The sequence below is a fragment of the Abramis brama genome, assembly GCF_963993115.1.
Source record: "Abramis brama genome assembly, chromosome: 4".
Lineage (NCBI taxonomy): Eukaryota > Metazoa > Chordata > Actinopteri > Cypriniformes > Leuciscidae > Abramis > Abramis brama.
The window spans coordinates 55,974,979-56,119,157 of NC_139966.1; the positions used below are offsets into that span (position 1 = coordinate 55,974,979).

General features: G+C 38.1%; 5 protein-coding genes and 2 long non-coding RNA genes across 16 annotated transcripts; 5 read left to right on the forward strand and 2 right to left on the reverse strand.

Annotated features, from left to right (window-relative positions):
- Positions 1 to 964: 964 nt before the first annotated feature.
- cog5 (component of oligomeric golgi complex 5) lies at positions 965 to 75,398 on the reverse strand. Its single transcript, XM_084112012.1, has 22 exons — positions 75,311 to 75,398; positions 74,994 to 75,133; positions 74,717 to 74,774; positions 73,723 to 73,777; positions 73,480 to 73,549; positions 67,427 to 67,547; positions 48,687 to 48,817; positions 34,866 to 35,025; positions 34,660 to 34,772; positions 34,100 to 34,177; positions 30,353 to 30,434; positions 24,922 to 25,123; positions 21,878 to 22,039; positions 20,659 to 20,758; positions 17,276 to 17,386; positions 16,116 to 16,178; positions 12,012 to 12,115; positions 9,504 to 9,741; positions 8,049 to 8,125; positions 2,871 to 2,997; positions 2,431 to 2,510; positions 965 to 1,428 (listed from the first exon to the last, which is right to left on the reverse strand). The coding sequence occupies exons 1-22, from the start codon at positions 75,354 to 75,356 to the stop codon at positions 1,317 to 1,319; spliced, it is 2,430 nt and encodes an 809-aa protein (XP_083968138.1). The 5' UTR covers positions 75,357 to 75,398; the 3' UTR covers positions 965 to 1,316.
- Positions 8,394 to 9,400, forward strand: LOC311081478. Its single transcript, XR_014605891.1, has 3 exons — positions 8,394 to 8,520; positions 9,111 to 9,151; positions 9,270 to 9,400. It is a non-coding gene; the product is annotated as an uncharacterized lncRNA (long non-coding RNA).
- On the forward strand, positions 57,049 to 73,190 carry gpr22a (G protein-coupled receptor 22a). Of its 2 annotated transcripts, XM_084112014.1 has the most exons (4): positions 57,054 to 57,353; positions 58,231 to 59,170; positions 59,474 to 60,806; positions 72,433 to 73,190. In XM_084112014.1, exon 3 carries the CDS (start codon positions 59,478 to 59,480, stop codon positions 60,768 to 60,770), a length of 1,293 nt encoding a protein of 430 aa, XP_083968140.1. In that variant the 5' UTR covers positions 57,054 to 57,353; positions 58,231 to 59,170; positions 59,474 to 59,477; the 3' UTR covers positions 60,771 to 60,806; positions 72,433 to 73,190. The 2 variants fall into 2 exon arrangements, with proteins under 2 accessions (XP_083968139.1, XP_083968140.1); XM_084112013.1 differs by lacking the exon at positions 72,433 to 73,190 and having other exon boundaries at positions 57,049 to 57,353; positions 59,474 to 61,076.
- Positions 75,399 to 75,623: 225 nt separating the features above from the next.
- Positions 75,624 to 81,050, forward strand: dus4l (dihydrouridine synthase 4-like). The gene is made up of 6 exons (XM_084113025.1): positions 75,624 to 75,944; positions 76,035 to 76,156; positions 77,761 to 77,878; positions 78,553 to 78,675; positions 80,439 to 80,665; positions 80,745 to 81,050. The coding sequence occupies exons 1-6, from the start codon at positions 75,835 to 75,837 to the stop codon at positions 80,993 to 80,995; spliced, it is 951 nt and encodes a 316-aa protein (XP_083969151.1). The 5' UTR covers positions 75,624 to 75,834; the 3' UTR covers positions 80,996 to 81,050.
- A 5,140-nt stretch (positions 81,051 to 86,190) lies between these two features.
- LOC311082291 lies at positions 86,191 to 96,569 on the forward strand. The gene is made up of 5 exons (XR_014606091.1): positions 86,191 to 86,385; positions 87,178 to 87,267; positions 91,144 to 91,189; positions 96,236 to 96,321; positions 96,497 to 96,569. It is a non-coding gene; the product is annotated as an uncharacterized lncRNA (long non-coding RNA).
- Positions 96,570 to 102,644: 6,075 nt separating this feature from the next.
- bcap29 (B cell receptor associated protein 29) lies at positions 102,645 to 108,785 on the forward strand. 7 transcript variants are annotated; one of them, XM_084113030.1, is made up of 9 exons: positions 102,709 to 102,845; positions 103,364 to 103,465; positions 103,553 to 103,653; positions 103,742 to 103,889; positions 103,971 to 104,106; positions 105,887 to 105,998; positions 106,087 to 106,187; positions 107,014 to 107,049; positions 108,377 to 108,785. In XM_084113030.1, exons 2-8 carry the CDS (start codon positions 103,374 to 103,376, stop codon positions 107,047 to 107,049), a joined length of 726 nt encoding a protein of 241 aa, XP_083969156.1. In that variant the 5' UTR covers positions 102,709 to 102,845; positions 103,364 to 103,373; the 3' UTR covers positions 108,377 to 108,785. The 7 variants fall into 7 exon arrangements, with proteins under 7 accessions (XP_083969152.1, XP_083969153.1, XP_083969156.1 ...); XM_084113031.1 differs by having other exon boundaries at positions 102,721 to 102,841; XM_084113032.1 differs by lacking the exon at positions 102,709 to 102,845 and adding an exon at positions 103,097 to 103,238.
- On the reverse strand, positions 108,348 to 139,283 carry slco1c1 (solute carrier organic anion transporter family, member 1C1). 3 transcript variants are annotated; one of them, XM_084113022.1, is made up of 15 exons: positions 138,155 to 139,283; positions 133,897 to 134,036; positions 123,954 to 124,095; positions 121,597 to 121,729; positions 120,031 to 120,152; positions 119,609 to 119,755; positions 118,543 to 118,641; positions 116,281 to 116,526; positions 115,618 to 115,782; positions 114,979 to 115,174; positions 114,005 to 114,170; positions 113,262 to 113,431; positions 111,925 to 111,989; positions 111,666 to 111,783; positions 108,348 to 110,174 (listed from the first exon to the last, which is right to left on the reverse strand). In XM_084113022.1, the coding sequence occupies exons 2-15, from the start codon at positions 134,020 to 134,022 to the stop codon at positions 109,934 to 109,936; spliced, it is 2,136 nt and encodes a 711-aa protein (XP_083969148.1). In that variant the 5' UTR covers positions 134,023 to 134,036; positions 138,155 to 139,283; the 3' UTR covers positions 108,348 to 109,933. The 3 variants fall into 3 exon arrangements, with proteins under 3 accessions (XP_083969148.1, XP_083969149.1, XP_083969150.1); XM_084113023.1 differs by having other exon boundaries at positions 139,144 to 139,281; XM_084113024.1 differs by lacking the exons at positions 123,954 to 124,095; positions 138,155 to 139,283 and having other exon boundaries at positions 133,897 to 134,016.
- Positions 139,284 to 144,179: the final 4,896 nt, after the last annotated feature.

Sequence of the window (144,179 nt, forward strand, 5' to 3'; positions counted from 1 at the left end):
AAACATGAAAATTCTGTCAGTAATTACTCTCCCTCATGTTGTTTCAACACAAGACTTTCGTTCATCTTCAGAACACAAATTAAGATATTTTTCATTAAATCTGAGAGCTGTCACTCCTCCATAGGCTTCTCTGTAATTGAAACTTGCCAACCCATAAAGTTATTAAAGACAGTGTTTAAAATAGTCCAAGTGACTACAGTGGCTCAACCTTAAGTTTATCAAGCGACGAGAATACTTTTTGTGGGCAAAACCCCCCCAAAAATAACGACTTTATTCAACTATTCATTTCTTCAGTGTGTTTTTCTGAGCGAGTTCACGTAGTATAACAGCGCAGCGCTTCTGGGTTGTACGTCAGAACGGAGGCTCACTATTGTCCCGCATCACACACATGACCATTGTCGGCCAATAGTGAGCCTGCGTTCTGACGTACAACCCAGAAGCACTGCGCTGTTACACTACGTGAACTCACTCAGAGGAACACAGAAGAAAATTAATAGTTGAATAAAGTCAAAATCTTTTATCGTAAATAAAGTTTTATAAAGACATTATTTTAGTTTTTTTTTGCACACAAAAAGTATTTTCGTCGCTTGATAAACTTAAGGTTGAGCCACTGTAGTCACTTGGACTATTTTAAACACTGTCTTTACAAACTTTCTGGGCCGGCAATTTTTAATTACAGAAAAGCCTATGGAGGAGTGAGACAGCTCTCAGATTTAATCAAAAATATCTTAATTTGTGTTCTGAAGATGAACGAAAGTCTTACAGGGTTGAAACAACATGAGGGTGAGTAATTACTGACAGAATTTTCATTTTTGGGTGAACTAACCCTTTAACATGTGCCCCTGACTTCCACTGTTATTTAAAATCTATGATTGTGATACATTCATGTCCTTCTTTAAAGTAGCATTGCCATTTTAATTTTTCCATTTGTTGAAGTTATAAATCAAACAGATTCAAACCTGAATGAGGCGCCTGTAAAGACATTCTTTATTCAACATTTACATAATGTGTTTAGTAATTCATTTCTTTCCCTCTGTTGCACCCAGCAGAACAAATATTATTTATGAATATATGTAGATTTGCTAAAAAGGTAGGGATTCTTATTAAAGCCAGTAGTAGTATCCAAACAACCCATTTCACACACAATTTTTACACAGTGTGTGTGTAAGCAAAACAAACAAATGTACACATCCGATTTGAACAAAACAAACAAAATGATGATGATAATAATAAAGATTTCTTTTGGTGAACACGAGTGTATTGTTATGATTAATTGTCTACATTTTTCTGACGAAACAGGGCTCTGTTTGCAGGTCCTATGATGCGCTTGTGGCCTTCTGCAGCAGCTGGAGCATGATGGGATACACTGGGGCAAACTCCTTCCCTTGCCTGGCTCGGACAGACTGCACATACGCCTCCAACGCCCCCCTGCAACAAAGGAAAGCCACACTTTTTAATTTCTTGCTTTCGCTGTTTACACAAAAGCTGCTGTATTTCCTCCAGAGCACCAGTAGAGGACGCTGATGATGCACTGAGAAATGATTTCCTCTGGCCGGTTGCATAAACTGCTTAGACTTGTCTTAAAAGTTAGTCATCAGATTTTTTCTTCAAAACTGGTCTGGCATATTAGTCTAATTTGAATCAGAGAAGTAACACTAATTACAATTACAAAACAAATATTAATATTTATGGATATTTGTAGATTTGTTTAAAAGGGTTGGGATTATATGAAATGCATCAACAAGACAGTCTTAACTTGGCTAACTGCTAGTTAATCAAACTATTAAGTCTTAACATAGTGGCTCTGTTTATGCAACTGGGCCCTTGTCTGAATTTCTGAATTTTATAGTTGCCACACCTGGTTTTTCTATGAGTTTTCTATGATTAGGGATTATTAAAAATCACTTTGCACTCACAAAATGCAATTTCTAGCCAATGAAATATTTTAGAGCTGAGCATAACTATAAACATGTATATTAACTTAAGAAATGTCCTTGATTTTTTATAAGTCTGGAAATATTAGGGAATTTTAAAACTGATTACAAGGTATGAAAAAAAAAAAGTCATGGAAATTTAAAAATATCTTTTTTTAAATCTTGGGCATTTTCATAGTGAATATAAATATTTTTAGTAGGATATATGAATTGCATTAACTTTTTAGAAAGAAATGGCTCTTTCTAATTGCAATCTCTTTAAAATAATAGATAAAATCATTACATTTTGATGATTAAAATTCCCTGCTATTTCCTGTGATTGTGAGAACCCTGACATTTCCAGTTGGTTTTTAAATGACATTACTGAATATGAATATTTCATAAAGGGTCAAAGATGAGAAAACTAAACACCAAGCTAAATCAAACGAGTGTTAGTATTCTTCCAGAGAATGTCACCGTGAAGGTTTATTGTGAAAGCGGTGGAATTGGATCTTACCTAATAAGGGTGAGACGATCCTTCTCTGATGGATGGTCATCCAACCACTGAGAGTAGCGAGAGATCGACCACTCCGCTCTCTGTTTAGAAGGGAAAGCTGTATTAGTGAAACATAAGAGCTCTACAAATCCACCCATGCCAAAGCTATTTTAGAGAACCCTCATTTTATAAAACGGCCCAAAATATCTTCATCCTTTCCAGTCCGAGCACTCAAATATGAAATGTGTCATTTAGCAGAAGCTTTTATCTAAAGCTGCTTACAGTAGGTCAATCACAGGGGCAGTTGCGATGGGGCAACTTGAGGTGAATTGCCCCGCTCAAGGGCATCGTAAACAGGATTTGACTTCAAAAACTTGCTAACACCCCGAACTTAAAACCTTAATCCTTGAGGATCTATAACCAAGAGGTTTCCATCCCTCTGCATCAGTGTGTGTGCGTACCTGATGTGGTGATTTGAGTTCAGCCGGGGCACGATTGAACAGAAAATGTAATATGGTGCTGTATGGAATCAAATCTCCCAGCGCTTGACTGCTGGTGATGTGCTCAGTCGTTTGGAACAACAGTGGCCTGAAACAGAGAGACAAATATATTCATATTCACTGCAAATCTCAAACCGGGTGTAATTTAGAGCCTGAAATGAATGCTGGAGATTTGGAAGGTTATGAAAAAATGGCTAATAAAATTCACCAAATGTTTGTGACATGCTAAAGTGGAGCACAAATGATGTCCTCCAGTGGGTTCGTAGCGGATATCTTACTCACCGCTGACAAGATGAGAATGATATTTCAGAATCAGAAAAAAACATCCCAGGTTCAATGAAGTCTGGGATTCATTTTTGTGCTTGACAATATAATGAGATCGTAAAGTGAAACGTATTATTTTATGAGTCTTATTTTAAATGACTTTGATTGCAATGCTTTTTTTCAAATTGAAAACAATGCAAGACTACATGCTTTTTTTTTAAATTCGTTTTATCGTTCACCAGCTGGAAAGTGTTCATCCGATCAATTAGGTAATAAAAACACACTTCTTCTCAACAGCTGGTGCAATGCTTGAATACAATATAATGAGATTGTAAAGCAATCTCATTATATTATGAGTTTTATTTTTATTTATGAGTTTTCATTTTAATTTGACCACTTCTGGAACAGGTGTAATGGTAAGTTTCTAGAACCATCTTTGCAATGACGAATACAATTCCATTCATCAATCATTCAATCCTTATAATGTGATTTTAACATTATAAATGAATTTCTATGCTATAATATACATACTATCCTCCAATCAGAGTAGGGAATTTAAAGATATGGGGGCAAAATATTACACACATTATTTAGCAATATGACAAGCAAGAATGCTGTTTTTCCAAATATCAGCACGATTGCAAATGTGATTGATTTCATACAACAGTTCAATAAATAAAAGTTAACCAATGAATGACAATTTAGACACAACATTGTCAATATTGATTTTTTTGCTCTATTTCGCCAATGAAAATAGTTCAATGCGCATGATTCAATGCGCTCTTCATAAAAACAGTTACTTGCTTCGTTTCTGAATGAATCAGCCATTTTGAATGAATCGTTTGAATGAATGATTCAGTGACTAGGGCTGTCATGATAACCGCAATATTGTAATACCACAATACTGAGAAACCAACAGCAGAGGAATGCAAGAAAACACATTTTCTTTTCTTTTTTTCATAAGGCTATGCACTTCTTGTTTTACACTTCATGCATATGTAATGAATGCAGCCTCATGTCTCACACTCAAAGTTTAAAAGGATTTCGTTTAATTAATGAATGAATCAGTGTTTTTGAATGTATTAGTTCAATGAATGGTTTAATGACTCACTCAAAGACTGATAGCCTGTCTAGAATACTTTATGTATATCCCAGCCACTGCACTGGCCATTATTATTAATCGAAGGAGACGTATGTGTGTTATCCAATCATTAATGGCAAGGAAAGACCCGTATATATGAGGGGTTTCTGCCTCATCTCTGCTTCGAGCTCTTGATTGTGGCATTTCTTTGAGGTTTAGAATCCAGTATTCCTGTAATTCTTCTGTCTTTTATGAGTTTAATAAAATTAATACTCTGTCTCGTATTCTGTCCAAACACACCGCGTCGTCTACGTCAGGTGACCTGTAAATGCGCAAAAACTGTTTCCTTTGCAGTTTTGCGAACTATTTCTTTTTCGAATTGCCTTTTGCGATAAATGGGAGTTTTTGCGAAATTGACGTGTTTCCATTGGGCGTATTTTCAATTCGCAATTTCAATTTGCGCAATTTGAAGGGTAATGGAAACGCGGCTACTGATTACTGATTATGTTCTCGTTTGTTTCCATAGTTACTTATTAGTTTCACATACCTAGTTTACTTTCCTTTGTTCTACCCCTGTTTATATAGCCCTGTGTTTCAGTTGTTCTTGGTCAGATTTCGTTAAGTTCTCGTTTATACATCGTGTGGTTTGTGTTATTATCCTGTGCGTTCATTCAGAGAGTTTGGAACATTGTAAGTAATTAATATAGCAAAAAAAAGAAAAAAAAGAAAAGGTAATAATATCACGATATTAAGCCACTCAAAATCACTACAAGGGAAATTCCTTTAAAAGTAGGCCTGTAGTTACTATTTCATATTTCTATATTCAAAATGTTATATTTAAAATATTAATCTCATAACATAATTTATGCAATTGTAATTGCAGTGTAAATGCATTAATACCACCTCTGAGCAGCATTAAACTCACTGTAAATATATCTAAATGTCACTTCACATGTCGCTTCTGTGCCACTTCTGCAGTGCTAAGATGGATTTTATTAACACTGATTTCATTTGATTGGTAACAATAGCCAGTTATTCATTCTCATTAATAAAGTAAAAGTTTTCATTTACATCCATGTCTTCATGAAAATTTGGTCCATTTTGTATATTTGAATTATAAATGAACTACAATAGCAATAGTTATTGTGATGTTTACATAGCAACAAATATTTTTAATGTGCTGCCCAAATCAACAGAGGAAAGGTCAGAGTCACAAGATACCTTCATGAATCAGGTCTAAATTTAAACACATCTAGAGGCCAACTATGTCCTCATACTGTATTAGTCAGGGGTGTATTTTTAATCAAAAACCTTGAACCATTTCTAGGAATCCTCAGTCCAGGTCGAAATTTTCATCACTTCCCATCTCCGGTCCCTCAACAGTGTGATCAAACAAGACCAATATCTCCATATTAATAATTATCTCTCTACTTTAGGGCACTCTTTAATAACGTATTTCCCCAGTGGACGTCAGACATCTTTTTGCATCCTTATGCACACACACACACACATTGAGTAAAAAAATTAAGTTGCCAGTGGTTAATCAGGCCTTGCTCATGAGGGATCCAGGCAAGGCAGCCGCTCTCAGAGCTGGCATAGATAGCTGAGGTTTAATTTGATTAGCTGTCCTGGAGAGACCTCACTAATGTTTATTAGACTGCCTGGAGGAAGTACAGAGATTGAAACCTGCCTGAATCAAACCTGTCAGTAAACATGAAAGTTAAAGTGTTCGTAACATGTAGTGTTGCTTTCGTCAACGAAAATTATGACGAAATATTGTCGTCAACGAACCGTTATCACCTGACGAAAACGAGACTAGATGTAAATGCTGGTCATGTGACGATGACTAAAATACATATATAATGCAATATCGTTGACGAATAAAAACGAGACCAAATGTGGTTTACAAAATAAAAACTATGCTAAAATGTCTCTTCATTTTCGTTGACCAAAACGAGACGAGACGAAATGTTATAACGTCACGACGAATGAGAGAGTTGTGCGTGAACCCATAGCTTTGTCGCTTTAAATTCTGGTTTGCGATCTGGTCACCCGATTATCAGCAAATTTAACAATATTAATCCATTAGTTATTCCATTCAAATGTCTCATTGATATATTTGACACATTCATAATCATTACTTTTGCCAGTTCTTTGTGACAGCTGTTATGTGCGTTATTGGCATCGTCCTCCGGTTACATGAACGCGTCACCGCATCAGCACCAGAACATGGAGATTTTATTTTAGAGAATAATCGCACAAACTATTCGATGTTCTATAATTAAATAAACTAATCGAATATCCAAAAATTGTGACTCATCCCTGCATGGAATCTCGTTTCTTTTCCCAAATCTTCACTCACGTCTCACCCATTTTCTAAAGGGATTATAAACGTTTCTTCATTGGTTCGCTTTGAAATAGGCCTATTATATTCGTATTCTTTACTGTGGTAAAGTAGAAAAACGCTGTAGGACAGATAGCCTACATTTGTACTTGCATGTCAAATTCTTTTTAACAGTTTGTGCTTGTTATATTAGACATAGGGCGCGTCAAGTTTAGTTGTAAAGCGCGTTTCACACGCGCGGGTGATTTTTAGTTTCACTTTCTCTGGCAGCGCAATCTCAAACATAGCCTAAATATCTCGCCCTTGTGGAGGATAAAATTCGCTCTTCAGACCAATTTACATCAAGTAGAAAACACGAAGATATCATAAAGAGATCGATGGTCTCTTTCCTGCTCGTGTCCCACATCCCTCTCAGAGCGCAGAGTGGTAGGCTATATCACGCGTCTTTGTGTGGAAATATAAAACGAGTTTTTATTTTTTTATTTTTTTAAATAACCCCCCAACCACCGCCGGTAGTTGGTCCATTACCGCGGTGGTAAAAAAAACTGCCACCATCACAGCCCTAAATATACTAAATATAATAAGATAACCTTGTTTGAAATTCTATATTGACTGGGTTAAATAGAATTGCATTACTAAAAAGAGACTAAAATACAATTTTCATAGACTAAAATGTCATCAGTTTTCGTCGACTAAAACTAGACTAAAATGTCATCAGTTTTCGTCGACTAAAACATGACTAGACTAAAAAGAGTATGAACGTGACTAAAACTAATAAAAACTAAAACAACAGCTTGACACAAAGACTAGACTAAAACTAAAATTAAAACAGGCCGCCAAAAACAACACTAGTAACATGAGACATCAGTTCATAACTGACAACTTCCTCTATGTACAAAAGAGCATTTTCAGCGAGAAACAAAACATTAACGCATCACTGTCGCATTTACACACAATGCAGCTTTGCAAAGAGTCTGAAACGGAAAGACGGATTAAATGGCTGAGCAAGTTATTATATCCTGATGAAAGATTACAAAAGAACACTTTTTTATTTTATTTGGAATAATGTGCACTAATAAATCAAGACCAAGAACATGGAGCTGTTTTAAGCCAAGCAACAAAGGAGCAATGTAAGGTGAGCATTCGAGTATATCCAGACACTGACTTCTCCTCAGCTAATCAGACGAGCATCTACATTAATAACCTTCCTTTCTCTCTCTCTCTCACTGTTAATTAACAGCAATTTTCAGAGGGAAGACTCCAGGCGACCTCGTCGTCTCAGCGGGGGGAGGAGGAGAACGAAGGATAACACTAATTGAGAGCGTTTGTGTGAGAAATACACACAAAAGAATCACTCGGTGAGTGTGTGACATCAAGAGCTGAGTGCAGTCAGTCGAGAACAGGAAGATGAAGTCACCTGACACCATCCAGACTGTAAATAAAGACTCACCTGAAAGATCGCAGGAGACGGTACGCCTTCCCCAAGTCTGACACCCGTCTGCAGAGAGGAGCCACGGCCAGCTCCATCTGTAACACATGCACATGGGATGTTTACTCACAGATGCAGAGGAAGTCGATGCTTTCTATATAGACACATAAGAATTTAACAGTCAAACTTAAACATGGTGCCGACTGATCAGAGCCAATAGCCTCTCTATCCTATCCTATCATGATGAAGCCAAAAATAAATCTTACAAAAAAACAACAACCTGATGTGAGTAAATGTGCCGTTTGTTTAATTTGAGAGCTACAGTGAATTTTCAGTGAAGCTTAAATTTTGCTCTGTTTCTCACAGAACGCTAATGTATAACATCAGAAGAATTCAGGACATCATTATTTTGGAGCTTGACAGCCCCATGTCCCATATACTTTGTGTTTTAGAGATGAAAGAAAGTTGGATACAGATCTGAAACAACATGAGGGTGAGTAAATGATGACAGAATTTTCATTTTTAAATGAATTATTTGGTCTAAAGGCGCCATATATTTGATTTGAGAGCTAAAATGAATTTTCAGTGAATGCTTAAATTTGGTTTGTTTCGCGTCATCGCTTTTATGGTGCTCTGGAGCTTGACAGCAACAGTTCCCATATACTTTCTTTCATGGAGGAAAGGAAGTTGGGAATGAATTTGAAACAACACAAGGCTTAAACATGGTGCCAACTGGTCGACATATAGCGCCGTTGTGCTTCGGGAGACCCAAATTCGAGTCCCGGCTCGCGGACCTTTGCCGATCCTGTCCCCCCCCCTCTCTCCCACCTCGATTCCTGTCCACTCTATTCTATCCTATCATAATAAAGTTAAAAATAAATCTTAAAAAAAATTACAAATACAAAAAATAAAAACAACCTGATGTGAGTAAGTGAGTTTGTTTAATTTGAGAGCTACAGTGAATTTTCAGTGAATAAATTCTGAAATTTTGCTCTGTTTCTCACATGAAAGCTAATGTATAACATCCAAAGGATTCAAGACATTATTTTGGAGCTTGACAGTCCCATATACTTTGTGTTTTAGAGATGAAAGAAAGTTGGATACAGATCCGAAACAACATGACGGTGAGTAAATGACAGAATTTTCATTTTTAAACGAATTATTTGGTCTAAAGGCGCCATATATTTGATTTGAGCTACAATGAATTTTCAGTGAATGCTTAAATTTTGCATCGTTTCTCAGAAAGCAAACGCGAGCTCCAGAAGGATCGCTTTTATGGTGTTCTGGAGCTTGACAGCAACAGTTCCCATATACTTTCTTTCATGGAGGAAAGGAAGTTGGATATGAATTTGAAACAACATGAGGGTGAGCAGATAATGAATTTTCACTTTTGAATGAGTTATTTTGAAACCCAGCACCAAAGGAGGAAGACCCCTAGATTGAGAACGAGAGACGAATGACCCTCATTTTCCTCACCTGAGCAAAGTCTGCTGCCAGCCTCATCTTCCCGCCCTCTCCGAGCGGACGCAAGATGCTGGCATGGCGGATGAAAAGGGTGATGGCGCGCTGGGCGATGTTCTCCGTACTGTCGTACAGGAAGTCCAGACACTGCAGCGGGCGGAAGTAGTCATTCATCACACGGGCGATGAAGCCCTGCAGCTCACGCATGTACAGCGAGCACGGCACGTCTGGGCGGCCAACCACGGGTAGAGGACTGGGTGCAAACATACACAAACAAAAGAGTAGTGTACTATAATCCTGTAACGTGAGCATAGACCACAGCTACAAGCAACACCATTGATTTCCTCTGTCACATAATCAATATCACAAATCTGTCGCTACTGGAACTGCTGAGATACACAATGTGAGAAAAGGAAGGTCGTGTTAATGCCTTTTAGCAATAGTAACAATCAGTTTTCCCTGATGTTTTTCCTTACACACATGAAGAAGCCATTTTTTGTGAATCTCACTTTATAGTTCAAAAATTTTTACCTTAAAATCAAATTTTAAAAAATGTATGTCAGGATGCAATTATTTTCATGCTTTGATTAAGCACAAATCATTTTCCTTACCTAAATGTGTTTGTATTTCTTTTAAGGTTTTTTTTTTTAATGTAATTCATCCGTTTTTATTTTTGATGATTCTCACTACTGTAATAGAGCATTTATTTAATATTTGAATACAAATACTATAATAGAATGATTGTTTTAATTAAAATCAGCATGCATTATAGGCAGTACAACAAATACAGCCACAATATATAAATACTTAATTTTTGTAAAAAATATATTTGGAAATAGTGGAACTAAAACGGCCCTGCATTTTTACACAATATACATTTTTTTTATTTCTTACTTTTGATTTTACAGTAAAATATGACTTGGACATTGATTTTGTGAGATTCACCCATTTAGCTCATCTACAAAAAAGATTGCCACTGACATGGTGAAACTGATGGTGTTTTTTGGACAAAGCCATCTCTATAACATGTTTATTTCTCTGCCGTCTTTCCTCAGGAGTGCCCGACAGCAGGGACAGAAATAAAACAAGTCCACCAAGCCTGACTCCAGTGGCCCTGAGGGGACGAGAGATGTGGACAAAAGGAAGCCGTGCTGAATTACAGGGGTGATGGTTTAAATGTTATCAAACGCTGGCACATCACTCTCTGTTGTACTGGCTGGACCACCCAGACCAACGAATGAGAGAAAGAGAGCAACAGACGACGAGAGATGAATGCAAAAAAAGAGTCTTCAGGGAACGTGTCCTTTAAAACGGTCAAAAACACAAATGTACATCCCCAGATCATGAGGATTTTCATGTGTGCAATCTGGTTGCACTCGAACTCTCATACCATCCTTCAGCTTGACACAAATAACTGAATTGAGATTTGTAAAGCCTAAAGACTGAACATGAGGAAATAGTGAAATTAAAAGTCAAATTGGAGCAAAACAAATTTAGAAAACTAGTATTAAATTGCATCACCCTGTCATTGTAGCATTGATATACCTAATTTTAAAAATGCTGGCAGCGCTCCCATACATTTTTTAAATGGTAAAGAAATATGACAGCACACCCATCACACTTTCTTGCTTTAAGAAACAATTTATGTTGAAATATGGTGAGTTGAGAGAGACCTGATCACAGAACTGCCCTCAACAAGATTAAATATGGCACACAATCCCAAATGCCATGTTAGTGTTTGAGAAAAAGCCCATAAGGGGAGAACAAAATCTTTTTGCAACCATAAATCCCAAGTTTGACATCTCATTTGTTAGGTGGTAGGTTTCTCACTTTTCAGCTGCCCGTTAGACTACTCTGACTTCTTTACTACTTTTCTAGACAACTTGTTGATCAGTTTGTGAGGAAACTGCAGGGAGTTTGTGAGTTGATGAAACGCTAATAATTATATTAAGTGTAAAGTTAAAATAAATAAATAGGGCTGCACGATAATGGCAATATAGCTTGGAGCAATTAATAAAAGCAATGTTCTGAGTGCTTCATAGTGAAGCATGCAACATTTCATTTTAACTATCAAATATTTATTTTACAGTACAGTTGTAATTTACAACAGTAATATATTTCTTGTCTTTATTTTTATAGAGTTAAAACATACTACTACTTATAATAATCTTATCAACATCAGAGAACTGAACATGCAAATGTGACTACATTTTCGAAATGCTAACTTAAAATCTCAGGGGCTGACAAAAAAGTTTGGGAACCCTGTGATAAATGAACTGGGAGCAATATCATTATCATCCTTCTCGACTCATTGTTTGATATAACTGTCAAAAGTCAAAACAACATTAAATTAAAATGAAAACTAACTATATTAAATTCCAAGATGATAACTGGACAGTGTAGCATACTACTGTTTATCTTTGAGTAATTTCACATGTATGTTTTTGGAATGCATGCAATATATCCAGTATTACACTGTGCTGAATGCACAATGCAATAACAGTGTGTTTGTTGCTTGCTTACCCAGAGAAATCCTCTTGGTGCATAGTAATGAGTATTGCTTCGACGGAGTCAGTAACAGAATTCAGCAGGGGGTGAACGGCACTACTCATCAAAGCCTGAACCGACTGCAAAAGACACAAAAAAGAATGAATTTAACAACAAGAGAGAGAATTATTGTTATTGAACGTGTGAAAGAGTTTCTTCTTTTGAAGGTCATTGGTTTGTGTAGTATTTCCTTCTAACACCTGCTCTCCCTCCTTCTGACCATCGCGTGTCTCATGGCAGCTCATCCTAGACTCTTATCTGACTCTCAATCTCTGAGCGACATCAATGCAAACCCAATAGGTCTCTCTGACCAAATAGGACCGGCCATTGGAAAAATTCCCTGCAAGCAGGAGATAAAGAGCAAATCTCCTGTGCACATCTCTTCCTCCTAAACCCCTTCACAACAAATTTGGTGGTCACATACTCAGCAGATTTAGCTTTCCCATCATTCTCTGCCCAGTTGGAGGTTGGGAGGTATTGGTGCCTTGTTTCATTCTGTTGTGTTTGTTGTGTTCTGGTTCAGAATAGATGTAAAGAGTGTGATGTGATGAGGAACTGAGAGGAGTAGAAATGTGAAGGATGATGTCCTGTCTTAAATGGCACCCTCATGCCTTTCAGTTCTACACTTTGGTCATGCAAGTCAGTCCAAGTTCATTTGGGACAAGTTTATATCAAATGTGACTACAGAATATTTCAGATCGAGCTGAATGTTCTGATCCAATTTAACATCTGACCTGTAATGCTGCCTGAATCATAATCATACACTGTTTGTTCGTTGGCCAGAGGAGAACTGAGCGACTGAGTCTGGATTCTCCCAAGTTTTTTTCTCCATTCTGTCACCTGATGGAGTTTTGGTTCCTTGCCACTGTTGCCTTGGCTTTTGGCTTGCTTAGTTGGGACATTTAATATTCAACAATATTATTGATCTGGCTGCATTGACACCATTATATGAGAAATTAACTGAGCTGGACGATGACATCACTGTTTTCTCCAGAGCTGCTGTATAGATAAATGAACTAAATTGATAACTTTTAAATGAACCATCACTGAACTTACTTAAGCTGGAGTAAGTCGCTATTTTCTTCTAGATCTGCTGTACAGCAGAAAAAAAACTTTGTTGCATTATTTTCCTGTTATCACTTTAAAGCTGCTTTGAAACAATCTGTATTGTAAAAAGCGCTGTATACACTGAACAAAATTATAAACGCAACACTTGTTTTTGCCCCCATTTTTCATGAGCTGAACTCAAAGATCTAAGACTTTTTCTATGTACACAAATCTAAATCTGTGTTAGTGAGCACTTCTTCTTTGCCGAGATAATCCATCCACCTCACAGGTGTGGCATATCAAGATGCTGATTAGACGGCATGATTATTGCACAGGTGTGCCTTAGGCTGGCCACAATAAAAGGCCACTCTAAAATGTGCAGTTATATCACACAGCACAATGCCACAGATGTTGCAAGTTTTGAGGGAGCGTGCAATTGGCATGCTGACTGCAGGAATGTCCACCAGAGCTGTTGCTCGTGAATTGAATGTTCATTTCTCTACCATAAACCATCTCCAAAGGCATTTCAGAGAACTTGGCAGTACATCCAACCGGCCTCACAACCGCAGACCACGTGTAACCACACCAGCCCAGGACCTCCACATCCAGCATCTTCACCTCCAAGATCGTCTGAGACCAGCCACCCGGACAGCTGCTGCAACAATCGGTTTACATAACCAAAGAATTTCTGCAAAAACTGTCAGAAACCGTCTCAGGGAAGCTCATCAACATGCTCGTCTTGGCTGGTCTCGACCTGACTGCAGTTCGTCGTCGTCACCGACTTGAGTGGGCAAATGCTCACATTCGATGGCGTCTGCCACTTTGGAGAGGTGTCCTCTTCACGGATGAATCCTAGTTTTCACGGTACAGAGCAGATGGCAGACAAGCGTGTATGGCGCCATGTGGGTAAGCGGTTTGCCGATGTCGACGTTGTGGATCGAGTGGCCCATGGTGACGGTGGGGTTATGGTATGGGCAGGCGTATGTTATGGACAACGAACACAGGTGCATTTTATTGATGGTATTTTGAATGCACAGAGATACCGTGACGAGATCCTGAGGCCCATTGTTGTGCCATTGATCCACGACCATCACCTCATGTTGCATGTTGCAAGGATCTGTACACAATTCCTGGAAGCTGAAAACATCCCAGTTCTTGCATGGCCAGCATACTCACCGGACATGTCACCCATTGAGCATGTTTGGGATGCTCTGGATCAGCATATACGACAGCGTGTTCCATGTCCTGCCAATATCCAGCAACTTCGCACAGCCATTGAAGAGGAGTGGACCAACATTCCACAGGCCACAATCAACAACCTGATCAACTCTATGTGAAGGAGATGTGTTGCACTGCGTGAGGCAAATGGTGGTCACACCAGTTACTGACCCCCCCCCCCCCCCCCCCCCCAAATACAGTAAAACTGCGCCTTTTATTGTGGCCAGCCTAAGGCACACCTGTGCAATAATCATGCTGTCTAATCAGCATCTTGATATGCCACACCTGTGAGGTGGATGGATTATCTTGGCAAAGGAGAAGTGCTCACTAACACAGATTTAGACAGATTTGTGAACACTATTTGAGAGAAATAGGCCTTTTGTGTACATAGAAAAAGTCTTAGATCTTTGAGTTCAGCTCATGAAAAATGGGGGCAAAAACAAAAGTGTTGCGTTTATAATTTTGTTCAGTATAAATAAAGGTGATTTGATTTGACAAGTCTTTGGCACATAGTACTGTACTCTTTCCAATAGGGTAAGTGGAAGATCTTCTGATAACCATGATCTCATGGACTTCATGGGTCATGTGCAAATAAAGGCCACAAGACCGTACGTCCACATCAGGTGAGCCATTTGGGACAGGGTTTTTTAGATGACATACCCTACATGGGAGGAGAGTGGGTGTCCAACTCTGAGGACAGTGGGTGGTAAAGTGTGGTAGTGTGTTTTCACCTTGTACTGTTGTGTTTACACTTAAAGATCAGGGGTTACAGAGTGAATGCGATCCCGTACAGCTGGCAGGTTTTGTTAAAAGAGATAAGGGGGAAGAGAATGACCAGATTACTCATCTGAAAGCCAATTTACCTCAGGGGAGAGACAGATGAATTCAGAGCAGCTCAATGTTTACCCAATTACTTTCTAAAACCACCTTCAGCCTCTGTGTGCGGCTGTAGCATTTCTATCAAAAGTCTGACCCTTTGTTCACTGTCCCATGTGCTCGCCTCTTAATCTCTTTCTATCACAGATGCACAAACAAATACTCAAATCTTAACGGTGTATCGCACCACTGTCTGCATAAATAGTGCAGTGCACTTGTTGCTGAAAAGCAATGTAAAATTAATGTTATGAATATAGAGGGCATTACCTGTGCAAGGTTGGTGTTTGGTTGGGTTCTTGTTTTTATGGTTTTTGCTTATGTCATGTGATTCCTATGTTCCCCATGTGATCATGCCTTGTGCTTTTGTTTTTCTATTGTGTCAAGTTCCCATTAGTCCATTGTGTCATTGCGTTCATAGCCCCTAATGTTACCATGTTTCTGGGTCTAGCTTTGTCATGTTACGCTGTAACCCGCTGTTGTGAGTTTCATGTCCATGCCACGCCATACCAAGCCTAGTCAAGTTCATGTTAAATTTATTTTCAAGTCATCGTTTTGTTTTTGTACACTTTTAGATATTGGAATAGACTGCACTTGGATTCCAAACTTCAGTTGATCCGTTACAACCTGTTGTGAGCTGATGTCTAAATAAAACACATGTATAAAAACATATTGATGTGACCAAATGCAGTTAGGCGTCGTTTACACCCTATTATTAACATGCATCTCCAGTGACTGGTCTTGATTGTATTTCGTCTTTTATTTGGTGACTATATATCATTTACTGTCAGCTTATGCATGTTCATATAGCAAAAAAGCACATATCCTTGAATTTGAATGTAACCACAAATGTGATGTAGGCTATATTAACTATGAATATGCTTCATGATCATTGTGATGTTAATACTAGGTGTAAAAGGGATCTTGCAGTTTTTGCTTTACCTGTAAAGATGCTGTGAGCGATTGCTCTGCTGCTGGAGGAAATGTGCCCAGTCCAGATATAACCTGAAAACAACTCAAAGTCAGAAATCATCCAACGTTCAGAGCCCTTAAACCATAATTCCTAAAAAAAAAAAAATCCCACTGAAACAAGCGACCTCACTTTTCACAAGTAAAACTTTGATCACCTCCAGTTTAAATATTTAATCATAGAGTAATCTCTTTTTATTACCTTATTAATCACAGGCAAGAAAAAGCTTCTGCTGTCATGTTTTTTTAATGAGACAGACCGGGAACTACATCATCTGGTGCTTAAAAAGCCACTTGTGAAATATCACCACTCATATAGTACAGATATGACTGGTGATGAGTCTGCAGTTTCCCCAAGACTCTCTCCTGAGGAAAGACTGAGTAAAGGCACTGCAGCCATAAGTTCTCTATAGACAGGTGTCCTGCACATAGAGGAGTTTTATAATACTGCAGTACTCTATAATAACTTCAAACAGTCTAATATTTGAATACCCACTAAAGTTTTCTAGTAGTGATTTCATGCATTTTGCTGATTGAGTTCTTATGAGCATCTGTCATAAAACACAGCTTTGGGAAGCACATAATGGCAAAACATCTATTAAATCACCACATGCCATTAGAACTTAAAGCACAAAAAGAGATTTTGTGGAGAATGTCCAGAGAGCTATTTTTACAATACAATGAAATCGAATAAGTACCACATAAGTATTTCTTAGGTCTTATGGACTATATTTAAAGTGTTATGAAAGCTATATCAGCTTTGTGTGAGGACATTTTTGATTTTCCTAATTACCACACCTGTCAAATGTTATTGGAGCCGTGTATATTCAAATATGTTGGAATTTAGCACACAAGTCTGAATACTTTTGTAGCACTTCTACTGATTTTTTTTTAATAGTATGGTACTTTTACTGATTTTTGCAGCTTGAGCATCCTACCCAATTTCATTTGATTGCATGTCAAATAGTACAGAAGACAGTCTTTTAAATCATCTACAGATTGTTTAATGTAAGAAAGAAAGTCATATGGGTTTGGAACAACACAAGGGTGAATAAATGAAAAAGATCCTGCATTGCAGAGTGAACTAAACCTATAATAACTATAGTGTCTTGAATAAGAGACGGGATTCTTACTTTAGCCACAGCTTGCTGCAGGCGGAAAAGAGAGTTCACCACGTTAATGTTTCTCCTCTGGCCTTCGGTCAGGGGTCCGATCACCTGACTGGCGTCCCCCTGCGTACACAGCTGAGAGAAAGACAGAAGGAAGTGAGAAGAAAGGGAGAAAATAGAGAGATTAAACAATATTAAGTGTCACAAACAAAGACTCGAGTAAATAATCAGAGTCAACTTCAAAAGCGAGGTGACTGCAGGCTACCACTAATTTCCCCAGATATCCCAGTGTTCGTCTGAGGTCAGAAGCGCTTTGCTCAGTGGTGGCACAACGGTCAGCATGCTGAGACACGGGCGTCACCATGGAGCTCAGACAGCAGAAGCAGGTGGCATTGTGGGTAGGAGGGCGAGCAACAGGGAGGGGAAAAAGAAGGATTTGCCATGCTTAGTGCCACACCACAGGAACTAACAAGCAGAGGTCTGTCTTAGTCACGAGTGGACCACCGCACACAAACACATATTCGTGCTGCACTGCTACCTCCTGACATAAACAAACAGCCGCTACAGACAAAACAACTCAAAGTCGAAATCGTAAAAAAAGCAGTAGAGCCTCCTCTCATCAAAGGTTGGGGGCTGGGGAAATAAAATTGGGGAGAAAAAAAGAAATATCACACATCGTCTGCGAGGAAAAGCCACATAGGATGGTGGCAGCGGGGGTACCATGGCAACGGTCTAAAAATGGAAAGGCAACAGTTAATTAACGTTTCCCGTGGCAGGTGAGGAGATGCAGTAACACTTGTCATGATTCTAGATGGGTTGCTCCTTCACACCTGATGTTAAATAAAGCATAGCCCCTGGTGCATATCTGCAGTCCCATAAGTGAACCATTCTGAGATTAACTGCCATGCAACCCTATGTCTGCCCGAAGACCAAAAACATCATACCTCTGTAATCCTCAGAGAAGAGCACTGTTGTCAAATATTTCCCCTTTAGCTAAACCAGAAACAGGAAACTTCTTTCAAACTGTAGCTTGCCAAGATACGAGCCATTTTAAGCTAAGCTAAAGTAGCTAAACTACAGCCAAGTTCCATTTTTGAAACAATAGTAGACTACACCTAAGTACATCTGACCTAAAAATATATATTTTTTAGTTAAGTTACAAACACTCTTCGATAGTTTAAGTAAAACTACAGTATTTCTCAGCATAGCTACTGAAGAAAGCTGGAATTAATTGCATCATCTGATTGGACAATGACAATGTGCATCATCAGGACACTGGCTTCAGCTTCTGTGAAAATCACTCTCAAAGCCATCCATACGGCAGATTGGGCAGCAATTTTAGCCACGTTTTCAGAAATCATTCTCCCTGCAAGTGCACTCTGCGTAAATCTGTGTATCAGAGATGGTTTAAGTCCCGTTCCATTATCACAGCAGGAAGGATATGAGAGGTCAATAGAGATACAGTCCTTCCCTTTGTCTTCATTAATATCCATCCATTAACTGATGGAGTCTGTTTGCTGCCTGTGTTAAGCTGGGTTTGATAAAAAAGAAACCATCTGTGTCTTGGAGATCTTCTTGTTCCCAAGATTGTGAGGCCAGCTTAAGAGATTTATTCAATATGCTACTATGATATCATTTCCTGAAGACAGTCCAAGGAGAGGTCAAGGTTTGGCTCTGAACTGACCCTGAGTTGAGTTCACAGGGTTCTGATGGCTCATCCCACACATCTGTACTGAAGGAAATAACAGAACCAAACTCTCGTTATTCATCTGCTTGCTGACATAAGACAGATTGAGTCAGTGGGCCAGTGATTCGAGGACAGACACCGGACTAATCCAATCACACCCTCCCTGGCCAGGCACAATCAATCACACCTCCAGCTCACAGTGAATGGAGATAGACCTACATGAGCAAGTCAAGTCTTTTCTCTAAAGCTGAGAGGCAGTTTAAACAGCTGAGAGGAAAATGAAAGAAATCAAACATACAAAGAGAAGTCTGACAACATGAATCAGTAATCAAAACACACCGAACTTTCATAATGGTCGGAGTGAAATACAATATTCAGCAGGAAATAATGTAGGGTCAGGCATGATTATACAAACAAGTTATTTAAAAGACCAGAAAGTTACAGGTGAATATCCATGACGTTTTTTCAAGTGTTCATGATTACTGGATGTGGATAAAAAATTTAATTACCCGATAGAAACATTATAGGCAATGAAAAAATTTCAAATCTGCTCATGAAAAGCTACCATTCTGCCTGACCCGTCCCCCTAAATCAAACATGCCTGAACCGCCTGAACTACCTAACCAAGGTTCAGGATCACTGAAAATTACTGGCAGGTTGACTACCCCTGTTTTAAATTATGAAGAATTTAGAGCCAAGTACAACAATAAAATTATGATTGCTACAGTTATTTCCATGACTTTTCTCCAGGCTTGGAAATTACCATTTTATAATTGTATCAGTGTTGATGTCAAGGTTTTACATTACCATGAAATGATTTTTTTTTTTTTTCTCAAGAAAGTAAATAGGACAAATTAAGATTTCATGTTGCCTTTAATTTTTTTTTTTTTGTCTTATCTCTGAAGTCAGCTGCAGGATCATTGCAGAGCAGGACAAATTGACTGATTAAGGATTTAAAGGATTAATTCTCAGAAAACTAGATCAGTTTTCCAGCTAACTCGTAGCTAAATCTACTGATTTATTGATTAAGGATCTCATTAAACTGTTTGTTACGCCTGTTCATGTAACTCAGTGTGGATGATCATTGGGAAACTGGTCACACACACCATCCAATTACTGGTATTTATTTGTTAGTTGAGCAATTACTGACCTAGCATTGCATTGGACTTTCGCTGACAAACGATTTGTTTTGTTGAAATTCACATACGCCTGTTATCTTCATGTAACTCAATGTGGATGATCATTGGGAAACTGGTCACTATTTACATTGAGATGGAGACTCAAGCCACTCTGACCACTTCAATGCCCACAAAATAACAACAGAGGAGTACATTTAGTAAACTAATAGCATGAACATTGTGTTGCAGACAGTCTTTCCATCCAATTACTGGTATTTATTTGTTAGTTGAGCAACTACTGACCTAGCATTGCATTCTGACATAATCTCACTCTGTATTCTCACCTTGGCCTGATTTATAGACCAAAGCAACTAGCACCCCTAACTAGGCAGGTTGGGATCCTCCCCGCCTCTTGTCCAGGTCACGGCTCTCAGCAGGTGCACTGATTCTCTGACGCTTGTTGAGATGAGTCCCAACCTTCCCCAGCTTTCATAATGAGCTCATTCGCCAACCGTGTACGTCACCTCCCTGGCAGGGTTGAGGGGCATAAGAGCTGACAGCCTCCCGCTCAACCTAGCTCATTATCCCTGTGTGTCTCTTACCAGCTGCTCTGACTTGACGCAGAAGAGCTGCACCGTCTTGGCTGCGTTCTTGGCCACTGCGATCGTCAGGCCGGAATCCACTGATGCAACATTCAGCTCACTAACGTGCAAAAACAACACACAGGATCAACTATCAACCAATTACAGTCAATACAAACAGTGTCAGTAGTCTAATCTAATCACCATAAATTCTCCAGCCCATTATTTGTCCATCTGTACATAGATTAGACTGTTAATTATATCAATGCTTTTTAGTATAAAATGGATTAAATTAAGGCTTTTTAGTATTAGGACTGCTTTCCTTATCAAGAATACATGCAATGCTTCCTTAAAAGGGGTAATTCACCACTGGCAAGATGGATTTTTAATAAAATTTGGCTGTTTATGCAGGGGAAATTCAATTAAAAATAAATAAATAATCAGTGCTACATGACTAGAGAAAACAGAAAAAGGGCTATGGCGTTCCCTTTTGCCAAGAACCGTCAACACCCATAATGCACTTTTGATTTTGGCACTCTTCTCTGTCGATCTGACTGTCTGTGGGTGGAAATACAAAAATGTGGCAGCTTGATCTGTAGATTTATAAAAAATTTAAATGTTGGACTTTCGCTGACAAACGAAACGATTTGTTTCGTTGAAATTCACATATGTGACCTTGGACCACAAAACTAGTCACATGGGTAAATTTTTTAAAATTTAGATTTATACATCATCTGAACGCTGAATGAATACGCTTTCCATTGATGTATGGTTTGTTAGGATATGACAATATTTGGCCGAGATACAACTATTTGAACATCTGGAATCTGAGGGTGCAAAAAAATAGAAACATTGAGAAAATCTCCTTTAAAGTTGTGTAACTTATTTATGTTCGCGATATTGCTGCATTCACTCACAAAAATAATTGTTTTATATATTTACGGTAGGAAATTTACAAAATATCTTCATGGAACATGATCTTTACTTAATATCCTAATGATTTTTGGCATAAAAGAAAAATCGATAATTTTGGCCCATACAATGTATTGATGGCTATTGCCACAAATTTACCCGTGCGACATGTGACTGGTTTTGTGGTCCAGGATCACATATACTACTGACATTGTTACAATACAAAGCTGGTTGAAAATCAGCTAACTTACCCTTTAACATTTGGCCAAAATGAGATATCTTAGAAGGCAGTATAGTGAAAGAGTTATAATGTATTTTGGAGGTGTACCTGGCTATTGTTTTTATGATGCTCTCCAGTTCATCATTAGAGGGTGGGTTTCGGCCCCCTTGAGGGAAAACAAGGTTGATGGGGTCAAAGAGTCGGGACAGAGACTTGGACAGGTAGGCTGCTTCATATGGCTGAAGAGAATCCTTCAGATCCTTCTCTGGACTGGAAAAAAACCCCATCAAAACAGTTATTAATGTGCTTCACAAAGAGTATATGTAAAACAAGTAAATGCCAACGTGTGTAAAGACAAAGTGTTTTCTGTCTCAAACTATTATCACTTTGTGTACTCTGAGTACATGGTGTTATTTTGATAAACACGTGACGTGTATGTATAAAATTTCACTGACCTAAATCTGTAAATTTAATCAGAGGCCTGCCCGTAGAGATAATTACAAATTAGACTAAATCAAAAGTACCGAATGGCACTTAATGAAACCGTAGCCTACTTACCCTCCTCATCTCAATAGGGATCAAAGCCTCAAGCATTTGATTTGGCCATTGTAATAAATTACTTCTCCTGGCTGGCAGCTTCTTAATTTCAAATAATCATTCTTTTGTTTGACCAATTGTTGATAAAAAGCATAACTGAGATATGACTGTTTCCCCAATGGCTACCATTTTCATTAAAAGTTTCAGACCTTTCATTATATTATTATAAGGTCTGAAAATTAGGCATATTTTAGAATATTATTTGATTATAAATTTTTCATTATCATAATGCAAAAAATCGAATTCTCATCACTATAAAATAAAAAAAGTAATGATTTATTTTTTTAAATTGCATTTACTGTATACATCTTGATAGTATTAGTTTTCTGGCATTTATTCTGATTTAAATAAAAAACATTTCAGTTAGTATTTTTACTGCAATACAGTAAAACATACTGGGCCCTATCTTGCACCCAGCGCAATTGACTTTGTACACCGACGCATGTATCATTCCTATTTTGCACCCGACGCACAGCGGACTTTTCCCTCCACAGAAGCACGTCGCTAAACTAGGGAATGAACTTGCGCTCCCCAGGGTGGTTCAGCGCAAAAAAGGAGGCGTGTTCCGGCGCAAACGTTCCTTCATGCTATTTTGCAGGTTTAGAAAACAATTGTGCCACTAACCAGGAAAAAATAGTTTAAAGTCAGTGGCGCGTTGCGCATGTTATTCATATGCTATTTTAAGGGCGCATGCTTGGCCATAATCAATGTAGCGTGTGCACAACACACATACACTTTGATTCTCTCATCTACACAGAAGCAGCAGTTTTCATTTTTGCAAATCATACATTATTACGATAGATAGATAGATAGATAGATAGACAATTTATTATAAAAGCATACATCTAGCTTACACATTTACCCAAATTATCATACGCCTGTTTAACCGAAGTTAATTTGGGTGGGTTTCTCCATTTCAATGTAGCTTCTCTCTTTTACTGCCGTGACGAGAGCGTTGCTCTCCTCGGCTGTGAACCGCTCCTGGCGCGCGCCTGGCAAATCCGCCGTTATAATAGGAATCCGCTTTAGAACTAGCGCACCTGCTCTTAAAGGGAATGTGAGATGACTCTCTGATTGGTTTATTTCACGTTACGCCCAAACCACACCTATGAATAATGAAGCTACTTCAGACCAACCCATTTTAGATTTGCGCCGGGCGCAAGAGTCATTTATCCCGCCGGGAAAATAGCAACAGCGCCAAGACCCGCCCACAAAGTTACTTGCGCTTTACGCTTGACACTTGCGTTTCAGATCGTTAAAATAGGGCCCACTATATGAAAGTAATAAGAATCACCATTAAAATAATAATTACAAAAAAACTTGACAAAAATAATGTGAAATAGAGGGTAATAAGGTCATTCATTATCATAAGTTATGCACGCTTCCTTTTTTTCATCAAAATGCTTAAAACCCAAAAATGTAAGCGTTTGTAGAAACCTTGACACTACTGTCAAACAGGCTGAGAGAATCAGCATCATTAAGGTCAGAAACTAAAAACCAAATGAACCTGACTGTTAAAAACAGAACAAAAAGAGCTCATCAAATGAACACATGATAGATTTCTCCATAACAATAGCATCAATTTAGTTTCTCTCTAAACTAAACCCGGCGAATGCTGTTCAATGTTGAACTTCCAGCAGTAAACAGAACTCTACCACAAAGAAGGTCTTTTATGTGAGCCAAATATAGATCTACTGAACTTCTGCAAAATAAAATACAAAGAAAACCGTTTACCCCCCACATAACCCTGACATTTGCTAGTTTTTGACAAGATGCTGTAATAATCTTGGCTTTAATTGCTGGTTGTCAGCCATGTCATGCATCTTGACAAGATTTTTTGAGCTGTATTATGCGATAGGATCAACTGTGCGTAAAACGTGGGCCGTTTAGGGGACAATCGTGATTATGGGATCTGGGTGTTTGATCAGAGCAGTGGCAGAAACGTTGATGCATTCTAGGAGATTATTTGACAATGCGCCTGAAAGTAGAAGAGCTTCTTTGCTTTCTAATGCATCTCTCTATCCAGGTGAAAGGCAGAAACGCTGTGTGATTAATGACAGCAGTTTTGAGAGCACTTTGCGGGTAGGCAGAATCTTTGTTGCGCCACCAGGAATGATTAGGAAGATGATAGCTTGTGTAGATAATGAACTTCTCGTTTTTATGATGAGAAATCGTGGCATTTCTGTTTGACTGCTTGCATTTAACATCCCAAAATGTTAAATCAGTCAGCATGTTTCATTTCAGCGATTGATGGCTGCAATTTTGTACTAAAAACAAAGCATTACTGTGGATTCCCCTTGAAAAAAATGTTTCATGGAAATAATGGTTTCTACAAAAATACCATATTCATAACAGTTACTGTTGTTACTACAATAAAACTCTAGTAACTTCGTATTAGCCACCATTGTCATAAAAAAACATAGTAGCAGCTACTGTATTTTGGCAGAAACTATTAACATTGCTGTATGGGACTAAACTTGATCAAATCGTTAAGTAATTACAGAAGAATAAAAAAGTGAGAGTAAGTGTACATGTATCATAATGGTAGTACTCACTCATAGTCTGGTTTGGTCCGGGTGAACATATCGTCAGTATCATGCTCTGATGCTGGCAGTTCCACATCCAGACCCGCACCACTGCTCGCTAGCGCCCCCTGTATGCTTGCGCTGTACTGCTGCAGACGCTTCCACAGCTCATTATAAAGCCTCAAGAGTTTGGGATACTCTCCTTCCAGAGCCTGCTTCAGGAAGGTGGATGCTGGGAACAAATGAAAAATAAATAGAGAAGGGGACGCGTTTAAATAGCGAAGATGGACACATGGATAAATTCATGTGTTGACTGTTGTGTCTTTGTCCCAATATTGGCTAGATTTTAGAACAGTGCTGTCCCCGACTTTTTTGAGTTGACTGGTAGTTGTTATTTTAAAGGGGTCATATAATGGTACATGCACTTTTACAAGTTGATTGTACTGAAATGTGTGTTGGCAGTGCCTGTACACAACCATCATAAAATGATAAAAATCCATCCAGTGTTTTTTTTTTTAAATCTTCTTATATGTTTTCCCCTGTCTCTAATCAAGCCGTTCGACCGTGTGACGTCACAAAATCGATGCCCCTCCCACGATTGTTGATTGACAGCAGCGTTTCAAATCAGACCCGCCCTCGCTCGTGAGCGAGCTGTCAGTCATCATCCGCGTGGACCGGCGCGGTCATTGTTGATACGCTGGAGCACTGTCTATGAGCAGAATGGCGTCTAAGCGATTGTGGTGTTCTGTTCTTGGGTGAAATAAGGAACATAGCAGTCATTTTGACGAACCACTGAAGACGCAGTGGCTGAGTTTTGTTTTCGAAGGGAATATTCCCCACGATCAACAGCAATGCTTTCATGTTTGTGCAAATCATTTCACACACCAGACTGCTTTGTAAATGAGGGTCAGTAAAGCTGGTTTTGCTAAGAAACTGCTCCTGAAAAAAGGATCGGTACCAACTATTCGTGTTCCTGCTGCACCTCCAGAAGAAGAAGTGAGTGTAACGTTTATTAACCTTTATATTAATCTTTGCAAATCGCTTCCACGCTTCACGATGAATGCGGCTGTTAACACTCAGGGTACATTACGGCATGTTTTCTATGTACGACGTTCTCAGTATAATTCATAATCCCACGTTTATAATGAACAACGCGTTATTATTGTGTTATGGTTATAACAAACTGTGTACGCACAGAACAGAGGGGCGGGGTGAGCAAAGCTCATTATCATTTAAAGACACATGCACTGAAACGGCGTGCTGAAAACAGCTGTTTTTGACCAGGTAAAATTAGTGTTTTCTTACAATACTAATGAGAATTTTTAATTAAAGTATATTACAAACTTTTAATTTAGACCCAAAAGAATCATATTAGCTTGTACAAAAATGGCATTATATGACCCCTTTAAGCCAGAATTCGACTAAATCGCACGCTTATGATATTAATTTAATTACTTAAATGTGACCCTGGACCACAAAACCAGTCATGATGTATAGCTGAATGATCTGAAAGCTGAATAAATAAGCTTTACATTGATGTATGGTTTGTTAGGATAGGACAATATTTGGCCGAGATACAACTATTTGAAAATCTGGAATCTGAGGGTGCAAAAAAATCGAAATATTGAGAAAAACGCCTTTAAAGTTGTCAATTTCTGTTGGCGATTTTGCTGCATTCACTCACAAAAATAAATTTTTGATATATTTATGGTAGGAAATTTACAAAATATCTTCATGGATCATGATCTTGACTTAATATCCTAATGATTTTTGGCATAAAAGAAAAATTGATAATTTTGCCCCATACAATGTTTTGTTGGCTATTGCCACAAATATACCCAAGCGACTTATGACTGGTTTTGTGATCCAGGGTCACAAATATATACTGAAGGGTGGCATCGGAAAATGGTTTGAGTTTCAGGGTTGAGAAACACTGTTCTATAATACAGAGAAATACCAAACCATAATATTCAGCCTTTAAAATATAGATCAAGCCCTCAAGCACACGCATAAAGCTTGCCGCAGCGCACTGGCAAAAGTAATACGAATGTGTCAGGTAAAAAAACAGAACGGAGACTATCTGAACATTTTTTTTTTTTTTTTTATAAACTAGTGATTTGTCGGTGCAAAGATGCAGTTGACGATACAGACTCATCATCTCTGCAGTATAGTGTATGCGCCTATAGAGAGAAATGAATGTTTCATACAGATTACATTATCAGAGAATATTTGTTTTCGATTTAAATTGGTTCATTTAAAAGTAGACATTACCCAGGACTCCTGTTTCTTTCCTTAATTTTTACAAATTGCAAAAATTGCACAAACAAAAGCACAAATTGTTGTTATAAAATAAAAGTAGACCCTTAACAGTTTTGAATGTTATCTTACACTTATCTGTATGACCAAAAATTATATCTGTATTTTAAGTTCTTTCCACTGTTATCAGAAATAAATTTAAGTGATCGCGCCGGCGTCTCTGGCTTAGTCCTCACGAACACTTGGATATGTGACAGTAATAGTGCACATTTATCCAGGTTATTGTTAGAGCAAGTAAAGTGGTAAACGTTACACTACTACTCACAAGTTTCAAATGATAAGCCATAGTTAGGTCGATGAATGATAGCTGAATGTTTGGATTTCCTGGCCAACATACTGTAATTACCAGATAGACCAGCTGAGTTTCCAATCTGTCCGTCACAAACTGCGTGACTTTTTTTTGCGACTAACCGACTAATTAAAATTAAGGGGCAGCCCTATTAAGAAGACTGCATTACTACAGCAATAGCATTAATTGAATTGTGAATGCAACTTTTGTTTAAAAGGACACAAACCATAGTCAGGGTTGACTTTAAATAGTCATTTTTGTGAATACCATATGACCATCTAGAATGATTTAAAACTACAAATCCTCTCTTAGCGATTCAGTGAGCTGAAACACCACAATTCCCTAATCTCCAACCACTCTAACAAAAATAACGCCAAATAAAGAGAATGCATGGAGAGTCAAACAGATGGAATTGTATAAAAATAGTTATTCATTAATATGGTAATAACCCAACTTTACAGGTGATTAAAGGCTCATTATGAATATTATGCAGATTGTTTCCTATGCAGATTGATTTGATGAATGCATAATGGAGCAGAGGCGCAAGAATTTTAAATGGTTTCCATCTTTGTTTCACCATCACCCAAACAAAGGCGAGCCACGGCAGTTCTGCTCTACTGATGGAGTGCTGACTATGAGCTGTAAACATGTTCAGCTGATGCTACGTTTCTGAGTTATTGCTGGCAGTGAAGCTTAAATTTCCTCACTTCATAAAACTGCCATAGAGCAGTGTACAAACACAACCCTTGACTGTCAAGAAAATATTTCCTCAGGGAAGATGATGAGGTGCATAAACAACAACAACAAACAAATGTCAGTGGTGAAATGGTGAAAAATGGCATGTTCATTGAACAAGTTTTAGTCAAGGTCCAAGATTTTGCCTTTCATGTTGTGATACAATAATAAGAAAAATAATAAAAACAGCAGAACTGACCCTAAACCAGCACTCTGATGGTTAGCAAAATAATTCATGATGGGTCCCCAGGGTTCAAGCAATGTGGAAGACAAAGCTCACGCTAAGCTTTGAGAGGAATACTGGCTTCATCCTTTGACATCCTCTTTGAAAGGCAAACAGTTCAGGAAAGAATTCTGGGAAGAGGCAGGGAGCTGTCAGTTGTTACAAAACGTATTTTAGGACAAAGAGAGAGCGATAAATCATTTATAAACAGATCTTCTTTGAAGGCTTGTGGAGCAGTGATGTCTCAAGACAGAGTCTATAACAGTCGACCTGAGAACTAAAACGTTTTCTGATGGCCACTTGGAGCCATAATAGTTTTTTTGAGAGCATCTTCACCTTGAACATTCTCCGTTTTTGAGAGTATTTTGGCAAAGTTCCCTTAATAGATGTATGAAAGTAAGCCACCTAGGGTTCTGAGAGTATAAAAGCAAGTTGATTGAGAGGTTTCAAATCAGGCTTGATAAAAGCTTATAAGAGGGAGTAATGCAGAAGCATTTGGATAATGAAATCGATGCAAAGGCTCCTATTTGCCTTCTATTGATCAGCGGGAGTGAAGCACAAAGCATCTTTAGGTCGTGATAACACAGGTAGGGATCAATAGGGCCACACCATCAAGGCCACGGTCTAAATTACTGTGTCTCTGCAGGGTGGACGTGCTGTCCAAGATGTTTAGCACTTTAATTAAGATAGACACTGGTTGCAATCATAAGCCATGTGCTCCATTAATGAGTCGATTCTGTGGTATCAAGAGTGGTTTTCTGTTATAATACTGCCACCAAAATAATGGAGATGTCATCAATGAAGTTAGAAATGAAATTTAAATTTATTCATTTGCCAGACTCATTCATCCAGAAAACATTTTCTCTGGAGAAACCGAGAGTTAAGTGCCTAAATCAAGAGAGCAATGGTTATAGTGCATGAAATGTCCCTTCTGGGGTTTCAAACAATAACCTTTTGGTTACCAGAGCATGACACTAACAACAGCAAGGTCATGGGTTTGGGAACGCATGAACTTACAAGTAGCTTTGGATAAAATTTGTCTGTAAAATGCATTGTTACCAGCCTAGAAATCCATCAGTTGATATACAATACAAAAGTCCAAGGAAAATCATTTGAATCCATCTCACTCCATCCCACTTGATGGAAGAAGCGACTTTGAAATGGTAGCTAGCCCAGTTACAGGCTAATTTAAAGCATACAGCACTTAAAGAATCATCATATGACATACTAACTTTGCAGTTTATTAATAATTGTAAAGTTAATAGCGTCACAACTTTTACTCCCCAACACTGCAAATAATGCTTTCATTTATTTGCGAACACTGAGATGTTGTGTAAAGAGAGTAGTCTGTTTTGGTTACACATCTATGGAGTCACATGAATCTCACGTTTGAACTTTGAAGGTCTCCATTTTCCTCCATATTCCCTTGTAACCAAACATCTGCCTTGATTCATCCTGCTCCTTAGCGATGATAACAGCCTGAGATAAGTGGAAAGATCATTTTTTATTTGCTTTATGCTGGACTCTCTTCATTGGCTGCGTCTAAGCTTGAAGAGTCATCAGAGACTACGGAAATGTAAACGCTTCTCCAAGAAGCCCTCTGGGCTCGAGATGATAGTGTAAAGGCTGCAGATGAACAATATCTGAGATAGCTTACAAGCTCAGTTAGAAGAGGAAAGGGTTAACAGTCAGTCTTCTCAAAAGCAACACCAGAAGTGTGTACGTGGGTAATAGAGTTTGAATCCGACTGCAATGTGATGAAAAGAAAGCAAGAGCGGAGGAGAAGAGAGAGACGAGGCGCAGGAGGGGAGCTTGTGTAACACACTCACACACAGAATGAGCTTTTGAGATGCATGGCAGGGCATCGTCTTAAACAAAAACCTCAGACTGAAACTCACCAGCTGTGGCTTTCTGAAGCTCCTCAGAGAGCGTCTGAGTGACTGAACTCCAGAAGGTGTGCAAGATGTCAGGCTGCCCATCCTGAGAGAAATAGAGATAGAGAAAACACATTACACACACCAGCCAGAGCTGAACTTTACCACAATGGCCTTTGACACACATCAAAAACAAACACATTAACACACTATGCAAACAAAGCTGATATGATTGTCTTTAGTGACTCCAATGTCCAGGTCACATTTAACCTTCAATTAAAACTACAATCATGGCGATTAAGCACATTTTCTTCTTACTCATTTCACATGCAAAGGGATTAGACTATAACAGATTATTTACATACACTAGTCTTAAAAGTTGTAGTATTTGGAGAAAGGGTGGAAAATTGTCAAATGAAACCAAATTACAATCATTTTGGTGTAAGAAAAGAAAAAACCCTACACTATGCTATCACTCAGACAACACTGGCATTAGCAAATCACTGACAGAATAATGACTGTCTGAACCATGTGTGTATTTGTGTGTAAATAGGGAAGTCTATAATCATTTGGGAATCATGACAACACAAATATGGTCTGACACTGATGGACATGTGCTGCATGTGCTAATCTACCTGCTTGCTCAATGTGTGTGTGTGTGTGTGTAGAGAGGCTGGTGTGCGTATCACCTGTGTGTATCAAAATGCTCTGAATGTCTGCGCTGACTCACTGTACATCAGCCTGAAGGGGTTTGCACTGACTTTACAGTGATATAAATGACTCTGTCTTATGATTCACACAATTTCTGCAGCTACAAATCTGAGAATTCTCCAAAGAAAAAGACTTCCAAGTTGGAAAATATTAAGTATATATACAGTGGGTTCACAATGACAATCTGTGATTTAATTTAAATCTAGAATTAACAGCAAGTAAAAAAAAAAAAAGGAATATTAAAAAATAAATAAAAAATGTTTGATGTAAAGTTTAAAAGAAATGTAGACACTGAGCATGTGAACTCCATTGTACAAAAGGTCACAAAAGGTCCATTAAAGTTCATAAGATGTCCTTGTATTATGAAATCATGAATCATCAGGTTTTGCACACACACACAAAAAAACTTGTAGCGTCCATGCCAAATACGTCAGTGATGACAGTGTGGCATCATCAAAAATAAGGCTAAAATAAAATAACACACTAAGATTCTTAAAATAATGTGACTTTATAAATATAAACCTAATATAATTATAAATATAAACTACAAAGTGGCATGATTTCAGTGCCATCATCAATAAAATACTACCAATCTTGGCTTTTCTTTCTTTTTCGCTCTAGAGTTTTCGCTCTACAAGCGAGTTTCATATTTGCTCCACTGCTTCAGGCAATTGCTATTTTCTTTTCTTTTGTAGAGTTGTATTTCACATTAATGACACCTGAAGTGAACAAGAGGGCCATCGGTGGAGATGAACTCATGCCAGAGAATTGTGTGCTACATAAAAGCAGCTGGGAATTCAACGGGAAGGTCTGTCTTACTTGTGTAACTGTTAAATGTAGCGGTTTGCAGGTTTTGCTTTCCGATGGGTGCGTGTGTGGGGGGTGTTTTAGCCACAAATATAGGTGTGAGATAGTGGGAGTTTGAAAACAGCTTTTGAAGCGGAGGCAGAGAAAGAAAACAAAAAAACATGGCATTCACCCACCTTTTCCAATCTCCAGGGAATCTTACAGCAGCTTTATTGTGCGGAACATAAGTTCCTGTATGCGTTTTCCTAAACCTCATATGCAGCTCATCTCTTGCATGCACCCTGTTAAACTGAAGGTTTAGAGGTGCTGTAGGGCTTTTTACAGCCTTGTGAGGCTCCAAGAGAAGTGCCCGCTCTGCAAAACCTTTCATGGGGCCTTTTAAATGCCGGGAGACTCTTTCATCCACAGCTGATGGCTCTCTGAGCACCCAAAGACACCCTTGTCAGTCATTCTGGGTGGTCTGTATTTCAAGGTGTCCCCTTCTACTGAGAGTCATTGAACTTTTATATCAACACATATTAAATAGTTTTAAATCAACACATATGATGTAGCACTATTATCTTCATCACCCTTGAGAGACGGATGCAATTTTTTCTTGCACTAATACGAGAGAAGTGGTCAAATTGGGTATTACTACCCACACTCTGGAATCAAACTTTTTTTTCGCCTTTCCTTTCTGTTTTTTCCAATAAGGAAAGAAAAATGTGAGGTCTATGGGAGAATGTGTTGCCATGGAAACCCCCCCCCCCCATCCCATTCCTGCAGACCTCAATCTTCTGACCGAAAATCTCGATTTCCAAGAGGTGATTAGAAGCCGCTCAACTCATCTCCCCCGAAACTGTTTACTGAGTGAAAACGGGAGGAATACCAACAGAGTAAGAGAGCAAAAGCGACTGTATGATTGGAGACAGACCTTTTCTCTTTCTCACAAACACACACACAAAAATGCTATGAAATTTAGCATTCTTTGGCAAAATACTGTATGCAATGGAAAGCCTTAGTATGTAGTAGTATGCCATGTTGTTGTCGCATGATCTAAAAAATTATTTAAATGAGCTAGTGGTGTGCAGTTATCATGAAATTGCATTATTGTAATCCAACTTTGTTAGTTTAGCCAGATGGTCCGTAAAGAAAGAGAAGTTTAAAATTAAGGTTGATATTGCTTTTGGTTCAGTGGTCATGTTAAAGCGATGTAGTATTCCTTGTATTGTGCTCTACTTTGTATATTTGTGCTACATTGTGAAAATAATCACAGCTATATAATCAAAACCCCATCAGTCATGATCATATTAACAAAACAGCACTCCTTTGAGTGTTTTAATGCTTTTATAAATCTATCAAAGTTCTATCTAAATTATAAAATCATTAAGGACACCAATTTTCATCAAAACATAAAAATGCATGTGTAAAATTTGCATACTGTGCACCATATACAAACAGAATATATAATAATATAAGTAGTGTGCCGTTCCAAATACAGCCCATGTAACAATTCTGCATCAGATATTCTGAAGTCTATGTCGCATATAAGCTTTGCTGGTTATGATTTAAGGAAATGCATCGCTAGAGGCCAGTCCTAATTCACTGCATTATATGCTCTCTTTGAAATCCATCTGTGAAATCTTACCACCCCTTCCTAAACTGCTCTGATCTCACAGTTTAGCCCTTCATTTAGCGGAAAATAGCACCTTAATTACCGGCTGTAATTAGCTACATTCGCAACTGAAGGAATGGAGAGCCACGGATGTCGGGGATACCAAAGGGGAAACGCGTTGCATATGCCTTTGCAAACACTGTTCTTGTCACTCAGCGTGTGCCAACACACACTAGTTCACAAAGTCACCCAGAACCAAATGGAGAATGTAGATAAAAATTGTCCCATCACTGTCTGGCTGAAAATGTGTGGTGGATATATGTTTGTGTGCATGAGTGTGTATGCGTGTGGGGTAGATAACCTTGTCACAGAGGGGCCAGCCACCTGCAGACACCAATTAGGATGTCATTTACTGCTAATGTGCCAGCAGCAAGTGAACCAGCAGGGGCTTTGTAGGCAGGTCAGCCACAGGCAAGGGCAACACACACAAAAATCCTTTGTAATAAATCACTAGATATCAAGGACAAACTCTTCACATATGGGATACGCACAATATCAATACACATAACTCCCCAAACTGCTGAAATTTAATCGCACACCTATTCCAGCAAAAACAAATAAAGCAAAATGTAGGTATGAAATTATATCATCTGTCTCACCTTGATGATCTCATCAATAAAGCACACATGAGTCACTGGGTCTCTCTTTTTGGTGAGAACCTTCTGCAGGTGCTGCACCTGTTCAGGAACATAGTAGAAACTTTAGACAATGTATTAAATGACCCCTTTCAAGCGTCATCTAATCTTAACACACTAGCTTTAAAAAAATATTAGGGGGAAAAAAACAGAAAAATAAGCACAGTGTGATATGCCTTCATACAGTATTTCTATAAACAAGATTTTAATATCATGCACTTTATAGTTAATACAAAATTAAGTTATTTTGCATATTTTTTCAACCAAAAAAATTCAAAAGAAGCCAAAGCATTAAGCATGTTGCTAAGTAATGTACGGACTTGAACAGCATATATGAGTGGAGAAGAGCAACGATCTCCCCACTCAGGCATGAGTGGCAAATAGTAAATTTCAGAGCTTAATATTTAATGCCTTTACAAGTGAACACCAGACAAAATGGATAGGGACATCTATGAACTACTGGTGTTTTGCCTAATGACAATAGCTATGTTTCATAATAGTAACATCTGTGTAAGTTTGATTACCTGACCACACGCGGCACAAATCTGATCCATTAGTTTCTCTAAATTCGTCCACAGAGCAGCTCGAAACGCAGCCGTATTCCCTGGAGTGGGCATGACGGCTCTGCCAGGGGCGCCTAAACATAGCAGACACAAAATGCACACACTAAAACAATGCAAAATCATCAAGCACTCTAAAACACAGCCACAAATGCACTAAACAAACAAACCTCTGGTGTTGGCAGGTTGAGTGAGGACTTTAATGTCCAGTGCATTAACAACGTTCTCCTGCACTGATGTCCTGTATCCATCTACGACACTTCTTATGGTCTCTCTCAGATTGCCAAGGTTATAAAACACTTGTAGAGCCGTCCCCACCTGAGATGGATTCTGCGAGATAAACAATGAAAAACATCAACCAATCAAAGGTTACTCTAACAAAGAAGAAAATTTACATAGCTACAATATGCAATATGAGTTTTACATAAAAGGTTTAATCTTGTGCAATACTATAGCCTAAACAGTTTTCAATATCATTATTCTGAAGATTCTTTCAAAGCATAATAACATTCTCCAATACCAGTTTACATGATAAAAAAATCCATTTCACATGATTAAGCGAATATTTTGTTTCACCTGAATATAATTTTTTTGGTTTATGTGTTCAGTGGTTTTGAACAAGGTGTCTTAGGTTGATTTGGGAAGTGGGTCACTGGCACAAATAAATCAAAATGCTTTAAAACATGCCTGACCTCCTAAAATCTTTACATTCACATCTCCAGATCCAAGTCAAATTTACACCTGAGACAAGTCTCCACATGAGAGATCATAGACTTTGTGCATCACTTGCCGCGAGAGCAACCGATTGACGTCATTACGCTCAACACCAGAGCACATGTTAGAAAAGTAGGTCAAATTCAAATTCTTCAAATTCAACCGTCTCAGCTAAGCTGTGACTACAGGACATTAACGTTTAAAGTACAAAACAGAAAGCTCTCCAATGCTGCATTCAAAGCAGCTTCCAGCAGACAGTCCCGATCTCTGATCCTGCCTTTAATTTAATCTCCCAGGATGAAAGCGCCAAGCATTACAACCAATTCAAGACCCTGTCCAACTTCACTCTAATCCCAGTGGATCAAAGATGATCAGGCCCAGTCGCCTTCCCAAACGGTACACAAGAAACCGCAGGTGAATGGATATAAATTCAACTGATGTGCTTAACACACAACAAAATACAAAAGGCAGACAAGAGGACGTGATAATCCAGTAAATCTACCCTTTTTTTTTCTACGTGCTTGACTAATGGTGCACAGATTGAGAGTAATAGGCCAGAGTGGTGGGATATAGCCATCAGTGGTGGCAAAGTACTTGGCGGCAATCAGTGGTTTCAAGCTCTAATCAGACAAATGATTCACATTTCTTCCTTCACTCTCTCTTCAAACCCACTTGAAGGCTAAAACTGAGGCCAGGGCTGCTCTGAGTTTCCTCCCCTTCCAGCATTGTGCTTGAAATCTTTAAGAGGCTTGACTCTAATACTCTCAACAGATGCAAAAAGATTGGGATGAAGGACAATATGTATGTTTAAAGACAAAACAGTTTTTTTTAAAGAGCTAATAATTAGATTGCAAAATCTATAGGTCTTATGCACTGCAACATTGGAAACCCAAGCGAGTATCTGCATATGGTGAGTATAAGAAGAAACCGCAATCCCTTGTGACCTCATTACAGGTGTCAGTGAGGGGCCGTTTCGATTTCTGATACACTGGTGGCTGCATTGTTTTTGTAGCTACTTAAGATCTTAGGAAGTAAGACTGAAGGGGAAAAATGTCCTCAGAAACATTTGCAATGCATTAGTGCTTATTTCAGTTTTATTTCTACAGGGTCACAAAGCACATTTTAAGACACTTCACACGACGATAGCTTGTGTGAGTATAAGAGCGTTAAGAAAAACATGTTTTAATACAGTCTGATTTAGGGCCAAATTTACTAACAGCTTGCTCCAGCACAAACCCTCTTTCGGCGTAAAAAAATGTACTATCAGGATTTACTAAAGATACACAGTGTAAAATCATCGATGGTTGATAAGGCGTAGACAGTTATTTTTGCGGCTGACCTTATATTGCATATGCATTTTTAGGAGTTTCCCCTTCAGATGCAAGATTTATGGGAGGAGAGTATTTAAATGAATCATGCAGGGTGATTTATTAAGGTTTGCGCTCGTCAATTTACTGGTATTTGCTCCATCATTTACTGCCCAAAAAAGCATAAGTAGATTGCTTTATAATTGCGCTCTCTTGCCTGTTTAGTAAACTTGGCCCTTAAACTGCAATCAATTTGTGGCATTTTTCATATATTAAAATGTTTAGTAAAAATACATGCAGTAATTACAGACATTTATTAACATCTATTGTTGTATTTTCTTAAAACTACAGAGGTATAATTGTTTATCTATACTGCTCAGCCATAGTTGAAACATTCACAAACCAAGCCAAAATTGGCTGTTGTCCAGCAGCATAAATGATGTGTTGTTGCTTATGCAACAGTTGAGTGTAGTTGTCAAGGAACAGATGTGAATCACAGACCAAGGAAAACAGAGGATTGAGAGAGATCTAATTGCTTGCGGCAGGTTCACTCGCAGCATGTAATGCGTTAGCCCTCATTTACCCTGAACTGCGGAGGGATAATGGTTTAGCAGGGACATGTACAGCCACTGTGGAGATGGATTTGATCAGCTCAGTGCAAGCCGGTGACCCAGGATGGCTAGCTGCCAACTGCCGTGAATGAGGTGTTTTCACATTACTTACATCCAGGCAAGCACTATGCTTTTGTTCCCAGAAATAACACTTAGATGGAACAGGTGGCCAACGATCACTTCTTAACCAGTAAGTTGGAGAAAAACACATTTGGTCTGATGCTTTTAATCTAGAAGAGACCAATTTTTGAGGGGAAAAATAGACAGCTAGACATGTACGGGAAGGTGAAATGTAACTAAATGTACACCCCACTTCTATGTTGATTAGATTGGCTTGCATGTGGTAGGCTATTGTTGCAAAGTGTGGGAAATCATATACAGCGTGTTCAGATGGTTCCCTGTCAGTCTCACTGCATTCCCTGTTCAGCAGATGTGAAATTAATTCTGTCCAAGGGATCGCATGAACGTTTGTAGGGTGTAGTGCTTTTTTTTATTTGTTTCTTGGGAGAATTACATTTCACAATGGAATGCATGTTTATATCAGATAACCCCTCACATATAGTGAAGGTCAGAAAAGGTCTTGCCATCTTAAAAGCAAGACGTAGCATGCTCATCTATATACAACATTGCAGATTCAAGAGATTCTTACATAATTGCAAAAAAAACAAACAGGTGGCATGTTTGGCGAACACATCACTGTATCTGAATCCTACAGATCATATGTACAAGGAGGTCTAAGATGTGCCAATGTTATTTCTGCCATCTTGAGATTCAGGCGTGTTTCTCCAGGGAAACGTAGGAGACAAAATGCATGTGAAAACATCTTAGCGCTTGCTGTATTTTCTCTTTGATGGCAGTGATAATGGGAGTAAAAACTAGCTTATGTATCAGTGTTTAACCAAGTGTAAGAAAATGGTTCGAGCAAGATAAACAAGATGGGGTGGGATGCTAAGGAGTGGATATGGTAGATCATCTTTGGGCCACTATCACACAATTATACCTGCCTACATCATGTTTCCTACCTGGGCCTGTAATAACTATGCCACACTGATGGTATCACCTCGATTACACACGCTGTGCGAGGGCTTGATTGAACTATCTCTACTATCTACTTCAGGTAGATGTCCTTTTCTAGAGAAACCACAGAAAAATACAGCCCAAAGAGGGAACTGGCAACTATATCAAGTATGCCACCTCAACAGGAACACAGTGAGAGTTTGCCCATCATGTAGGGATGCAGCGCCTCACGAGGAAAAACAACACTGTCATTTCCAGCCAATTGCTTCCTTTCATAAAAACACCTGGTCACCACACCAGCATCATTAGCTTCTGGCTGTGTTTGTTTTGTCACCATATGGAAGACTCAATCCAGATATTTGTCAAAGGAACCAATAGCTGATAAGAAGATGACATCTTTGACCACATACGGTGCCCAGGTCATTTCTACTATGCTGGATGATTAATTAGCATTTTAATATTGGATTAAATGTTATATATACACACATAAAAACAAAAATCATATTAGATGAAAACTTGGCAATATATTATAACAAGATGTAAACAAAAAAATTATTCAAGTTGATAGTTGACTAGATGTGACCCTAAAACTGACCGTATGCTCAAGCAAACCTGTTTTATACTCGTCATAGTCGCGATGTTACCCATCACAGGCATCAGAACCGTGTCTCCTCACAGCAGATCTTTCTTTGTGTGTGACGAAAGGATTCCTGCCACTGTTTTCACTCCTTTACACATTTTATAAGCTCTACACAAGTTGTCAGCTCCATCATATACCATCATATGTAGGCTACGCACATACAACGAGCGCATTTAGCCCAGAACACAGCATTGTTTTGGTTCCAAATTTCCACTGTGAAATATACGTAATAAAAGCCGACCAATCAGGTTGTGAACATATCCCTATGCCTTTAGGTTCGGTGTTAAAATGATGATGTGAACGAAAAGAGGACCAGGGCTAAATGTTTTTTGTTTTTTTGGGGTCCGGACCAAACAAACCAAGCGAACCGAACTACAAGTGTGAACACCAAGCACTTTTATCAAGCAGGATATAATGTTTTAGAGTGAAACAACAGCACAAAATATTGTAAAATTTATCATCAAATAATCTCCAATACTTACTGATGCTTGTGCTGTTGTTTTTACTAAAAGCTTTTTTAAAAGTTACAAAAAGTGCTGCGTAGCAAAAAAATTACCCAGCACATATGAGAATTGCATGCATTATATGGATAATACAGGGACTTTATTTTCCTTTTGGCCTAGTCATTCCCACTCCAGAATGAACAGCAAACATGGCCGACGCTAGCCCCATTGGAACATGCGGAGTTCATTTGCTCACACTTCGTGAAGTGTCATGGCCATGCGAGAGCACTGGTGAAGAACAGAGAGAGGGCGAAAGTGAGACTTTAAGTGTGAGGAAAAAGTGAAAAGATGATGGATCACTTAGACGTTTATGTTCCGTGTTTCCACGGCAACCCAAAAACAAACACGGCGAAGACCGATTAAAGCCTTTTAAGACGCACTTGGCAAATGTCAGCGCAACACCAGGCAATGAAGAGATGAACTCAATTTGGGAGAAAACCGATGATTATGGAAAGGAGAAAGGTGAAAGACAAGGTGTGCTCAGCATAGCTAATGAGAGAGAAGATTTTCAGCGATAAAGAAACTTTGATTTGGATTGACATTAAAAGGAAATTAACTAACCATACATTTTAAGACTTAATATCAAATGCATGTTGTATCGTGTTTTTTTTTTGTCAGTTTCAATTAATTCAACTAATATATAATTTGGCCCAAAAAAAATTAGTTTTGCTCATATGTGCCATATTTGCTCATATATTTCGATTCGGGCCACTTCCATATGTGGCCCTAAATCTGATACAGGTCAGATGTTTTGCAAAGCGACCGCAGTCTGAACAGTCATATGCACATAAATTCATGTGACTTTTAAGTCACCCTAGAGCAACATTCATCACAATTCTGTGAAAGGGGTCAGTGGAAAGACAGTGATGTGTTAGAACTATTACAGTGACAAACACACAAGCAAAACATGTGGGCTCGTATCATAAAAGGTTTAAAAATTCTGCTCTTTTTTTCACATCCTCGTCTTTGTTTTTTATATCGCCTGCGCATAAATTCGCTGGTACTAGTAATCAAAAGCCTTTCTTAATGACACTCAACTATAAATAAATTGCTTCAGCTTTGCGCTTTTAACCTTTGTGTGACTTTTTAATTGTGAAGAACGGACATCAGAGAGAAGGGATGTTAAAAAGCATGTGCATATGGTCTCCATGGTAACAGTAATTTGTCAGGTGGGTGCCTGGCAGTAACGTGTTACTGATGGGTAATGGGAGAGAAAAGTCAACGTGCGAGAACGAGGAGTGCTAATCAGCACACATGGGAGCCAGTCGCTAACAGGTCTCTGATCTGTAACAGTGTACCAGTGCTCTTTCAAAATAACATACACAACCCTGCTGAAAAACAGAGCTTAATCCAGTCGAAAGTGTTTTCTTAGCTGGCTTATCAGGTTGGCCTTCTGGTCTCCTAAGCATCAGTCGCGATGAAATGGAAGGGCGGAGACTTAGTTCTATGCATCGGTTGTTGATTGGATGTTGAGATGTGGGCGTGGCTCTCGAATGTGAGCTTACAGTGAGTTTAAGCACACAAAACATATACATCACAAGAGAGAAGACTGTCGTTTTCACCAGAAGATCCAGTTATGACATTTTTATCAAACATTATTAGGTCAAATTAAATAAAAAAAATAAAATAAACATATGCACGAATTAAATATTCTATTTTATGTTAAATTTTCAATCCATGCTGACTTTGAGGTGTTTTATTCCGCAGTGAGATTCAGCTCACATAAGTCTTGTCCAGTACATCACTTACGGTAAACATCTTGTAAATATTTTATGATCACTCTAAACAAGCCTTTTGCCTTCGTTCCCCTGACAGAACAAAGGCAGCCATATTGGCAGAACAGGCCACACCTTCTGAGTGCTTGTCAGCTACCTGAGCAATCCAGCATATCTATTTTCCATCTTCAAGATGGTCTTTAGAGAGCAGACAGAGAAAGAATGTGAGACAGTGACAGAGATGTAATGTTTGAAGTGAGTGAGAAGACAAAAGAAAAGGGAGGCACAAAGATTCAGGAAAAAAGAGTGGCAAATAAAAGACACACAAAGGCAATGTTTTCACTCCTTAGCAGCTTCAACTCCCGAGAGACATTGCTTTTGATGTAAAGGTTACTCAAAAAATGGATGAACCGTGAATATCAGGAGAGTGACTGCATAACCTTTTCAGTGACCAGCACAATTGAGCCCATTGGACCAAGTAAAACGAGTAAAGTTTGAATAGCGTGCAACAAATCCACTTTTTTTAGATACCTTGGCATTTTCCCCATTCATTTCCTCCATAGACATTAAATTCATGAAGCATAACACCATGAACCAAATCAACTAACTCTATAAACTATTTTTTTAAAAAGGTACAAGACTGGATACTTTCTACTTCCTGGGTAAATTATTTCATGAAGGACTGAACGACCTATCCAATGAATCACTGCAAATAACAAATCAAATAAAAAAAATGATAGTACTATATAAACTATTTAGTTAAAGTCCTTGAGTATTAGTTTAAGATTTTTGTTTTTCAAAATACAATTTTTTATACAATTATTTTAAGAATGTAGGGTGAACGACTCGATTGCATCATTCACAATGATTAAAGCTACAATATGTACATTTTCGCCGCTAGGGGTCGCTAACCTCTTACAATAACAAAGGCGTTGGTTTGATGACGCATAAGCGGAATTATGGAACTTGTCGTCATGCCGAAGGATCTAATAATATTTATGGATGAGTTAATACATTGATGTTTTTAACATGACTATGGTATAAAGCAGGTCGCGATTGCTAATGAGAGACAGACGCACACACACACACTCGCCACACACGAGTCCCGCGGATATAAAGGAATAAGGACATTTCATTCTACCGAACTAACTTACCCGCAAGTGCTGAATTAATACTCACACAGGTCAGTTTATTTGATGAATTAAACTTGTGAGGTAACGCAGTGCTGTTTCACTTGGTCTACACTATCACACTAAACTACATTTGAGTGTGTTGAAAGTTATAATGTTATTCTATGTGTTAGTTTGTCTGTATGAGACTATCAGTGAGCTAGATCAACATTAGAATAACATACTGATCATATCCTAACATTTCATCATGTTGAGCTATATAACACTGATTAGTTGTATGTACCTTTGCTCACCTGTCTAATAAAGTACAAGTCAAGTCGAAGTTAGTCGCAGACGCTAACTCTCGGCATCTCGAAAACGCCACGCTGATATTGATCCTCGTTTTAGTTCTCCTTTTGTCCCAAAGTCTGCTTGCCATGATTCATAATGTTTGAACGAAACAACAACAGCGTGAGCGTGCCGCAGTGTTCCACGTCTGTCGCCATGGTTACTATGGCAGTACGAGCGGAAACCAGGGACAACACGGATATTACGTCATTGACTAGGCGACAAGTGAAAATGGACGAGCCATTATTTAAATTTGGAATTTCTCTGAAATGAAAAATCTTTGGGAACTTTAGGGATATTGTAAGTACACAACTGCAGGAATTATATCACACTGTGCAAGTGATTTTTGGATATTTTATTACAAAAATCTTACATATTGTAGCTTTAATGGGAGTGAGTGGTTGTTGCAGAACTCTTTTGCACTCGTGATTTGAGTAAATTAAAGCCCATTTATTTTATTCACGCACACATGCAACTTGTAGAGACTGCCAGGTTCTCAGGAAAAAAATCCCATCTGTCACGCAATACAAAGCTTCTAGCAATATTAGACAGATCAGACCATTCAAGAACACACACGCACTGTGTCACACACAGACAGACACACTTTTAACCATGTTTTGAATGTCAGTGTGCAAAACGTAGTCAAAAAAGCACAAATTAAGCCACACATCTTCACTCAGACACTTACAAATACCAAATGCTCTTTGAGTCCTGCCATTCGCAGTAACAATGCAGTGACAAGCTAAGCCGTGTGCTAATAAAACATTTCTAAATGATTAATACCCTCTTGAGCACAGTTTGAGTCATGCATCAAGTTCAGCCCTGAAGAAACAATAAAAAAAATGCTGTTATCACATCATTAGTGACAGGGATTGGGCATTAGCAATTGCAGGAGATTGCCTATAAATGATGCATGAGTGAAAGGCATTTATTTACATAGAATGAAGTAAAATTGTTATGTGGTATAGCAGAGAAAGAAAAGAAGCATTGAATCGTTTTCAGTTAACATTCTTGTCAGTATTTGTTTGGCCCAAGGCGGATAACATATTTTTGTTTCGTCTTTTCAGCAGCAAGCGAGAGACAATTCTATTACATGCCGCAGGTACATGGGTCTATTAGGCTGCGGATGACAAAAATCGCATCCCACGATGACACTGGACAAAACTAAACAGAATGGGCAAAATGGGCAGATGCAGAGAAAGGAAAATCGATAACACTTTACAATAAGGTTTCATTTGTTAACGTTAGTTAGTTAACACATACTAACATTGAACAATACTTCTATAGCATTTACTCTTAGTTCATGTTTATCTCAACATTTACTAAATAAATGTATAAATACATGTATCTGTTAACATTTGTTAATGCAAATGAACGTGTACATTTTATTAACTAACATCAACAAATATGTACTGTAAATATGTATTTCTCATCATTAGTAACTAATTTTATCAAATGAGACCTTTTTGTAAAAAAATGAGACCTTATTGTTACCGGAAAGTCATTTCAATCTAAATGACCCCAATCTTCAATACACTCTTAAAAATAAAGGTTCAAAAATGGGGTTTTCACAGCAATGCAATAGAAGAACCAAAGAAATTTTCAGAAAAATGTTAGTAAAAGAACCATCTTTTTCTAAGAGTAAAGAACATTTTAATAATATAAAGAACTGTTTTCCACTTTAAAGAACATTTTGTGCAATGCAAAGGTTCCACTGATGTTAAAGATTCTTCATGGAACCATATATGCCAATAAAGAACCATTATTTTTAAGAATGTACAACCACAAACCAAAAGCAGAAAATCGAACATCCTGACAAACATTCAAAGGGGGAAAAAACAACAGTATATCTGGACTAATTTAAATGTTTAGTAAAATGACTATTGAAAAACAATATGACCCTATTTGATTGTGGCAATGTGGCCTGTATATCTGCACCACACATCAACAGAACAAAACCCATCTATCTATGCGAGACAACAATCACATGCACTCCTTGTCCAAGTGACCTCTTGAAATGGATAAAGGTGACGTATTGTTTAAAGGGCGCATGATCAATTCTGCTGGTCAGCTTATGTAATGCACACTTACTCTCAATAGGGCAAGAAGCACATCTGTCTGTCAAAGCAGAGATGACTCAGTTAAAACCTAGACTCATTCGTTCCCTACTGTCATTGATTCTACCATCAACATCCTTCCAATACATGCAGCGCCTAATCTATTATGTGGAGGAGCCACACTCCTGTGATTTCACTATTTATGTCTGCAGTGGGTCCGTTTTTTCCAGGTTTTATGACTCTGTTTTGGTCATGCACGGAGCTGATCACATGATTTCATAAGAACTTGCTGGTCAATAAATTTAGATTTATTGCTCAGATCCGATTTTTTTGTATAGCGTATTTCCTATTAAAGAAAGGTGATATTTGACTCTGATAAGCGTATCCATAGCAGACCTGTGGGAGTTGCCTTGGATGGCAACATGCCCAGTGCATTATGGGTGTTGAAGTTTTCCTACCTATTTGGCAACAGTTTTCTCTGGTCAGGTAGCAACGATTAAAAACTGTACTTTCTACTGTACAGGCAGCCAAGTTTTTTTGAAAGCCAATTTTGCCAGCAATAAAAGACCCTTTTAATAAAAATTCAACTTTTCATTGTTATTTCATGTTAGCTCGGGTCCATTAAATAAAATCAGACAACTTTTTATTTAAATAATTAGTAAATGTTAACAAATAGAACCTTATTGTAAAATATTTTGTGCAATGTTCTGATTGCAAAGTGTGCTTATGCTGTCTTTTTTAAAATAAATGACAATTGGCTTAATTTTTTGCAATCCAACGCAGTAACATTAAGATATTTTTAGGGTCACTGTATTGTGGGGATGGAGAGATTGTCATTTCTCCTCTTCTATAAGCGAGAAGGCTGCATTAATGTCCATTCCCCTACAAGCATGTGAAACAGGACACTGGCCCCATGAGTACTCTGCTTTTCTGGGTCAGGAAGACAGGAGCCATGGCGAGAGTAGTCAATTGTATATGTGTGTCTGTATACACACTTGTGCAACTCCACACAGTGAATTTTGAGCCCTTTGAGACACTAGTATGAATCTCCAGCTCGGACCACACACACACACACACACCTCAATGACCTCCAGCCAATGCTTGCCGAGTAAGCAAAGCCCTTCACCGCGGTAATCAGAATCCACTTCCAAAACCTCATCCCCTCATCTACACAATACAAAGGAAAAGGAAAGAAAAACATGAGAGTGTGACCTCTTGCGACCTTCTGTGTGAAAACACCCCTCTTAAGCAGCTGATATAAATGTATGAGCATAGAAATAAAAAAAGATTTGAATAAAAAGGCGGATAAAAAATTTAACAGAGCTCCTCTTCTCTCATCCCATCTGAAATTAATGTGCAGATACAGGCTACACTTTTTGTTCTGCCTCTCTGCATGTCAATGTCGAATTCTGACCTTCAAATGCACTCTCTTTTCAAGTGCCCTTCTGACAGTATGGCAGCGTATCAGACAGCTGATGCTTTCAAAACGGGAATGCACTGATATAAAGTGCCACTCTTCTGTACAATTTTAATTAAATTTAGAGGAGAAAATACACTATGTAAAATGTCACTATGCACCAAAAAGCAATTATTAAGAACAGGTGAATCCTTCCAATCCTATCATTTTTTAAAGAAAATGTTGAACATTTCCTGCAGCATTAAGACTTAATCACATTATGTTTTCTTATTTCTTCTTTTCATCAAATCGTTATGACATGAAACCTGTGATAAAAAAAAATAGAAAAACAATATTATTCATTATAGCCAACTTGATCCCAAAATCATGTCAGGCTCGATCCCATTAAATCCGAATTTTCAAATAAATATCGTTTCACTTGGAAATATGTCATATATAAATCAAATGCATTGTTTCATGTTGTCTCGTGCAACGCTAATGAAATTGTCTTGTGTGCTAAAAGGAATGTTCCCGGGATCAATACAAGTTAATCTGAAAAGTATGTGGAAGTCAATATTTTTTATTTCATTGTTGATGTTGATTTCATTAGCATTGTATGGAAGTATCATATTTCAAAAGTATCGTTATGCAATTTTTAACCATTAAACTAATGTCAACTCAGTTAAATTGATAACTTGATACTTAAAAAATATATATACATTTAACTTGTGCAGGACAAAATATCTTGCCTCATAAATTTACACTCTAAGACTAAGTGCATTATTGTAAAAAATATTGTTCTTACAAACTGAGGGATAAGATGTTAGATAGATGCTGTTGGTACAGCTTAACTTGCATTCAACCCAAAAAAATCCTTTAAAGACATAAGAAGGTCCAAGTTAATCTTTTTTGTTTAGAAGAAAAGAGCGAAATGAAGAGGACCATCTCTCCACATGAGCTGAGGAATAGCGGCTTATGTAACCCACACAATTCTAAATATACTGATGCAGGACTGGCCATGGAGGAGTGCAGTGAACTACATGATAAGATCCAGAACAACAAATACATGAACAGAGGTCAGGGGGCTCTTGCATCGCTTGGTTTTATAATGAGATGCTAATAGGCCAAGAATTCAAAAAGTTGTAGGGAGACCGCAGAAAGAGAATTTGTTAGAGACGCATGGTACTGAGAACTGTGATTGTAATAGCCATTCGCATTTAATTGAAGTGAACAAGAGCTAAATCTGTTTCCACCTAGTCTGATGACTTCTGAAGTAGCTGATTTGCGCTGAATCTAAGTTTAAATGGAAAAAAAAACATGATATTAAATGAAATAATTATGCTGAGACTGTTTAAAAAATACCTAAACAGCATGTTTCAGGATCACTGGCATCTATGATGTCCCCAAAAAAGGTCTAGCGAGGCAGTGCACTGGGTTTTGAAAGATATACACCATTACGCAATATCTAAATGTAAAGAGATCATGCAGTGGTCAATGCCATTACGTTGTCTGCAGCCAATAACCTTGAGATATATGGGGGTGACTGACCATCACACAATCAATCCCTGGAGCTAAAAAATAAAAAGAATACAACAGGCAGGCACTGGAAGGCTTATTTTAGCAAGTGGTCGCAATGGAAACCATTAAAGATGCAGGAACAAACAGAGGCTAGATGACACTCTCCTGACTGGACCTCTCACCAGATATGGGCTGTTCATAACCACAACTTCACCTAAAATCCCTGAAAGCTCATGCTTTCAAAGACACCTGATGGCCCATGAGAGATGCATAAAGCAATCAATTATTGACCTTGTAGTCTGCATTTCAACAGTCCTGTCATCTCCAACTGGAGCCCTGCATTGATCTGCTCCAAAAAGCGTGCTGAAAAATTAAACTGTCAATCAAAGGAAAGAAAAATTTTGAGACGCAATCAGCAAAACAAAGGACTGTGACAGCTGCGTTTGTATGATAATATGTAACATTTCAGGCGTTTTAAAATGGGAATTTACTGAAAAGCGGACATATTCTGCATCTTTCAACCCCTGAGATGGCTCCATGTGGCAGCTGAATTTCTGAAATGTGACTGGACAGTTCAGTGCGATGGCTGTGTGTCCGTAGACAGGGGAAAAAAAGGCCAGTGCGGCCCATCTGCTGTGTGTGAGCACATCGTGTGTGACAGAGAAACATGCTGAGGGAGAGATATAGAGAGATAGAAAGAAAACTGGCACTGGTTTCATCCTGTTGAAATGTTAGGCTAGGCATCACATCAATTTTAAGTGCAAATACATGAATGTAAATGTAGACTCCACATAAACTCAATTCCATTCATTATTGCATATGAAATGTGCTGGACCACAGTTCATAAAACAACACAAGTGGATTTTAAGCATTGCTTGTATTTTTGCTGGTTTTTGGTGTTGGAGAATCTTGAAATTGCTGCCTGCCAAGTGACAAACTACTCATAAATTGAAGTAGTTTCCCCTTAAACTACATTGCATTTTCAGTGTCATTAACTCCAGTTAAGTATTGGCACATTTTGTACTTTGTTTCTCAAAGACATTGTGGTATTTTTACCTGAATTTCCATGCCCTGTTCCAGTAATCGTTTGGCTTGGTTCTCCACCTCCAGACGAGCTCGACTGATGAACAGCAGGTCATTTTCTATGACATCAATACCTGACAGATCAACGCCTTGGGACAGGTAATCTGAAAGGAATGGGAAAAAAATATTGTCACTATTATTTTCTAGTTTTTTCAAAGCATTTTTTAGTTGTTAAAATAAGAGGAATCAACTAAAACTAAAATAATTCCATTTTATTGTACAGGCAAGTGTTTTATCGGACCATTTTTTTTTTCATAAACATGGACAGCCATATGTTAATGTGACTGATAACAGGACACGTTCACATGGAGGATGAGCGTGTTTGCACTCCCCTAGGAACCCGTTAGCATGCAAACCGTCTTATTCACAATTGTCTGCACTAAGCAGGGTGTCTGGAAGCTACCCGAACCATCATCGCAGCAGACTGTGGAAATTATGCTTGATTTAGGTTTTTTTTAGCGTGAAATATATCAAAACTGTTGGAAGAGATGAGAAAGGCTTCAGAAAGCACTCAAACTGTGTTAATGTTGGCAGTTTCCTACTTAGGGCTGATTAAACTCATCGAAAAAAGCAAAGCATTTATTTAAACGCCAGCATGCTCTGGAATGAGTACATCAACTAGGGCTAGCAACTAGGATAATGTGGGATACAGGTGGAGGAGGCTTAATGAACCAGATACACCTAAAAAATATTCCACACGGGAGACCAGCTGTTATTCACAACCGTTCAAGTGAAAAAGTATGTTTACGAGGTGTTTAATGCAATTAAAAATAACTTAAAACAAAATGATTATATCTAAATCCATAAAATTATCCCATGATTGGAACCCTTAAATGTTCTATATATGAAGCGCCTGACGGAACCCTTCAAGGTTCTATAAAGAACCTTTTCTTCTAAGAGTTTATAATAGAGCTTCTTTGAAGGGGTAGTTCACTATCAACATTGGACCCCATTGAAAGGACAAAAACACACTTCAAAACACCATCATTTGTGAGGCACAGAAAAAAAAAATCCATACAGGTCAATTAACCATTCAGAGAAGTACATTTTAAAATTGCACACACTCTAATAAATACACAATTGTTTTATGCAAGAAGCATATGCACAAGAGCATCCACACTGTGAACTTTAAAAGAGTAGAAGATTCTTGCAAGTAAATGAGAAGGGAAAGAAACAGCATCTCTAAACACAGGGTGCCATACTGAACAGGCCTCTGAACAGACAGCCCATGAGTCAGAGAGGCTGACTGATACGGATACAGTGGCACCAAGCAGAACAATGTCACTACATAGATCCACTCATTAGCGCCTTCTGAGGGCACACACACCATCTGATGACTCTGTGACTCAATTTGCAGACTGCTAACAAAGATATCATAAAGAACCCAGAGCTGTCTCATTAGAAGAGGTCAGATATCTTGCTGAGGAAATGACTCCATACTGTAACACCCAGATGCTTCGAAGTGACCTTGAGTTTGTGGTTTAAAATCTGGAGAGCTGTGTGAAACAGGTGGCTTCTACACAGGAAAGCAGGGGGAGTCTTTGGCTCCTGTTCGTATAGGTAGGCCCAAAGCCAGACTAAAATCAACGATCCCTGCCAGAAGTCTCTGTGTCGCAGCGCAGTTTCATTTCACCTCATTTTCACCCTCTCTTGCTTCACTCTGCCAGAGCACCACAATGATTACATTGTCCTAGAAGAAAACCACAATACTGTAGGGGGACTCTCAATTAGCGTTCTATAATTGCACTTTGATAACTAGAACTGAAACTGTTGCATGCTGGTTTTAAAAGGACAAATGGATGTAGGGATTTAACATGACATGATCGGAACGGCATGCTACTAGGACTGCACAATTAAATGAATTAAAAATGCAACGGGGCCTTTTGTGGTTATTAAACAGCAACAGGCTGAGATTTAATTAAATATAGCATGCACACGCTGCATTCTTCAAAATGGGACATCACTCTACTCTGTAATCTACTACTCACACTTAAGCCTTCGACACACCAAGCCGATGTCAAAGACGACTGTGTTTTTGCCTCTCGTTGACTGTGTCTCGGCCAAAAAGCTGCACTTGAACACACCAAAAGTACTACAGGCGATTGCCAACTAGCATGTGCGTTCTGCGTCTGCGTGTAAGTAAATATCTGTCTGTAATAACAGGTATCAATCATAGTCTATTTTCATCATTCAAAAAGAGAAACTGAAACTAGGACTGCAGATATACAAACCGTAAACAGTACTTGATTATCTATAATGCTGATCACTTCATTTATTACAGTCGGCTCATGTTATTATGAAAATATTTGTGCAGCTAAGATGAAATTTTAACAGCCTTCTGTCTGTACCGTCTTGACTTCTTTGATTGCTTTCATCACTTTCGCTTTTATTCTCGTGCACTAACTCGTTCGCTAAACTGAACAGCCAATCAGAGTTCACTCTCACCGACGCAGATTCAACATGCTGAATCAGCCCAGAAAAACCTGACTGCGTCCAACAACACACCGGAAAAACTAAGCTGGCCGATGCTCAAAAATGGCCTGACATCGCCCGACGGCCGACCGTCATCTTGGTGTGTCCCGGCCTTTACACATGTACGCTTAAAGTCGTTTTTACACAATAATGGGTGCAAAATAACTCAATATTTATTTCTGAGATAACAGTAACTGGACATCACTTGCTCCCATCATTTACCATCCCAGATGTATTAGACTTAATTTCTTATAATATATAATGCAACTATATAATGCAAGTGTATGAGACATTTCAAAAACCACACAAAGTGAACAACAGTAATCCATATGACCCCAATCAATTTCTTCTGAAGTGAAACAATAGGTGCATGTAAGAAAAATACTAATATTTGAAACTTTAAATAGAAACAATCATTCCCGGCCAACTGTCATACACAAGTTCATGAGAGCGTTGTAAAGCACTACGTCTGCACGTTGTGATGTGAAGTGAAATGTGATGTACATGTGTTGTTAAGCTTGCGCAAGATGTGCCGGAGTTTCTTCGCATCACTTCTCGCTTAAGAAGCTTCAGTATTTTTTTCACCCATTGTTGTTTGTGTTAATCTGAAGAAAGGAAGTCATATACATTTGAGATGGCATGAGGGTCAGTAAAAAAAATTAGAGAACTTTTTTTGGGGGGGGGGGTGGAGTATCCCTTTAAACACACAAGGAATACAGTACATATGGTGCACTGTGCAGTAGGAATACATTAGTATTACATTTTGAGCACAGACAACGCTCCCCTCTCCCAAAATCAAATCATGCTGGGGTCATGAAGGTCAGAGGGCAGGTCAGGGGCATAGATGCTTGTTCAATCACAGATCTTGACCCTTGACAGTTCTTGTAGTTTCGGAAAAGAAAAAGTCCACTGCTGCAGAAAAATACGCTCGTGTGACAGTGTGCTGGCTCTTCACAGGTCTTTCTTTTTTGTAGAAGCACCAGAGATCCATTGGCTCAGCATCAATCACAGTTATTACCTGCATTTATCTGGAATGAAGCACAACAGCCACTCCACAGAGAGAAGGTGCAGCATGCAATATAGTGTAAAACGATTCTAACTGTGACCTTGGAAACGCAATATTTTCCCAATTACAGCGGAAAAAAAGAAGAGAAAAATAAGGAACATCAGTGGAAATTCAATATGGTGTCTGTCTGAGGAGGTGATTCCTGCAAAGCAGGGCACTCAGTTTGTTTGAGATTAAAACAAAAGTGAAAAAAAGTAATTGCAGTTAGTGCAGATTGAGTTATCTCTGAAATTCCAAGAAAGAGCATGAAAATGTCAAATGAAAACACAATACTAGGTTCAAAATCACTTAAATTTAAAAACTCATCACCAAAAGACAAGCTCAACACAAATCAAACTGTGCTTTGTTTTCAGTGTAAAATAAAAATACAAAAGAAAACATTTGCAGTGCCAAAACATCTGGACAATCAAACTAAAAGAACATCAAACGTTGACTAATGAAAGAAAATTATCGCATTTTAAGACATCATCATGTATCACAGCCCGACGGCAGTGGAGGAAACCATTTTCAAAACAGACTTTGATCAAAAGGCCAATACTCTACGACCTGCACAGTGGCGCATGGCAAACAATGGTCATAAGCCTACAAGCCTACAGAGATTTCTGGAATCATGCTAAAATCATGTGCCAGGGGACGGGAGACCACCATAGCACGTTACTTAGCCTGAAAGCAAGCTTGAATCATTTCTCTGTCAAATGACTTCTTATTCTCCCACCTGACCCAATGTCTCCTTTCACCTGGACACTTCATTGCTGTGATACTTGACGGGTGAGGGAAACACAAACAATTCAGTTGGTCAGAAGTGACAAGCCAGTGAATAAATCGCTCCAGCAGCTTCTTGATAGAATCACTACTTACACACTGAAATCACATCCAAAGTTCAGGCATTGTCCTCACGCATCAATTTGACCAACTGGAAAAATAAGCTGGCTCTTTCAGACAGGCATTCAATATACCCTTCTATACTTCAATAACACATTCTTTACTTCAATAAGTTAACTAACTACGTACAGAGTTCATAACTACGTACGCAACTACCGTTCATAGTGCCACTAACACTAATGATACTGTAAATGTGGTTTGGACCTAGAAAAGAAAAATGGAGAAGAGAGACTAAATATTCTGTTAAAATATAACTATCCTTAATGCTTTATTAGACTACATATTGTTAAACTTTTCATTTTTATTTTATTTAATAATATTATGGGGATGCCACTAAATCACCATACCATCAATATTTCCCACAACAATATCACATTTATTGCACAAGTAAAATATAAATGCGACAGCATAGGGAATATCTATTTTTTACTCTGCACGTCATTTTGTGTGGTGTTGTCTGAAGATTAAACCCAGGTAAGGTTGAAAAAGAGCTTCTTACAGAAGAAGCACTTGGGGAAATATCCTAAAATTGCAGAAAAAGTATTAGGATACAGGCTTTCAGAAAGAAGTGTGCAATTTATTTTTAGTTTCAACAAACATATGAATTATGCTGCCTGTGTGTCTATGTGAAGTGCTTATAGCAACAAAACAAACATATGAGCTACACATGTCAAATATCTTTCCTTTCAGCATTAACCAATAACTAAACGTCAGTAATATTTGTTGCATTAGCATGTTTCATAATCACAACTCAAAGTGATTCTGTCCTTGAATCAAATCAGATTATCAGGGAGGTGATAGAGCTTTTGAAGGTCACCCTGTGCATAAGGGATGCCGTTTTCCCATGCCTCCTCTCCCCCGGGCCAACAAAACACGAAACAACACAGCCCTGTGGACTGTGGCAGGAAGTGAATGAACTCGGAATGCTTTGTTAGGATTGAACAGAATCCCTATGGGATGGCTAAGCAAAGCTGAACCAACATACGCAGTAAGCAGAAGTTCACAGTCAGGGTGTCCCTGCTAATCTGCTGCCATGAAAACACGATGTGGGGGATCCAGACTCACATTAACACTGTAACCTTGCGTCACAGGATGACGTGTTGGCCCCGCTGAGGCTGAGGGGATTGACACTGTTTATACAACTAAAGCCTCTGAAATCTGCTAAATACAGCACAATCTCATTTCCCACAGTCTCTTCCACTGCATTTGAAGTGGTCTATAAAAAAAAAAAAATCATCTAGCCACCACTAGTATCGTTTATAATTGCTCTGATAACGAGCACTGAAAAACACAACCTAACGCCTCTGAGATTGCAGATTGCACTATATTTTGTATAACCATCTATATCAATTTCATTGGTTGTAAGAGTGCTTGATTAAACCGATGTTCAAGCACTCGTACAACCAATGGAATTGATACAAATGGTTATACAAAATACATATGCCGTAAAAGCATCTAAAGTATCCTAGCATTTGCTTGTATCTTATTCTAGGCCTTTGAATGCTCCAAAATCATGTCAGTCATGTGCACAAAATTCATCTCGCTGAAGTGCAGTGGTAAACTTGTTTAGTTCCACTTAGACCCAGCTCAACAGATGTGCATTTATCACGCTCGGCCATGACGGAACAGCTGGAGGTCTTTGGGGACTGTGGACTGCCAGAGGCGACTTTGACCACTGGGTCTGTCATCTGCATTTGGTCTGTCTCAAGTCCACATGCAAAAGAGCCCTTGGAGACACTGGGAATGTGACCAAGAACAGCTCCCGAGTCTCAGAGGAGTATTGAGCCAACAAAATATAACACTACAGGCCAACCAGAATTTCCTGTTTGGCTTCGGTTTTAGGTGGCTGTTTCCTTTAAGCTTCTGGTCAAATGTATTTGTTAAAGTTAACAACATGTACCAATAAAAAAGGAACAACATATCTTAAATGTAATAAGAGATACTGGAGAACTGCCTAGGGATAGCAAACCACATTCAGATAACGTTTTCCGACCTGTCCTACCTGACACATGGCTCTGGATGAGATGTAACAGTGCCAGAGAGGATAGAGAGGGATGGGGTTTAAAACTGAGCCAGAAAAAGAGGTACGGCCCACAGCTCACACTGATCTCACACATCAAGATGGCTCTAAAATCTGATTGGATGGCCTACATTCAAAGCTGTTGTCAAAATACTGACATAGTCCACTCATCAAATTCTTTAATTAATGGATAGTTCACCCAAAAAAGAAAATTACTCACACTAATGCTGTTCCAAACCCGACTTTCACAGTATGGACTGTGAAAGTTCCCCCCCACCAAAATATCTTTGTTTGTGCTCTGAATGAAAAAGAAAGTCAGGTTTGGAAGGACAAGGTTGAGTAACTGATGACACAATTTTTATTTAACCCTTACCTGTCACCCCCCATTTGAGAATCGAGTGCAATATGACATACCCATAATAAAATGGTTGTTGCTAATGAGTCCTTCTGACTATACACAAAACCAAGGTATCATTTAAAAGCTGACACTTGACAGTTTACTATGAACTACTCAGAAATACTCTAGCAATTACTAATAGAGAGATAAATAAGCTCAAAAACAATGAACAATCTGAGATCTGGGATCACCAGTGATCCCTGCGAGGCAAGGGGTTAAAGGCAAACTATCCTTATAAGTTGATAGAAAATATTAAAACCATTGATTAATAAATGGCTTTTGCTTTAAATGTATACAGTTTGAGGACAGAAATGTAATAACCATTTTAAAAAAAGACCCCAAATATATGGAAGGGATTCAGCCAGATGAGAAGTGGCAAACTGCAAGGCAGAATCCCAGAGGGTCGTGCCAGAGACCAAGTGGGCACGCTCGCTTCTAAGAGGTTGCTTCAGAGGCGTAGATTTTACACAACTATCCATCCCTCATGCCTCTTCCAGTGAGCTGGCACCTGGCGTCTTACCTTCCGCTCCTGGAACCTGCGGTTGCTAAGCACAAGTTAATTCATCCAGGGCTTCTGGAGTTCTGCTTCCACTCAATGAGCATCAGTCACAGCAGCATTATCAAGCTAGAATCACACAAACACACTCAATAGGGCAGTTTATACAACAAGAGAGAGATAACGACAAAGAGAGTGGTCATTACTGACAGACACTACAAATGCCAAATGAGACATCAGCTTTTGTAATCGAGGGAAATAACGCTTTGGAGTCTAAAAATATAAAAAATATGAACACACATTCTCTCTCTCGCTTGGGTATCTACCGAGAACTGTCTTGGGAAAGGGTCTGAATAAAAAGTTTAAATATTAATGCCCACCTTGAATATTTACGGGTATGTTCACCTTGGTAATTTGAATACCAAGGCTTTTTTTGTGATATTTTTGAGATTTACAATAACAGTTTTTAATTTGGTGAGAAAATTATGTGCCATAATTAGCCCATTCCTTCTCTTCACATCAATGTGCACCAACACGCCCACACATGTACAGCAAAAAAGACTGAACCTAAATCACGCTTCATGTGAGGTTTGTCATGTTTGCATTATGAAGACTCAAATGGCGCCCTTGCTTTGCAAGCAAACTCACTTATCCTTGCTGAGGGCTATTTTAAAATGTTTTATATCCTTTGCTTATTTACTCACTCCAAAACTGTGGATGTATGAGCAATTTAGGAACAAAAATAAAAAGTTAGTAAGTTAGACAGTATTTTTGTCAATGTCAATAAAGAGAGGGAAATTCACCTGTTGGTGTAAGCCCTATTTGAGCAACAGGAAAAGAAAGGGTTACAACTATTACACGAGACCAATCGGGAACCAGATAAGTGTTATAAACCACAGCAGAGGAAGGGGGAGGGAAAGCGAGAGCGATGAGGGGAGGTAGGAGGGAAGAGAGAGAGAGAGAGAGAGAGTGAGAAGAGGAGGAGGAGAGAAATGAGTAGGTAGGGCATTTTGAAAGCGCTGAGTGTAGGGATGGTAAGAGAGAGAAAGACTGAGAGGGAAGGAACAAGGGAGGAGGAGAGGAGCAGATCTCCAAGCAAGATGCATGACACTACATCCTACAACATCTGACTTCCCTGCCCCCCTTTGACAGGCGCAGGAGTGCTTAGAGAAAGGCAGATAGAGGAAGACAGACAGACTCATCCCTTCAGACAAGCATGTCCTTTATCACTCGTCCTGGCATGGCTCTACTCAAACTGGGAAATATATGGGCTACCAGGTCACTCGCTCTTATGGCAGCAACTAGAGGTAAAAAGCTTCAGGTTTCTGTACTCTCACAACTAGAGCATCTGCTAAGGGGAATGCATGCTATTTCATACAAGCGATAACTTTAGAGATCTGTTTAAAGCTGACAACTTTTACTTTTTAAAATACAGGAAATACTGTGCAGGGTTAATACCAAACATGAGCAAATTTACGTGACAGCATGCTTTAAATTCAGAGCAATTGGCTTCTATACTGTGGACAGAAAGATTTTTTTTTTTAGAAAGAACAGCTTTGACACTTACATCGTGGAAAAAAGATACATGCTGTATTTTATGTGGTTCCTCCAGTGGCCAACACAGTAACTGACACATTTAACTCAATTAATTTATGTGGAAAGAGTAAAACTGAGCAATCGAAACCCATCCAACCCATTATCCTCTTAAGGGGAAGATGATGTGAGCACTCTTGTCGCCATTACTGCTTCTGTCTAGAGCTCAAAGCTACCTTCTAGCTAAAAAAAAAAAAAAAAGAGTGAGAGATGCTTGGAGATGTATGATATATGGAGTATAGCCCTTGGAAGTATGGTGTGGGAGTACTGCAACTTGCTCTGCAAACAACCACTCACAGTCACTGTTTAATGAGTTTCTATTGGGTATAAAGCTTTCCGGCCAAATAATTACACCAGAGACACCATCAAAGACATAAAAATTTGACTGACTGTGGTGCACAATCTGCAAGGTCTCTCCATTACATTTATGGACAAATAAAATGCACGTTTTATAATCGAACAAGAGTTACAGTAAAATGGCTTTTATGAATGCTAAGGAGATTCCACTATCCTGTAGAGATTTTCAAGGTCATGACTCTGGTAGAAAGACAACAAAATAATTCTAACTCTTACTTTTTTTGCACCTACCAGCAGCCAGAGAGTAAAACTACTGAGGATGGAGCTCCTGTTCTGGTGTCCCACATGAACACTGTGAAAAAGAGAGGGTAAATATATATGCCACACAGTGCACCGGCTTGACTACCTCCTTCCCTCTGGAAACCTGTGACCTTGTTGTGATTACTGTGTACCGCTGTCTACCTGACTGGTCTCCTGGAGCTGTACTGTGGCACAGCAAGTGGGGGCGTGATTTACTCAGGTGGAATACAAGGGGCCGTGGACTCTGCAGTGCAACTTTTGTTATATGGTTACGAGAGAATGCCAGTCCTAACCTGTCACACTGAAGGAGATGCATTTCGGCTTGTGGTTCACAAAGTCTTGGAATAATCACTGAGGATGGGACATGGTGTTGTCCCTGATCAATTCTGCAAGATCTGTTTGGCCAATACAAAGGACAAAAGGCCAAAGACAAGCCTGAATACAACACAGCTTTCATGTCAAAACCACGTGGATATTACAATGCACAAACCCTTCCCACGCTCTGAAAAAAAGGAAGAGCAGAGTGTGTTTCCATCTCCCACATCCTCCCACAGAAATCTGAGGATGCGAGGGAATGAGGTATGAGCCGTTTGGACTGCGTTTAATCAACCCTACAGAGAGGTGTTTGAGGAAACCGGGGTGTCATCACTTGTTCAGTCTGTGCCATGCTGGGGCTGATGACAGCCTTTGCTGAAGCACTTGTTAAATCTTAGGTCATTTTAAATCACTTCTTTCATAAAAAAAAAAAAAAAAAAAAGCAAGCCCACAACGGAGCAGGCACATAACAGAATGGCGTTGAAGGAGCAAAGGACATTGCCGAGATAAAAGAGGCGTTGGAGTATGGTTGGCGTCTATGACATCCTGCCAACACATCAGCGCTTTGGTTGCATTTGCTACACAAGCTCCTAACAAGAACAGTGAACACAAGGGAGGGGTGAGTTTCGTTAGTGTTTTGCATATAAATGTATTGCATATAAATGTCTCTTCCTTTTTAGGTTCATTTTTAATTATGGTACATTCACATTCTTGTTAGTTGACAGCTAGATTTTGGGTAAGTTGTACTAAACAGCTAAACAGTTTTGGTGTAAACACTCAGTAGCATGCCATAGAAATGCTTCTCAGACAAACCTGTAGCATCTAAACAACAGCTAATTTCTGGTAAAAGCTTGCTGTTTTAACAATAAATTGACCCAGCAGACATGTTAAAACAGCCATTTTAATTTTTTTGCATGTGTAGGAGAATGCATACTCCTCCTGTGCTGGGATACCAGGCCATCATGAGCAACTTCACTGTCCTCGATAACGTTGAATCTCTCGACTCCGAAATGGACCTGGACACTCCTTACCCTGTCAGCTTCCAGGTGTCTCTAACAGGTTTCCTCATGTTGGAGATTGTGCTGGGTCTCAGTAGCAACCTGACTGTTCTGGCTCTCTATTGTATGAAGTCAAACCTGGTGAGTTCTGTCAGCAACATTGTAACCATGAACCTTCATGTGCTGGACGTTCTAGTGTGTGTGGGTTGCATCCCACTTACGATTGTGGTGGTGCTATTACCACTGGAGGGAAATAATGCACTCCTTTGCTGCTTCCACGAGGCTTGTGTGTCCTTTGCTAGCGTCGCTACTGCTGCCAATGTCCTGGCCATCACACTAGACCGCTATGATATCTCAGTTCGGCCTGCAAATCGAGTACTAACAATGGGACGTGCAGTGGTTCTATTAGGGTCCATTTGGGCTCTATCATTCCTCAGCTTTCTAGTACCCTTTATAGAAGAGGGTTTCTTTAGCCAAGCAGGTAACGGAAGGAATCAGACAGAGGGGGAAGAACCTTCAAACCATTACTACTGTGAACTGGGACTCTATTATCACCTGCTGGCACAGATTCCAATCTTCTTCTTCACTGCTGTGGTCATGCTGGTTACTTACTACAAGATTCTGCAGGCACTCAACATCCGTATTGGCACACGTTTCCATTCAGCGCCCAAGAAGAAACCAAGAAAGAAAAAGACCATGTCCATGACTTCCACTCAGCCAGAGTCCACCGATGCCTCGCAGAGCAGTGCAGGCAGGAATCCACCATTGGGTATGCGTACCTCTGTGTCTGTGATCATAGCCCTCCGTAGGGCAGTCAAGCGGCACAGGGAACGCCGTGAACGGCAAAAGAGGGTTTTTCGCATGTCACTTCTTATCATCTCCACCTTCCTGCTTTGCTGGACACCCATCACCGTGCTCAACACGGTTATCCTGAGTGCAGGGCCGAGCAACTTCACTGTGCGTCTCAGACTGGGCTTCCTGGTAATGGCTTATGGAACCACCATTTTTCACCCGTTGCTCTATGCCTTCACTCGGCAGAAATTTCAAAAGGTTCTAAAGAGTAAAATGAAGAAGCGTGTTGTGTCAGTTGTAGAGGCTGACCCCATGCCTAATAATGTGGTCATCCACAACTCATGGATTGACCCAAAAAGGAACAAAAAGGTGACTTTCGAGGAGACAGAGGTCAGGCAAAAATGCCTCTCATCAGAGGATGTGGAATGAGCAACTGGGCCAATTTTAGGAAAATATCATCATCAGGTAAAGATTCATTAAAAAGGGAAACCACTAATCCAAAGCAGTAATGAACTTAAGTGTATTAATTGTACAGTACCTCAAGAGGAATAATTTATTCTTATTTATTGTAATGGTGACTATTGTAGATGTCATAGATGGTAGTGTAAATACTGCATGTGCTTTATTGAAGTGGTCCTAGAGATTGTACATTCATACCTAAGTATAAACCATAAATGTAAAGAAGTAGAAACTGATGCTCCTGGGTTTGTTCATTTGCATTAAATACCCCAAAAACAACTGAAGAGATTTTTTCATGATGAACCTTACGCAACTGCTTTGTTTTGCCACACTTCAGGAGTAAACACTTTTTTACTCTGTAGAGAAAGAGGTTTTATGTCTGTTCTCCTTCAGCCACCCCAATTTTTACTTATGGAAAATATAAGTCAAACACTTTTAAGAATTCAAACTATGGGTTTCATTAAGTGGATATCTATCTGCCCTTTACCCTGCAATACAATTAACAAGATAGCTATATTACTCGGGTCAACAAGTCACAGGGTGTACTTTCAAAGCAAGGTCTGCTTCCTTTCAAAATCACCCGCACAGGCCAGTTGGCATACAAATCACATCTTTTTATAGGGATGAGGAAGGTGGTACACAGCATATTGTCCAATAAAGCTGCTGGGGCATGAAGTGGTTGGGGAATGTCAATGAAAAGGTGTTGACTTTAAATACTTGACCTTATGAGACCCATTGAGCTGATGGTGTTTGATTATAGGTTAAACTGATTAGAGGGTGATAAATGTATCTTTTGGCAGACTAGGAAAAATAATCACCCCATGCACTGCAGCAGTGAAAGGTCACACATTGATCTGTGTTAGGGGCAAAGTCATACCATTGCACACTGAAAATTAAGCAAAATGCAGTTCTGAGATGTAGGTCAATTCCCAATTTGGTTGAAATGGTCGAATTCAGGAATAGGTGCTAGTATTGGATGATATCTTGCTTATGGTGTAATCTAGCAGTGCTGAGACTAATACAAACTTTTGATGTCACATAACCAGTAAATAGAGGCGACAATATCTCAAGGGAGTCAATGAGGCTACATATGACTCATCATCATAGAGCCCCTAATTCCTGATTGAATTTACTTTATCAAATTAAACAGCTTTTTCAAGCACTTAAAGATTTTTATGCACTAAATCTTTCCTTTTTCAGCACCGGCGCAAAATGCAAAACAATTATATGCACAGATACTGGCAGTTACCCAAAGCGCAGCTCAGTTGGATAGGCTTTAAACTTGATTGAAAACCCATCTAACAGTTCATTACTAATTACTGCAGTGTTAGGAACTAAACTACTTAGGTTCAGCTTATATCATCAAGTGACTGTTCTACAATCATATGTTCTTGAGTTTATCTAGATTACAGTTCAGAAAGCCAAGGTAGCTGATCCATATTTAGAGCTCACACACTATGCTGAAACAAGAGCAAGTGGGAGTTGAAGAAGTACATGATTGATGCATGCATTTAATGGTGTTACAGGTCTCTCAAAACACTGAATTACTGTAGTAAAATCTGCACAGTGTCAAATCTGTCCAAACCGCTGTTCCCAAGACCCAGCTAACTTGGGGCCCTGTGCTTTAAAATCAATTTTGAAATGTTAACTTTTAGCTTAAGTGCCCTCCCAGACAACTCCAAAGGACTCAATCTTTTAAGAGCCCTTTAAGGCAATTGTATCATCATATGCAACAGATCATACAGAGGCCTGTGGAGCTGTTGCCCTATGATGAGTTGACCTATGATTTGGGGTTGCTCATGAATGAAGGCTTTATTGTTTTAGCTGTAAACAACATTTCTCATGTGGAGAAAAAAAAAGAAGAAAAAAAAAAAGAGTACTGGCCCCTGCCAGTAAAAAGGGCTGCCAAAACTGGAACGGCTCTGCCATGTTCAGGGCTTGAAAACATCCAAAGTCACATTATCACTAATGCAAAGTACTGTTTCATTGTTAATGCCAATAAAAAGAGGTTAAGAATATTGAACTGCCTGGTATTGCTATTATTACATGTATCTTGATTTAGACCCCAGTAACTTGATTAGTTTTTTTGTTTTGTTTTACATAACACAAACTAAACTTTGAGCAGCATTCAAGAGTCAAATTTCTCCCTGCTTGCCTCTATATCCACAGCCTGTAATCAAACTACAAAGAGGATTGTTTCACCTATTTGTCTTTAAAATCTAATTGGAGCATCCTTACCTCTCCACTGTCTGCTTTCATTCATCCAATCTATTCCTCTTACCTCGCTACACTGATCGTCACATTCACATGCCACTCATATATTCCCAAAGGAGGGAGTCACTGAGTCCGAAGTCGTGTGATTGACACTCCATCTCCATTTGACAGACAGGTGCAGTTCAGATGACGTAAAAAAGGAACAAACAGAATCAATTCCCTTGTATTACTTAATCTAAATTATTATTTCAAAATATAAGGTAACAAGGTGGCTCACGCGAGTACATTTACTCACATGTAGAAATATAATTGTCTCCATAACAGACTGCAGCACACAATTCTCATTTCCTCCTGTCAATTCTCAGCTCTTGACATTTATCTGACTTTGATTTCCTCTCCTCAACAGCATCATTCCTTCAGTTTGCCCATGTGATCTCATGTGAAGATTTTAAAGTGCTTTGGGTATACAGTAGTACATAACAAAAACGCTATATAAATGCTTCATTCATTCATTCATCCCACTCCAATCATCTCATTGTGGCTGACAGCAGTCACACACACGCCTTCCGGCAATCAAAACACCTTCACCTTCCTCCATTGCCCTAGCCTATAGTCAATCCTCCCCTTAAGCCATTTCAAGTTCTCCTTCAACTGTTCATCAATCCATCTGGCTGTCCATCCCTCCCTTACATAGCTGGGAAAGAGTGCTGTCATTATTGTACTATAATTCAAGGCAGATTCAGACATATGTTTTGTGGACACAAACAGAAAACAACCTGCAAAATTAAAGAGTAATATGAAATTTTGTGTTTTGAATTCATGCCATATTGGTCACTAGGGTAAAGCAATGCCTAGAGAAGATATTGGCCTGGGGTGTATCAGGATATACATCACAGTATAGGTCTCTACCCATAACACGTTTATACTATTGCATGATATATGCAGTACATCCGAACAACCCTACACTGGAACACAATGATGTCTCAGCTAACGTCTTACACAGTCATGTCGCATGGTAAACAGGAAAGCAATTTGTCAATTAAACCTTTAAGGGTCCATTATCATTTACTGATCGTCTTGTTTACAATCCAATAGCATGATGCTATCAGCGGTTTTATAAACTCTCAAGCTCGAAACCAATCACTGTCCAACTGCACCTCATCGGATTTCTTGTAACACCATCTGAGGACAGCGTGCCCTAGACCGAGACAGACTTCCAATCAAAAGAAAGCAGTTTAATTGCTTCTACAGTTTCAGGGCTGCATCCTGCTGTAATTGGAAAAAAAGATGACTGTAATCTGACATGTACCATAAAACATTGTCAAAACCTATAGACAAAAATCTTTTCTACCCGTGTGAGGCAGAATGGTTTTAAACAGGTTGCCTAATGGGAGATTTGTTAGACAGCTTTCTACGCTGGATGCCAGAGAGCTGCACATACAGATAATGATATCAAATCAGACCTTGGCTGTTCATGTTATATCTTGAGGGGGTGGAGGGAAGGCATAAAAGCTGAGCATCCTGCGAAAAAAAGGACAGGTGCTGTTTAGAGCGCTCTAATTGTCTCGTCTTGGACGGTGATGCTAATGCAAAGATGTCTCTGTAATCCATTAGTTGGGTGAGACGAATCCAAATATGACACTCACTTTGACATGATAAATAATTAAATGGATGGAGAAAACATATTACTGAATCATATTGTGTCATGAAGAGAATAAGACTACACTAAAAGCTAGAGAGCTGGCATGTTTTCGACTGCTAACACAAGCTGCTGCCTTTTATGCCATCTCATAATAATCAGTTGATTTGGAACGCTAACAGACAGCAACTCAAAAATACAGCTAACTCACGAAAAGCAGAGAGAAGAGAGTTGAACCACATTTGGTTCTAATCCAGTTTGACATTATAATGTTGCTGATTCCTTCACTGTCACAGTGCATTTTAGGACTTCTGCAAAAAAAAAAAAAAAAACATGCAACGATGCCCTGAAATTGGGATAAAATGAGGTATCTTAGAAGGCAGCCAGCGTTCACATGGGAATTGGGCCTATGATGTTTTAAAACGCTGTCTAGCTAGGCTGTTCACTAAGTTTTGGAACAGAACTTATATGTATATAAGTAAAAAAGAGAAACAGACAGAAATACTTTGTGTTGCTTGCCACGGCATAATATTATGCAAGCGGTAAATGCCAATATCAGTATGCCCTTCGTATGCACAATGGGAAACTACTGTTCGCCTGCATTGATTTAGCTTCAGTTGAAAAGAATATGCAAATAGAAACCGGGAAAAAAAAGTACCTTGCTGATCTTCACTGGAATATTTCCCACAGGGCCTGTGCCTTAATAATGAAGACATGTGTTTACTAAGAGCACACTGAATTTGCATCGTGCTATTTATCTGTCCTTTCGAAATTTAGGCAAATGTACAGACAAAAGGTCAATATGAATATGATATTACAGCCATTAAACCTAGAGACGAAAATAAGTTTTACATTCCAGATAATGTTCACAGCCGCATGAATTCCAGACAATAATTATGGCAGTGTTCTAAAATTACATGAAAACAATTCAACACCCTTAAAGTCAACATAAAATAGCATTTCAACTCATTTTACCCTTGAAATTTCTAGTGAAACAGGATTTAACAGGGGGGGCTTTAATTTGATGCAACAGGAATTGATTGGATCATGAAAGGTGCTCTTTGTATGACAAAAGAGGGGTTGAGAGGTGAAGTCACCAATATAACCTGGAACATGTATTAAATGTAAATTGGGTCATTTTTGATTTCCTGTGTCAACTTTAAGCTCTATGAGATTACTATAATGTACTTCTATTCACTATTCTAGTCACTATTAAAACTAAAGTCACTTGTAAGCGCTATTCGGGTCAGACATTAATCAAGGGGGGTTTTAAACAAAACAACCTACAATATCTCCAAAACAGGTCAGACAGTCCTCACACCTGCATTGCAAATTAATCAAAACATTTAGGCCACAAGAACAGGGCTGACCTGGAAATAGTGCAAGATTGTTCTGAAGCCATTTACACAACATTGGTGCATGCCATAGCACTTGAATAATTACCAGTAGTGCCCTTAAAACAGAACTAAATGAAAAACAGCCATGCCTACAGAAAAAGAAAAAGAAAGTTTCTTTATTGGCATCTATAGTTCCATGAAGAACCTTTAACATGCATAGAACCTTTCCATTCCACGTGTTTTTGCACCAGAAGAACGTTTTCGTAGTTCCTATAACTGTAAGTACCAACTTTTTGGCGTGTTCACACCGCAGGAACTGGGAACGATTTTAATTATAGGAATGCCTTTTAGGTGACTAAATTAGCTCCTACTTCAGAGTAGGATCTAACCCAGCACAACATGAACCACCAGTGACGTAAATGTACGCTAATTGGCTGAATGCATGTGAAACACCAACACCCACCATTTTTAAAAAGCCATGTAAACCAGTTTATATACATTTACTAACTCCATGAACATGGAAAAACTTTTAGCTGAAGTCCAGGCACTTCTCAAACAGCTCAATGCTAGGGAGGAAATCCAACACGACTTTGAAGGGACCAAACGAAACATGATTACGAATTTCGGATGTTCGGTAAGTCCCGTCGTGAAATATACAGAATAAAAGCCGACCAATCAGGTTGTGAACATATCCCTATGCCTTTAAGTTCAGTATCTTTAGGTTCGGTGTTAAAATGCCAATGTGAACGCTAAGTGGACTATGACCAAATGTTTATTGTTTGGTCCAGACCAAACAAACCAAGCAAACCGAACTACAGGTGTGAACACAACCTTAGTTCTCAGAGGACTTCCCTGGTGGCTAGTTCCTATTACTGATTACCGGTTACACTTTATTTTAAGGTGTCATTATTACAGTGTAATTATATATTTAAGTACTGAGTAATATTAAGTAAATGCATGTACTTACTGTAGGGTTAGGGTAGGATTAGGGTTTTGTTGAGGGTTAATTGCATGTAATTATGCATAATTTACTGTTATTATTACAGTGATTACCCTTACTAACCCTAATGTAACATATGTAACAATGACACTGTAAAATAAAGTGTTACCCTGAGTTCCTAACAACCTAGTGCGAAAGCCCCTAAAAGGCTCTTGGATTTTTTAAATGTTCTTCACACTAAGAAAAAAAATTGTTTTTTGTTTTTAAGAACGATTCACTGGAAGGTTCTTTGAGTAAACCAAGAGTGATTCTTCTGTTGTATCGCTGTGAAAACCCCCTTTTGGAACCTTTATTTTTAAGAGTGTATATGATATAATCCAATAAAGACAACATAAGTAAAGTGTTGCCACTCATACAGAGTGCTCCATCATGAGTAAACATTTTGAAGGACAGGAGGGATGAGCAAAGTAGACGCTCGTCGTGACAGGTCACTCACCCAGCTCGTTGAGGCTCTGGGCAGCTTTCGTGATCTCTCTGCTGCCCCCTTGCAGTTGCCCCTGCAGTCGTTTGCTCAGGTACAGGATGCGAATAATCCTTCTCAACAGGTCACACGCCACCTGCCACACAAAATATGATAAGGCATCTCAATCCTGTTCATCAAATACCATAATGACTTGTGGGCCTATCATAACCAGCACAAGCAAATCTCAATGATACGATAATGATGCCCACATTATGATAAAGTGAAATCTCTATCAAAAATGTACCATGGTAACCATAGTCTCCATGATATAGATTGTATCTACAGTACAATAAAACCTGAAAACCTGGTATTAGCGAACAATAATTATTGTTATGGTATTAATACCTCTTGTTACACACATTCTGTGCAACAGACATGAAGGATGAATAGTGTTTCTTGTTAAGGGGTATTCATCTGGCAATCTTAAAATTAAGGGAGAGATTGACAGACTTAAACTGACAGATTTATATTGGAGGAACCTGACCTATGTATAAAGACCATTGCATTCACCTGTAGGATAACAGCATAATTTGTTTCAAACAAATCTGTTTAACTCTTTCACTGCCACTCCTAATATTATTAACTCATCTTTATCTTTAGGTCATGTTCCAAGAACATTTAAACTAGCAGTTATAAAACCACTCATTAAAGGAGAAGTTCACTTTCAAAAAAACTTTTGCTGATAATTTACTCACCCCCATGTCATCCAAGATGTCCATGTCTTTCTTTCTTCAGTCGCAAAGAAATTAAGGTTTTTGATGAAAACATTCCAGGATTTCCCCCCATGTAATGGATTCTATTGGGACCCAAACGGTAGAAGGTCCAAATGACAGTTTAAGTGCAGCTTCAAAGGGCTTTAAACGATACCAGACGATGAATAAGGGTCTTATCTAGCGAAACGATCGGTCATTTCCAAAATAAATAAAAAAGTTTAAGTTTTATAAGCACAAACGCTCGCCTTGCTCTGTTCTGTGATGCGCGTTGAAGACGTCACGTAATACGCAATTACGTTGAAAAGGTCACGCTTGACGTGTTTACAAATGTGCGGAAGGAGGACCATATACACATTTTCAAATGTATTTGTGTCAGTTTATCGTTTAAAATGCCCATTCGTGTGCGTATCCTGGGTGTTTTAATATTAAAAAGCCAAAAAGAACATTTTCTTCAGGACAGAAATTTTTCAAGCGTGACCTTTTCAACGTAATTGCGTATTACGTGACGTCACGAACGCGCATCACAGAACAGAGCAAGGCGAACATTTGTGCTTATAAAACTTAAACTTTTTTATTTATTTTGGAAATGACCGATCGTTTCGCTAGATAAGACCCTTATTCATCGTCTGGTATCGTTTAAAGCCCTTTGAAGCTGCACTTAAACTGTCATTTGGACCTTCTACCGTTTGGGTCCCAATAGAATCCATTACATGGGGGGAAATCCTGGAATGTTTTCATCAAAAACCTTAATTTCTTTGCGACTGAAGAAAGAAAGACATGGACATCTTGGATGACATGGGGGTGAGTAAATTATCAGCAAAAGTTTTTTTGAAAGTGAACTTCTCCTTTAAGAAACCACAATTAGACCCACATAATCTAGCAAATTATAGACCCATTTCAAATCTACCTTTTTATGTCTAAAATACTAGAAAAAGTTGTGTCCGCCCAACTAGGCTCTTTCTTGCAAGAAAATGACATCTATGAAAAGTTTCAGTCTGGATTCAGACCGCATCATAGCACTGAAACTGCGCTCGTTAAAATCACAAATGATTTACTTTTAGCTTCTGACCAAGGCTGTATCTCAATACTAGTTTTACTTGATCTTAGTGCTGCGTTCGATACTATACAGTGAGGAAAATAAGTATTTGAACACCCTGCTATTTTGCAAGTTCTCCCACTTAGAAATCATGGAGGGGTCTGAAATTGTCATCATAGGTGCATGTCCACTGTGAGAGATATAATCTAAAAAAAAAAATCCAGAAATCACAATGTATGATTATTTAACTATTTATTTGTATGATACAGCTGCAAATAAGTATTTGAACACCTGAGAAAATCAATGTTAATATTTGGTACAGTAGCCTTTGTTTGCAATTACAGAGGTCAAACGTTTCCTGTAGTTTTTCACCAGGTTTGCACACACTGCAGGAGGGATTTTGGCCCACTCCTCCACACAGATCTTCTCTAGATCAGTCAGGTTTCTGGGCTGTGTTGGAGTTTGAGCTCCCTCCAAAGATTCTCTATTGGGTTTAGGTCTGGAGACTGGCAAGGCCACGCCAGAACCTTGATATGCTACTTACAGAGCCACTCCTTGGTTATCCTGGCTGTGTGCTTCGGGTCATTGTCATGTTGGAAGACCCAGCCTCGACCCATCTTCAATGCTCTAACTGAGGGAAGGAGGTTGTTCCCCAAAATCTCGCAATACATGGCCCTGGTCATCCTCTCCTTAATACAGTGCAGTCGCCCTGTCCCATGTGCAGAAAAACACCCCCAAAGCATGATGCTACCACCCCCATGCTTCACAGTAGGGATGGTGTTCTTGGGATGGTACTCATCATTCTTCTTCCTCCAAACACGTTTAGTGGAATTATGACCAAAAAGTTCTATTTTGGTCTCATCTGACCACATGACTTTCTCCCATGACTCCTCTGGATCATCCAAACGGTCATTGGCAAACTTAAGACGGGCCTTGACATGTGCTGGTTTAAGCAGGGGAACCTTCCATGCCATGCATGATTTCAAACCATGACGTCTTAGTGTATTACCAACAGTAACCTTGGAAACGGTGGTCCCAGCTCTTTTCAGGTCATTGACCAGCTCCTCCCGTGTAGTTCTGGGCTGATTTCTCACCTTTCTTAGGATCATTGAGACCCCACGAGGTGAGATCTTGCATGGAGCCCCAGTCCGAGGGAGATTGACAGTCATGTTTAACTTCTTCCATTTTCTAATGATTGCTCCAACAGTGGACCTTTTTTCACCAAGCTGCTTGGCAATTTCCCCGTAGCCCTTTCCAGCCTTGTGGAGGTGTACAATTTTCTCTCAGGTGTCTTTGGACAGCTCTTTGGTCTTGGCCATGTTAGTAGTTGGATTCTTACTGATTGTATGGGGTGGACAGGTGTCTTTATGCAGCAAACGACCTCAAACAGGTGCATCTAATTTAGGATAATAAATGGAGTGGAGGTGGACATTTTAAAGGCAGACTAACAGGTCTTTGAGGGTCAGAATTCTAGTTGATAGACAGGTGTTCAAATACTATTTGCAGCTGTATCATACAAATAAATAGTCAAAAAATCATATATTGTGATTTCTGGATTTTTTTTTTTAGATTATGTCTCTCACAGTGGACATGCACCTACGATGACAATTTCAGACCCCTCCATGATTTCCAAGTGGGAGAACTTGCAAAATAGCAGGGTGTTCAAATACTTATTTTCCTCACTGTAGATCACACAATACTCTTAGATCGACCTAATGGCATTCTTTTTTTTTAAATCAAAACTTGGATGTGGGTAAGTTTCATTAAAAAAAAAAACATTTTGAACAAAAAGCTGAGAAATGGTGTACTTTCTGAAAGACTACAACATTTTACAACTTGTTTCTGCTCTTTTTTCACCTGTGTTTTGACCCGGAGATTCTGTACTCTACCGTATAACAGTGAAAACACGAAAAGCCATTAATTTCCATCAATGCCAGGGAAAGAGTTAATATACTCAGAATAAGTGGTGCTTTAATAATAATTTCCAGTCTTTTATCAAGGAGAAGGATGTGCATCATCTCACAGGATTCTTTTAGGACTAGAATAGCATGTCAATTACAGTCATTGTCAATGAATCTCACACACACACACAAATACTATAAACAAGCATGAATAGGCCTTTGATTCACACCCTAGCAGACAACACACACTTCTATTATAAAATAAAGCATAAACTCTTATAACCCAGGGCATTTGTGCTCAAAACGTGAAACTAAGCCACATGTTCAGTTAGTATGACAATCATGCCTGTGGGCAGACAGCAGGCAAATTAAGGACTCGGAGAGGTCAGTCTTTTTGTGTTTCAGTAAAAAGGTGCAGCTGAACTGTCCCAAAGGTACGTGCATCTTTTTCTGTGTGTGTCTGAGACTGATTGCTTTGTCCCGGGGTGACAGAGTGTCAGATAGTGCAAAGATACGGAAAAATTCAAAAGGAAAGCAGGAAAAAATTCAGCTGTGTCCCCATCGTCAAGTCTGGTCTTATTCTTATGAGGAATAAAAATAAATTAAAATCTGTTGCTAAAGGCAAGGGCAAGACAGACCCAGACACAAAGGCAACATGAAATGAACAATGCCCCACACTTCTGAATCTATGTGTGCCATCAGACAGTCAAATACTACAATGGTTACACATCTTATTTTTAGAAAAATATATGAGCAATAATAACAGTAATGCATGCATTGGGATCATAGGAAATATGTTCAATTCATCCAACATTCATGCTTTTTTTCGACTCACAAATAAATAAAAAATGTCATTTTTTAAATTTGTATTAGTTTAAATTACAAGCATGTCTGCTTAAGACAAAACAAAATGTTTATATATATATATATATATATATATATATATATATATATATATATATATATATATATATATATTTGTATATGATACAGTATGCATAAATTATCCAAATTTCCAATAACTCCCATTAAGTTTCCAACTCTGAATATTTCCAAAACTCCCCAGCTTAACTTCCCATGGAAAGTTTCTGGAAACTTAGCAGAAATTTTCCGCCCCTTTGCAAACATAATTTTGACACAGACTTGTTTTTCACTGCAAATGTATTCTTCTATACATTTCAATACACTGCAGGTTCCCATTGTGACAACTTGCCCCATTAAAAAACAAACTGTAACTTTTTTTTTCAGGGCAATAACATTAGTGTATCTCCTGTACACTATAGTGTAACTCCTGTAATCAATATTCATTTGTTTTTTGTTTTTTTGTAGGTATGTGCCAAATCCAAAACAGATATTGAAAAAGATGTTTAAAAAATGTTAAAGAAGAAATACCAATGACAACATACCCTGTATGCGACAGCAGCATGCAAACAATAATCAAACCACTGACGGATCATCATGGAGTTTGTGATGATGCTATGCTGATGAGCAAACACAAATATGCAAATGTGCTTCTACTCTTCTATAAAGCCACACAAGGGGCAGAAAGAGGTTTTGAGAGTAAAGGGGATCATTTCATCACCACAGCGACCTTTCCACAGCTGTATTTCATTCATATTTACAAACAATTCCCCAAAGCCACTCAAAACCAGGAGTGAAGACCCCGTAAATCTGCAAGATGTGTCGAGCGGGACACTATTGTTCACCTAGATGTGTGTATTCACGTGTGTGACTGATAAAGTGTGATAGAGACCCTTCTTTCCGGGCCCAAATTGACTTTTATTGATTTTTTTCCCTGCAGGCTTGAAGCTTCACTCAAGATGAAATCATGTGAAGTGGTTGGAAAAGAGCTGCATAAAGATTGTAAATATTAAACAATGCACACAAAAAAAATTGTTTTATAGTCCTCTAAGAAAACAAATGAATTTGGAATGACACAATATTATTTCTATACTATGCTATACTAATTACAAGATTTTGAAAGACACTTTTTTTTTTATTGGGTAAAATATTTGTAAAAGTTTTTTTTTTGTGTGGATGTGTTAAATCACAAATAAATATTCTAAAACATTTATTCCTCCAGAATGATTTTCTTTATGTTTGTGTGCATTTCTTTTTTTCTTCCCATATCGGGTGTATTACAGAATCTGTCCTGACTGCAAACATCTGTGAAGGCAGGGCTGTATCTATCTCAGATGTTGAGCCAATAAACATGGAAATCAAGCCTTAGGAAAAAAAGCACACAGTGTTTGTAAAGCAGGACAGTGAAGAAATAATGGTTCAGCAGAATGCAAATCTCTTTGTCTGCTTGGAATATCCAGGGATAGAGATATGGGATGACAGAAGCAGATGTAAAGATAAAGAAAAAAACAACACCTGTAAGCGCGCAAGCTGGGCCGTCCGTGCCACAATCTTATTGTAAGGGTCAACGATTTTAGTTCTTATCCTGAGAATGGAAAGAGAGAGAAATGTGTAAATAAAATACTAGTACAAAGTATCTGACAAATTGGTACTTCTTTTTTAGTGCACAAATTGCAGAGACATTTTCTAATGTCTATTAATCATGCACCAACTTTTAAATGCGCGGACAATTTTAATGCCTTTAATGGGGTAATATACCTTTCCACAGCACTCTGGAGAGCTGCAATTCTGGTCTGCATCATTTGTAAGACACCTGTGTGGAAGCAAAAACACACATAATTCCCATGCAAAGTGCACTGGTCAAGAATTTGAGATGTGACAAGGGATCCCCCTGGAGGACAGCTGTAAAATTGCATGCACATTCAAATTCATGAGTTGATTTCCCTGAAAAGTGTAAACTCTGTGTCTCTGTCTTCCCAGTTTGTTCAAACTATGACAGATGAGGTAAGTATTCAGAGGAAAACACACTGCAACTTCTATACATGTACTTTCGAAGGAATAACACCGCACTCACGAACAACAAGGTGCCAGACAAACAAAACTGAAGATCTCAAAAAATAAATAAAACTGTCTGCACACTTGAATCCTTTCAGCAAATTTAATAGCCAAGCTTTCGGTCAGACGACCATCCTCAGGGCATGTACTTTCGGAAATATCATTTTTTATATACTTGTATGAAATGCTCATTTGAAAGTACACATGAATGGTAGGAAATGTCAAGCATTGTATTTTAAAATCACCATTGAATTCAAAATTTACATTTCTAATTTTCTATGGAACATTGTCGTGTTTTACTATAAAAGATTTATCCGTGCACATCATTATTATTTTTATTCATGTGCCCTCATAATCTTTAATCAAAATAATCTTCTCTGATGACGCGTTTACTGGCACGAGGGCGGTGTGTGTTGTGATGATGTGTTTTATCTGTCACTCACATGACATCCACCAATAGCAAACCACAACCATCCAATCACTTCCACATGGAGAAAATCAAGCCCCGCCCAACATTTATTCTTGTTCGAGAAGCCGTTTCACTCGGATATAGGCTACTGTACATCACAATAGGTAAGAAAAGGCTAATCGCAACTTTCCATTTCCGGATTTAAACTAATCCAACTTAATCCAACTGATGATGATGAGGATATCTAAATTAAAGTGTTAAAATGTGAAGCAGGTAGTGAAACTTTACCTTCAAGAGACTCGATCCCTGTTGCCTGAGCTAGTAGATCCTCATGTCTGGCCACTACCTGTGATCAAAAACAAAATATTGCTAAATATATTGTACAATTTTAGTGTTATCACTGGTAGCTTTTTATTAGTAGTTGTATTGGATACATTTCTATAAAGGATTAGTGCACTTTCTACAGTCTGATGTAAGTTCTGCAGTAAGTTCACTTGATGGGCATGATCCTAACGTAGATCTGCATAGAAACATTGGTGCTTGTTGATTGACAGGTGTCACTCACCTGGCAGTGCAGCTCTTTGTCCAGCTGACTAATGCCCTCTGCCAGCTTTGCCAGCTGCTCTGCAATGACAGCATGATGAATGGCTTGAGCTGTGTATGTCTTTACGTCGAATTCCTCTTTAAGGAAATCGGTATAGCACTCTGGAAGGAAAAGGATCAGGATTTATAAAACACATAACAGGAGATCGCATTGCCTGGAGAATACACTGTGTGTTACTGTGCTTTTACTGCAACTAAAGATAATCAATCTTCCTGGCTACCCTAAAAACACCAGCACAGATCGGATCTTAAAGAGAATTTATATTAAAAGAAGATTACCATCTTTCAGTAGTGAATTCGCTGTTGATTCCGGATAAGCGTCCATCGTTGCCACTTCATCAGTGACGTGCAATTCCTGCGTCAAAACATGAATGGAGAGCAACGGCGATGGCTCATGAATATTAATTAGCTGTACTGACGTGGCATTCATTAAAAATACGCAAACGGACACAATTTTATTGTAATGTTGATTTAACTAGTTTTAGAAAAAATTTCAAGGTATTCTGTTAATTTATGTCATAATCTATCGTATTATAACTGGACATAAATATGAATTCCGTTTCTTGTGGATAAGAGGTTAAAGGTCAAACACACCCCCTCACACGACAAATGGAAGTGACAAACGGTGCTGGTTGTGAACATGCGTGTTTTAGTCTAATGTTTACTATTCTGAACGCGCTTTTTAATGGAATACATGTGTACTGTTTGTTACAATTTAAAATGGAGTACGTTTTAATAAGGAGTTTCATATGACATGAGCGACGACTTCTTACAATATGTCAGGATTGTGAGTCGCGGAATTTATGACAGAGGTCCACGATAAAATAATAATGGACAGTGGGAATATCATCACGGACTTGTTTAACAGGGGAAGGCCAGTCAGAGTATGTGCACCCATGGTCCGTTACTCAAAGTAAGTTAGACAGCATTGAATTCATTCCTGTAATGTAATATTTTGTCCATGTCGTATGTGTTCTGAATGGTTATTCTGGCTTTTTTTCAGGTTAGCTTTCAGATGTTTAGTGAGGAAATATGACTGTGATTTATGTTTCACCCCAATGATCATTGCAGCTGATTTCATGCGCTCTGCAAAAGCCAGAGACAGTGAATTCACCACCAATAAGAGTAAGTCTATTGTATATGTATATATTAAAATTATTTATCATACAAAAGTTAACAAAACATTGACATGTCTATATTACTATTAACTGCACAGGTGCGATAATATGCAACGTTATTACCATGGTATAGATTAAATTTTATTAATGCACTTGGCCAGATATTATTTATAGCCATATTACCAAGTGACAATAAAGTCTGTGCTAAAATACTGCCAATGCCATTGATGTTAATAAAAAGAAAAAAATAACATGGGAAGTGTTTTCTAATTTTGCATGATTATATGTATATAGTGTTGTTTATTCCCTGTTCTCTTGTGACATGCAGAGGTGGACGAAGTACACAACTTCCTTACTTGAGTGAAAGTATAGATACTACTGGTCAAATATTACTCCGTTACAAGTAAAAGTTGTAAAGACCTATTTTTACTTAAGTAAAAGTACAGAAGTACTCGATTTTAAAAGTACTTTTTAAAAGTAAATGTCAATGCATTGTTTTGTTGCATTGTTGTATGTAAGTAGGCTACCGTATGCCTCTGAATCTATGCCTGCATACCTAACCTCATATCAATATCAAATTTATTTCTAGAACACAGTTCCAGTAGTGGGATTGAATGTAAGATTGAATAAGTCACTCAATAACGTCCACAATGGTTTCGGACACCCAAATGGCTGTTCCCTCAAATATTGCCCTATTTAATTTTTTTTGGCTTTTAGTATGAATATGTTAGCTTTACTGTTATCTATAACCAAGGGTGCTCCAAAAAAGTGACAAAATTCACATTTAGAAAACCAAACCCAACGTTGAAAATGAAAATCAGGTTTATGTCAGAATCCAATGTCAGATTGATGTTGATCTCCAACGTTGGACAGACGTGGTATTGTGGTTGAAAATGAAAATCGGGTTGACGTCAGAAACCAACATCAGTCATGTTCTGACGTCAACCCGACTTTTATTTTCAAACAATATCCAACGTCAATCTGACGTCGGGTTCTGATGTCAATCAGATGCAGGGTTCTGACGTCAACCCGACTTTCATTTCCAACCAAAATGCAACCCCTGCAACCAAAATCATGCCCTGACTGATGTTACTTTCTACTCAAGGACCTTGACAGAAATGTAGTGGAGTAAAAAGTACGATATTTATCTTTCAAATGTAGTGAAGTTAAAGTAAAAAGTTTCCAGAAAAAATAATACTCAAGTAAAGTACAGATACTCAAAAAGTGTACTTAAGTACAGTACTCAAGTAAATGTACTTTGTTACTGTCCACCTCTGGTGACATGAACAGACTGCAGAAAAACTAACAGACCTAAATTTGTCCTAAAATTGTCCAGTGACTTTATGGGTAAGCTGTGTCATGTCAAGGGTTCAGTTGAATATAAATTAATTGTTTACACGCACTCACTCACTCACACTCTCTCTCTTTCTGACACACACACAAACTCACTTTTTGGGAGAATTAACTGTGTTCACTCATAAACTTGACCTCAGTTTTCTGAACAAAACTACAGTTAGATGCAACTCTACCTTTCACCTTTAGTTGAGTCACTAGCACAGCCTACTATTTAATAATTACTCGTATCATATATAACGTGTGTTTGCTTCTTAGCTGACCGACCCTTAATTGTCCAGTTTGCTGCGAAGGACGCACAGACACTGGCAGATGCTGCATGCGTGGTTTCTCCTTTCTCAGATGGGGTGGATTTGAATTGTGGCTGTCCACAAAGGTAATGCTAATATCCAGAGTAATGAAATATTACCCATCACACACTGCTTAAAAAATATGGAATACTAATAGAGGATTTCTTGCGATACATAATGTATGTATCAGAAGGCGATTTGCAGACTATTTTAGTGCATTTCCATAAAACGGAAGTTGCAAGACTCTTTTATTCCCTGTTGCGCTGTATATCCAAGTGAAACGGCTTCTGGAACAAGAACAAATGTTGGGCGGGGCTTGATTGTTGGTTGTGGTTTGTTATTGGCTGATCTCATGTGAGTGACAGGTTGCCCCGCCCTCGTCATCAGAGAAGAGATGATCTGCAAGAGGGAGGGGAGGTTTTTTGGGTTAAAGATTATGATGACACATGAATAATAATTGTGTTTGGATTGATCAGTTATAATAAAGATAGCAATATTCCATAAAAAAAAAAAATGCAAGAATTGTCTATTTTGATATCGTGGTGACTTTAAGGTGAAAACTTAGGATTTACCTGTGAGCTGTGAGTATTAAACTGAAAGCATAATCAAACACACGAGAGGTAGGGTAAATGTCAACTTTTGTGTTCCAGTTCTGTTGAAGTTAGTAGAACATTTTGTACACAGGTTCTTTGTGAAAGCTGCAGTTTCCCAGCATTTCCCGATCTGAGTGACAGCAGTCGTGTGGATGTGTTTGTTGCAGGTGGGCCGTGTCTGAAGGCTACGGTGCGTGTCTGATTAACAAACCTGAGCTTGTGAAAGACATGGTTAGGCATGTCCGAAACCAAATAGACAATCCCAACTATGCAGTATCCATTAAAATAAGGTGAGCATATGATCTCCTGACTTTAAAGTACACTCATTTTGCTAACTTTTATTAATGTATTTGCAAAAATGTCTTCATTTTAAAACTTGTTGAAATTATTGGATAGTTGATTACTTTAAAACAGACTAACTTGAGACGTCTCTTCTGCTCACCAAGGCTGCATTTATTGGATAAAAAATAACAATATTGTGAAATATTTTTACGAATTAAAATATAATGTTTTCTATTGTAATATATTTTTAAATGGAATTTATTTCTGTAATGCAAAGCTGAATTTTCAGCATCATTACTCCAGTCTTCAGTGTCACATGATCCTTCAGAAATAATTCTAATATGATGATTTGATGCTCAAGAAACATTTATTATTATCAATGTTGAAAACAGTTGTACTGCTTCATATTTTTGTGGAAACAATGATACCATTCCAAATTTTGTGATTAAAAAAAGAGAGAAATTAATACTTTGGTAACGCTTTATTTTACAGAGTCCTTGTTACATGTACTTACCATAGTAGTAACAGTAAATTATGCATTATTACATGCAACTAACCCTCAACCAAACCCTAATCCTACCCTAACCCTATAGTAAGTACATGTTGCTAATTAATATTACTCTGTACTTAAATATATAATTACACTGTAACAATGACACCTTAAAATAAAGTGTAACCGATACTTTTATTCACAAAGAATGCATTAAATTGATCAAAAGTGACAGTAAAGTCATAATATACACTACCGGTCAAAAGTTTTAGATCGGTACGATTTTTAATGTTTTTAAAAGAAGTCTCTTCTGCTCACCAAGGCTGCATTTATTTGATTAAAAATACAAACAAAAACAGTAATATTGTGAAATATTATTACAATTTAAAACAGCTGTTTTCTATGTGAATATATAGTTAAGTGTAATTTATTCCTGTGATCAAAGCTGAATTTTCAGCATCATTACTCCAGTCTTCAGTGTCACATGATCCTTCAGAAATCATTCTAATATGATGATTTGATGCTCAAAAAACATTCATTATTATTTTCAATGTTGAAAACAGTTGTATACAATTTTTTTTCAAAATTCTTTGATGAATAGAAAGTTCAAAAGAACAGCATTTATTTAAAATAGAATATTTTCTAACATTATAAATGTCTTTACTGTAACTTTTGATCAGTTTAACTCATCCTTGATGAATAAAAGTATTGATTTATTTTATTTATTTCCCCAAAAAATAAAATAAAAATTCTTACTGACCCCAAACTTTTGAACAGTAGTGTTTAATGTTACAAAAGCTTTAGATTTCAGATAAATGCTGTTCTTTTCAACTTTCTATTCATCATAGCATCATGAAATAAAAATGTAAAAAACTGTTTTCAACATTGATAATAATCAGAAATGTTTGGTGAGCATCAAATCATCATATTAGAATGATTTCTGAAGGATCATGTGACACTGAAGACTGGAGACAACAACTAATGATGTTGAAAATTCAGCTTTGATCACAGGAATAAATTACATTTTAAAATATATTAAAATAGAAAACAGTTATTTTAAATTGTCATAATATTTCACAATAATACAGTTTTTTATTATTGTTTTTATCAAATAAATGCAGCCTTGGTGAGCAGAAGAGACTTCTTTTAAAAACGTAAAAAATCTTACCGATCTAAAACTTTTGACCAGTAGAGTGTGGACTCAGTAGAGAGTATATATATATATATTATAAATAAAGTGGCTTGACATTTACTGGCAGTTTTGTTTTTTCTTGTCTTCAGAATTCACAAAGATGTCAGGAAGACAGTGGATCTCTGTCAGAAGGCGGAGGCAGCAGGCGTCTCGTGGATTACAGTTCACGGGCGTACATCCGACGAGAGGCACCAGCCTGTTCATTATGATGCCATCAAGACCATCAAGGATAGCCTTTCCATCCCAGTCATCGCTAATGGTGACATCAAGAGCTTGCAGGATGTGGAGGCCACCTACGCCCTCACAGGGGTCGATGGTGTGTGTCAGATTAACCGCCTCTCCACATGGATGATCTTTATCTGATACCTGTATCTGATACCTTTGAATCTGTGCAGGTGTGATGGCTGCTCGGGGATTACTGGCCAATCCTGCCATGTTCGCAGGGTACGAGGAGACCCCGCTGCAGTGTGTGTGGGACTGGGTGGACATCGCTGTGGAGCACGGGACCCCCTTCAGCTGTTTCCACCATCACCTGATTTACATGCTGGAGCGCATCAGCTCTCAGCCCGAGAGGAGGGTGTTCAATAATTTATCCAGTACGTCTGCAGTCATCGACTTCCTCCACAACACTTACGGCTCCACATAGTTGTTTTTAATGAATGTATTCTTTTATAAGTTAAAATAAAGGCGCAAATGAAGAACATGCTAAAAAAGAATGCTGGTTTTCTGCATTACCTGCAACATGCTTTTAATAAGAAAGCAGAAGCTGTACATTTTACATCTCCTAGTTTTAAATCCACTATTGCCATAGTGTTCTGCTCCTGAAAGTTCACTGGCCTCCAACCCAAACACGTCTGAAACACAAGCTATTGAATCAGAACCAGGAAGAGGTTTATTGTCAAGTATGTTTACACACACAAGGAATTTGTCTTGGTGACAGGAGCTTCCAGTGCAGAAGAAAAGTACAGAAATACATAGTTATAACACAAAAATAATATTAATAAGAAAACAAAATGTAAATAGTGCAATATTGTACAGTTATATAAATATATATAAAATATAAAAAAATATATATATATAAATATATATAAAAAAACAGTAAAACTGATGATTAAGACCAAAAATCAAGTGTGACTTCACAGGCGCAGTGGATAATCGTTCACCTTTTGTACAGGACAGCCTTGGTTCAAACCCCACCTTTGCTTATGTGTTTCATCATTTACTCAAGCAAACAATAAAAGCTCAAAACACTGATCAGTGAATCAGGAGATGAGGAGTTGTGTTTTAATCATGATGCCCTGTGTTCAGATCCCACCACTACTGGTTACATTCACTGGCAAGAGTCAGGTCATGATGGGCGAGTGGTTAATCACACGGTCTCTGTGTGCGAGGCTGTGATAGAGACACGGGTTTGAATCTCATCTGACTTTAACTGGTTTATTGTAGAATCACGGGGTCACAACAGTGATATATGAGTTCCAGCAAGTGCAAGCCAAGAGATCTGTGGCTCACAGTTATGAGCGCTGCCTCACGGTTCAGAGGTTTCTGGTTCGAATCCTGGTCAGATCTCCAAGAAATCAACAAAGGGAGTGATTGGTGGTGAGGATGGAGGAATGAGGAGGAGCCCTTGTCAGGATCCTGGTGGAGCAACTGGTTATCCAAAAAAAACAGCTGTAAAATTGTCGACTTAGTCTCAGAACTGGATATTTTTTATATAAGTAAACATTTGATGTAAAATATAACCGCTGCTTGATATTGTCTGAGAAATCCCCAGGGGGAGGAGTCTGGATATTCCCTCCCCCCTTCGTTTCTGAGCTTCTCTCACCTGATCTGATCACTCCTGACGCCTGTCTTGGATCATGATCAGGTGAACATTCCTCATCGCAACCACGCTTCAGCGTCCAGGCCGGTTTTGAACCGGGATCCTCCCGACACAGGAGGACAAGCTCAAACCTCTGAGCCACTGGAACTTCCACGCTCACTCTTCTTTTTTTGGGGGGGCATGTCTTTTTTATTTGGACAAAACCAGTGAAACTAAAGCATTTTAACAAAGAGTGGGAATCAAACTCAGATTCTCCACATGATGGAGCAACACACAGTCCACTGAGCCACTGGAGCTTCCACTCTTACACCTCTTTTTTTTGGGGTCATGTCTTTTTTATTTTGACAACACCAAAGAAACTAAAGCATTTTTACCACAAAGAGAAGGATTCAAACCAGGATCCTCCTGACAGGCTAGAACATGCTCATACCACTGAGCCACTGGAGCTTCCATACATAGAATGCTTTTTTGGGAGGCATGTCTTTGTTATTTGGACAAAACTGGTGAAACTAAAGCATTTTTACCATCATGAGGGATTCGAAGCGAGAATTTCCAAATCACTGAGCCACTGGGTTCAAGTGCTTCCAGGAAAAGATGTTCATCGTGTCTGCGGGATTTGATCACAGGACTCTATTCCAGTGTTGTGATTCAAAGGCACTCGTTTACCCATTACACCACTGAGTTTCAGTTAATAAAAGTGCTTTATCATCTCTTTATCTTGTTTGTAGTGTAAAAACAATTAAAAAAAAGTTATAGCAAACAATGATCCTCTCTACCACAGAGATTGTGTAGAACTCAGGGCTGGCTTGGTCTTTTTCATAGTTCAAACCTTAAGACATACTTTTTGTCATTGTGGAAAAATACTCAATTACAATACTTGATAATCACTGATATTGCAAAGATTAATTATACTTCACTCATTAACTGATTAAACAAAAAGATCTGTTTATTACTGAGCTGTTCTTGAAGAAAAACTTTTTTTGATTTGTAAAACTGCTTTTTTTGTCAAGTTGATTTTATATCCAAGCTTGCTATTGCGCCTTCCTGTGGTGATTTTAGTGAATTACACCGTTGCAAATCGAGTCTAATGAACATAAAAGTGTTTCGCCTTCCTGTGGTGATTTGTGTGAATTACACCGTTGCAAATCGAGTCTAATGAACATAAAAGTGTTTCGCCCTCCTGTGGTGATTTTAGTGAATTACACCGTTGCAAATCGAGTCTAATGAACATAAAAGTGTTTCGCCCTCCTGTGGTGATTTTAGTGAATTACACCGTTGCAAATCGATTCTAATGAACATAAAAGGGTTTCGCCCTCCTGTGGTGATTTTAGTGAATTACACCGTTGCAAATCGATTCTAATGAACATAAAAGGGTTTCGCCCTCCTGTGGTGATTTGTGTGAATTACACCGTTGCAAATCGAGTCTAATGAACATAAAAGTGTTTCGCCCTCCTGTGGTGATTTTAGTGAATTACACCGTTGCAAATCGAGTCTAATGAACATAAAAGTGTTTCGCCCTCCTGTGGTGATTTTAGTGAATTACACCGTTGCAAATCGATTCTAATGAACATAAAAGGGTTTCGCCCTCCTGTGGTGATTTGTGTGAATTACACCGTTGCAAATCGAGTCTAATGAACATAAAAGTGTTTCGCCCTCCTGTGGTGATTTTAGTGAATTACACCGTTACAAATCGAGTCTAATGAACATAAAAGTGTTTCGCCCTCCTGTGGTGATTTTAGTGAATTACACCGTTGCAAATCGATTCTAATGAACATAAAAGGGTTTCGCCCTCCTGTGGTGATTTGTGTGAATTACACCATTGCAAATCGAGTCTAATGAACATAAAAGTGTTTCGCCCTCCTGTGGTGATTTTAGTGAATTACACCGTTGCAAATCGAGTCTAATGAACATAAAAGTGTTTCGCCCTCCTGTGGTGATTTTAGTGAATTACACCGTTGCAAATCGATTCTAATGAACATAAAAGGGTTTCGCCCTCCTGTGGTGATTTGTGTGAATTACACCGTTGCAAATCGAGTCTAATGAACATAAAAGTGTTTCGCCCTCCTGTGGTGATTTTAGTGAATTACACCGTTACAAATCGAGTCTAATGAACATAAAAGTGTTTCGCCCTCCTGTGGTGATTTTAGGGAATTACACTGTTGCAAATCGATTCTAATGAACATAAAAGTGTTTCGCCCTCCTGTGGTGATTTTAGTGAATTACACCATTGCAAATCGAGTCTAATGAACATAAAAGGGTTTCGCCCTCCTGTGGTGATTTTAGGGAATTACACCATTACAAATTGAGTCTAATGAACATAAAAGGGTTTCGCCCTCCTGTGGTGATTTGTGTGAATTACACAGTTGCATATCGAGTCTAATAAACAAAAAAAGTGTTTCGCCCTCCTGTGGTGATTTGTGTGAATTACACAGTTGCATATCGACTCTAATAAACAAAAAAAGTGTTTCACCGTCCGCTATGCTTAATGTGCAACTATGCTTTTTTTTTTTTTTTTTAGAAACTTTATTAACTTTTCCTACCATCTATGCTGATTCGATTAATAAACCTAATATTACCTGTAAGATATTTTACCAGCATGTCAGATTTTTTACTGGCTAATTTATATATTAAAAAAAAAGTAAAATAGTTGTTGTATGTCTGTGTGTCAACAAAGTAACCTATGCTACAATATAAACTGCATAAAGCTTCTTTGTCTACAGTTGTAAATCAGAAAGGCAGTTTTACAACACATAAGTTACAGACAAAACAAAAGCAATCTTGATGTAACATACTTTTACTTCTTTAACAGCAGTAATCTGTCATGTATTGTTCATATTAGGATCCCATTACAGTAATTAAACAGTCCTATTAAAACATTTCTTGGGTGATTTTTATGACGCATGCAAATACATATTTTAGTATAAATTATTGCCCCCATTTCTCTGTTGAACATTTACTCGTTGTATAGACTGCTCTACTCTGTTATGATCACAGTGAGAAGTGTGGAAGATATTTGATTGGTGCAGAATTAGCTTTATAATCCTATCAGTTAAATCGATTTAAGAAAATCTGTGTTTTGAACAAACCTGCATAGTGTTATATCTGTTCTAGGATAGGCTCTCTGTCGAAAACCCCCCCGGATAAAACCAGCCTGGTTTTAGCTGGTCTCCCAGTCTGGTTTAAGATTGGTTTTGGCCACTTGTTTTAGCTGGCCAGTCTGGGAAACCAGCTACTTCCATCTTAAACCAGCCAACCAGCCTAGACTGGTTTTAGCTGGGTTTTTTCAGCATTATAATATATGTCATAAGTCATTTTGATACAGACTTTAATGATAATTAGACTATTAGACCATCGGTCATTTGTTCATATAATAAACCATAAAGCTTTTCTCTAAAACTGGTGTGAATTTTCAAACACCATTGTTTTAACTGTGAACAGAAAACGATAAAGAACACTTAAAAGATCATTAAAAAACTTCATACTTAAACAAACCACCCAAAGGGAGTGTTTTAGAAGATCTTTTTATCCCTATTATATTTGTGTTTGAGTGTCCTCCATGTGACTCTCAGATCAACACATTTATCTGTCTGACTCTTACCCCAGTTCATTTGATTTGAATCAGCTAGGCCTACCTGTAGACTCTAAGTTTATCTACTGGTTTAGATGCTGACAAAATCCCTGATTTGTTTTAAAATATATAAAATACAACGTTGTGCCCTCTCCCCAACGACTGCCACTTTGAGTTTGGTGTTTCTTGTATTAATGCTGCTGATACACTTGTTGACCACAAGAGGGAGCCGGTCATCGCCTGTTTTTCATCTGTCTTACATTAACGTAATAAACTGAGTTTTATTATGAGTATGAAAATGTTAAAGCAAACTAGACGTTTAAGAACTGAGTCGGTAACCCAACTTGAAGTGGTTTTCAGTCTGTTGCTGGTGAGACACGACTCGTCTGGTAGAAACTGGTGCAGTTTGTCATTCGCTCCTCTACAGGCGCAAGTGCTTCACGTTCATGACACCGTTTGATCCTTGTCAACAACATGATGACACCTGATGTCCGCTCTGATCGTTTTACAGTCATAAAAGTACAGATCCTGCAGATGACAGCTCAGTGACAGTGTCATTCAACAGCACATATTCCAGCCCATCAGCAAAATCAACTGACACACATTGCGATAATGGGGGAAATCGACAATGTCACGCGACTCACCTGTAAGTAACTTTAAGCATAAGTGCTTTTCTCTTGTAAAGTCACTATCACGGATTATATAACAGTCCTCATTTGTATTTAAGTTGTTAATTAAGTTAGTATTGATGTATTATTCTTCTGATATCAAATCAGTTTGCTGGAGTCACTGGTTGATGCTGCTCGACTGTTTACATGCTGCTCTATTTCTCAACTCACTTGTCAGACCTTTACAAGAACAAATTAATCAGTAATTGTTGCTTTACCTTTATAATGTAAATCTAAGTGATTCCTATAAAGCTTATAAAGTAGAATAATAAGCAATAGGGCTTTTTATTTGCTGATGTTGTGGTGTCACTTTAGGTAATAGTCTAATGGCCCTTACGAAAATGAACCATGGTTTTACTAAAAAATAAGGTTATTGTAAACCCGGATAACCACATATTACCCATGGTTTTGCTACACTAACCATAGTTTAACTTTTATACAAATTGTAGGCTAATCAATCCGCCAAAAAAACAACATGGTTAGCTAGGCTAGTTGGCTATACTTTTACTATAACAAAACTATGGTTAATTGGACACTTTTACTATAATATAACTATAAATATTATATAGTTTTATAGTTAAAACTATACCCCCCCCCCCCCATTAGTTTTACATAAGTTGTTTAAATTCTATTAAAAAAAAAAAAAAAACTGTTTTTGTTTTTTGGGCTTAAAATGTGTAAATGAAGATTCTTAGTTCTGTTTTACAATTGAAAGTTTGAATATGCACTTATGGAGCAATGCCTTTGTTTATTAATGTCTTTCCCTGCAGAATGTGGGATGTGTTTGGACCGTTATACTCAGCCAAAAGAAGCATGTGGACAGACAGTCACTATAATGATGGGCATCTGCTCAAGCAAAGGTAATGATTATGTCATTATTTCCTTTGTTATTGATGAAAAAGAAAGCTTGAGGAGCGAATGAATGTGCTTCGTAGGGTAGTCAATACCTACAGTTGTGGTTAGAATTATTGGCGTCCCTGGTAAATATGATCAAAGATGGCTGTAAAAATAAATCTGCATTGTTTATTCTTTTGATCTTTTATTAAAAAAAATCACAAAAATCTAGCCTTTCATTGAAGTTAAAGAATTGAAAGTGGGGGGGAAATCACATTGTGATGTTTTTTTCCAAAATACATTGGCCAAAATTATTGGCACCCCTAGAATTTGTTATGAGTAAAATATCTCTGAATTATATTCCCATTAATATTTACCTTTTTTATCACACCAGAATATATGTAAATATGAGGAAACACAAAGGCCAAATTCGCTTAATCATCCATTACAATGAGTAAAACCAAAGAATATAGTTCTGATGTGCAGCAAAGATTGTTGAGCTTCACAAACTAGAATGTGACTGTAAGAAAATAGCTAAAGAATTGAAAATTCCCGTTTCCACCATCAGGGCAATAATTAAGAGCTAAAGATGTTACGAATCTGCCAGGAAGAGGACGCGTGTCTATATTGTCTTAATGGACGGTGAGGAGGAAAGTTTGAGTGGCCAAAGACTCTTCAAGGATCACAGATGGAGAATTGCAGAGATTACTTGAGTCTTGGGGTCAGAAAGCCTAAAAAAATATATCAAACAACCCCTTCATCACCACATGTTGTTTGGGAGGGTTTCAAGAATAATCCTCCTTGCTAATCCAAAAATAAGCTCCAGCATATTCAGTGGTCAGATTGTCAGACACGACGGGACTGGATTCTGTGGTCAGATGAAACTACACAAAAGAGCTTTTTGGGTTTGGTGCAAACAGGGATAAAAAGTACTCCATGCCCACGGTTAAATACACTGCTGGATCTTTAATGCTGTGGGCCTATTTTTTTTGCTGGAGGTCCTGGACGTCTTGTTCAGATACATGGTTTCTAGCAAATACCAAAAGCTAAAAAATCAAAACCTGACGGCCTCTGCTAGAGATCTTATAATGGGCCGTGGTTGGATCTTCCATCAGGACAACAATCCAAAACAAACTTCAAAATCAACACAAAAATGTGTCACTGACCACAAAATGCCATGACCACCCCAGTCCCCTGACCAGAACCCCAATGAGTAGAGCACCAACATGGATCTGGGAATCTGAAGGATCTGGAGAGATTCTTATGGAGGAATGGTCTCTGATCAGTATTTAATAAAAGGATGCGTATTTTGGAGAAAAACATTTATTTCATAATGTGAGTTTCCCCCCACTTTCAAATTCTTTTTACTTTAATGAAACGATAGATTTTAGCAAATTTTTTGAATGAAAGATCAAAAGGATAAACAATGAAGATTTAGCCTATTTTTTACAGCCATCTTTGATCATCTTTGCCAGGGGTGCCAATAATTCTGACCACAACTGTAAGTGAAAGTTCAACTAATAATTGTCATCGTTTTCTCACCCTCATGTTGTTTCAAACCAGTATGACTTGGATCATTCTGTGGAATATAAAAAAATATATATTTTGAGAAATGTGTCATTGACTATGCTTACATGTACATCAATAATGGTGATTATTATGTCCAAAAATCAGAGTAAAGGACTTAATCGCTTTAAGATGTTTAAATGACACAAGCAAACCTCTTCACTCCTGTTTACAATGCAATTTTCATTATTCTGATTATTCACTAAGAATTGTGGTTATTTTTACTGCCATTATTCACATACCCCAGTGCACAGCACAAATGATAAACTCATCATCTACTTGCGTCAGATGCAAAACACATTTCTATGATGTATTGGATTTTGACTGTGATGCGCCTAAATGTCTTCATGTCAATGTTTTTGACCAACAATACACTACATTACATTCGTGTCGCGCAACGTTGTCAACATGAACTCAGTTTCTTCAACACCCCAAAAATGTGACGCTGCCTTTACTGCTGTGGATACAAATCTGTGCATGACATCTCACTAGTGTCCATCACAAGCACATGTAGGGCTGCACAATATATCGAAATTATCGAAATATCGCAAATGTACAGTACAGGCCAAAAGTTTGGACACATTACTATTTTTAATGTTTTTGAAAGAAGTTTCTTCTGCTCATCAAGCCTGCATTTATTTGATCAAAAATACAGCAATTTTTTTTAATATTGTGATATATTATTACAATTTAAAATAATTGGTTTTCAATTTATTATACTTTAAATGATCATTTATTTCTGTGATGCAAAGCTGAATTTTCAGGATCATTACTCCAGTCTGTCACATGATGATCCTTTAGAAATCATTCTAATATGATGATTCATTATCAAAGTTGGAAACAGTTCTGCTGTTTAATATTTTGTCATAACCTGTGATACTTTTTTAGGAGACTTTGATGAATAAAAAGTTTAAAAAAAAGAAGCAGCAAATGTTAAAAAAAAATCTTTATTTTTTTGAAATAAATCAATACTTTTATTCAGCAAGGATGTGTTAAATTGATAAAAAGTGATAGTAAAGAAGATTTATATTATTAGACAATATTTTTTTTATTTTGAATAAATGCAGTTCTTTTTTACCTTTTATTCATTAAATATATTAGGCAGCAGAACTGTTTCCAACACTCATAATAAATCAGAATATTAGAATGATTTCTAAAGGATCATGTGATAGACCGGATGTCACATGTGACACTGAAGACTGGAGTAATGATGCTGAAAATTCAGCTTTGCATCACAGAAATAAATGATCATTTAAAGTATAATAAATTGAAAACCAATTATTTTAAATTGTAATAATATATCACAATATTAAAAAAATTCAGTATTTTTGATCAAATAAATGCAGGCTTGATGAGCAGAAGAAACTTCTTTCAAAAACATTAAAAATAGTAATGTGTCCAAACTTTTGGCCTGTACTGTATATATCGCGATATGCATATCGCAACAGCTTGCAATAACTGGGGTCATGAACTAAAGACAAAGAGAAAATCACTCACTGCTCTTGTCTGAATAACTTTAGTAGCTTTAATAAGAATCAGTAAATATTAAATTCATAGAGTGAAAACTAAGCAGTGTTTTATTTTTACATTTGATTATTCAGTTTCTGTTGTTAAATAATCCTAATGTAGGATAACCTGAACCCCTAAACCCCGTGGTTTACACTGATGTTAAAATAACACTTCTTCTGCGACAGTAAAACACTGATGTTCACTTTCAGAAGTTGTAGAGATGTTTTCTCGTCACAAAAAGAATGTGAAACACGTATGTAGGTTATATCATTTTAAATATATTTTAAAGAAAATGTAAGCATTAAGCACACTTTAAGCATTATCGTATCGCATATCGAATATCGCATTATTTAATGAGTTATCGCATTTTTCTTCAATATCGTGCAGCCCTAAGCACATGCACACTTTGGTCAGAGTGGAATAGATGCGATTGAAGGGTTTAGGTGCATACTCCACATATTTTACTACGATTATTGTTACTACAATTATGAGTTAAATTTGCATCAATTTGATCAAAGAATTGTTTGCATGAGGTAAAGTTTACTCTCATTATAATCGCATTATGAGGGTGCCTGTAAAAGTAGTAATTGTTTTATTTTCTCCATCCAATAGAAGTCAGTGGTCATTAAAACCCATTGAAACAAAAATATCTTCTTTTGTGTTCCACGTCATGCAGGTTTATAATGACACGAGGGTGAGCAAATGATGACAGAATTTACATTTTCGGGTGAACTTTCGGTAACTGTTTGGTAAGTTTTATTTACTGTCCTACAACACATTGAGAACCGGATGGAGAGATTGTAAAACATGTTTTTTTGCGTCCCCAGAATCACAGAGACAGATTGAAGGCCATAACCTCGACTTCTACCGCATGTGAGTCACACAGCATTCATTCAGCAGTGAAAGCTGATGAACACAGTTGAGTTCAGTAGTGTGGAGCACAACATACACCAGATTAATAATAAGGCATCAAGTAATGCAGTGTGAAAAAACATACACACTAAAATTTTCTTTCTATTCAGTGTTCTTATAATTTGTGGCATGAAACACATGAATGTAATTAGAAGTATCATCACAACAAAACTGCCAAAAAATCAAGCCAAAAAAATGAGTATTATTGATATTGAGCGCTTGCAACGCCAAGGGAAAGCATGAACTGATAAGAATGTAAATATGTAGCTTGAAATGCAATGCAAGTCGCTTTGGATAAAAGCATCTGCCAAATGCATAAATGTAAATTACTGAAGTATAATTTTTGAATTTGTTTCACATTGTAGTTTTAGACACATTTACACCCGTCAGGATGTTTCTATGAACTGAAGTGGTGCAGTTTACACAACCGGAAGTGATTCAGTTAATAGAAACATCCTATTGTGGTCAAACTTACTTCAATTATTTTTTTACTTTTAAAAATATATATTTTGTTTGCAGTGTGTGTGCACTGCTGATGAATGTATATATGTCAATTGACATTTATTAAGTTTTTGACAGTTTTAAATTCTGTTTTTAAAGATTTTTTGCATTTTATTATTACTTTTTTTTTTCAAAATGTCTGCAATTGCTTTTCCACAAAGTATACAAACGAACAGTTCTTGTTGTGAGATGCTGGTGGTCCAGCGGTCAGAGCTCGTGGTGTGAGAGCTAAACCTGACGTGGGAGACCAGGGTTCGAATCCCCACTCTGCTGCTCCTCTTAATGGGAGTGAAGATTTTTGGGGAAAAAATTGGATTTTTTTAATTAAATGAAAGATTTTTTTTTTAATTAAAAGATTTTTTTTAATTAAAAAAAAAAAAATTAAAAGCTTTTTTCCCCTTCTTTGTACCTCCTCCTCTCTTCCAGTCCTGCCTTCATCTCTCCTCTGTGTTACCGCCCCAGGTTTGTCTGCCGGCCCGAGTCTCTGTGTTACCGCCCCAGGTTTGTCTGCCGGCCCGAGTCTCTCACTGTTGTGTAGCTCGTCTGTTTTACCGCCCCAGGTACTTCAGCCAGTTAGTCCGTGTTTCAGTTGTGCTCAGTTTTCTGTGAGCCTCAGGTCTCCATCTTTTCCGTCACGCCTCTTGTTTGGTGTACCGCCCCAGGTACTTTGCTGTTGCCTCAGCTTTCTTTTCTCATGTTTCCCACATGATGAGGTGGGGTTTGAACCCATGCCTCTATCGCAGCCTTGTCCGCAACCAACGTGTGTTTAGCCACTAGTGCCATCGTGGCTTTCACACTGAGAGAAGCTGTTTGGGGCAGTTTGTCTGATTTAACGACAACAATTAAACCTTAGCAATAGTGGGGCTCGAACCCAGGACTCCAAGAGTAAAGCACAACAGTTTATCTTCTGAGCCACTGAGTCTAAGGTGTCAATGGGTGTTTCGGATGTTGTTTTATGGAGACCTTCGTGTTAAATAATGGGAAAAGCTTTTGCTGGTTTTGAACCCATGTCTTCATTGCAGTATTATCTGCAGGTAATGTGTGTTTAACCACCGCACCATCATGGCTTTCACGTTTGATTAAGGAGTTTGGATCATCTTTTTGGATGTACAATGTAACGCATGTAAAAGGGGGATTTGAACTCATGACTCCAAGATTAAAACACAACGCTTTATCTCCTGAGCCACTGAGCCTGAGATACTGACGGGTGTGTTGGGCTGAGCTTTATTGAGGGCTTTGTTGCAGAAATATATAGTGAAAATATTAGTAATGGGAAATAAATTTAATATAAGCAGTGGTGGGATTCAAACTGAGGACTCCATGATTTATAACACAACGCTTTACCGCTTGAGCCATTAAATCAGAAGAGAAAATTTATGTTTTGGATGGGTTTTTCTTGATAGCTTTGTGTTAAATAATGGGAAAAGCTTTTGCTGGGTTTGAACCCATGTCTTCATTGCAGTATTATCTGTAGGTAAAGTGTGTTTAACCACTGCACCATCATGGATTTAACAACTTTGAAGTTATTTGGATAATCTTTTTGGATGTACAATGTAACGCATGTAAAAGGGGGATTTGAACTCGTGACTCCAAGATTAAAACGCAACGCTTTACCTCCTGAGCCACTGAGCCTGAGATACTGACGGGTGTGTTGGGCTGAGCTTTATTGAGGGCTTTGTTAAAGAAATAGTGAAAATATTAGAAATTGCAAGACTTGAACCAGGAACTCATTGTATGACAAGCAAGTGTTTTACCACTGAGCCACTGATTTTTTTAGGGCTTTGTTGCAGAAATATATAGTGAAAATATTAGTAATGGAATTGAATATAAGCAGTGGTGGGATTCAAACTCAAGACTCCACGATCTATAACACAACGCTTTACCGCTTGAGCCACTGAATCAGAAGAGAAAGTTGATGTTTTGGATGGGTTTTTCTTGAGAGCTTTGTGTTAAATAATGGGAAAATGTTTGCAATTGTGGGACTTCATCCAAGAACCCCACATATGAGAGGCAAGTGATTTACCACTGAGCCAGACTTTGTGAACTCCAAGCTGGTTCAATTCAGTTGATTTTTAGTTTATCTACAGCATTAATGTAAGCAATAGGGGGATTCACAGGAAACTTGTGTTTAAATCACAAGGCTTTATTTCTGAAGCCACTAAGCCAGTGTTCACCAATCTCGGTCCTGGAGGGCCGCTGTCCTGCAGAGTTTAGCTCCAACCAGCTCCAACACACCTGTTTGAAAGTTTCTAGTATGTCTAGTGAGACCTTGATTAGCTGGTTCAGGTGTGTTTAATTGGGGTTGGAGCTAAACTCTGCAGGACAGCGGCCCTCCAGGACCGAGATTGGTGAACCCTGCACTAAGCTTTATTTGGTCTTGATACACTTTGTTGGATATAATGCCCACAATGGGCTTTATGCACAGCTGCACTACTTCCTGAACTTCAGCCAGCTCCTTTGTTTCCTGTCTGCCATTATTGGACAAACTGATTAATTCAGGTGTGCCTGCTCTTTGCTTTGTCAGAATTTACTGGCTCAAGAACTTGAATCGCTTAATAATTTCCTCCACATTATCTGTGTACATTTGTATGACAAAACTTTATTATTTCTTCTGCTCAGGCCTGAACCTGGATCAGTCACATGTACAACAAATTATAAAATATTAACCAATTAAACACTGACAACACATACATGACTAGTAAATATAATTTGTTTATTCAAGTAAATAAAGTTTTGAATATGAATTACAAAAACAGAGTCCAACACACCTGTTAGGAAGTTTCTAGTAAAGCTAAAGACCTTGATCAGCCGCTCCAGGTGTGTTTAATGAGGTTGGAGCTAAACTCAGGAAAGTGTCTCACCGGGAACAGGATTAGACGCCCCTCTTTCCTCCAACTGCTGTTTTCAGTTATTAATGCAGATACACTTATTGTCCACAAGGATGAGACACATTGATCTCGGAGGACTCTGAGATTCACCTCCTCCTCATCAGTGACACAGAGGAAGATCCCCTCATTGAGTCTGTTGTGGAAAACTGGAGAACATTTCACATGCTGCTGTATTTTCAGAAAAACATGTGCTTCTATGGATGTTTCTCATTCATTTAATAAAGAAAACCCCATAGTCTAATGGCTATGTTGTTCTTTTAGTATCATAAATTAGATTTAATAAATACATACTATAGTTTTCTGCTCATGCTTTCACACTGCTGTGGTTCATGCACACACGCTTATTGTCCACAAGGCGGCGCTGAAACACTGATCTGAAACTTTAAAATGCATGTGCCTGTTAAATTAACGAGTGAAAACTGCCTTTAAACACCATTAAATGTTTAGTCGTTGTCTATTTTTTTTAAAACTGTGAACAAACGTAATTAACAATACTTAAAATATATAAAAACAAATAAACTTAACCGATAGACAAACTAAAAGAATCAGATCTTTCGTCGCGTACGTGTGTGTTTACTCTTGAGACGTGTGACTTTAAACAGAACATTTGATCTGTCTTTCTCACCCCATCAGAGGAGAGCTGATCTGACTCAGATCCTGACAGAATCATACATTAGTTCAACTATATGAAAATTAAATGTGTCAACTCTCTCACCGAGACCGAAAGTTCACTTCCCCAGAACACCAGTTCGGCTCTACAGTGCTGATAGAGTGACAGAAACTGAAGCGCAGTTCTTCATCCGCTCCACTGGGCGGCGTGAGCGGGTTTCACTGTCAGAGCGACTCATTGATGACAGTCGCTACAACACATGCAGATGACAGCTATTAATATCAAACAACTGGACACATTTCAGCAAATAAACCGACATACAGCCCGATAAAATGCGGGAATCGAGTGTCACGCTATTCACCAGTAAGTAACTTTGCACAAATTTCTTCAGTAAACGAGTTGCTCTGTCAGGTAATTTAGGTTTTGTTTACATTCTGCTCTATTGCTGAACTCCCTCAGACCTTCAGAACTAATGAAGCGGTAGTTGTTGAGTTACAGTTATAATCTTTAAATTAATCGCCATCTGATATATTAATAAGTATAATTATATGGTGTTTTTGTGTGTTGTTGTTGTTGTTGTAGTCTTACTGTAGTAATCTACTGGACTGATGTTGTTAATAGAGTCAGTTGGAGAGAGAAGCTGTGATGTTTCTGCTCTTCATCTTCTGTAAAGCTGCAGTGATTTTACTTCTGATGAAAAGCATCATAAATACAGTCCAGATCAGATCAGGGCTAACACCATGTGCTGGAAACCAGCCTTTTAGGATTACTCTTGTTTATTGTGAAGGAAAGTCTCGTCTTAAATTGAATTGAATTAAAAGATTATTATTGATACAGCATCACTGAAATATAATATACTCAGCAATATATTTTCACACTGTACAGCTTTAGGCTTTCAATTTATTCCATTTTCATTTATTAGCTAGTCTTTAGACTAACTTTGACAGTCTCATTTTTTAGATGTAGAATATGGAGTAATTTGTATAATTGAATAATGTTTCCTTACAGAAGGAATGTGTTTGAACCATTACATCCCGAGCTCAGAGTCGTGTGACAGACATCGACTGTAATGATGGACTTCTGCTCATGGACAGGTAATGTATATGATGTGTGATTGTGTGTTTTACTGTGGTAAACGTAGGTTCCCATCACTTTCTTTTTGAAGAGCCACTCCATTGAAAAGCAAATGATGGGAACCTAAACGAGTGGGGAGTGGAATTTTTTCTATACAAATTATTAATATTTTTTTGTTCCCCTGTTGTCCAAAAGGATAACCACTGTTGGTGACTGTGCCGGAAGCTCCTTTGGGTGCACCACTCACACACACACACACACACACACACTCCTATCGCAGAGACCCAGCTGGGATTGAACCAGCAACCTCTGAACCGTGAGGCAGCGCTCTTACCTGTGAGCCACAGATCTCTTGTTTCTTCACATGAAGGAACTTCTATTTCACTATTATCCTGAGAGTTTCCAATAAAGCAGTTAAAGTGATATTTGAACCCATGTCTTCATCACAGTCTTGTCCTCTGAGAGTGTGTGTTTATCCACTCGCCCATCATGGATTTCACAACAATAGCTGGTTTTTGGGACTCCTTGTCTAACGAGAACGATTGAAAGTCAGCAATAGTGGGATTTGAACTCAAGACACTGTGATTGAAACACAACGCTTTCTCTCCTGAGCCACTGAGACTGCAGAGATGAGGAGCGTTTTCAACAGGTTTGATCCAGAGCTTTGTGTTAAATGATGAATAACTTCAGCAAATGTTGGGCTTGAACCAGAACTTTCTGGTTTGAAAGGGAGACAACTATCCACTGAGCCTGAGATGCACTGATGATGTTTTTAAGGTTATTCACATTTGATCTTAACTTAGGTTGAGGAAAAGATGTTCATCGTGTCTGTGGGATTTGATCACAGGTCTCTGTTATAGTGTTGTGATTTAAAGGCACTCGTTTACCCATTACACCACTGAGTTTCAGTTAATGTGCTTTATAATCACTTTATCATGTTTGTAGTGTAAGAACAATGAAAAAAAAAGTTTGATCAAACAATGATCTTCTCTATCACAGAGATTGTGTCGAACTCAAGGCTGGTTTGGTCTTTCACATCAGATTTAATTACTTTTTTTGTAGTTCAAACCTTAAGACATACTTTTTGTCATTGTGGAAAAATACTCAATTACAATACTTGATAATCACTGATATTAATTAATAACGTAAGGATTAATTATATTTCACTCATTAACTGACTAAACATAAAGATCTGTTTATACTGAGCTGTTCTTGATGATTTTTTTTCTCAAGTTCATTTTATATTCAAGCTTGTAATTGCACCCTCCTGTGGTGATTAGAGTGAATTACACCAGTGTAATCAAATCCAAGAAATATATATAAGGGTTTCGCCCTCCTGTGGTGAGTTTGTGCATTATATTGAGTCTAACGAGCAAGTGTAAAATGTGCTACACTTCTGCAAGAGGGTGAGAGCAGAAAAACATGAACTGCCAATCAGAACTATTTACACTATCGATGTTCCTTCCTGTCTTCTGTTCAAATAAATATATTTGCAAATAATTCAAAACACTTTGGCTTATTTTGTGCTGAATTTTGTGAATTACACCAAAACAAATTAAGTCCAATGAATTTAAATGTGTTGCGCCCTCCTGTGGTTATTTTTGTGAATTAAACCATTGCAAATCGAGTCAAATGAACATAAAAGTTTCGCCCTCCTGTGGTGATTTGTGTGAATTACACCATTGCAAATCAAGTCCAATGAACATAAAAGTTTTGCCCTCCTGTGGTGATTTTAGGGAATTACACAGCTGCAAATCGAGTCCAATGAACATAAAAGAGTTTCGCCCTCCTGTGGTGATTTTAGGGAATTACACCATTGCAAATCGAGTCAAATGAACATAAAAGTGTTTCACCCTCCTGTGGTGATTTTAGTGAATTACACCATCGCAAATCGAGTCTAATGAACATAAAAGGGTTTTGCCCTCCTGTGGTGATTTTAGTGAATTACACCATCGCAAATCGAGTCTAATGAACATAAAAGGGTTTTGCCCTCCTGTGGTGATTTGTGTGAATTACACCGTTGCAAATCGATTCTAATGAACATAAAAGAGTTTTGCCCTCCTGTGGTGATTTTAGGGAATTACACCATTGCAAATCGAGTCTAATGAACATAAAAGAGTTTTGCCCTCCTGTGGTTATTTTAGTGAATTACACCGTTGCAAATCGAGTCTAATGAACAGAAAAGTGTTTCGCCCTCCTGTGGTGATTTTAGTGAATTACACGTTTGCAAATCAAGTCTAATAAACATAAAAGTGTTTTGCCCTCCTGTGGTGATTTTAGTGAATTACACTGTTGCAAATCGAGTCTAATGAACAGAAAAGTGTTTCGCCCTCCTGTGGTGATTTTAGTGAATTACACATTTGCAAATCAAGTCTAATAAACATAAAAGTGTTTTGCCCTCCTGTGGTGATTTTAGTGAATTACACTGTTGCAAATCGAGTCTAATGAACAGAAAAGTGTTTTGCCCTCCTGTGGTGATTTTAGTGAATTACACGTTTGCAAATCGAGTCTAATGAACATAAAAGTGTTTTGCCCTCCTGTGGTGATTTTAGGGAATTACACCATTGCAAATCGAGTCTAGTGCACATAAAAGTGTTTCGCCCTCCTGTGGTGATTTGTGTGAATTACACCGTTGCAAATCGAGTCTAATGAACATAAAAGTGTTTCGCCCTCCTGTGGTGATTTTAGTGAATTACATGTTTGCAAATCAAGTCTAATGAACATAAAAGTGTTTCGCCCTCCTGTGGTGATTTTAGGGAATTACACGTTTGCAAATCGAGTCTAATGAACATAAAAGTGTTTCGCCCTCCTGTGGTGATTTTAGTGAATTACACTGTTGCAAATCGAGTCTAATGAACATAAAAGTGTTTCGCCCTCCTGTGGTGATTTTAGGGAATTACACGTTTGCAAATCGAGTCTAATAAACATAAAAGTGTTTCGCCCTCCTGTGGTGATTTTAGTGAATTACACCGTTGCAAATCGAGTCTAATGAACATAAAAGGGTTTCGCCCTCCTGTGGTGATTTTAGTGAATTACACCGTTGCAAATCGATTCTAATGAACATAAAAGGGTTTCGCCCTCATGTGGTGATTTTAGTGAATTACACCGTTGCAAATCGAGTCTAATGAACATAAAAGGGTTTCGCCCTCCTGTGGTGATTTTAGTGAATTACACCGTTGCAAATCGATTCTAATGAACATAAAAGTGTTTCGCCCTCCTGTGGTGATTTTAGTGAATTACACCGTTGCAAATCGAGTCTAATGAACATAAAAGTGTTTCGCCCTCCTGTGGTGATTTTAGTGAATTACACCGTTGCAAATCGAGTCTAATGAACATAAAAGTGTTTTGCCCTCCTGTGGTGATTTGTGTGAATTACACCGTTGCAAATCGAGTCTAATGAACATAAAAGTGTTTCGCCCTCCTGTGGTGATTTTAGTGAATTACATGTTTGCAAATCAAGTCTAATGAACATAAAAGTGTTTCGCCCTCCTGTGGTGATTTTAGGGAATTACACGTTTGCAAATCGAGTCTAATGAACATAAAAGTGTTTCGCCCTCCTGTGGTGATTTTAGTGAATTACACTGTTGCAAATCGAGTCTAATGAACATAAAAGTGTTTCGCCCTCCTGTGGTGATTTTAGGGAATTACACGTTTGCAAATCGAGTCTAATAAACATAAAAGTGTTTCGCCCTCCTGTGGTGATTTTAGTGAATTACACCGTTGCAAATCGAGTCTAATGAACATAAAAGGGTTTCGCCCTCCTGTGGTGATTTTAGTGAATTACACCGTTGCAAATCGATTCTAATGAACATAAAAGGGTTTCGCCCTCATGTGGTGATTTTAGTGAATTACACCGTTGCAAATCGAGTCTAATGAACATAAAAGGGTTTCGCCCTCCTGTGGTGATTTTAGTGAATTACACCGTTGCAAATCGATTCTAATGAACATAAAAGTGTTTCGCCCTCCTGTGGTGATTTTAGTGAATTACACCGTTGCAAATCGAGTCTAATGAACATAAAAGTGTTTCGCCCTCCTGTGGTGATTTTAGTGAATTACACCGTTGCAAATCGATTCTAATGAACATAAAAGTGTTTCGCCCTCCTGTGGTGATTTTAGTGAATTACACCGTTGCAAATCGAGTCTAATTATTTTAGTGAATTACACCGTTGCAAATCGAGTCTAATGAACATAAAAGTGTTTCGCCCTCCTGTGGTGATTTTAGTGAATCACACCGTTGCAAATCGAGTCTAATGAACATAAAAGTGTTTCGCCCTCCTGTGGTGATTTTAGTGAATTACACCGTTGCAAATCGAGTCTAATGAACATAAAAGTGTTTCGCCCTCCTGTGGTGATTTTAGTGAATTACACTGTTGCAAATCGATTCTAATGAACATAAAAGTGTTTCGCCCTCCTGTGGTGATTTTAGTGAATTACACCGTTGCAAATCGAGTCTAATTATTTTAGTGAATTACACCGTTGCAAATCGAGTCTAATGAACATAAAAGGGTTTCGCCCTCCTGTGGTGATTTTAGTGAATTACACAGTTGCAAATCGAGTCTAATGAACATAAAAGTGTTTCGCCCTCCTGTGGTGATTTTAGTGAATTACACCGTTGCAAATCGAGTCTAATGAACATAAAAGTGTTTCGCCCTCCTGTGGTGATTTTAGTGAATCACACCGTTGCAAATCGAGTCTAATGAACATAAAAGTGTTTCGCCCTCCTGTGGTGATTTTAGTGAATCACACCGTTGCAAATCGAGTCTAATGAACATAAAAGTGTTTCGCCCTCCTGTGGTGATTTTAGTGAATTACACCGTTGCAAATCGAGTCTAATGAACATAAAAGTGTTTCGCCCTCCTGTGGTGATTTTAGTGAATTACACCATTGCAAATCGATTCTAATGAACATAAAAGTGTTTCGCCCTCCTGTGGTGATTTTAGTGAATTACACCGTTGCAAATCGAGTCTAATTATTTTAGTGAATTACACCGTTGCAAATCGAGTCTAATGAACATAAAAGGGTTTCGCCCTCCTGTGGTGATTTTAGTGAATTACACAGTTGCAAATCGAGTCTAATGAACATAAAAGTGTTTCGCCCTCCTGTGGTGATTTTAGTGAATTACACCGTTGCAAATCGAGTCTAATGAACATAAAAGTGTTTCGCCCTCCTGTGGTGATTTTAGTGAATTACACCGTTGCAAATCGAGTCTAATGAACATAAAAGTGTTTCGCCCTCCTGTGGTGATTTTAGTGAATTACACCGTTGCAAATCGATTCTAATGAACATAAAAGTGTTTCGCCCTCCTGTGGTGATTTTAGTGAATTACACCGTTGCAAATCGAGTCTAATGAACATAAAAGTGTTTCGCCCTCCTGTGGTGATTTTAGTGAATTACACCGTTGCAAATCGAGTCTAATGAACATAAAAGTGTTTCGCCCTCCTGTGGTGATTTTAGTGAATTACACCGTTGCAAATCGAGTCTAATGAACATAAAAGTGTTTTGCCCTCCTGTGGTGATTTTAGGGAATTACACGTTTGCAAATCGAGTCTAGTGCACATAAAAGTGTTTCGCCCTCCTGTGGTGATTTTAGTGAATTACACGTTTGCAAATCAAGTCTAATAAACATAAAAGTGTTTTGCCCTCCTGTGGTGATTTTAGTGAATTACACTGTTGCAAATCGAGTCTAATGAACAGAAAAGTGTTTCGCCCTCCTGTGGTGATTTTAGAGAATTACACGTTTGCAAATCAAGTCTAATGAACATAAAAGTGTTTTGCCCTCCTGTGGTGATTTGTGTGAATTACACCGTTGCAAATCGAGTATGATAATCGTGTTGCATCAGCTCTGAAATCTACTAACTTTAAGAAAAATGGAGAGACAAAATAAATTAATTATCAGATTATTACATTTCACACAAAAATCACAAAATAAGTTTTTATTATTCACTGAGAAGCTTTCATTATTGTTATTCATCATCATTTCCCCATGCATGATTGTTTTCTGTTCTTTTTGACCATTTCTGTATTTTCTTAGTAATTATAAACATTATATTATAATCTTTTTTTTTTTGTTAATAAACATTTATATTCGATTATATGCGTAATGCTTGTCTGTTTAATCATGAACTTTCCCATGACATGATCGACAGAAAAATGCAATTTATACTAGGGGATATTTTACAAAATAAATCTGGAAATGAATGTTATAGTTTTATTTTTCAGTATCTTAGAATAAATAATTTGTATGAGAGGATATAAAATGTCATTTTGATCCACACTCCATACCAGTTGGTGGCGGTAATACACCATTTTGTTGCTTGTCAACCGCCAATAAAACCTTAAGAAGAAGAAGAAGACGTGATCGACACTTCTTTTACTGTCTATGGATCGACAAGAGCTGGTGCTCGTGCACGATGCAAAGCGCGCGCTCTAATGACGTCACTCGAGTGAGACAGCAGTGCTGCTGTGTTTGTTCGTAGTTAGGTTAGTTTTCATGAATTGTGTCGTTCGTCTGAAATTTCCTTGAAGATTTTCTTTATATACGTAGGTGAGATGCAAAACAGTTCGCCTTTCTGCTCCTGTGGCTGGTGGCATGTTTTCTTTTTATCTGCTTTTGAGTTTTGAATCTTGCTGAATGTTCATTTCCTGTTCGATCGTATATTTACATTTAATATGCATTATAACACTTAAGCATTTGAACTACATATACATAATTATATAATCTGCAGTGCGGTCTACTAACTGCACTATATTGAGATAGTATTATTATCTATAATGTTTTGTGACTGTGTGTTAAAGGCGTATATGCTTCCTGGTATTGAGTCAAACACAGTGTCAAAGTGAGAAGTAGAAGAGGCAGGAGGAATGTCATTGAACAAGACCTTTGATCCGAGCATAATGCCATAAGCAGATTAACTGAGATTAATAACAGCCTTGATTAGTAAGGAATTAAGCATTTGTTTTTTCAGTTGTTGATAATCTGGTACAGCATTTTCTAAACTTACATGCATGTATGTATAAATAAAATACTTTTTAAATTTCTTTATTACTTTTTTTGTCATGCAGCTGAAACAAAATGACGTTGCAGTGGACTGCGGTTGCTTCCTTCCTGTATGTGGAGATTGGTGTTCTTGTCATCTTCTGTCTACCTTTCGTCTCTCCGCAAAGGTAAAATATCCCAGAGCAACGAGCCCATCTAATCCATTTGTATGTTTGCCGTTGTCCACTTGCTCTTACTGATGTCCACGTTTGCAGATGGCAGAGGATCTTCAAATGGAGCATCTGGAACCGTCTTTCCCAGTTCTGGAACAAAGGCTTTCTCACCATGATAGTAATCCTCATTGTTCTCTTTCTTGGTATGTCATGTTCTGTTTTTAATGCCATTTCTTAAAGTGAGATTAGAAATGCCCCAGATTAATCCATCTGTGCTGTAATCTGCTGCAGACGCCCTGCGTGAGGTGAGGAAGTACTCGAACGCCGACCAGGGCAAAGACGCCAAACTGCACCCCAACATGTTTGACCACATGCACATGAAGCTCTTCCGAGCCCAGAGGAACCTCTACATCTCTGGCTTCTCGCTCTTCCTGTGGCTGTATGCGATTTACACATATGACATCGACCGCTGGCAGCTTGTCTTGTGATATTGACCTTATATTGGTGCTCTTTCTCGCAGTGTCATGAGGAGAGTCATCACTCTGATTAACCAGTTGGCCGGGGCCCTCGGCACCAGTGCTGCTCTGCAGACTCAGGCTGAAAGCGCCAACAAAGCTGCCAAGAAATACATGGAGGACAATGAGATGCTCAAACAGGTTAAAAGCCTTTACCTCATTTTGTGTTCCCAGTCTGATTATGCTATATTAGCACCAAATACTGTGTGAAACTGATTGATCGTAGGCCTCATTGATCTGAGCTTATGCACCTCCGGCCCTGTTTAAACCTAGTATCACAATCCGATCACAAGCGGACAACACTAAATACTGGTGTAAACGGGGTCTAAAACGTTTTGAGCTTGTCCACTTTCGACCACATTCAGAGCTTGTCGAAAACGCATGACTGGACTGCTTTCGTAGTGTAAACGCTCATGTGGTCAAACAGCCTCAGAAGACCGCCTACTCTCCGCCTACTGATCTAATGCGGGAACATTATGGGAAGAGCTCTAGCCAGACGGGATTTAAACTTTGTCGGCGGAAGACCTAAGTTTGGTTTGAAGAGGAAAAACACACCAAGCACAATGTTCTCTCACCATTCCTGATTTCTAACACACACTCGCAGCGTTCGGCTGGTCTTGTGTCTGTCAAGGCAGAAACTAAAGCTGATTATCTCCGAATGTTTTCCCGTCGTCTCCGGTCGTGTTCACATGTAAATTCCGTGAGCTTATTTCATTTATTAGATCGAAAGATCTGAAAAAGCCCATACATGAAGAAATCAGGACAGAAGTGGACAAAAGAGATGGATTAAAACACCAGGTGTAAAAGGGAATACGTCTCCCTCGTCTACTTGTGATCCAATCGACCAAAACGCATAACGAGAGATTAAAAAGCAATTTCTGTAGGCCGGTCGTTTTATCTGAGAACACCACGAGTGTAATAAACACCAATTTATTAACACTTGGGAAATTGTTATACCCTGCATGAACAAAGTCAGTACGCTTTAGTCAAATACATTAACATTAAAGGGATAGTTCACCCAAAAATTAAAATGATCCCATAATTTACTCACCCTCAAGCCATAGGTGTATCTGACTTTCTTCTTTCTGCCAAACACAATCAAGAGTTATATTAAAAATATCCTGTCTCTGCCCAGCTTTATAATAGGAGTGAATGGTACCTTAGATTTTGACCCCCAAAAATTGGATCCATTTCAGCTCAAAATCAGAGGACAGAAATAATTTTCAATGAAGAATTTGAAAGTAATGCAAACATGTTCTTATTTTCTTTTTGCAAAAGAGAATGCCTATTTTTCTGTTGATTTAGGGGTAAATTTCAGGGTTAGTATAAGGTGCTTAAAGTACTTTGAGAGTTTGAGAGTCCTGGAAAACAGACATATTTACAAAGAGGTACTTGAAAAGTGCTTGACTTATTTAAACACAATATATGAAATTTACAAATACAATCTTTTCACGCAAAATTAACACTGCAGCCTGTCTGATAAACCCCCATCAGAGCTTTTCTTGATACGAAGTTCGCCAAACTTTATAATATAAAATATTGTTTATGTTATTATATTTTAATATTATTTGAGCAATAACCATTATAAACTTTGTATTTTTAAATACGTTGCAAGTTGTATTTTGAGAACCTTATATATCTGTAAGTTGAGTTTTAAAAAAATACTAAAGATATTGTTTGATAAGTGCAATCTCTGATTGTAGTCCTTGAAAACCAAAAAAGTAGTGCTAGAAAGTCCTGGAATTTCTTTTTACAGTATCTGTAAGACCCTGGACTTGGACATCTGCTTTTTGTAGCAGTCCCTCAGTGTTTATTCATGCTCATGAGGAGGAATTAAATCAATGTGTGTGGCGTTTGGGTCTTGACAGATCCTTCTAAAAGACCCTTGAGTAACAGAAGGACAAACCGTTGTCTTCCTCAGGCACTGGTGGACCCTAAAGGAGAAGGAGGGAAGAAACAAGATACAGAAGAGAACAAACTCCTGAAGAAAGAGGTGCAGAGACTGACAGAGGAGCTGAAGAGCAGCACAGATGGTGAGCACAGGCCTTACACTCAACACTGATCCTGGATTACACTTACAATCAGCAGCTCTGTCAGTTACAGCTGTTTGCTTTTCTGTAGCTCTGAAAAAGTCCAAGTCGGATTTAGATGCCATGAAGAAACAAACTGAAGGACTAACCAAAGAGTACGACCGTCTCCTTCAGGAGCACCAGGAGCTTCAGGTAAGACCAACCGGATGATATTAGACAAGCAAACATTAACTAAAACCATAAATAAATGATATTATACAAGCAAACATTAACTAAAACCATAAATATATGGATTTAGTTACTAACACTTTATTTTACGGTGTCCTTGATACGTAATGTTAGAAGTACCAGTAAGTTATGCATAATTACATGCAACTAACCCTAAACCAACCCCTATTCCAAACCCTATAAGAACACATTGATAATTAATATCACTCAGTACCTAAATGTATAATTACACTGTAACACGGACTTCTTAGAATAAATTGCAACCAAGTATTCATTACTTGACGTAAACATTAACTGCTAGTTGCCAATGCAACATTCTCATTTTCATGTACTTCTAGAAGTACTAAAATAACCTTAAAAATGAATATTAAAAAAGTAATAATGTCAAAAACACAATAAAATTACTAAAACTTTACAATTAAAATGAAAACAAAATATAAAAACAATCATTCAAAATATTGACAAACTATAACAGAGTCTTGATGCTAAGATAAAAATGCAAAGTATTATTGGCAGATATTTTAAATCTATATTGTTTTGCATGTTTTAAACAACAATACTGTATGAATACTTCCATGCTTCAACCTTCAAAATATTAAAATGAACAGTAATGATTAACAGTTTAGTAATTTATAAAATCAGACAAATACTGGTCATTTATGAATGGCATTATATAGTCTCACCAAAATAGTGTGCATGCCGACAAAGTAGTTATTTGTGCTAAGGAATATGACACGACCAAGAACAATACAAAGTCCTTGTTAACAACTTTCCTTTGTCTCTTTTCTAGAATCAGCCGGACAGTGGAGACAAAAAGGATAACTAGGCAAGTGGACACAATGGAAACCTGTATGATAATCACTCACCTGGTAGCATGACATGAAAACGGTCTCTGAACCACCCATGACATCACATCCTGTCAGGTTACCTGCTCACCACACATTTGTAGTAGCGGTTTGGCTTTGATACACATATCTGTTGTTTTGATGTTCTGGCTGATGCGGGGCAGCGCTGTTTTTTAAGATCGTCTCCAAAAAACTGTATCCGCACACTCGTTTTAGTGAGGTTATTTAGTGAACAAGCCATATTAGACTGATGTTTGCATGTTGCTTTGCTTTACCTCATGTTGCTCTCATTCTCCTCTGCTCGATTCTCTCCCTCGTTTCATTTGAAAGTGCATATTGAACCAGGCTGTCGTGCAACATCCAGAAACTCATGAGTCATAGTAGCTGTAATATTAGGAACACTTCCTGAAGTGCTTTTCAAGCATATTTTTACAGCAATATCACCAACAAAAACAAGTTTGTCGACACAATGCATCAGATTGCAAGTGGAACATACATTACAAGCTGAGTTAGTCATTTAAATCAACTTTAATTAAGAAGAATAAAACCATATACACATAAACAACAGATAATAAGTAGTAAATGCGTCACAGTGAGACCATTTCTGGGCCGAGCAAACAGTCTGTTAGTGAGCGGTTAGTGTGTTTGTTCTGGAGTCTGGAGAGGTAGGTCAGTTACACCTGAGTTCAGTCACTGTTAGTTGTTAAACAAATGCAGACGCCACATATGAAGATTTCCCCGTCCAATAGAGATATCCAGCTTTTTGAGTCCATTTGAGGTAGCTGTTTCTGTGCTATTGATGCTTAACAATTAAATCTCACAAAACATGTCCAGGCCATATTTCACCACAAAATCAAACTATATTTTGTGTAGCAAAAATGAATCCATTTAGATATTATTTACATTTTTATTATGTCTCAATTAGCACATTTTCCCTTCAGTTAAGTAAAAGAATATGCAATACATTGATTTGAGTGTAATGCAGTAATCTAATCTAATAAAAACAAATGCCCAGATGCATTACAGTAATTAGAATCAATTTCTTCATGCAAAATGTAACTTGCAATTTTGATTTTAGGAGTAAATCTGACCTGGACATGTTTTTTTGTGGTTTACTGTTTTTGATCAAGTCTGAATATTTGAATTCATTGTTCACCAATTCTAGTCGCAGAACAACAACCAACATTTTACAATGAAAACATTTCGACTTATTGACTGAAAATTACCCTGCGCTGTGAGGCATAAAAAAAGAGAAATCTGTCGTCTAAATGTAATGTGATTTTTTTTTAATTTTTTTTTTTTACTAAGAATAAGCAGTCACCCACCATGTGGGTGTTCGAAACCATGCTGTCGATGCGCTGTTTATGATGCAAACATCTTCCACACTCGCTTCCTCGACAAAGGAGACAGGAACATTAGGAGAATACCTGAAATTGCTATGCAACTCTTTGATTAGAAATGTTATTTCTAGATTGTATGGTTGGCCGATTGCTGACTTGGTTTGAAATGTCTTGAAATGTCTTAAAAGGGGGGATTATTTATGCCTTTGCTGTAACGGTATCTTCCTGTCAAATGTGGTCAAATATAGCTTTTTTTTAATAATAATATTGTAATATTCTTCTAATGGGTGCAAAATCACCTGCTTAAGTGCCTCAGTGAGTCGTTTACATTTTGCTGTGATTGTATTATGACGATTAAAGTGAAGAACGGTACTGTTGTCATTGATGATTGTGCATCTTTCTTCGTTCTTTGTTGTAAATCATTCATTTTATTTTGAAAAGAACGTATCTAATCTTTCACATAAATGCTTTTTTTTTTTTTTTTTTACACATTATCAGGATATTCACTTTTAAGTATACAAAAACATCAGCAAATAAAATTATGTACTACCTAACGTAAAAGCAATAAATGCCACTTGTTTTATTTGCCTTACAAGTCACAAATAAAAATCCTTTCCTTGTTTGTGGACAAAGGAAGATTTTCTCCAGCGGAAACCAGACAACGATTCATACAAGTATATAAAAGAATAATTATTTGCAAATTTCAGGAACAATTGATTGAACAACCTGAGAATAGACCATGTTGACCTTTTCTTTCTCGCGCTTCTTGTGGGTTTTTTTTTTTTTTTTTTGGCACAGGAATGCACCCGTTCACACGTAACAACTTACACGCACGCACAACATTTCTCACAGTGACATTGCACAACATCGATCATGAAGATGATTACTTACATACCCATGACATCACACACCTGTTTGCAAGCCCACAGTTCTGGACCGTTCCTCGAGTGTTTCTTAAAATGGAGGAACTGCTGTCAGGTGACATGTAAAAGCACAATGGTGAGCGTTTCGTTAACGGCACGTTACAAACAAATGAGATGCAATTTGACATCCACCAACATACTCAACCTCTAGCCTGCATGGCAAGGCCTACCTATATTAAGCACACAGTGTTGTGGTCAACTGTTTCAGGCATCTATCTGTGTGTATGGCAGAAGAGAAAGTTACAAGCAGACGTGGTCATGTTCCCACAAGGTATAATCTTGTTATTCCTCGTAGGGCCTGTGCACGATGATGGCTTAAATGAGAGGAAATCCAATGTTTCGTTTCCTCTAGTAGGGCGTCTGACGTTAAGATACTTCTAAAAGCATCTTTGCGTTAAATCCAACAGGTTTGGTAGTAAAGACATTCTTCTTTTTCTCTTTTTTTTTTTAACCCAAAACAGCATGTACATTCAAGAAATAATTCTACTATATCAAAACAACAGATTTTTTTCTTACTTCACATCATTTACATGGGTCCAATAGAAAGTGTAACTGGTATAAACAGGCCCTGTTGCTCCCTGCGCAGGCGAGTACGTTGTGCGTCACAGACGCGTCTCCCGTTCTGGGTCGTAATCTGTGGTTCGCGGGCATTGGTCCAAGTTACAGCTGTTGTTTTCCTCTTTCCTGAGAGCCTGTAGTTCTCCGGCCGCGGCCGCCGTGCCTCCGTTCGCGAGCGTGTTGTGCTCTTGCCTCTGAACGTGCCGTCGTAACACCACCAGCCCAAGCACACACAGGAAGAAGGAAGCTGTCCGTAAGCCCAGCGTCAGGCCCAGATATGCTATCCTGAGCCATAAAACACAGGACAATCAGATGACCACAATTACACACATGGACATGAACACATGATCTCTAAAAGTGATGTTCGGAGGGGATGTTTTTCTTTTTAATGGCCCTACAAGTTTGATCCATCAAAATATGAGGAAAATATTTTAAACAAACACTAAACTTGGTTAAGGTACACTGTAAAAAAAAGAAAAATCCTGTTATATTGTGATAAAAACAACAGCTGGCTGCTGTGGTTGCCAGAGATTCACCGTCAAAATACAGTGACAATGTTTCCAGTTTTATAGGATGCCTGTATATTTTACAACTAATAACCACATAGTTTATAAAGTGATATAATATTAATATATCTAGACTGTCATTTTTTTGTTGTTGTAAATTTTAATAAGAAAATATTGTAATGCCACAGTAAAAACATTAGTTAACTGTAAGTTCATATACGGTGAAAAACTAAATGTTTTAACATCACATTACATGTCATTTTACTGTAAAATGCTGCCAATTTTATGGTTTCTGCAAGTAAAAACTATGAATTACCATATAATTTACGATAAGAAATCCCTGCGTTACACATCACATGATTACGGAAATGAAAAAAATTATACAATGTTTAAAGTCATAGTTAGCTATAAAAAATACCAGAGAGGAGCTTTTTAATTGTAAATTATATATGTATGTATGTTTGAATACATTTGTCATGAAGACTAGTGTTTATGAAAAGTATCGTATGCGTAACTGAGTTGTAAACAAACATTTCAGTTTTTATTTGAGTGTAATTATTATATGTGAAAAATAGCAGTTGAATATAATAGTTTGGGCTCCGTTTTTAATTTTAAAGGGTAACTCTCGCCAAAATGCAATCTAGGGTCTTTTTGTTAATCTACCCAAGGCGAACTTTAGTTTAAAAGCATAATTAGGATGGAAACGCCACTTTTAAGTTTGACCGTATTTTCGTTTTCGGTCAAATTGCCTTGTGAATGGGAGTGAATGAGGCACTTCTATGATAGCATCAACATCGCTATTTTTAAAACACTAAGAAGGCTCGACACAACATGAAACTTTGCTGGAAGTGTCACCAGAGGCTCTACACATGAACTCCAGCATTGAGAACAGTGTTTGTGTACAAAGAGTTTACTAAAAAGAAAGATTTCTCACAGTAGCTGTGTCCGCCGGCATTTTGACAGTCAAAAATAGTCGATCTCCGAATGCGAATGAACTGACTGTGAATTTTAGTATTGCTTCTTATATGAGGATCCTTTTTCAAATTCAAGGTCAATATTGATTTTCACTAACGACAAAACAACAAATTATCCGTGAATTTATATGGAACTAAGCTTTAGGAGCTTTCCATCTTTACTCTCCTCCCTGTTACGTTGCATTCCGAGATTTGACAGAACTTTTGCATCGGCCCAAAAAAAGTTAGCAGTATTTCTACTTTTACTTATTACATCCCTGCACAGCACAGCAAACATGAGTGAATCCAGCCGATACCTGTAGGCAGTCGTGTTGTATATTCGACAGGCTCCTCTTCCGCCACATTTCTTGTGACCCCATTTCAGACATGTGGTGTCTATGATGGCTCCAAAGTATATAGGAGCTGGAATTCCAGCTGCAGGAGGAAAAACATTCAATACCATATACTATTTGCATCACTCTTGCTTCAAAACATTTCATCATTGCCACTGTGACTAAAAAATGATTCAGCAGAAACGTCAATGTCAGCAACACCAAACACCAAAGCGTCTCTCACCTAGAGTACGTGTTGTCAGCGTGTGAAAACCCAAAGCTAAGGACTTCAGCTGAGGCCTGATGCATCTGTTGATGAAACAAGAACGGATAGATTATCCTTTTAGAATAATATGAAGACACGTTTGACAGACTTACAAGAAATATGACATATCGGTCTCTATATAACAACAACAACAAGATACTGCAGCTAGGACCTAATATATAAGACTGCTAATAATAATAATTATAGCTCGATAAACACTTATTCTTTGAATTTAGAACAGCATCAGCTAATTAATCAGCTTGCAAAGTGATGCATTGCTAAAAATTAAGCAATGAATATTACAAGTTATATCCATTTTTATGCCTGCACCGAAGTGGCAGAAATTTATATACAATTACAATAATCAAAATAATAAAAAATCTTTAAAATAACAGTTGTGCGAGTTGTGAATGATTAGGCCAGTAACATTTATTATAAAATAAAATAAAATAAAAGTAGGCTTGATTTTGATTTCATATGAACCCTAACTTTTATGACAGTAATGAAGTGAATGTTGAACAAAAGAGTCCAGAATGATTTCTATTCTACTTTATCCACAGTAAAAGTTTGCTTGAAATAACATGCACTGATGAATTATGCATAAAGAGCAGGAACATTTATTATGAAAATAAATACAACGTAGGTTGAATTTATTTCACACAACTTTTATGACGAAACAAAAGAGAACAATGGTTTCAACCTCACAACAGCAATATGCAGATTACTTTGTCCAAAGTAATCACGTCTTCCCTTAAAAGCCACAGACATGCAGGAATTTTTATTTCCCCACACTGCCGCTAACCTAATTTAGCCCGAGGGAGGCCGAGCATTCCAGCGGCGTCAGCTGACTGAGCTTTGGGAAAAATCTGACAGTCCTCGGTGCTAAAGCTTTTCCTTTTAAGACACAAGTCTGATTACTGAACTTCACGAGTGACCATAAACTTGTCTCGACTGATTTTGCATTCAATCGAGTGACAGTTTCGACTGGCCAACAGCCCTCGACTAAGACGCGGAATAATGAGGGGGAAATCACATTAGCACTGCCGGCACAAGCAGTCGGTTTTCATCTGTAATCTGCTTGAACTGAGGAAAACAAACACATGACTGGACGACCTTTCTGTTTTCAGCAAATGTTCACTTTCACAAGACTTCATGTGTGCAAAGCCGGGACAGCGCTTGGGATAAAAGCGTCTGCCAAATGAAAAAAATGTTGGCCAAATGAAAAGGCCATGAAATGAGAACTGGCGTGTTAATATGAAGTTTATTTCCATTATTCCACGTCTGAAGTGAGCTGTGAATCATGGTCAGATGTTCACCTGATGAGCAGCATGTATCCCGGCGTTCCGCCCAGTGAGATGATAAAGGAAGTGATGACGGACAGAGCCAGGAAGTAGGGGAAGACTCGATGGCAGCTCTCCCTGTTGTTGCATTGGCCAACGCTGGCCGTTTGATTCCCGCCTGCTACACAACTGCACTCCTCGAACACCTGAAACACACACACACCATACCTTATCAATTGCCGTGCGGAGAAAATAATTGCGGAGAAGATGCTTATATTATATACACTGTCTTTTTTTCACATTTACCCTATATAAGTGATGCAAATTGTTAAAAGCTTAACAGCATCTAAAAATATTGATACGCTTTCCATTTGCATAATAAATGCTTGACTCGTCATGCTTTAGTTTAGTCTGAAAGGAAAGGACACTGCATATAACAGATGCTTGAGATATGAACTGGACACAGGATGGGAGGGAGGAAAAGTCTGTCTCCCAGCCTTTTACATGCAATGAAACTTCACAATATTTAGACAGAACCAACCAGGTTTGCATTCTCAAAGAGAGACAGGGAAGGAAGTTTCAGAGAAGGTCCGAAAATTCAATATAGCCTTTGAGCTGAAGACAAACAGGTTGTGCACACCCTTCAGAGAGCGCTGGGAACACCAGAGTTCAAGGCATAGGGAACACAACACATTGTCACTCACATTCTTTGAAGAGATGGGACAACAAACAGGCGCTATTGTTCCGAATCACGCTCTCGGTTCAGAGGCCGCGCTTACCGTGTCCTTTCCAGAGCCGTGGGACGTCCGGCATCCAGCCAGGCAGGGGGAGACGTAGGTGAGCCCGTTCTCGCCGCACACAGGGTCCCAGTTTGCTTCGGGACACTGACAGCCCGCGTTGCAGGACGCTAGGAGAGAACTGTCCACTTTGTAAAGACTTTCCGTCCTGCATTCAAAGGACAAGGAGCATTTTATTATTAGTTCATCCAGCTTTTATCATTTTGCAAATGAATACACTACCAGTCAAAAGTTTGGATTCATTATGATTTTTTTTCTTCATGTTTTCGAAAGAAGCTCAATAAGCCTTTGATCAAAAATACAGTAAACATGTAATTAATTCCTGTGATGGATTTTCATCAGAAAAACCTTTTCAGCAATGTTGTGTATTCTACATTGATAATATTTAGAAATGTTTCTTGAGCATCAAATCATCACAGAATGATTTCTGAAGGGTCATGTGACACTGAAGACTGCAGTAATGATGCTGAAAATTCAGCTTTGATCACAGGAATAAATTACACTTTACAATACATTAAAATAGGAAAGGTATTTTAATTGTTAAAATATTTACTGTTTTGCATCAAATAAATGCAGCCATGGTGAGCAGAAGAGACTTCTTTCAAAAACATAAAAAGATCAGCACTGTTCTGTACTTCATTATTACAGGAAAAAACAGAGAATTTTTACTTTTTCTGAAGAGGAAAATTCCCTTTCATCAGGAGTAAAATCGAGGTCGCAAGTAAGAAGGTAACAAGTAAGTCATCTAATTTTTGTCCTTTAAGACTAATTATAACTTTTTTTAAATAATTTACATGAAAACGTAGACTGGAGTAATTTGAATCTGAAATGTAAGACTGATTAACCCTTAGTTGGCTGGACTTGTAACTAATTCTTAAGACACAGTCTTAACATAATGCTTTTGTGCAACTGGCCCCAGATCTGAACCCAAGTACAAACTGCGAGCTTCGTCCTACCCGTTGTACGACCTGGTGATGCCGGCCACGTTGGCATTCTCACATCCCATGGCGAAGAAGAAAAGAGACAGGAAATAGCCCAGGAGAGACGTTCCCAGTGCAAACTTGGCTGCTCCCATGATGCTCAGCTTGAACTTCTTCATGATCACGCCTCCCGAGAACATTCCCAAGGCTACAGCTGGGATGTTGATAACTCCTGAAAAAACAGACGGCATCAGGAAAACCTGGATCAAAGGACCAGTGTCAGATTTGAAACAAAGGCAAAGCCATAGAATTCAGCTCAGCTCTTCTCAAACACGGTTCTTCTTGTGGTTGAACGGGCCTATTTGTTTTCCCTCCTGTCTTTCTAGACGCTAATGCCGTTTCCCCAAATGCACAACAGTCTCCAGTGTCTGCATACGTTGTGTGCTGATATTATTTTTGGATTTCATTCTCTTTCATATGCAGTAATGGTCCATGTCATACTGTGATTTAACCGAGCTATATAAACCTCTAGATTTGATATCAGAACCGAAGACTAATATTTAACACACATTAATAAAATCCAATCAAAACATAACATACCATTAAACTCTGAGGTCACAGCTGCACAACTGTAATATATCTGTGCACAGATGCCTTTAGGAGGAGACGACATACCCATTAAGAAGTTCGCCTTGGACGCCGACTGTCCGTAGTGTTGCTCGATGTATTTTGGTTTGTATGTCACCATGCCGATCAAAGAGTTGAACTGGATGATGGTGATGCAGAGATACAAAAAGTAGACCGGGTTCCCCAAAAGGGATCTCAGTGTTGGCAAAAAGTCTGAAAAACATGCGGTAGTCTTTTTACTGAAAAATCATCATCAACATAAAGCGACTTTGTGCTTAAGACAACAACAAATATCTGCCAATGGGGTCAGAAAAATAAAACTTGTGTTCCCTTTGAATTACATTTATTTTTATGACCCCATTGGCATATTTATTTTCTTTTCAATGTAACTTTAGAAAATTGCCATATATTTTTGTCTTGTTTTAAGTATAAACTTACTTTTTGTTATTTAAAAAAAACAAGACTTAATACCTGAAGTAATTTTGTATCTTGTTTAAGAATGTTGAGATATTTGTACTGTGAAACCATTTAAAAAAAGACTAAATCATTTCTTGCAATGTGCTTCTTTAAAATAAATGCCACTTGGTTTGAAATTTTGTTAATTAATTAATGGAATGGCATTACGTGGACTTGAAAGTCCAAATACGTTTGTTTTTTATGTGCGGCCAGAGATCTGACATTTTAGATATTTATATTTTCTAGGAGGTTTACCTTTGGCCATTTCTAGGAAGTTTGCCGGCTCGTCTGCCTGGTACTTGTGCTCCAGGAGGGGCGAGTCTTTGATAAAGCTGGTCCGCTCTGGAGAATACTTGGCAAGCCGTCTCTCTGGCAGGGGCAAAGACTTGGGCAAGAACCAAAACGGCACCGCCGAGAGCAGGGTGATGAATCCTGCAATAAGGTATCCCAGCCACCAGGCACCTACCCAGCGTGCATCTCCTGGGGTGATGCTAATGCTGTCTGTGAGAAGACAGTCACACACACGCATATGTCAACACGGAGCATACAGACGCTACAAGGCTCACTGCAGCTTGTCACATGTTCAGAATATTTGGGCCAGGCAGACGCAGACTGTGATCCACAGACAGTCTTAGATGTCTCGCTCTCTCCTCATCATGTATGCTCAGACGGCCTCCATGTTGTGCTTAAGCTGTGCCAGTAGACAGAAATGTTTGCATGCCACATAAACAATGTGCACGGACGAAAAGGAATAGCTCAACCGAATATCTGCTAATCACATTTGCCTGCATTATTTTATTTCTTCTGTGAAACACAGAATCAGATGTTAAGCAGAATGTTCAAACTACTCTTTTCCATTGTCAAGATCTTAAAAAAGACAAGGTAGCAGCATAAAATATATTCCAAGCCTTCTGAAGCCATACTGTAGTCACGAAATCAAAACTGACAGTTCTTATTTTTTATGGAATATTGCAGTATTTATTCTAAATGATTTATCCATGCACATCGTTGTTTTTTTAACATTCACGTTCCCTCGTAATCTTTAATCACAATAACTTCCCCTTCCTCTCTTCTCTTCTCTGATGATGTGTTTACTTGTGCCCTACATTTCTTCTTCTTGTCCGAGAAGCCGTTTCACTTGGATATGCGTCACTACAGGGAAGAAAAGACTAGCGCAACTTCGGTTTCATACTTGTTTTAAATATGTCATGATTGGGTGGCAGAATGAAGTTTGATGTCAATGGCATAAAACCTAGATTTTCTCAATAGCAGGAATATATAGGCTGCACTTTAAACAGCTATATGACTAACCACAAACATTTTACAAATATTCAAATATGTCAGCATATTAGAATGATTTCTGAAGGATAATGTGACACTGAAGATATGTACGTGTACTGTATATTCAGATCCAAAACTGTTTTTACAAAATATATTTTACAATATAGCGGTTTTCTTTTTTTCATCAAATAATTGCAGCCTTGGTGAGCATAATAAACTTTTAACTATTCCAAACATTTAGATGTAGGTGTAATTTATATACTACACAGAAAGACTAGATATTTATCTGCAATCATTAATATCAGTAAACATAGAGCTTTCTATAGAAACACTCCTCCTGCAATGAATGTGTATGATACAGATGTTTTCTGTGCTCTGTTTTATTGTCTCATTAAATAAAATTAAAGGCAAAACAATGTGATAATATTGATAATACTGAATATTTACTGTACGACATCTGCCATTATTCCTTAATATTTAATTTTCTTATGGCATAACTTTCCTGCCAAATGTCTTGACTTTAGGGTGTAACGTACCGCTATATTATCTATGAATAAATGGCCTGTATAACCAGCAAGCATTATTTCATATACATGCATAAACATTGCAAATGCCAAAAAAATTATGATTCTAACATTCAAACTACACACACAAATCCAATCTTATTACACGTTTCAGCTGATGTCCCCTTTCACCTCTCAGTCTTAATGCATGGTACGTCTCATCAAAAACAGCTGTAAGCTAAATCGCAGCTTAACATTTATGAGCCTTTACATCGTCCCCAGTCAAATAAAGAGTGTGTTTGAATGCCAAAAACGCACTCCGATCCAACATAAACAGCCTCCACTGCTTTCAAACAAGAAACAACAAAGTTTCTTATTTCCTCCTGCTTTTGTTTGAAATATAAACAAAATAAGAATAATATGAATAAGCTGGATTTCCTCCAGATTTGAGGAGAGAAAGAGTCAATTTCACAATGAATTACTTTAAAAAAAAATATAAAAAAACGAAAAAAATGATTCATTAATGAAAGATGAGCCAAAACCAATGGAACTATACAGAATAAATGCATTTTATATTATACTTTTTTCTCTCTCTTTCTTTTCAAGACAATCTTGCCGATACATGCCTAGAGAGGTTCATGCCGTTCAAGTCATCTAGTGCAGATGTTACTGAACCCAGCGACTCCTTCAGGAAATAGTGAATCATTCAACAGCACAGTTTCACTTCACTCACCCATATTGACAAATCCAATGTCCACGTATATCTTGGCACAGAGAGACCCCAGCAGGTAACCGCACACTGGGCCGATGACCGATATTGTCTGGACACATCCTGATACAGATGATACATGAATTGATTAGTTGCGGATATAGTCTGGACTGTTTACTGGGAAAGGCAATGCTCTCTAGGAAAAACAATTAATACCAGGAAGCCGTTAAAGGGCAGAACGGTCTCAGTCACATTTATGACTGAATTTCACAGTACACATTGTTTCAAAGCAGCTTTACAGAAAATTATGATGTTAATGTTTATAATATCTTCATGCCTTATAGTTGCATTTAGCAAATTAGAGCTGGACAATGATATAGATACATTTTGCAACAAGCAATAATGCAATTGAGATTTGCTAAAACATATTGCTTTACACTAGTATGCTGAATGTATGCGGATAAAGCTGGACATACTTATTTTTATCATGACAACTCTTTGAAGATTTTTAGCATGGTAATGGATATGACTATGTTAATGTGTCTGCTACGCTGCTATAATATACAAAATAATAAATAAAAAAAAATCAAGCAGTTGAGATTTGCTTTAAAGCTTATATAACTTTACGTGAGTATAATTATGTATGCGGGTAAAGCTGGATATAATATTCAACTTTATATATAGAGCTGTGCGATAATACAGTTTACATTTAGCTATGATTTAAACAACCATGCAACTGAGATTTGATATATAGTATATATATATCTGTATGTATGCAGGTAAAATAGCATGTGCTATACTTCCCTAACATGCATTCATTTTTTGACAATATAACAAAGTTGAGATTTACTATATTGTACATACCCCTTAATGTGATTGTACTGTATTCAAGTAAGTTTGGAAATACTTTTAGTAGTTGTATGATTTTTTTTAATGATCTTTATTAATTATTAATTTGAAGTATTGTATTAAACAATGAAGCATTAAAATACCATGCACATATTATATCTGTCCAGCTAAGGTTACTCTACTTAATGTCCGTCACGCTGAAGAGCAGGATTAAACTGTTCAAACACAGATTTAGATGTACCGATGTAGAAGGCTGCATTTTCCTCCAGAGCGTGATCATCGATGTATGAGATTCCCAGAGGTTGCACTGGGGTCTCGCCAATTCCACGCAAGATATTCCCCAGGAAAACGTAGATCCACATGGACAACCTGGACTCGTGTTCGCAACCTGAGAAAGGGGGAAGAGAGGGTGAGAAGACTTCGCAAATGGCAAGAGGCATTTCGAGGAATTGACACGTGACAAAGATACCGAATGAAATGAGACAGCATAAAAAACAAATGATAGATTATTATTATTAGAGAAGCATACACAAATAAGACTATGAAACCATATGAGGCTGTAGACTACAGTGATACCAGCATATGTTAGTCCCTAACAGGTATCATATTTAGTTTAATATTTATCATTTTTCAATCTAACCGAAGCAGTGGGTGTTAATGTACCTGCGCTCGGGACTGAAGAAGTGCTCGGACCTGTGGACAGAACGCTAGCAGAACTCATTGGACATGGGGAGAGGATACTGGTTGAGTTCACTGTCGATCGAATCGATGTTTCAAACTTGTAGCTGCATATAAAACATCAACAGTTCAGTAGCAGAAATCAGAGACCATGTCACCTGACAACAATACGATTTAGATTGATGAAACTTGAAAGGCATGTATGTGGTGGATATTTTGATCAGAATGCATTTTTTTGCAACAATTATGAAGACGAAAAAGGGTTTCACTTTATTCCGAAAGTCCACTTTAGACATTAGTTATATTTGCAACAACATGTGACATACTACATATAATTTCTGCAACTACATGTCGACAAACTCTCATTAGAGTACTAGTAGACTGTTAGGATTAGTAGAATAAGTTGACATGTAGTTACTTACAGTCAGTAGAATGTCTGTTGAAGAATGTCTAAAGTGAACTATCGAGATAAAGTGAAATAAAGATTAGCTTTGATTAATAAATGCTGTAATAGTATGGTCCATTGTTTGTTCATGTAAACTTATGTTGTTAACAAATGAAACCTTATTGTAAAGTGTTCCTGAATAATAATAATACTACTCATAATGATAATTCCTAAAAGTCAGACTTCTTGATTAAGTAATTTGTAACAAAGTAATTACTTTGTGGCTGCTAAAACAGTATTTTCTATATAATATGAATGTGTGTAGCATGAATGTAATCCGGACATACTTTTTGACTACTGTTTTATGAATACTGTGAATTTAGACAAACTACTTTTTTCATAAACCGTCTATGATATAGCAGTATACAATTTCAGATGCAGCCATGCTGTTGACAAAAACTAAAAAAAAAAAAAAAATCCAGTCGTAGCATTTTGGGTAGCATAAGCTGAACACTTATAAACTAAACTAATTTGTATGAGATGAATCTGCAGTATATTACAACTTACACCTGAACAAACAGTGACGCAAATGCACAGGAGATCGAAATATGCTAGTCAGACTGAGCGATTCAGATTTTAAATAGGCTATTGCCGTAAAAATGGGATGCAATATAGGATGTGTCATTTCTGGAAATTATGCACATCAAAAACATGACCTATATACAAAACATTAACATTTAAAACAGCATTTCAATTCATCACGGAAATTGCACTCGAGTCACTTTAATCAGGTAATGTTTTCGAAGAGCAGCATGAAAAACTCGAACCCTGGCACACTCTCAAAGTTTACAATGCATGTCGATTTACAAGGATAAAGTTAAATATGAATGAATAGAGCATGGTCATAAATTCTGATATATCAACTAAAAATATTTCCTTTTATGCAGCAGATTTACGATGCCAAGAAAGACATCTGATAAAGTAACAGCATACAGCGACAAACACATACTGAAAACGACTCGATGGCATTTGTGGTCAGGGACTTTAACAAGATCAAACTGGATCCATGTGACCCTTCAAAAACAGCTCCCTGTTAACAGCGGAACAGCTTGAGTCGAGGCTGACGTGACATCACACATATTTTCACATTCACAGATGAGACTTACCGTCCGATTATAAAATGGGGCAAGGCAATTAGAAAAGTCCCTAGTGACATCAACAGGCAGCCGATGGCGATTATCTTCGGACGGTGAAGTTTGGCACCAAAGTAACTCACAAAGGCGATCACTAACAAGTTACCTAGGAGCGGAAGACGAGAAGAACTGTTCAGACAAACATTTATGATGTGGAAAATTGAGTTTAACAGGCTCCATAAAATGGATTGTTTCTTAGAAAATCCCAAAAAATCAGCTAAAAAGCATGAACTAAAGTAAGCAACTAACCTCAATGCAAGTGTATGAGGAGGATTGTGTCACCATAAGGATGGCACTCTTCAGGTTTATGTTATTGTACAGGGGGTTTTAAACTCATGTTAAGATTTAATCCATGACTGAAGCATGCATGCTCTTCATAATACAGCTCAGGAAAATCGGCTAGTCATACACTGATTATTTGGTCATTTTTGAGATCACTTAATAACTGTGCTCAATTAACAGAGGAGCTGATCGCACTTATTGTTTCATGATCTACTAATGGATAAAATATGGATATGATGGAAGTAATATGCACACAAAATTGTTCTTATTTTACAATGTCAGTCAAGTGCCCCTAATGTGCTATTTTACAGCTTTCTAATTTTGTTTGCATGCGTCCAAGGTCAAAAAACACTTTAATTTTCTCATATTACAGATTGCAGAATCACCTCTTTCCTCAGTGTCTGTTAGGTTTGATCAAGGATTCAGTCTCTATAAACCCTGCCTTTCCGAGAGCCTACAGTGTTTGAGGGTTATACAAGACCATAGGCGGGCATTGTACAAATTTGTTACAAAGGAGGAAGTAAGACTGAAATTACTGACGACTCATTTCAGTCAGTTTAAAATCGTTTTTTTCTTTCTTTTGAGAGACAACGCATGTGTCTCATGCGTAATCAAGGAAGTCTCATTTCAGAAAAGTAACCATTCTAAATTTAATATGCATTATTTTCCATTTCCGAAAGATTTTGTGGATATTGAGTAAACGCTGTAAAATAAGAGCAATTTTATGTGCATATCATTTGATTCTGTCCATCAGGCAATAAAACCCCAATATTGGCCATTCACCACTGATATTCACCTATAAATGGGAGTATCCGCTTCACAAACTCTGAATGAACAGATGAATGAATGAGGCATTTATATAGCGCTTTCATATGTTCTACTGTACACCCAAAGCGCTTTACAATCACATCAGGGAATCTCTCCTGAACCCCCACCAGTGTGAGCATCCACTTGGATGATCGACGGCAGCCACAGTACAACGCTCACCACACACCAGCTATAGGCTGAGAGTTCACAAACTCTGACCATGACGCTTCCCAACTGATTTCTACATGATTGACCTCTTTGTCTGTGAGGAACATTTATTGGCAGAATTATTTGGTTTCGGAGATTCACGGCTCCATGAACAAAGGTCTTTGTGAGGACGATTATAGCGCAGCTCTGGAGTTCAGGGCATTTCATGGATTTAACGGGGACGGGGATTCTCAGACGTTTAGACCATGGCTCAGTTTATAAGGAGGTCAGTCTAACCAAAGAGAAACAACTCACCCAAACATTTACAGAACACACACAGCAGCCTTTGTTCCGCGGGTTTCCCGAGCACTTGTTGATAACAGGGATGGAAGACAGAGTCGAGAGAGTGATGCAAACTCTGACACATGATCCCTTGCTTTGCTGTGCTCCTCATCCCGTTGCCATGGCAACACTCCTATGGAAACACTGGCTTCTAGGGCCACGCGAGCTGCGGATAAGCAGTGTGAGCTGGGTTTAGCCTCGCTTTCACTACCCTAGACTACGATTTTCCATGTGCAAAGATGAAAAAAGTGCAGAATCACATATTCTGATTAAAACCAGCTCTGCATCCCTTGACAATAAAACAATCAATTTTTATTATATTTTACTGGCCCTTCCCTGCACATCTGCAAAGCTAGAAGCATTAAGCTATGAGATTATAATTATAAATGATTAAAAAATGCATTCATATTTATTTTTTATTATTTGCATTGCATCGCAATGGAAATATTAGAAATAAAATGTACGCATGTGCATTTTAAATAGTAAACTTTAAACTGCAACAGATTTGCGCTGAAGACTGTGCTGTGACCTGTTAAAACAGTTTTGCAGTTGCATAACTGTCTGATCTGTCGGACCACTGCACTGCGCAGAGGACGACAGCTGTAAATTGCAGCACACATGGTGCGTCTCAGTGTTATTTCGCACTGAAGAGCGGTGCACAGACACAGAAAGGCTAGATGAGAGCCTTGGCAACTGGTTCGCGGAGGTGACGGGATCGAAACGCAGCTGACGCATGAAGATCCGGTTCTTACCCATTTCAAAGCTGCCATCAATGACACCTATTAAGTAACTGGGGATGTCGAAGCGTCTTTCCAGCTGAGTTATTGTGCTTTTCATATAGCTCCCGGATAATGCCTTGGCAAAGTAGGCAAAGGACAAGGCCACGAGGAACATCTGTAATGAGACAGAGACAGAGAGACAGTCAGATGCTGCATGCAGAACTCGCACTCTCCCTCATTAACCTATTTTTTTTTTTTGACATGGAAGCAACTCTTCATTAATATGCATTTAAAATCATAGGGGATAAGAGAACTGGGGTGGGAGTAGAGATGGTGAGATGGAGAGAAGGGGGATGCATTTCTCGAGCTGCAGTGCATTATGGGTAGTGGGACAAAAAGCGGATTAGGAGAGCTTATGTCACGCTCTTGAGCGATGCTACTGCATTCAACAACAGTGACTTAAGCCTCCATGAGCAAAACAACAGGAAAAATGAGTCGCTGCTCATGACTGTTGCTGGGGTTTCTGGGCCAAAATCATCAGCATTCGCAGAGGTTTCGCCTCGGCACAGCGGTGCATCTTCACTCTTGTGGGATTTCCCGCACGCATGCACACTCCCTGCATCCAAAATTAATAATCAACGGAAAGGTGGAGAAGTGAAGGGTGAAGAAGCAGAAAGAGAAGGGAATAGAGGAGACTATACAGCTATACAGTCGTCTTTCAAACACACACTTGACTTTTACGTGTAAAAAAGGCAGAGCTTGAATCACTTTTTGAAGCTCATCAGAATAAAACAATCTTCATATGGCATCCCTTGACTATATTAAAGTCTGTTTTCTGTAAGATTTTAGGGTTATCACTATAAAATAATAATAAATAATAAGATTAAATAATAAACATTTGTATTTTATTTAGCATATTTATATACACTTTTTAAAATGAATACTTAAATTCAGCAAGGATGCATAAAAAAATGATCAAGAGACAGTAAAGGCATGTTTTTAAATGCTATCTCAAATAAATCCTCTTGATTTCCTGATCAAAAATGTATCATGTTTCCACAAACATTTTAAATAGCATAACTGTTTTCAACATTGCTAATAATAAGAAATGTTTCTTGAGCATCAAATCATCATATTAGAATGATTTCTGAAGGATCATGTGACACTGAAGACTGGAGTAATGATGCTGAAAATTCAGCTTTGATCACAGGAATAAATTACACTTTACTATATATTCACATAGAAAACAGCTGTTTTCAATTTTAATAATATTTCACAATTTTTTTGTGGTATTTTTAATCGTACAGTAGAAAACTTATTTTAAATTGCAATATTATTTCACTGTTTTAACTGTGTTTTTGAACAAATAAATGCAGGCTTCTTTCAAAAACATTACAAATCTTACCGGACCCAAACGTTTCCATCACCCGTAGATCCTCAATGCAAAAACACAAACACAGACCATCACAACTTCAATAAACTGACATGTCTCACTTAATTGATATCACTAAACCAGGAAGTAGACCAAAGGAAGCATTAGACGGTAATGTAACAGATCTAAAGATGCCTTTTCTAACATCTAAATCAATCAATCAATTAGCTGAGGATGTTCTCTGCATCACTCTCTTAACCAAGTTATCGCAACTTTGTTCTGGGTCATGCAACTCTGCGTCACGGCTAGTCATGCTATACTGTGTGTTCTTCGACTGGGACTCGAGCACTCACATTTCTGAAAGATTTATGGTTACTTTGGGCTACAGGAGATCGTGCAAACCATACTGGGATTTGGAAGGCAGGCATCTAATGTCGAGTGAAGAAAGAGTAAATTAGCATGAAAGAAAGAGAGGGAATGTGAGAAAGCGTGCCTGAAGCAAAGTTCTCCGCTGATGAGACGCTCAGAATAGAAACACTGCTAAAAGGTGACAATCACCTGTCCATTGGCGGTTTACCAACAACACGCACAGAATATCAGCATAAATGACTGAACAAATCAATGCATGTGAGAGCAGACACCTCAACCAAAGGTCCTATTATCATGAACATGTGTCTATCACTGACTTCAAGTTCTCATTAATTTACAGCTGCACTGTCAATACAGTGGCACGTGCCTCATCTCCTTGGAGCGCAACTTAGATCAGATTACTCGTGGGCGCAGTATTCTGACCGCCAGCCAACAGCAACACGTGCTCGCGACGGCCTCTGAGCTAATTTTCAGCTTTTACAACAGTCCAGAGATTTCCTCACTCGAGAGCACATGGGTCCCTTCGTGCGCTTATGGATTTCCCAAGCATGCGCCGAGCGCCCGTCACGCACTGACACAGTGTCTGTAGTTTACGCTCCATAGCTCTTTCACAGCAGTGAACTGAACCCCTTTGTGCATTGACAGTAACATATTATAGCAGAATATTTGACTTTATTGTTTCCTCACTTTTTGACCTGTGAAAATGTCCATTATCTTTTCAGTCATCTGTGATTACTGGACATTCATTTTTTACAAATGTTATTAAAAATGTGTTAAAGATTTTGTAAGCATATTGCGTAGTTGTGCTTTTGTCATTTGTTTTAATTGTGATAACGCAATGAAACATGGCAAATTTTGCGGCCAAAAGTTTGTTTTGTTCGTCCCTCATATTTACTATGTTTAAATATTTTCCTCATATTTTGATGGTTTAATTGAACTTGTAGGGTTATTAAAAAACAAATATCCCCTCTGGTCACTACAAAGTATGTACTACTGTATATATATATATATATCTCAGGGTTATTATCATTAACATAAACGCAGGTTGTATTGTGAACAGATGTGGCATATGACACAGTGCTGCCCACAAGGCTACTGCTCCTACATAACAGCTTATTTTAATCAGTTCTTTTGTCTTTGGGTCATCATATTTCTCACAGATTTCTGGTCGTAAATCAGATACAGAAAGAGTAGCACAGTAAAGATTACATTTATATGAATGCATTAGTGAGAGAGCGATTGTGTGTGAATTAATTCCACATGGCAGCATCTAATAGTGCAGCTGTGGGTTTTAGTTAAGAAATATATGCTAGAACATTTCAGTTTCTAAGCTATTTTTTTGATAAATCACAGAAAAGTGTCGACAATACATTTCCGTGCAACTGAATGTTTCTGTGTGCGCAAGATCTGCGCGTGATGTGTGAGCTATGTGTGTGCGCGTTACAATGCAAGCACACATTAGTTTAGAACGGCGATTAACTTACGTGTACAATAAGCCTTTTAAAATGTGCATTCTCCCGATCAATTTGTCTTGTTGAAGTATGCTTGAAGTCTCTCAGAGTATGCATTTATTTGTCATTTTTACTGTTTGATTTCAAAGATTTATTTTCTGTTGCGCCCTCTATAGGCCATAACCAGCGACTAGTCGAAGTCAAGCTTAAAGCGTCATGGCAGACCATTAAAGTCCACTAATCGACTAGTCTGTGGAACCCTTATTAGGAATACTTTTAGCTGTGTTGCTATGTGTCTTGAGTCAGCAACTGAGTAAGCTAACACTCTCGCTGCATCCGAATATGCCTACTTCCATACTATATATAGTATGTGAAAAACAGTAGTTCCCGATCAGCAGTAGACCGATCAGTGTATGACGACAAAGTATCGTGAGAGCGATTAGAGAGCAGACGGCTCTGTTTGCTTTCGCTTTGCTCTTTGTACTTTGATGTCTAACACCGATAGGTCTGCGCTTTGCCGCTTCAAGTTGAACACACCTTTTACTATCCCATGAGGCCATGGGAGAGTATTTGTGAATGGCAGTGAAGCGATGCAACTGATGCCGTAGGTCACATGACATGTCGAATGTAGTATTTATACGGCACACATTCATACTGTACAGAACATACTTTTTTTAATGGTCACAAATTAACTATCAAACCAAATGTAGTACCTACTATTCAGCGTGTGTCTAGGGCGCCACGCTTATAATAAACCCATCCAACATATCTGCACATTTTTGACATGACTTGCCACAAAAATGTGAGGCTGTCTACACTGGTGTCAGGGTTTTGCAGGTTGAAGACGAGGAGACAGGATTTCAATACATCTGGTTTATTTCCAAACACAGATAACATGAACACTCACACAGACCTTGACACTACAACGACCGACCAAGACTGAAGGAACACACAGGGCTAAAATACACAAGGAAACAGATCAGGGAAATTAGACACAGCTGGGGCAAAACAAACGAGATAACTAAACGAGGTGATTAACAAGGCACAGGTGAGACAGGTGAATTGAAGACAATGACAACACAGTCCAAACAAGAACGGAAACGTGACAACTGGACACAAAGTAAACAATATAAACTGGTTCATTTGTCTTTCTGAACGGGTTCATGATGGTGCTGTATGTTATTAAAGACTCAAATGACGCATCGCAATGCCCCATTCACTTTGACGAATCACCTGTTTTATATTTGAAGGTCTAAACGCAGTGATTTTTGGCTTGCACTTCTGTAACTGAAGCAGTCTTTTCCCATGCACCGTGTCTGTCATGGTCTCACACCGGCTAACACCCTCTGACTCCGCCAGCTACAGTAGCCACGCCCCAAACCCTCAATATAAGTTGAGCTGGAAAGTGATTGACAGATCTAAGCAGACCACTCAAGTTCAGATGGTGTCTGGGAGGCTCAATGTTTACACTTTTGTGGGAGATGAACCCTTATGGCATACTAATAGATGTCAATGAACCGTAAACTGGGATAAGAGAACGCATTTGTTCTTTCTGTGTGCCCACATGTCCTTAAATTTTTTACTGATTGTGACAACATTTTTGATTCTTGTGTTATTTGGAGAAAAACTTGTAGAGCATTGAAAACTCTAATCGGCTTTACTATAAGGGTCTCTATGGGTGCAATTACAATACCTTTATTCATCAGATTACTCTGCGTTCCTGAAGCATGCAGATCATTTCTGAGATCAGACCTCAGGCTAAAGCAAAGAATTTGGAAATCAGAAAAGGCCTCCGTAAAGGTTTATTGGAGGATTATGATCAGCACACATCTAAGATGTAATTTACCCTACTCTGCGTGGTCTCTTTTCTTAGAAACGGCCCTTTCATTGTGTTCGTCCTGAAATAATCTGATTCTAAGCAGCTTTTACACTATTGTCTCATGCTAATTTAATCCCAAGCAAAAACAAGCCCTTAATTCAGATCGCATCCGCGTGTGCCAAATCTTAATGTTTAAAAAAACATTTTATGTCACTAATTAAGAGCTGAGCCTTTAGAAAGCTCTCATGGCTAGTCTGGGAACTCAACAAAAGCTCTTTCTGGACACAGAAACACTCACACCCAGAGGGTCGGCGGTTTGATACACAAAACAAGTCAGCTGATAACATCTTCTGCTATTGCTGTTATGCTCTTTTAAAGGCATTTAACCCCTTAATGGCCTAAGGGTGACGATAGTCAGAATGTGATTGTGTGTGTGAGATCTTGGATTTCTGCCATGTAGGACTCTCTCTTACTGAATCTCTTCGCTATCGTTTGATGTTAAAGCTATGCCGAATAGTGTTTACATTTACAGTACATTTAATCATTTAGAAGACGCTTTTATTCAAAGCAACTTACAAATGAGGAGTGCAGTAGAAGCATTTAAACTAATAATAGGACAACAATATGCAAGTGCTGTGACCCTTCCCAGTTTAGTCTAACGCAGTACACGTTACATTTTTTTTTAATAAAAAAAAAAAATAATATATATATATATATATATATATATATATATATATATATATATATATATATATATATATATATATATATTTATTATATATATATATATATATATATATATATATATATATATATATATATATCACTGATTCTTGAGAGTCGGGACAAAACACGTTTTAAAAAACTTTTTAAAAAAATACACACTATATCAATTAGAGTTATATGTTTCTGCAGAGAAAGGTCTTAGCTATTTAACCATGTAAAGGAACAGGTTCTAAATAAAAACACATTTTTAACAAATAAACATGTTTCCCTTCAGAACTGGATTTGTGTCAACTCCGTCAGACACACTAAAAAATATACAATTTAAATTCTTCAAATCCAACAAGAATCTAAAGTTCTAAAGTATATTGTAATAGTGTTTAGTTACTCTGATATGTAAAAAAAATCCAATATATAAACTTAATATCGCTCAGCCCTACACTGGCTTCTCATATCTCTATCTCTGTCTCTACATATAAATATATATATTAAAGTGCTGGCAAAGTTACACGTTACACAATAATAAGCAGACCACTGCCTGCCCATTATCTACAAGTCAGATGCGTATGGTTAAATAATGTAATGCATGCTATGTATGAGCATTTATGTGTAAATAAAACCCTGAAATAACAGTTTAACTCTTCACTATATTCACAAATAATATTATATTCGCACATTAAGAGGTTATTGGTGGATTTGTCAACTCCGTCAGCTTACAGGTCAACTCCGTCAGACATAGAACCTGACGGAGTTGACGTCTGACGGAGTTGATGTAAGGGCATGTATTTTCCTGCCAAAATCTGTATTGTACACTGCAGCTAGGTAGTTTTTCCTCAGTTGCTAGCTGTCCTAATAACCTCACTAAAATGCCTAAATTCAGTCCACTATGGTTTAAAAAAAAGTATCTTAACAGAAAGATGGTATTGACATGGTGCAGCTGTGACCATAGGAATATTGACATTGTTTGTCTAAAATATAAAAAAATGTCAAATGTACCAGAGCATGTGTGGTAGTGCTGCATTCACCACAGGCAGGGAGATGAAAAGGGGTCCTCAGGGATATAGCTGACCATGCTATTTCCTGATTTAAAGAGCTTTATGAAAAAATCTGACGGAGTTGACAGAAACTGAGGACACAACTTTAATAGGCAGATTTTTATGGAAAATATTGTTTGATGTTCACATAATGCATTGTTTTTTATATTTATACCCCTTATTTTTTATTTGATATATATGTTTTCACAATTGTAGAGCTTTTTTAAAGTTTTTTGGGATGGTTAATATTGTGACCTCTTGCTGAGGACAAGTGCAATAACATGGACCTTCTAACCACAGACCATACATTTAAACAAATTTTCCCCAAAAAGATAAAAAAGTTTATTCTAAAAATCAGATAGGTATATACAATTCCTTTAGATTTAACTTTGTAAGTATGTCAATCATGATGAATTTCTTAATTTTTAGCTATAAATTAGACTTTTCTATGTGGGACATGTTTTGTCCCGACTCTCAAGAATCAGTGATATATATATATATATATATATAATAGAAAAGAAAGTGTTAAGTATTAATGGTTTAGGAATTCATCTCTCATTCCACTCAAAACAAAGCAGATATGTCACTAAAATTGTGCTCCTGCTCATGGGTGTAGACAATGAAAAAAAGAGAATGTCCTTCCATCTGCTATCAAACAGTAAAATATGGTTTAAGCTATTGTAAAGGTTCCAAATTTTGTTTTTGAGTCTCCTACAATTGGTTTACATGCATCCAAGGTCAAAAAACACTTTAATTTTCTCATAATATACATTGCAGCATCAGCTCTTTTCTCACAGTGTCTGAAACCCTTTGATAAAGGTCAAATTACCCAGTCTGTTGTGATTGGTCCACTCTACTCTGATTGGTCATATGGCCCAGTCTGTTGTGATTGGTCCACTCTACTCTGATTGGTCAGATGGCCCAGTCTGTTGTGATTGGCCCACTCTACTCTGATTTGTCAGATGACCCAGTCTGTTGTGATTGGTCTACTCTGCTCTGATTGGTCAAATGACCCAGTCTGTTGTGATTGGTCCACTCTACTCTGATTGGTCAGATGGCCCAGTCTTTTGTTATTGGTCTACTCTGCTCTGATTGGTCAGATGACCCAGTCTTTTTTGATTGGTCTACTCTGCTCTGATTGGTCAGATGACTCAGTTTGTTGTGATTGGTCTATAGCTTACAGCGTGATAGCCTCATTACATTACCGTATCTGAATTTCAGCTCTAGATCTTCCTCAATACTTGATACACAGTAATACGAACAGTAACAATGGCGTCGATTTTACCATATCAATCTCATCCTTTGGAAGTTCATGCAAAGTGAATTTGCTTTCACATCGCAGTGACGACAACACAAACCAAACTCTTCCAGTCTCAGCTGTAGTGCTTGAGATCATATCCTAAAAAGCATAACTGACCCTTCGCCAAGCCCCGCCCTCCTTAGTTACTGTTGCTACGCCTGTCAAGCTTTTGCGCCTGGCACGTCTATTACAGTATGTATGCACTGGTTTCAGACATTCCTAAGGAGATAATTAGTCATTTTTGGCGAACAGGTGAAAATATGAGAGAGCAAGACTGCAGTATGCATTCGAGGGCTATATCCACGACATAATATGCAAACGATTAGAGAATAATTTCATCAAAATTGAAGCTAAAGCCTATACTGTAGGTCCCAGCTCAAGCAGCAGCCGCCTCATACGCTGACCATTCAAATGGGAAACACACAAATTGAGGAACAGCTGTTCATGCACAGCAGGGTAAGTGAAATGTGAAAATATTCTAATATTTATAAATCAAACAGCTTATCCATATGTATTGTGGAATAAACACAAGACATTAGCCTGGCCACTTTGCAATGATAACATTCTCCCGCTTATATTTGTAGTGCGCCAGGCTAACGTTACTGCTCACACGTCGTGGGTCACATAAGTGACTACTGTTATGAACTGATTAAGTTTGCATACCAACCTCTTCCTTGGAGATCTCCGGCAAGCCCCCTGATGTTCCCTCCTTTTACGAACTACCTTTTACTTTTACTAGAACTAACAACGGGAGAGTCGCGATCGGATTGGGGGTAACGTTACTGGTTTGGCCGTCGATTAACAAAATGCTGAAATATATTTTTAAGTAACGTTAAATTATGTCAGTGAGCCTCCGTCTTGCCTTTAATCACACTGCTTGATCCACGAGCTGGACAATAACTTTATTCTAGAGCTGCTATAAAGCCAAAACACTTTACTTTAATTTCCTATTATCAATGTAAAGCTGCTTTGGAACAATCTACATTGTTAAAAGCGCTATATAAATGAAGCTGACGCCCGGCATTTCTCCCCTTGGGTTTTAGGTTTCGGGAAGGGAACAAAATCCACCACCCCGTCCAAACTTTTAGGATACCGTGTATCAGATTTGCACAATCCATACGCACAACGCTTCGGCATGTTTCCCTCGCTCGAAAGCTTGCCAGACCTCCCGCGCCTAGTTACGGTTGCTAAGCCACGATTGGCCTGTGGCGGTTTTCGGGCGTGGCTTAGCGAAGGGTCAATTGGGGCACTTTAAATTACATTTAAATTTTTTTTTTTTTTTTTTAGAGTAATGCATAGCGTAGTATTCACAATAAGACTAATAATGTGTATTATTAAAGTAAATTAGACTGATTTTGAATTCATGTATAATGAAATTAAATAAGCAATTTACCTGTTTTCCACAACAAACAAAAAAACTGCTTGTGTGTGATTAGCACTGTATGTTTTCAAATTTAGCTTGAGTAAACCTTTACATTATAACCTTACAATACTTCTAAAAGGTGCACATGACTGCGTGTCTTATACAGAGAGTTCATATAGCTGAATGGACCTTCTGTGGCCGCATTAGTGTTCATGACAAAGGAACTGCTGAGCATGACTATCTCGTTATTTACATCGTTAGCTATAATCATCTCATCAGGAGTGCTGGCTCAAATCCCTCTCTGTTCTCAGACCTCAGCTCTTCAGAAGAAGATTCCACCACAAACTGAAGCTAAATCTTGTTTGGACCCAAAGACGTCACAGTGCTTCAGGCCCTCAAAGCCTGTTACGTGTAAAGCGACTGACCAGCAAGCTCACAAACATACCAGCGCTTCTCCTTCAGGAATCAACACTCCGCTTTTATTTGTTACAATTGAGTCCACCAGAAAATAAAGCTCATCTTGGTGTTAAAGTAAAGAGATTTACCTTGAGGCTTGAGCAACAGGGCCTTGGGCCGTTCTCCGGTGACCGTCTCTCCTTGTTTGGCAGGTCCATCCTCCACAAGATCTCGTTTTCTTTAGGTAACGTTTCTCTATTGCAGTTTCTTGGCATTTATGCATGCAGCCCTGCAAGAGACACAGTTTGCATATGTGTGTGATCCATTTCTCCCGACATAAGGCGCTTTTCAAGCAAGAATAGGCTGTTCTCTTTACAGGTTTAAATAGAATTTGAGAAAACAGTACAACTTTGGCACGGTGCGTTAAACAAAAGTTCTGAATTCAGTCATTTCAATGCAATTCTCTTTCACTTCTTATAGACTGATTGAAGTGACAACTCTAAGAATAGCAGCGGAAAGATCAGCTCCCTGGAGAAACGTGCCACTATCAGTGGAAAGCATTTTCTGGTACAGGTTTCAAATGCATGTTTGAATTGTGGAAATCTGGGGGAACAACAAAGTTAAAATGATTCCAATATTGCTGAATTCAGAATAACTGATGACCCGTACAATGAAACCTAGTACTCAAACTCGGTGTGCAAACTTTGCTATCATGTAAACAAATGCATGCCCTGTGCTCATATTGTCTAAACCCACAGACATTCACTCACACACTATTGTACCTTATATCTCACTTTGGGACATTTTAATCTCATTGAGATTAAAGAGAAATACTGAAATGAATGAGTTTGTGCAATGCATGCTCTATAGTTTCTGTAGGATTGAAACTCGCAGCTTTCTGCCGGTCGACAGAACTGTCATCTCACAACTACTACTTTGTTCTTCCTTCTTATTCTACAAGGTATAGCATTAAAAATTAATAAAACCTGTGCCCTAACAGCACTAACTCTTAAATACTGACATGGAGATTGAAAGATCCAAAAGATTTATTGGTTATAAAGCAAGTAAGTGACTGTGCAGCCGAATCACACAAACATTGAGGTTCTTTCGACAAAGTTATGACAAAACTCTCAACTACAGCAATAACTAAAGTGGCAACTTATGTTATTGATTCTTGATTAAAAAAAAGAAGCCAACCAAGATCCAACTTTTGCACAAGAAAGTCCTTTATACCTTGCATATATAAGCAACATCTATAAGACTTTCCAAAGTCTCTTGAACCTTATAGACTGGTAATTTATCTATTCAAGCTCTGATTGTATATTCTGATTGAACTTGATGAGTCATTGAGCGCAGCCAAGTGCAGTAAATGAAAAAACATCAACTCAACTAAAAATTACAGAGGCGGCTTTATTTTAATTAAAAAAATATATAATTTATAATTCATTGGACATATAAAGCATGCAGGGAGCTTTACTTAAAAATATTGCAGCTTTCTTCACAAGTTGACTTATTTACTGCTTTTCTGAGTCACTACACATCATAAAGGGAGGAACAGTTCCTCTGAGTTTAGGTCCTCTTGAGCAAGGACACAATGGTTCATGAATCAGCTCTTTGTATAGAGACAGACAGTTAATTGGTTTGACTGATTTATATATTATATATATATATATATATATATATATATATATATATATATATATATATATATATATATATATATATATATATATATATATATGCATCCAACAACATCATTACGCCACAGAAAAAAAGTTCATTCATATACATGTATTTAAGCATTTAAGGCTTAGACAGTCAAATGTGTGACCATTTATACACAAAACTACTTTGCAGAAATATAACACACACACACACACACACACACACACACACACACACACACACACACACACATATATATATATATATATATATATATATATATATATATATACAGTGAGGAAAATAAGTATTTGAACACCCTGCTATTTTGCAAGTTCTACCACTTGGAAATCATGGAGGGGTCTGAAATTGTCATCGTAGGTGCATGTCCACTGTGAGAGACATAATCTAAAAAAAAAAAAATCCAGAAATCACAATATATGATTTTTTAACAATTTATTTGTATGATACAGCTGCAAATAAGTATTTGAACACCTGTCTATCAGCTAGAATTCTGACCCTCAAAGACCTGTTAGTCTGCCTTTAAAATGTCCACCTCCACTCCATTTATTATCCTAAATTAGATGCACCTGTTTGAGGTCGTTTGCTGCATAAAGACACCTGTCCACCCCATACAATCAGTAAGAATCCAACTACTAACATGGCCAAGACCAAAGAGCTGTCCAAAGACACTAGAGACAAAATTGTACACCTCCACAAGGCTGGAAAGGGCTACGGGGAAATTGCCAAGCAGCTTGGTGAAAAAAGGTCCACTGTTGGAGCAATCATTAGAAAATGGAAGACGCTAAACATGACTGTCAATCTCCCTCGGACTGGGGCTCCATGCAAGATCTCACCTCGTGGGGTCTCAATGATCCTAAGAAAGGTGAGAAATCAGCCCAGAACTACACGGGAGGAGCTGGTCAATGACCTGAAAAGAGCTGGGACCACCGTTTCCAAGGTTACTGTTGGTAATACACTAAGACGTCATGGTTTGAAATCATGCATGGCACGGAAGGTTCCCCTGCTTAAACCAGCACATGTCAAAATGTCTTAAGTTTGCCAATGACCATTTGGATGATCCAGAGTCATGGGAGAAAGTCATGTGGTCAGATGAGACCAAAATAGAACTTTTTGGTCATAATTCCACTAAACGTGTTTGGAGGAAGAAGAATGATGAGTACCATCCCAAGAACACCATCCCTACTGTGAAGCATGGGGGTGGTAGCATCATGCTTTGGGGGTGTTTTTCTGCACATGGGACAGGGCGACTGCACTGTATTAAGGAGAGGATGACCGGGGCCATGTATTGCGAGATTTTGGGGAACAACCTCCTTCCCTCAGTTAGAGCATTGAAGATGGGTCGAGGCTGGGTCTTCCAACATGACAATGACCCGAAGCACACAGCCAGGATAACCAAGGAGTGGCTCTGTAAGAAGCATATCAAGGTTCTGGCGTGGCCTAGCCAGTCTCCAGACCTAAACCCAATAGAGAATCTTTGGAGGGAGCTCAAACTCCGTGTTTCTCAGCGACAGCCCAGAAACCTGACTGATCTAGAGAAGATCTGTGTGGAGGAGTGGGCCAAAATCCCTCCTGCAGTGTGTGCAAACCTGGTGAAAAACTACAGGAAACGTTTGACCTCTGTAATTGCAAACAAAGGCTACTGTACCAAATATTAACATTGATTTTCTCAGGTGTTCAAATACTTATTTGCAGCTGTATCATACAAATAAATAGTTAAAAAATCATACATTGTGATTTCTGGATTTTTTTTTTTAGATTATGTCTCTCACAGTGGACATGCACCTATGATGACAATTTCAGACCCCTCCATGATTTCTAAGTGGGAGAACTTGCAAAATAGCAGGGTGTTCAAATACTTATTTTCCTCACTGTATATATATATACATATAAACATTTAAAAATTGATATATAAAATATTTTGATTTTGTAAAGTTCAATGATTTTGAAGTAGGTCTATAATGAGTATTTAGTTATTAGTATGTCAAAAAGCAGAAATTAAAAAACATCAACTCTGCATTTAATCATAAAAATAATACTGATTTTGAAATCAAAGCCTTTCAGGTATCAGCTCAAATATTTAACCAATGCACAACTTTCTCTAGAATTAATGCATTGCATTTATCTCGAAACTGCGAGCTCGCATATACATGATCAGACGCATGAAGGTAAACAGTCTGGAGAATGGATGTGGATGAGTGGTCATGACAACCAGTGCGCAATTGCGTCTAATTAACCAGCAGCTGATATGAATCCACGCCAAACCCACGAGTGACCACAGGAGAGAGAAACATCTCACAGACAGTCCGAGACTGTTGAATGAATAAAATCCATTGCACAGCCTAATAAAACCTGAATGTTTGCTATAAAACGCATTAGTCTCCTGAAACCAGACGAGCATGCATAATTAAAAGGATGCTAAAATAATGGTTGTTGATATAATTAATATGTCAGTGGTGCGGTAATTATGATGCACATCAAGTCTGAATCGTTCCAACTAATCCAGCAACCAGCACAAACACACGGCAGTCCACATGCAGACCTACTTTTAACGAGCAGATGTTTGTTTTCTCCTCTTCTAACACGCGCGCCACCAGACCCATTTTAAACCATGTCATGTCTTGTGCGCAATGCACATCCATAATTCGTAAGCAAGAGATGAATTAGGTCAAAATATCTTATGCCCGCGTGTGTCTTATAAGAGCAGTTGCTATTACTCACCAAACCAAACAGTTTATATATCCGATCCGCGTCCCGGTCTCGTCTTCTCTTGGTTGTTATACAATCTATGGATATGTAAGTATCCCCGCTGGTCCAGTGTGAGTGTGTATGGAGCAGATCATATGTGTCAGGTGGTTTTCACATGGAAAGAAACTTCCCACGGGCTGCCGGTCGGAGACGAGGAAAGGCACTTGGTCCTAGAGGGGTTTCCCAACACTTCCACTCACATCAGATTCTTTCGCTTTCAGCTCGACGTGTCCAAAGAGTTGAACCTTTTTGACGTCGAGTCCATATGTTTTTCCACAAGCCTTTCCTGAGGTGAGAGTTTCTTCAGCTTGACGCGGCTGGATGGATTGAGCTGAAGCACGTGATGAGCGCGCGGAGTCTCTGGATGATCAGATCATATGCGTAAAACGCGCGCGGATCGTTTCATCACTGTTTTAATGAAACGGTTACACTTTATCATAACTTACCTTTTATTTATTTTTTACAAACATATGATTCCAATTAGATCAAGTATCAATCCGTACACATCTAATGATCTGTTTAGCCTTAGATCACTTGAGTGAATGAAAGTAGCCAATTTCCTATAGAGACATTTGATCATGATTTACATTAGTCATGCTGAAAATGCTTAACCCTTTGGTTGTGGCTCTCTTTTAATAGCTCAAAAACATACCATTGAAGTACAAGGTGATCCTTAAAGATTTTGCTTTTTTTTTGTAATTGTATTACTTTGTGATAGGCTAAATCAGACTGTCTGATGCGTCATTAGAAACGTAATTTATCACAAAACTTGAAGTGCAATTGTGTAAGGATGCCTGTAGTTGCATTTTTTTTTTTTTTTTTATCTCATCTATGTGACAATGCAGTGTTATCACTAATTCTAACGTGTTGCAAACAGACACTTTCAATCTATGTGATCTTGTTACTTAGGTCAGTCTTTAAAATTAACACAATCTAACAATTTATGGAGATGAGCTACTTGCCTTGCTCGAGTATCCATGCACCTTTCAGGAAAACCGTGCCTGCAAATCAAAAGTGACATCAACGTGACGTTACGCAAGAGACAGACAGATTCTGTCAATGCCGAAACAAAATGTCAAACTATCTGTGCAAAGTCAGTCATTGCTCAAGAACACTCGACCTGCATTTATCTGTTCCTGTGTCCGTCCTCCTGTATCCAGATCAATTATACCGAGGCCTGACTTCCAAAGATAAACATTTCTGAAAGGAATGGGTGGCCTTTCCTGAGGTACACACACATACAGATCATATTTATCCACAGCCGGAAAGATTTTGTTATAGCCACATAAAATATTTACAGCTATACTTCTTAGTAATAGTCATTTCATCATTATTTTAATGGGATGTTATTTATTCAGTCTTACAGCCAATATGGAGTCCTCATATAACACGTTTCCAGGAAAGGGTGGATAAAGGAGAGACAATGCACATTCCCTTGTTTCCATGGAGATGACCAAGCCATAATATGACAGTTGTTATAACCTTCTGACTGTGGATTATACACATCCTACTCTTGCTGATACGTGGCTTGTCCATGTAGACTTGAAAGACACCCGAAGGATAAAGCCATTAATGGACAGCTCTCTGCATTTCTGATTTCAAATCTGAAATGAATGACGCAAACCATTATGGTATTAAATGCACTGCCCTTCAATGCAAATGCACTTCATCATATATATATATAATTGATAACGATTATGAAATGCATTGCATGTTTAAACATTGTCAGTCAGAAATGGGATTTTTATAAATGATAGATAAGCATGCATTCAGCCTTTATAGCATAATATAAATAATATGCTAAAAGTGCTTCCAATCAGCAGATATTACATATCTAATCTGAGGGATTATGCAGTTAAAATATAGGCCATCATATAAAAAAATAGAAATGACGATCAGCACAAGAAAAAAAAAAACATTTTAAATTCAGTTTGAGGAATATTTGATGAATACAATTTGATCTTATGGGTAAAACACATGTGAAAAAATCTTTATCTTAACAAGGTGGTACTTTTATGGACATTTCTTAGAGTGTCCATTTGCTCATTTCTCCTTCAGTAATTTCAGAGAATGACTCATACGGTGTGACTGGTTTCTGTGCGGTTTGATATAACGTAGGTGTCAGGAGTATAACTGGGCTAAAATTAGACAAATCCATGTCAGCACCAGATCCTGGATTCTCTTTACACAGACATGACACAAACTGTTGGTCGGCTTTGAATGATTTTTGGTATTAGTAATCTGTTTGTGGTTCGTACTTGCTCGGAAAAAAAAAGTATGGCAGAATTCTTGGCCTGGTATTTCTAATAGGATTTTACTAATCCATTCTCGCCCGTTGCAGTGGCCTGTCGAACAAACGGCTACTTCAGCTCTGTATTCTTGACATGGTCCTTTAAAACTGGGTTAACCCATTTACAGTATCATTGCTATATTACAAAACAAGTACAGGATAATCTATGACGTTAGAATAATAATTACAGCTGAGAATAGGAATAATGTGTTAATTGTCTTGACTCAGTTTAATTCTTGCATCAGAGGAAACTCAATGGGTTCCTTTGAGGAATAAACACACGGCAGGGCATCTGTATTTGTGCAATCTCAACTAAAAAGGCTCCATGAAGACAAGAAACAACTGCTTTAGCTGCAACTATGACTGTCTTGACTTCACACACACAACACAACAAGCCCTCGAGTCCTTGAACTGATTATATGCACACTACAGAGATAAAGCGTACCACCGTTTGCATTTGAGGGCCACGTGTGACGTCATTTCCAGATATAAAGAAGGTATTTTTGTGCACAAAAGATAAATCTCAAATCTCGGCCATGCACATGAAGTCAGGCCGTCCAACGATTATTTGAATGTCCTTGGTTGCGCCTCCTTCTTCTGTGAATTGGAATAATTAAGCAGAAGAATAATCTGTGATTAATGAGTCTTTCCTGGAAGTTGAGACGAAGACCTCCACCCGTGTCACCTGCAGTATGTGCACAGGAGAAGCTTTTATGCATCACTTATGCTCCTAATGATCTTGATGAAGAGGGAGTTGTGTGCCAGACACATGACTCATTATTTGTAATCAGCACAAGCCCTTCTCACTCCCCCAGACGAGAGATTGGAAGACTTACATTTTCTATCGAGGCGAATGTGTCCGCTTGTGTAAGAGCTGCGGTCAAACAGAGTGCGTGATATGTGATCTTAATATGCTCTTGTGAAATGGATGCGTAATCAAAGTATTGCAGAATGAGATCCTCCGCTGATCATAAAAAAGCTTGCCATATTAAACCAAGGTTTTGGTTTTTTCGAATACAAGTCAATGGTAGCCCTGTGCACTTGAATGAGGGTTAACAGAAATGATCCCAAAACCCAATTCACCCTGCCAACTGATTTGCGTATAATATTATTAATAATTACGTAAATTAGCAATACTAACCAGCAATACTAAGCCATGTCTGGTTTACATAAGTTTCAAACAAAAAAAAGGTTGTTTAAATGTAGATCATTTGGCTGTCTATTCAAATTGTTATTTTAACCTGAAATCATCCTGACTAGAGTCAGCATGAATTGATATACAAAAACATGAAAATGTGGATAATAGAATTTTTTATAGAATATTTATGCATGATCTAACTTGGGTCTATTTTTGTCCAAAATGACTAGTCATGACTTTACATAAAATGTCTATACTAAGTGTAACCTAAATTATATTTAAAAGAACAAGTGCAGAAAAAGTTTTTTATTAACAATAATATTATTAATAAAAATAATATAAATAACTATGAAGTGTTGACCACGCCCAATATAATTAGCAAATACTTTAGACAAGTATCATTTTTAATCTAAATTACTGTCCACTATCCATATCAGTCTTAAAAATAAAGGTTAACCCGTTAATAAAAGAACCCGTATGATCATGGGTGATATGAAGAACATACAGTATAATAAATCATTAACCCCCGGTTTCACAGACAAGGCTTAAGTCTAGTCCCAGTCTATAATGCATGTTTGAGATGTTTTAACTGAAAGCAACTTGCACTGATATATCTTAAAATACGTCACTGCCGTTGTTTTGTCTCAAGATGAAAACCAGTAATGTTTTTTTTCTCCCCGAGGCAGGTTTAGAAAATGTCCTAATTGAACTAAGGCCTAATCCTGGCTTAATCTAAGCCCTGTCTATGAAACCAGGTCCAAGTTTTTTTTTTTTTTATCTTTACAGAACCATTCAGAAAAGAAAAAAAAACACTGACAAACCTTTACTTTTAAAATATACATGTTAACGTGACATTCATTGCAAACTGTTAGAGGGTTCTCGAGTGTCTCTCTGATCTTTCAGGACGAGCGCTCATAGGGAGAATAGCAACGCTGCTGAATTTGTGCGTTTAATTTGTAAATCTCCCTGACTATGGAGTAATGGAGGCCTAAGGCTTTAAACAATCCTTTCTGAAACCTGTTCCAGTCTCATGGGCTTTAATACAACCACCTGACTGCAGACATTTCTTTCCTCTACAATCTTTATCACTGACACCATTAGTCTATACAATGTGCTTGGTTTGCTAAATACTTTCAGATCATGGCAAAATTTCAGATTTTGCATCTTGTACTAATGTCAATTAAACTGGCTGTTATGGAGTAACTCCTTCAAGGCATGTCTGTCAAAAAGTCACGTTTACAGAAATGCTTAAGAAAGCTCTATATTTCCTTACCTTGCCTTTCCTTCTGGTTATTTAATACATAAACAATCTGATTCAATAGTTCAGAAAGTCTTACCTCCACTACACTGATTACAGCAATCTTTTGTCTCTATTCTAAAGCCTTTGAACAATTGGCTAGGAAATACTGTAGAACTATGACTTTAATATAATGTGATGTTGGAATACTGTGTTGCACTATTTTGCATTTTTGAACAGAAAAAAGAACTTGCACTGCCATAGTAAGGATGAATAGTTATAGTTAAGAGTTGGTTCTTAACCAATGCACATTAACCCCTATATATATGATTGATAGTAACAATGATACTTGAGCATACACCACTAATAAATGAAGCTGAACCTACAGGATTCCCACTGTTTTCATGTCAGTCAGTGATGAACATTGTCCCAGCTACATGCTGCAACAGGAGGATTGACTCCTTTATTGATCTGGATTCTGATGTGGATTAAGCAGGTGCTCCAATTAGTGAAAGTGCTTAAGACTTCTCACACTGGTCAGAGAGGACGTGACGGACGCTCTTGACCAGCACACATCCAGATCGGTTCCCACTGCAATTAACCTTACAGACACTCAGTTTAGGATCAGCGGATGAGAACAGCTCAATTGGATCAGGAGAAATTAAAGGAATGACACACAAGCAAAACCTTTGGCACGGTGACTGGCCTCACGTCATGTGAGCGAGACGGTTTATCATTTCGCATCCGGTTATTTTGGAGTTTAACACACGATCAGCACAGGCAGAAATGTGTGTATAAAATAACATTTAGGATTTTGGAAAGTTTAAAACAAAGAAATGTTGTGTAGCAAAGATAATACGAATGGTCAGATTTTCCACAAGTGTGTGTCGACATTAAAGAGAGAATGACCTGGCTGGCTGCCTGCATAATGGGGCGTGGCTACATGGTAGCTCCGCCCCATACTTACTCTGATTGGCTCGTTGTCTTTCACAGGTGTGTATAATAGGAAAGGTGTTCGGAGTTGTCTTTACAGTAATGTACAGACAATACAATATTAGCCTACACCCTGCAATGGCAAGAGAAATTAATTGAGATGTTAATTTGTGGGACTTAAAGTAGAGAAACACCAATAAAATATTACTCCAGTAAAAGTGAGGTTTCTAATGCGACAAGTAAGATAGACCTAAAAGAGGTTAAAGCTCAGTCTTTGTCAATTCATTGTTATGAATTATTAGATGCACACTTATAAGATCTGAGAATTTGATACTACTCGGATCTTGGCTTATTTAAGCGGAACAAGACCAAATCAAGTGTTTATTGTTCACTTGATTCG

Coding starts and splice junctions, on each gene's coding strand:
- cog5 (XM_084112012.1), bottom strand. CDS start 75,356: ATGGACGCTTATCCGGAATCAACAGCGAATTCACTACTGAAAGATG. Junction 75,134..75,310: donor GAATTCACTACTGAAAGATG/GTAATCTTCTTT, acceptor TTTTCCTTCCAG/AGTGCTATACCGATTTCCTT. Junction 30,435..34,099: donor TTATTGATGAGATCATCAAG/GTGAGACAGATG, acceptor TATTTCTCTCAG/GATGGGCAGCCTGACATCTT.
- bcap29 (XM_084113026.1), top strand. CDS start 103,374: ATGACGTTGCAGTGGACTGCGGTTGCTTCCTTCCTGTATGTGGAGATT. Junction 103,654..103,741: donor CCTCATTGTTCTCTTTCTTG/GTATGTCATGTT, acceptor AATCTGCTGCAG/ACGCCCTGCGTGAGGTGAGG. Junction 106,188..107,013: donor AGGAGCACCAGGAGCTTCAG/GTAAGACCAACC, acceptor TCTCTTTTCTAG/AATCAGCCGGACAGTGGAGA.
- dus4l (XM_084113025.1), top strand. CDS start 75,835: ATGACAGAGGTCCACGATAAAATAATAATGGACAGTGGGAATATCATC. Junction 75,945..76,034: donor CCCATGGTCCGTTACTCAAA/GTAAGTTAGACA, acceptor GCTTTTTTTCAG/GTTAGCTTTCAGATGTTTAG. Junction 76,157..77,760: donor TGAATTCACCACCAATAAGA/GTAAGTCTATTG, acceptor TTTGCTTCTTAG/CTGACCGACCCTTAATTGTC.
- slco1c1 (XM_084113022.1), bottom strand. CDS start 134,022: ATGCCAAGAAACTGCAATAGAGAAACGTTACCTAAAGAAAACGAGATC. Junction 119,756..120,030: donor TTCTTCAGTCCCGAGCGCAG/GTACATTAACAC, acceptor CCCCTTTCTCAG/GTTGCGAACACGAGTCCAGG. Junction 113,432..114,004: donor ACGGCTCTGGAAAGGACACG/GTAAGCGCGGCC, acceptor TGTGTGTTTCAG/GTGTTCGAGGAGTGCAGTTG.
- gpr22a (XM_084112013.1), top strand. CDS start 59,478: ATGCATACTCCTCCTGTGCTGGGATACCAGGCCATCATGAGCAACTTC.